Source organism: Muscardinus avellanarius (assembly GCF_963383645.1).
Source record: "Muscardinus avellanarius genome assembly, chromosome: 2".
Taxonomy (NCBI): Eukaryota; Metazoa; Chordata; class Mammalia; order Rodentia; family Gliridae; genus Muscardinus; species Muscardinus avellanarius.
Window position 1 is genome coordinate 75,554,011 of NC_137787.1, and position 121,896 is coordinate 75,675,906.

The 121,896-nt window shown below is 40.8% G+C and overlaps 1 protein-coding gene across 1 annotated transcript; it reads left to right on the plus strand.

Annotated features, from left to right (window-relative positions):
* Positions 1-8,617: 8,617 nt before the first annotated feature.
* Positions 8,618-120,305, plus strand: PLA2R1 (phospholipase A2 receptor 1; the record flags this gene model as incomplete). The annotated part of the gene is made up of 30 exons (XM_080689393.1): positions 8,618-8,705; positions 25,871-26,254; positions 27,737-27,910; positions 36,881-37,045; positions 39,545-39,658; positions 40,134-40,277; positions 43,205-43,399; positions 44,945-45,102; positions 49,350-49,448; positions 53,997-54,109; positions 61,808-61,977; positions 76,858-77,060; positions 80,780-80,925; positions 84,721-84,805; positions 88,010-88,142; positions 88,871-88,906; positions 89,415-89,572; positions 96,024-96,088; positions 96,742-96,845; positions 98,589-98,728; positions 105,476-105,593; positions 106,456-106,586; positions 107,820-107,967; positions 112,093-112,331; positions 113,755-113,923; positions 115,666-115,806; positions 116,780-116,896; positions 118,343-118,519; positions 119,941-119,973; positions 120,091-120,305. 30 exons carry the CDS (start codon positions 8,618-8,620, stop codon positions 120,303-120,305), a joined length of 4,362 nt encoding a protein of 1,453 aa, XP_080545519.1.
* Between the last annotated feature and the right edge of the window lie 1,591 nt (positions 120,306-121,896).

Below are 121,896 nucleotides of genomic sequence, written 5' to 3' on the forward strand. Positions count from 1 at the left end.
TAACTGAGTTAGATTGATATAAATTGCTGCTTGCACTAAGGTGAAAAGCTAGTTCATTAATTCACTACTGAAATTGGTCCTTTGCCCAATGCATTTTCACTTCTTTTCACCTCTTAGTGCTCCAGCCACTGTCGATGTTATTAAAATACCATGGTGCCACTAAATCACAACCAAAAGTAATATTTTGAACACATCCAGAAGTTTAATAAATAACCAGGAGAGACCTGTTAAATATATGTGTTAAAAAGGTTAGGAAATTCCTGTCTTATGTAAACCAATTCTCTTTATCTATGGTACAATTCTCTCCTAATGAGATGGCTTATTATGAGAAGTTAATGGGTAGCTCAGGGTAGAGCTTTAGCAATATGTCACTTAACCTTTTGCAATGTTCTTATCAGTACATGATGCTTTAATAATGCATACTGCCTATTGTCACTGTTGTGGGTATTAGCTAAAAATCAAAGTTACATTTCATAGGGTCTATTTACCAGTGCTTTCCCTGTATTATGTTATATGGTGGATGTGCTATTACCCCATTTTACAGAAATAAAACTGAGGCTGGGCAAGATACAGAGACTTAGCTTAAGTCACAAAGCAGATTCCCACCCCAACAACCCAGCCTCCCAACCATTTCACTGTGAGCATAATATACTTAAAGCCTCATGCCTATCAATTACTCCATAAATGGCAGCTATTCAGGAGAAACAAGGATGATGTCAGATGGTTTTTTTCTCCATCCAGCAAGAAATCAAATCAGTATTCATTCTTTATTTTCCCACAAAATATTTTCATTGAAATGCTAACAATTCAAGATAAAAATAGCCTCTAGCAAGTATTTCCTATGTGTCAGTCATGGTCCCAGGCACCTTTCCAGTATGAGCTCACTTAGTCTCCACAGCAAGCCAATGGGGCAGGCACAGGTGTTTTCATTTCAGTGTTGCAGATGAGGCAACCTAAGACACAAAGAGGTTGAGCAAATTTCCCCAGTCACATGAGAGAGTGACAAAGCCAGGACTCAAAACTGGCAATGTGGCTTCAGATGCCCCTCTACCTGCCACCTCTTGTCCCTCTGTCCTGCAAGATCCCACTGTAGCCTCTCCCTCGCCCCGGCTCTTATGACCAGTGTGGGCGATGTCAGTCCACGTAAAGCCCAGTCCACCTTCTCCCTGCCTACACCTGACCTTCATATAGCCCCATAAGATATGTCATGGTGTCATAACCATCTTAGTCTAAATACCTCCTGTGATGCTCTCACAGTGACACAATGGCCTAACGACAGGTTTCTCTGAGCATACCCCACTACCACATACCCCCAATGCTACACAATGCGTGACTGTGTAACCATCCACTTATTCATTCTTCCCTGGGTGGGCATTTGGGCTGTTTCCAGCTTTTATCTGTTAAAACATAAGCTGTCATAAATATTCATGTACAAGTTCTATATGGGTGTATGGCTTAATTTTCTTGGGTAAATACCTAGACGTGGAGTGACTGCTAGAGCATATGGTAGTTGTATTAGGTAGAATAGTGTCCCCCCCAAATTCACATTCACCGTAACCTCAAAATGTGACTCTTTTTGTAAATAGAGTTTTTCGGATGTAATTAGTTAAGATAGGGCCACACTGGAAGGTGGGCCCTAAGTCCAATGACTAATGTCCTTATAAGCAAGTCAAGACACAAGAAAACATAGGGAAGGTGCGCATGTGATATAGGGGCAGAGACTATAGTGCCACTCTAAGCCCAGTGATGCTAAGGTCTGTTGGCCACCACCAGCAGCTGGTAGAGGCCATGGGACAGAATGCCCCTCAGATCCTCTAAAAAGAACCACGTTTAGCTGGGCACAATGGCACACATTTGTAATTCTGGTACTTGGGAGGCTGAGATAAGATCACAGTTCAAGTATAGCGCATGGTAACTTAGCAAGACCCTGTTTCAAAATAAACAATTAAAGAAAAAGGCTGGAGGTGTAAATCAGAAGTAAAATACTCCTGGATTCAAGCCCCAGTATAACAGAATAAATAAATAAATAAATAAATAAATAAATAAATAAATAAAAATAAAACTTGATTTCTGACTTCTGGCACACAAAACTATGAGAATGAATTCCTGTTTTTAAGCCTCCAATTTACAGTATTTCATTATAGTTGGCCTAGAAAATTAATATAAAAAATGGCATGTCTTGGGAGGTTTTTATTTTCATTTTGTATATTTAAAGAGTACATCATGATTGTGTGTGTGTGTGTGTGTGTGTGTGTGTGTGTGTGTGTGTGTGTTACTGATAATGGAAGGCAGGGGCATTCTACCACTGAACTACACTCTAGCCCTTATTTATTTATTTTTTATTTTGAAATAGTATCTGATTATGTTGCCCAGGCTGTCCTTGAATCTGTGATCTTCCTGTATAGGCCTCCTAAGTACTGAGATCACAGATATGTACCACCATGCTGAGCACAACATTGATGTTTTGATATACATATATAGTGAAATGATTACAGTAGTCAAACAAATTAACTTATCTCTCACCTCCCATGGTGTGCTATAATAAGAATACATAAATCCATTCCAGCAAAATTTCAATATACAATAAATAAGTCCTATGCTGTGCAGTAGATCTCTAGCTCTCATCGACCCAACTTCAAATGTGGACTCTTGGACCTATTTCCCCTATTTCTACCTCTTCTCCATCCTGGGAATCAACTTCTACTCGATTTTTTTTTCTTGTTTTTTAAGATTCCACATAGAAGTGAGATCTTTTTATGTCTGGCTTAAGATTCCATCTGAGAGAGTTTTTTTTTTTTTTCTTTTTGTGGCTGGCTTATTTTGGGATAGGTGGGCCCTCAGGGAGAGAGAAAAGGAGACTCTTTGTAGATAGAGACCCCAGATCTACAAGCATGACCAGTCATGCTTTTTTCTTTAGTTAGATGAACAAAACCTTCAGCATATGCTTGTTCCAGATTGACTAGAACAAAAACATAATCAACTTAAATGTCACCAGATTCAAAGACTTACAAAATATGCCCACCACTGAGTGACATGAGATTTAATTTTCAAAGAAGTTTGCCTGAGAACCTGCACATTTCCTCTCAGGAAGATCATACATATAATCAGAGAGCTCAACCCTGAGTGTGTCTTCTCTTCTCCATGAGGTGAGAGGCACCTGCACCCTGCCTCTGGGACATGTATATCTTTGCTTTCCTTAAATAGATCTTTTATCATGCCTTGATTTTGGCACATCTTGGAATTCTTTCTAGTGGCATAGGCCAAGAACTGGCCTGGGCCAACCTGAGGTTCTATTGCCACCTTGAAGGGACCTTCTCAGACCCCTGTCCAGTGACAGTGTCACTTAACATCAGTGTGTATGTGTAACAATTTCTTTATCTGTTTATACATCAATTGACACCTTAATTATTTCCATATCTTGATGAATACTACAGTGAACATGGCAGTGGAGATATTTCTACAAGATGTTGGTTTCATTTCCTTTGGGTATATACTCAATAGGATTACTGAGTTACATAATAGTTATATTTTTATTTTATTTTATTATTTTGTTTAGTGGTACTGAGGATGGAACCCAGGAGCTTTCTACCTCTGGACTACACTCCCAGACCTATTTTATATTTTATTTGGAAACAGGGTCTCACTACATTGCTAAGAACCTCCCTCCCTAAGTAGCTGAGGCTGGCTTTGAACCTTTATGATCCTCCTGTCTCAGCGATTACAAGCGTGTGCCACCATGCCCACCATGCCCAGCTTTATTTCTTAATTTTTTAAAGGTCTTACATAAATTTTACATAACAGCTATAGCCAATTTACATTTCCACCAACAGTGTGCAAGTGTCCCCTCTTCTCCTTTTCCCCTTGCCAGCACTTGTTATTACTTCTTTATTTGTTCTTTTATAATGAGCATCCTAGCAGATGTGAAATAATATCTCATATGGTTTTGAGTTCTGTCTCATTTTTTGTATTTGTTTTCGTTTTGCAGTGCTAGAAAACAAACACAAAGCCTTACACATGCCCTCACTGTGGATTTGATTTGCATTTTCTCAGTGATTAGAGATGCTAACTGGCACTTAGCAATAGTTACATGGTTTTTAGCCTTTTAAGAAACTGCCAAACTATTTTCCAAGGTGGTTGAATCATTTTATATTCCCACCAGAAGTGTGTAAGAGTTTCTGTTTCTCCACATCCTTGCCAAAACTTAGTGTAATCAGCCTTTTTATTTTAACAATTTAGATGGGTATATAGCAGACTTCAGTATCATTAAGTCTACATGTCCCTAATGACCAGTGGCCGTGAAAGTCATCTCTTCATTTTGTTTACAATCTGTGCATCTTCTTTAGTGAGGTATCTATTCAAACCTTTTGCCCAGTTGTTATTTGTATCATTTGTTTCCTCATTTCTGAGCTTGAAAGTTCTTTATATATTCTAGATACACATTCTTTCTCTGTCTATGGATTTTATTTTCACTCTCAACTCTATATTTTGAAGTTAGTGAAATATTCAAGGTTCCAGTGGGGAGGCCACTTTTTCTTGGAAGCCTTCTCTGGGCTTCAAGTTCTTCAAAACTCTTATAGTGCTTCAGACACATCCTCACGCTTTGCTGTGTACTGTCCTCTACTATGATCATTTAACTGAACTCTAACCCTCGGGACCCTGAGCAAGGACTCCCGCCACCCTGTTCTTTGTGGTGTCTTCTGCACCCGCACTAACATTGAAAGTAGGTGCTGTGTCTGGATGTTCTTAATTTGCCTCTCCAGACTCTGTCTACGGTTCTTCACTTTGTGCTCTGGGAAGCTGACTTTGGGAAACCCCCTCGTCCACTCAGTTTCTGTGGGTTTGGCCAGCAGGATGCAATCAGGGTGCAGGAGGAGGTAGATGGAATATGGTTAGCTTTTTTTCCTACCAGGCCTCAGCTAGTAGTAGCTGCTCTTCTCCTGTTTTATTAGATGTCCCCTGTCCCAATGTCACAACTCTTATAAGGCCCCTGGGTCCCTTCTCTGCCCTTGTTCCTTCAGACCTAGGTAGAGTGACAGCTTCAGCACTTGGTAGAAATTCCATGTTTTACCATCCTGTTTTGGCTCCCTTTACTCTGCCAATACTTTGGTAAAAGTCCCTTCAAATTGGACTCTCATCCTTTCTTGCTGAGATCCTTCTTCCTTTCTTCTTTTCTTTCCTTCCCTTCCCTTCCCCTTCCTTCCTTCCTTCCTTCTTTTCTTTCCTTTCCTCCCTTCCTTCCCTCCCTTCCTCCCTTCCTTCCTTTGTGTGTTACTGATGATTGAACACAGGGGCATTCTACCTTCCTCTCATATCTATTTAAAAAAAAAAAACACTAAATAGCTCACTAAATAGCTTAGGAAGTTCTCCGTACCTTGGATCCTCCTGTTTCAGCCTCTCATTGGGTTGACTGAGAGGTGACTCAGACTGGGATTATAGTCATGAGTCACCACGCCCAGCTGAGACCCTAATTCCTACAGGGCTCAAAGGAAAATCATTAAATCTGACCCTAACCACAACCCATGCATTAAGTGAGTTTAAATCCCTGCATTTTCTTCATTGTTTTCATTCAACACAACTCAAGAGTTTAATATTTTTTCTTGACTCAACTGCTGTCGGCACTATATTCCTTTCAACCTTACCCTTTCCTTCCTCCCTTCATGTATGCATCAGAGACCCTTTGAGAACTAAGTGCCTGGAAGCATGCTGACCTGGAGATTCAAAGAGAAGTTAGAGTCAGTTCCTCAAGCAGGTGGAGATATAAATAAATAGCCAGCCCTAACTCGAAGAGATAAATTGTGCAATGGAAAATGCTCAAAGACCTGTAGGTGTAGAGCTCTTCCCAGGGTACTCCTGGCTGGAGGCAGGAGACATAATTACCAGGGCACTGACGCTGTAGTCTTGCTTCTGAACTCTCCCTGGCTCCTGCCCTTTGATTTCCACTCCCATCCCACACAGTGGCAGCTCCCAGAAGCGATCATTTACAATTCACCAGATTCTGTGCTAAGCACCACGCACACATTATCCCATTGAATATGACAACACTCTGGACATTATTGAAAAATTAGCGAATATTATCCTCTCCATTTTACACAGGGTTGACAAAGGCTGAGGGAAACCAAGCAATGTACCAGTAAGCGGCAGAATGATCATTTTCTCAAAGCCTCAAAGGCAAGCTCTCTACCACAGATCTCCACCCCACAGCCACAATGCTTCAGGCAGATATGGAAAACACTTTCTCTTTCCTGAGCCTTCCACTGTGGAGCAGGAAGTGCTTTGTGTGTCAGCAGGCCAGGAAGCTGTCCTGGCCCCACTTCATTAAACTAATTGCTCTGAAGATGAAATACAACTGTGTCTCCTCTCCTTAGCCCACTCATGGCCAGAGCACTGCTGCTTCAGAACCACATGTGCCACCTGCCACAGGTCAGGGATGGCACTCCTCCCTCTCATTATCCAGAGGCCAAAACTTGAGTGCACAGCAGGTGAAAGATGACAGATCCCACAGCCAGTGGAGGCAGCAGAATGTCCCAGGGACTGCAGGGACTGACCTTGTTTCTCAGCGCCCCAGGGCTGCCCTTGATTCCAGCTGAGAACACCTCCTCCCTATCTCCCAAGAGAGCTTTTTTTTCTCTCACAACTTCCTCCAATCCCAGACAGCCTCATCCTCCCAACACCCACCACCTTCTGCACACTCCTGACTTCCCTGCCCTTCCTGCTCCTTCTGGTCACTTTCCTCTTTCCTCCTCTCCTCTCCTGCCCTTACCAGAGACTGTTATCACTGTCACACTGTCTAACCTCTTTATGCCGCATGGGTTGTGCCTGCCCGCTGCAATAGACACTAGGTGGCTCAAGCAGGCTAAACCTATTCACAACAATGCACTTCTGAGGCCCTAGGGGTGACAGATACAGTTGTGAGTGATATGCTAAAAGCATCCCTTTCTGCATGTTTTCAGCAGGGATGCTGGTTTCTACCTATAATACAACCCTACAGACCCAGTGCACACGTTGGAAGTTCTCACATCCTCTCAAGCCCTCAGGCCTTCTGTGCAGCAGGTGTCCCCCAGCTGTTCCTCCAACCCCCCAACAGCCTGACAGTGCCTCACCTTTTGCCATATCAAGCACCTGCTGCCACCTAAGTGTACCCAGGAGTTAACAACCCTAGGAGCTCCTTAATCAACAGAGATCACAAGTCTATGGGTAAATGTTATCCCCTTTGCCCTCCAACAGTCTAAGGACCTCCGAGTTCCTGAAGCAATCAAATTCCCTATTTCTCTGTTTCAGTCCTGCTTCCTACTGGGCATCTCCTCCTGGCTGGGCCTTTTGGGTTACATTTGTTGAGGCTGGAACAGGGCTACTTGAAAATGTTGGTTTAGTATTAGTTGGTAAGAAGCTGAAAAAGATGGGTCCTCTGAGTCTGCCACTTTTTTTTTTTTTTGTAAGTTTCCTTTTGCTTTTCTCTTTTTTTTGTTGTTTGTTTTTGTTTTTGTTTTTTGTTTTCCTCTTGTGTTTTAACAAGTGATGTCAAGGTCCTGTTTAGGGCTGTCCTTAGTCTGATTCCATGAGCATGAAATACTTCCACTGTTGTGCCAGTTCTCTGAAAGGCTGCAGTTAGAAGGATTAGTAGTTTAAGGAGCAATTGCTGTTGAGTTAAGGAGTAACCTAGAGCAAATCACTTCACCCTTCTGGGAGGGGTTTTTCCCAGCTATTGGGTGGTGCAAAAAAGATGGAAGCTGGAGAATAATAATAATAATTATTATTATTATTATTATTATTACTATTACTATTATTATTATTGTACTGGGGATGGAACCCAGGGGCATTCTACTTCCAAGCTGCACGCCCCCCCCAGCCCTATTTTTTAGTCTTTATCTTTTTTGAAACAGGGTCTCACTGAGTTGCAAAGGGCGTCACTAAGTAGCTGAGGCTGTCTGCGAACCGTGATCCTCAGGTCTCAGCCTCAGGAATGCTGGGATTACAAGGGTGCGCCACCACACCCGGCTCAAACTGGAGATTATTTTAAAAGAGTGGCGGAATAAAGCTCAATAATAGAAAACCTTTCAGGTTACTCCCGCGCAAGCAAAGAGGATGACGCCGGGGCAGGCCCCAGGGGTCTCCGTGTTCCACACGCCGGAGGAGCCCAGGGCCCCACAAAGCCCCCGGGTTCACTGAGCAGCTGGCTTTACAAACTCCAGCTGCCCGCTGCCAAACTCGCAGTGTTTACCAGAACCCGGACTTGGCAAAACCAGACATCAGACTTCCGGTCCAGGAAATGTTCGGTTCTCTCACTCCCAAGTCTCCATGGGCCTCCCCAAAAAGGGGAGAGTCGGGCTGAGAGCCGAGAAGCCCGAAGCGCGCCGGCAGCCTCCCCCTCCTCCCTCTTCACCCCAAAGGCAGGACTTTCTGGGATGGGCAGATGGTCCCCAGCGGGCCGGGGTGCGGGAGGACAGTGGCTTCCCCGACTGTCCCCCAGCCCAGAGCCTAAGTGTCTGCACACCCGGGTGCGGAGCGGGTCTCGGGGTGCGGGGAGGGTGGGGCGCGGAGGAGGCCGGCCCCGCCTCCTGCCCTGGCCGGGTGCAGGGGCGCGGCTCGGGCGCTCGCTCAGTCTGCGCAGTGGTTAGCGATGTCGCCGCCGCTGCTGCTGCTGGCGCTGCTCTGCGCGGAGGGCGTGGCGGCGGCGCTCAGCCCCGAGCCCGTCCCCGAGTGGCAGGGTGAGTGTCCCCAGGGCGGGAGAGCAGCCGGGCTCGGGAGCGGCTGACGGTGGAGGGAAGGGAGGAAGGGGCGCAGGTGGGGGCGGGGAGGGCAGCGGGTGTGCAAGGCGGCGGACCTGGCGGTCCCCGCTCCGGGTTTGCACGCCGTCCTGTCCCGAGGCAGCGCATCCTCCCAGCCCAAGAGACCTGACTCTTGTCTCCGGGTCTCCGGCACCCTGGGCAAGTCTGGGATGGAAGGGTAGGAGACATTTCAAAAGGTAAACTTTCCGAGAGTTGTAAACGATGGCAAAAAATAAAAATAAAAAAAGGTCTTCTTTCGCCCCCGCCCCACCCCCGGAAGCCAGCCACCGCAGGTGTGTGCACCGCCCCCTGCGGAGCGGCTCCACGCTCGCCTCTCTGCCCCGCCCCGTGGGCACAGAACTCTTCACCTTTATGACCGCCTCTCAGACAGGTGGGAGAGGGAGGAGCTGTGTGAGCCGCACAAGTTACTCTCGCTCCTCAATTTCTCTCTGCAGAAAAACGGGCTCTGTAATATCCATAGACCACTGGCGGCTCAGTTATCCCTAAACACTGACCGGCACACACAGATCAGTTCAGCCAACATTTATTGAGCACATACTGCAGAAAGACTCATGCATGTCTCTGATGCTACATCTCCGGAGGGGACCTGCGGAGGGGTTTCTGTCCTGCAGGGGGGGAGCCCATTCAGGATCGGGTCACTTCTGGCATCCCAGAGCAGGAGTCTGAGTGCGGAGGGAGGAGGGCAAGCTCAGCCAGGAGGGGCCTGGACACCTAGGGACCTGGGATACGTTTGAACAGGAAGGGTAAAGCAAGCTGTGGTCGGTGTCTGCGTTCTTCGTTTTACCTAGTCAATGTATTGTGTGCATGTCTTTGAGATATTCTTTTCTGGACTGTACTTCCCACCGCTCCCCCGAGGCTGGATCAGGGACAGGTTGAAGGCCACCAGGCACCCAAAAGCAGCTGAGGGGCAGGCACTCTCTTGCCTTCTCCGTTGCTACACTAATACTTGCTCCTGTGCGTGCACAACTGGCCCTGGTGTGGTCTGCTCCCAGGAAGAGCTTGCTACTACTCGGTGGCAAGCCCTCTATGTGCTACCCTGTGGGCCCACCTGAGCACTGCTGGTAGGACAGGGCAACAGCCTGTGGGCGGATGCTGGGGCCGAGCCCCACCGTGAGCACGCGCTGGGATTCTCTGAGCCAGGGCCAGCACTGCAGGATTAATCCCTTCTATAAGTAGCAACCCCAAGTCCTGGCCTGGATAACTGCTAAGTGCCTTCTAGTTAGTTGTCAAGGGCACTCTGGAGTTAGAAGCTTCTGCTTCCTCCTGAACCCTGCGGGTGGGGTTTCGAAGATTCTAAGGAGTTGGACATGGCCACCAAGCAGGCTCCTGATATGGAGATGCTGCTTCTGATGTCCTAAAGAGCACAGAGGGTGGGTAGTAATCCTCATGCCAGTCCCCTCCCTCACTCCCCTCTCCTGAATCCAAGGACTTTCAGGTGTAATCTAGAAACTTGAAGTCAAGATGTTGTTTATTCAAAGATAGGAAAACACAGGAAAGCATTGGAAAGGACCTGAAACAGTGTCTACTCCAAACATAGGTTTCTCAGGTGCAGAGGCTGAGGGTATGGCCATCTCACAGTCAGTCATGTTTTGAGGTGCCTCCACTGACCGCTGTGTTCACTGAACTATGTTGATCACTGTTAGCCATGATTGAGACATCCACGGAGCAGCTGAAGAACAGGGCCCACTCATTTCAGCTTCATACCTACTAATAATGGATATTTAATAACGCACAGCAGGTTACATATATTTTTCACCTGAATTGTTTGATAGTTTGAAATTACTGATTGATCTGATATGTATTATAAGCATACCATGCTTGGGAGGCAGACAATGGGTTGTATGGTGCTGACTTTTAATTATGTATGGATGATTTTCTATTACAAAATCAGCAGATGCAGTGTCATATAGCAGTTAAGTTTATAACTCTTAAAGCCAGACTGAGTTCAAGCCCTGGCTTTGCCATTTACCAACTGTGTAACATTGAGCAAGTTCCTTAGTATCTCTGTCCCTCAGTTTCCCCTTTTGTAAAAGTGGAGCTAATAATAGTATTGATCTAAGTGTCCTTTTATTGTAGTATCACCACAGTGCCTTCTTCCTCTGCCAAGCCACACCACTTTGACAGGTTGATAATCCTGTACCCATTATCCTCTGCCCTGAGTACTGTCCTTGGCAGGTGCAGAATCTGTTTCCTACCGCTAGTTGGCTATACCAAGCAGCCTTATTGTGCTTTGCTCCCCCTTACCCAGAATCTGGGTGCTGCTTCTAGCCGGTGCTAAAGCTTGGCAACTTCACTCTTTCGGAGAGCAGAGGCAGAATGAAGAAGGCCCAGCATCCTGGGAAAGATGGACATAATCGCTAAAGGAAAGGACCAAGCACAAATAGAAATATCGTGAAGCCACATTGAGGGCTGAAAATAATAAATGTGAAGTGGTCCCAAAAACATAGTAAGAAAGTTTCCTCCAGCGATGTCCAGCCTCCTGCAGGCAGGGGTGCAGAGAACCCAAGGCCCCATCAGTCCTAAGTGACAGGCAGGGTGGGCTCCTCCAAACACCAGTAACCCAGGGAAGAGAGCGCGAGGTCAGCTTGTTTGGCCATGGTTCCAATCTAAGGAGAAGAAAATGGACAGGGGCGGGATAGGGTGTCTCTTGACACTTCGCCCATGGGAAGGGGCGCAGACTGAAGGACTCAGCTGTTCACTCCCCATCTACCCAGCACTGTGTGCTTCATCTCCCTGTCTTGATTCAGACTCATTCGAAACAGATTCCCTGAGATGTGTTCATTGGAGTGCAAGCAGTTAATTTGGGAGGCAGATCTCGAAAGCAGGGGGAGAGAGTGAGGAGCTGGGGCAGGGGAGGGAAGGAAGCCACCACAGGCAACTGGAGCTGGGTTTCATAAGCAGCCCTTTGAGGCCCCTGTGAGCTCAGTGGACTCCCGGCAGCTCAAGGAGCAGTGGTATTTATCCACCGACCTGCTCCTCTTGTTGACTGAGGGTCACTCCTGGGGCACTGAGCCCTGGTACTCTTCTGCCTGAGGCATGGAGAGTCAGCCAGAGTGGGGACTGCCCACGGGTGAGTGAGCTCCCGGTTAGGGGGTGCAAGTGCGGAACCAACAGAACCTGCTGTGCACCCCAAGCCTGAGTAAGACAGGATGTGACACCATGCCCAGGACCTGAGAGTCCAGCTACAAATGCAGAAACACAAACAATTATGAAACTGTGGTAGGTGTTAGGATAACAAGGAATGAGCACAGTGCTGAAGGGACATGAAGGGCGGCCCGGCCTGCTGACCTGGACACACAGAAGGGCTCTTGTCCTCCTAGAGGATAAGTAGGTAGTTGTCATATGGGGGTGGGGTGAGGTGAACCCGAGCACTCCTGGTAAAGTGCGTGTTAGGCAAAACACACAGAATCATGTGTCGGCAACAGTAAAAATTCAGGTAGCTCAAAGATCCTGTATGTCCTCTTTAAATCCAAGAAAAGAGGGCTTTTGAGTGCAAGAAAAGATCACTCAGGCTAAGGTGGAGCTGCATATAAGGGTTCCATGGTGTCCGGGGGACCCAAAAATAGGTTCTTGGGTGCAGTCAGGCCTCCTGGGAATTGGGAACTTAAACTGGAGTGAAGCAGTGATTCTCCCTCTGGAGCTGCTGCTGGCCGCTTCTGCATTCACCTTTCTGTTGTCTGGTTTCTTCTGCTTCCACTTGCAGGACCTTTCATGTGCAGCTCCCACAGCCTCCTGGGAAGAGTTTTCCTGTGGAGTACACAGAGGGCTGCCGCCTCATCAGGGGCAGCGGATGAGATGGAGCCCAGGATAGGGTCACAATCAGGATGGACAAGCTCTGACACTTCTATGTTTGGAGGGGAAGAATGAGGAAGTGAGGAGTTTGGTTGGATGTATACTGTTTCTGGAAACAGAGTCTAGTTGGTAAATTTGGTACAGCTGAGAAGGGTCTCATGGGTTTGGATAAAGAGGAACCAGATTGGGGTATGTGTGTATATGTGTCTGGGTATGTGTCTGGGTGTGTCTGGGTGTGTCTGGGTGTTAAACCCAGGTGATTCTACCTCTGTGCTATACTTCCAGCCCTTTTAATTTTTTTTATTTTTTGTGGTACTGGGGATAGAACCCAGGTGCATTCTACCTCTGAACTACACCCCCAGCCCTATTTTTTATTCTTTATTTTGAAACGGGGTCTCACTGAGTTGCAAAGGGCCTCCCTAAGTAAGTAGCTGAGGCAATCTGCGCACTGTGATCCTCCTATCTCAGCCTTCCAAATGCTGTGAGCAGTGTTCCAAGAGCAGTGTTAGAGCTGGAGTCAAGAGTTTAAGACTATGCTGTCAGTAAGCCACAATAAGAGATATATTTTACATCACAGTGTATATATATTTTTCCTTTTTTGTCATATATTTATATTTTTTTCCTTTTTTGTGGTTCTGGGAATGGAACCTGTGTGTGTGTGTGTGTGTGTGTGTGTGTGTGTGTGTGTGTGTTTTCCTTTTTTGTGGTTCTGGGAGTGGAAACTGGGGCATTCTACCTCCAAGCTACACCCTTAGCCGTATTTTTTATTCTTTATTTTGTTGGTTTTTTTTTTTTTTTTTTTTTGGTGGTACTGGGGTTCCTGGAAGCCCTTCTACTTCTGGGCTATACTCCCAGACCTATTTTTACATTTTTATTTGGAAACAGGGTCTCCTAAGACAGCGCGTGCGGCTGGCTTCGAACCTGCGCGATCCTCCTGTCTCAGCCTCCCAAGCACGGGGATTACAAGCGTGCGCCACCACACCCGGCAATTATTCTTTATTTTGAAACAGGGTCTCACTGAGTTGCAAAGGACCTCACTAAGTATCTGAGGCTGGCTTCATACTGCGATCCTCCTGTCTCAGCCTCCCAAATGCTGGAATTACAAGCATGCACCACCACATCCAGCTCCTAACCACAGTATATATAACTGAAATAAGTTTCATTAAATGATGACCTTTCTTCATATGACATACTGGTGATATACTACTTTTTTCCCACTCTGTTCCATTCTCTTTGGTTTGTCATACTGCATGACACACTAAATTCATTTCATGGCCTGATTAATGGGCTTCAGCCTACAGTGGGTAAAACACTGCAGAGTGCTGGGTCGTCTGCATAGGAGTTAAGAGCCCTTTGGGTGGGGAGAGATGAGGAACCTGTTGGTACCACAGTCACGGTGGATGTGGGGGAGACCCGTTCAGGACAGGGAAGCTCAGGGTCAAGGAAGGGAAGAGAATTTGCCACTTGAGAGAGGGTTCTGAAAGGACAGAATGAAAGCTGCCCTCCTAGAGGTAGCAGTGGGGAGGAGCAGGAACCCTGAGGATCCCTCAGTAGTTTCTGCTTCTAATATAAAGGTAAAATGCTTCCCCCTTTTTTTCTTCTAATATTTTCTAACATTTTGGGAGCAGTTAATGTGCTGTTTTACATACCTCAACCCATTAAAGCTCACTGCAATGAAGTAGGTAATATGAATAGATGCACTTTTATGGATGAAGAAGGGTTAAGTAACTTGTGCCTACAGGAACTCATACCATGGGACTTCTAACCAGGGTCTCCGTGCTAATTCACTACTGTGTGACCCCAGGAGCCAGTCCACTTTGTTTCCCACTGCAGGACAGGAGAATGCAATCTTGTTTTGCTGCAGGAGGAACAGGAGACCGGCCTCTTGTTCTCCGCAGCTCCTCCCTTTCTAATCCCATAATTCCACATGTGGGAGTAAATATTTTCATAAAGTAGAAATGTGCAAAGCTGTTGATTTATTTATTGTTCTAAGCAATTCCTATGTCCCGAGGCAATGAGCCATTCTCCTAATCTAGAGACTTGGAATTTAAGTAAAAGCATGACCAGACAGTGGTTTAGCTGCACTTCCTGGCTGTAAATCATTCCAACCATCTGGACTTGGTTTCTTCTGTCTCCATCCATCATCAGCCAGCATCTCCCCACTTCATACTTCTTTATCCCACCTTCTCTAGCTGGCTCCTTTCCTTGCAAGTCTGTGCACATCAGCATAGATTTCTAGTTTTCCTGGTCCTTTTTCCTGTTTCTCGTGTAGCTTCTAAACCTTGTTATCGATTGGTGGTTGTCACGGGAAACAGTGCCTCACAATGCAGATTTCAACCAATAGCCAGGAAGGCTGAGCTACATGGTCAGCTGGTGGTCCCTGGCTCCTCTTCCTTCATCTAACAATGTACTTGTCTGAGTGCCTTTGCACTGCCTTTCTTGAACTCACTCTTATGCTGCAGATCCTCATATAACCCACAGACTCTCTCCTCCATTTGCTTTCAGAAATTATCCTTGAAAGCTTTTAAGGAGATATTCTAATGCATAGCAAGGAACACAAGTTTTATTGCTTGAGTGGATCAAAGTGAGAAGAAATATTATTGTTTATAAAAGAAATCAACAAAAGAGTACCTTATAAATGCTATTTACATCATTTAGAGAAACTATTTTATAAAAACATTCGGAAAATGAAGGCTTATGATTCAGATTTCTATAGTGTGGGTCTGTGATACAGAGATAAACAAAACAAGAGGTTCCTGCTTTCATGAGTGGCCACATGACTTTCTTATGATACTTTCCAGACTACTGCAGTTTCAAAGAAATGTTAATATAGAAGTTTTACTAGCTTTGACTTTTGGCATTCTTCTCTTCAGAATTTTTTAGTGATGAAAATACAAACAGGAAATCCAAAGTGATTATCTAAGTATAAACAACATCTTATTTTGTTACTCTTTGGTTTGCCTTTACCCTCATTAACATTGATAAAGTGATCCTCTGTGACTGAGGAAATCCTTATCAAGATCTTATGGCACCAGTACTATTAAGAACCTTATAATGGATATGGGAAAATGCTTCTAGTTTCAAACATCTACTCTAAGAGAAGTGTTTTGCACTTTTCATAATGTTAACCTTGTTTAATTGGGAATGGAGAGGGCTTCGTGGACACATACCCAATGCAGTTACATAGGGCCTCCTGCTTAGGGTTTAACACTCCGTGGTTTAGTCTTGGTTTCTTCATTTTTATCTTTTGGGTGTGTGTGTGTGTGTGTGTGTGTGTGTGTGTGTGTGTGTGTGTGTGTGCTGGGTATTGAATTCAGGGGCATTCTACCACTCAGCTACACCCCCCAGCCCTTTTATATTTGATATTTGATTTTGAAACAAGGCCTCACTAAATTGCTAAGGGTCTTGCTAAGTTGCCAAGACAGGCCTCCTTCTGTCCCAGTCTCCCAAGTGCCAGAATGACAGGTGTATGCCACCACATCCTGCTCTTATCTTTTAATTTGTATGCTTTGTGTGGAGTCTGACAAAACAATGGAGAATATGCCAGGGCCTTGGGGCTCGGTGCCACCTCCTCCGGATCAGCTCTCAGCTGCCTGTCTGCATTCCTGCCCTGTGGCAGCTGCTGCCTTCCACCCATGGTAGCAATCACATTGACTGGGGCTTGGAGGCCAGAGGCCCAGGACCTGGGCCTGGACATCCTGCAGCATCTCTGTGCAGGGCAAGGCAGCAGCAGCTCCACTGTGTGTCCTGTGGGGTTTGAGTAGGAGGCCACCTCCATCCAATCCACGAACTGACTGCGCAGAGCCCAGTACTGCAGAGAAGTTGCAATTCCTTTTGGGCCCACGGGAAAGAGAGATTGAGTTGACTTCCCCGTTTTCAGCCAGGACCACACATTTTACCCCAGACACTGCAAATTATGCAGGCAGCCCGAGTTAGAGGGATAGGGACTGCAGTGGCTTGAGTTTTGTCTTCACCCCACATTCCTATGGTCTCAGAATGAGATCTTATGTGGAGATGGGTCTTTATAGAGGTGAGCAAGTTAAAATGAGGTCGTTGGTGTCCTCCTCATAGTAAGGGGGAGCTGGGACACAAGTATCTTATAAAGTAGATGATGTAAAGAGCCAGTCTCCCAGCCAAGGAGTGAGGCCAGGAGCAGATCCGCCCCTCACCGCCCTCACAGGGAGCCAGTCCTGCTAGGCCTTGATCTGGGACTTCAGCCTTTGGAACTGTGAGAAAATAAATTGCTATTGTTGAGGCTACACTCAGTGTGTGGCATGTTGTTACAGCAACCCTAGCAAACTAATGATGAGATTAATAATACATCTGCCATTAGAAGTTTTTGACTTCCATTGAAATGTCCGCCTTGCACTTAAATAAAGGTAATTTTTTTCTTTTCCTTTTTTTTTTTTTTTTTTTTTTTTTTTTTTGGTGGTACTGGTGTTCCTGGAAGCCCTTCTACCTCCGGGCTACACTCCCAGACCTATTTTATACTTTTTATTTGGAAACAGGGTCTCTTAAGCGAGCACGGCTGACTTGGAACCTGCACTATCCTCCTGTCTCCGCCTCCCAAGCGCGGGGATTACAAGCGTGCGCCAGGCCTAAAGGTAACTTTTTAATAGGTATATTCTCCAAGTGGTCAGGATGGTTGACTCAGTGTAAATACTTTTACCTTCCATAATGGCGTGTCCTTTCCAGACTTGTTTCGGTTGAGGCAGAGCTGTTCTCTGTTTGTGTTTGCTTTGGTGACAGTCTTCCCATCACTTCCCCAGGGCTTATCATGCAGGCATTTGTGAAGGAACTTAGACATTGCCTGTCTTACTGTGTCTTGCCATAACTTGCTCTCTCTAAGGAGGATCGCTGGTGACCACGATGGTATATTTCCAGTGCAGTCTACAGGATAATAGAGTCACTGTGAATAATTATTTTATGCCAGTGAAGTCTGTTGGGTACTCTCCAGTTAAAGGTAAAATGATGGAGGAATAGACTAAAAGCTAAAAGGAGGAAAAATGTTTTCGACCCAGTTTAAAAACCCATTGCTAAAATATAGAGATGTAGCAAAAAACCAGGGGAAGGGGAAGGAATAGGAATAGGCTGAGAGAGATGAGGACAGTCTGAAAGGGTTAACCCACCTGCAAGAGTTGGCTACAGGCAATTTGAAGCCACACAAAGGTGCAGCCCAGCGGAGCTGATTAAACTGGGTTTCATTTTTGCCACATGTGAGAAAGAGTATTGTGCACTTCATAGAATTTGGAACAGCCATTTAAGGAGATTAGAAAGGGGAAGGGAGCATGTTGAAAGATTTACCAAGGGGTGGGGGGGGTTCCATGGGCCTATGGAGGTGGGGATCATCCCGGTTCCAAAGCTGCAGGAGAACAAAGGAAGCCTAGAGTCAAGGACAGGAAAAGAGAAGGAGGTTCTGAGGCAGGAGGAAGAGATTTTATTTAAAGTGTACTTAGGTAATCTTTTAGTTAATTAGTAGAAGACTATTAACAAGAACACCATGGCTTCAAATTGTTAAAAGACTTACACAAAAACTCAGATGTTTTAAAGTTAGGCATGATGGCACACGCCTTTAATCCCAGTACTTGAGAGTCTAAGATAGGAGTGAAATGGGGATTTCTTGAGAGGAAACCCGGCGTTTCCTTGAGATGAAACAGAGTTTCCTAAGAAGGAACTCGACGTTTCCTTACCGGGTTCTTGTCTACGGTGAGCGAAGAATGACACCCGCAGACCTCAGGAAGGGGAGTAAAAGGTTTATTGGAAGCAGCAGGGAATGGGGAAGGGTGGCTGAACACCCCCAAAGGGGCTGGAACTCTGGGGTCCAGCAGCTGCCTTCAGGACAATACTTGAGAGTAGCCCAAGCCGAATTGCCTTCAGTTGTGGGCTGCTTTCTTCCAGAGTCCACACGATCTGCCAGAAGAAAATAGAAAAAGAGGCAGAACACCACTCGGGCTGTCGGGTGTCCTGGTGTCCAGTAGTTGCCTTTAGGTCACTACCCAAGTGTCACCCGAGCCAAGTGCCATCAGTTTCAAACTACCTTCTCCCAGAGTCCACGCGATCTGTCAGAAAAGAGGTGCAGGTCACCCCTAGGGGCCCTGGTCAGTCTTGACGTCCAGCAGAGGCCTTCAGGTCACTACTCGAGAGTAGCCCGAGCCACGTGTCCTTAGATGCACTCTGCCTTCTCTCAGGGCCAACACGACCTGCGAGAGAGAAAACAGCTCCCCAAAAGGGGAGGGGGTCCTGAGAGGGAAAAGCCCCATTAGCCATCCGACTAAGGCAAAGGCCTGATCGTTTTCGACCTCTTTTGGTTAGGGTGACTTTGGGAATTCTGGGAAGCAGCTCTCAAATTTTGCATAGGGTATTTGCAAGTCCTTTGAAGGGTCTCATCTCTTTTCATTCAGTAGGAGTGTCCAACTTGCTCCATGCTGGCTGCTGGGTTTGTTGATTAGTAAACAGATGGTTTTATGAAGCTCTGGCCTTCTTATCTCTGAGCCTTTGGAATTTCAGGTATTTGTCGCCCCTCAGGAAACTCAGGAAATTAACTTTTTTCTACTGAGGCCTATTTCCATTCTACCTCCTCAGGAGGATCACAGGTTTGAGGCCAGATTTAGTAATTTAGGGAGACTCTCAGCGATTTAGCAATGATCTGTCAAAATAAGAAAATAAAAAAGGCGGGAGCCCAGGTAGAATGCTCCTGGCTTTTATCACCAGTACCACAAAACAAACTCAGATGGTTTTAGATAAAATGCACATTTTTATGCAGAGATGGATAGGAAGGACCAGCACAGTTTTTCCTTCAACCCTATTTCTTTAGGATTTTTGTTTTATTTTTTGCTTCAAGTGTTTTTGTTGTTATTGCAGCTGTTTTGGTTATTGTTGTTCTTGTTATAAGTAAAGACACTTTACGTGGGCTCAACAGTTCAAACCTCATTTTAGTCTTAACATTTGCTCTGTGTGTGTGTGTGTGTGTGTGTGTGTGTGTGTGTGTGTTTTACTGGGGATTGAACGCAGGGTATTCTACCTCTAAGCTACATTCCTGCCCCCCCCCTTTTTTTTGGTGGTACTGGGGTTCCTGGAAACCCTTCTACCTCTGGGCTACACTCCCAGACCTATTTTTTATTTTTATTTGGAAACAGGGTCTCTTACTCCAGCAAGGCTGGCTACGAACCTGCGCGATCCTCCTGTCTCTGCCTCCCAAGCGCCCGGCAACACCCCTGCCCTTTTGATTTTTTGGCTGGAATCAGGGTCTTTCTACGTTCCTGAGAGTCTTCCTACATTGCTGAGGCTATCCTCAAACTTACGATACTCCTGTCTCAGCCTCCCAAGTATCATTTAATACTTCAAACCATCATTCAGCCAATGCTTGGCAAAGAGCTAAAGCAGAAAATGACACCAAAGGCAAGTAGAGGCCACTAGAAGAGGGGAGCTGAAGGTCAAATGGAAGGACCTCAAGAAACACTCCCTATAGGAACCTCCAGTTCACACTGAAAGGATCAAACTGTGCTACTGGTCCACAGCTTTGGACTCTGACCTCATGACATTGTAGGAACTGGCAAGCGTCTGACAGCCATTTGAATACACGAAGCCAAAAAATATCATTCCAACTGCCTTTTCAGAATCCTCATGTATTAGTCCATTTTCTGTTACTATAATTAATTAATGAAGGCAGAGGAGTTTATAAAGATAATAGGTTTATTTAGTTCACAATTCTGGAAGTTATTTTTTTGTTTTGTTTTGTTTTGTTTTTTGGTGGTGGTACTGGGGATGGAACCCTTCCACCTCTGGGCCACACTCCCAGACCTTTTTTATATTTTTTATTTGGAAACAGGGTCTCCTAAGCCTGCAGAGGCTGGCCTCAAACCCTAATGATATTCCTGTCTCAGCCTCCCAAATGCAGGGATTACAAGCGTGCACCACCACACTTGTAATTCTGGCTACAATTCTGGAAGTTCTAAGATATGGTGCCAGGATTGTCTGGGGTCTGGCAAGGACCCCATGGCGGATGTCATCACAGTGGCCAAAATGCATGAGGAGAGATCTCATGGCAAGACAGAAAGCCAGAACAGGGAGGGCCCAGGTTTGCTCCTCTTACAGCAGACCTCCCACAAGGACACACCAGAGTCCCAGGACAGCAGCATCAGCATCTCTTTCCCAGGGCAGCACCCTCAGTGACCTCATTACTTCCCACCAGGTCCCACTTCTTTAAGTTCCTACAGCCTCTCACATTGCCAGCCTGAGACGCAATCTCCCAACACCTGAATCCCAGGGGCACACTTTGTAACCATATCCAAACCCTAGCACCCCCTTCTACCTCTTGCCTAATCCCACCATTTCTTCCCTCTTTGAAAGGTCTCCTATTGAACCTCCTTCTCTTTTGCATCACACTGCACTAACACCAGCCATCTACCTTGAGGGACCACAGCTATAATTTTCAGACAGTTTCTCAGCCCATTCATGGACCATCTCATCCCACCCAACTGAGAACTTCTCTGGTAGGAGCGTGGTTATTTATCTTCAATTGTCTCAGCATCTAAAACAATGCTGAGCACAAAGTAGGTGTTCAGTAAATGTTTTTGTTGAGTGATTCACCACCCCCATTCATTTTCTACCCCAGGGCCTCAGTTATATCTTGATCCAAAAGTTCCTTTCCTCTGAAACAAAATATATAAATTTTTAAAATTCAGGTTCTTCATAAAATGACCCCAAATACCTCTTTCTAAGTTCAAATTCCATGACTACCAAAATCCTTTATATAGCTAGGCTGTTGTCACTCAGAGATGATTATTTTCATCATCTCTGAATTTTGGCAATATTCTCTTTGTCTAGAATGTCCCTTCTGCATGACCTCTTACCTCTCCATTTATAGGCCGAGACACCTCCCTACTATCCTCAACACTTTCTAACAAGGACGGGCATCTCTGCCTCTTCTTCTCTGGTATGCCCCCACTGTTACAGGTATTAGGTCCCTAAGAAATGTTTGCTGAATGACAATGTGTTGGTTGATTGCTGATCTTCTAAGTACTCTAATGCCTTTTACCCTTGGCTTCCTCTCCACTGTTTTTGTATCTCTTGTGTTGAAATCTATTTTGGCATTAAGTTGTAATGGCTTCTGTACATTTCAGTGGTTCCCGCCAGGAGCATGAGTTCCTTGAGGGCCAGCAACATGACATATATCCCTCTACCTGCACCTACCATATTAGCAGCTACCGTATTAGCCACCCAGTACTTGTATTTCAGGTCTCTTAGTTTAGAATGTCCAGTAACAACTTACCAGTTCATTTTTTCTTCCCAGGTTACAAATGAATGCATGTAAATAAAGCTATGCCTCAGTTAGATATGGTTCTCACTGGATGTATAAATTGAAAATTTCTATCTCAAGACAAAATGGATTTGGGGCAGAGGGGGTGCTAAAAGAATAATTCAATTGAATACCTTTTAGAGTTCCAGCAGCCCTGGCATTCATGATTCTGGGCTTATGAGTAAAGTTAGTCTCTTTTCCCTTACCCGTATTCTTCCCAGTGCTCTTCTGCTCTGTCCTCCCTGGAAGATGGGCATGCACACCCCACTCAAAAGGGAGTCTTGCCCATCTTATATGTGACATCAGCTGAGGATTCAGTAATGTGACTTTAATTTTGTTCTATTTTCTTTTGTTATGTTTAGTACATTGTTTTAGTACTGGAGGCTCTACCCAAGGTCATTCTACTTCTGAACAACACCCCCAGATCTACTTTATTTTTTTATTTTGAAATATCTCACTAAGTTGCTGAAAGTCTTGCTAAGTTACTGATGCTGGCTTTGAACCTGTGATCCTCCTGTCTATAGTAATGGGTTTGTAGGCATGTGCTATCATGCCCAGTCTATCAGTTTTTTTTTTCTTTGGTGGTACTGGGGGTGGAACCCAGGGGCTTTTCTACCTCCGGGCTATATTCCCAGACCTATTTTATACTTTGTTTGGAAACAAGGGCTCACTAAATAGCTGATGCTGGCTTTGAACCTGCAATCCTCCTGTCTCAGTCTCCAAAGTACTGGGTTTGGAGGCATGTGCCATCATGCCCAGTCTATGATTTGTTTTTAAGGGCTTACTTTGAGTGCAATTACAGTGTTTTCTGTAGAACTAATGGAACTTCCTTCTTTTTATTAACTAAGCAAATGCCCATGATTCCAGAACAAATCAATAACAACTTCAAATGACAGAGTATTGGGGCAAATAATTTCTCTTTTGATCTCTAGCACCATACATAGTGCCTTGCTTGTTGAGTGACTATTTCGTATACAGCCATGAAATAAATACCCTAAACAAGTTGAGCAAGAGAACATTCTCCTTCCACTTCTTAGAAGAATACATGTTATCTCATGGGTTCAAAGACTGGTCTGAACTCACCTCCTCCCAGAAGGAACTCACATGTAGAAAGTAGAAACACTGTCTCCCTTGGAATTTTTTTAAAGGATGGAAATTAGCCTGTAAATTACTTCTAGAATATAAATCCTTCTTCTACTTCTCCTAAACTTATAATTATGAAAGGAAGTATAACAACAGTTTCCTGCAAAGAGATTTAGCAATTCTGGCAGTACTTCATTAATCACTTAATCAGTGTTCAAGCAGAAATGATGTCCTTGACATATATAATCAATCTTGATTTCTTCCTACATTTGATTTTCGTGCGTTTTGAAATCCAGCAACCACACACACTAAGGATTAGTGGCCTATTTTTACATTACAGCTTTGTTGGCAGCAGCTTGTATGTGCATATAATAAAAATCAGATTGATACCTCTGGCAGGCCTTTTTCTCTTTTGTGAATTTATGATTAACTGTGGTAGGATCAGATTCTGGTGTCACTTAATGGGAAAATGGGCTCAGGTCCTTTTATAGCTTAACATACTTAGAGGTAGCTTGTTTAACCTTGTAGAGAAACCCCAGGAATTTGTTCATGAAACATTCTGAAGAGTTTTTCTAATGCTGCATTCTAAAGGCAGCTGGCATGGAAATGTAACAGATTAGGATTGTCCGACACCTTCCACTTTGGGAAGGTATTGCTCTCAGAGGTCAAGGGATCTGCGCAGAGTTGTACAGCTGGTTGTGGAGGTTTCATCTGAGTCCGGAGGAATTCCTAAGCACTGGTTAGCTATTCTACCTACCTATCTTAAGTGTATGAACTGAGGCCCTGTCAGTGGATTGCAGATATGGATATACATGAACATACATATTAGGTAGAAGCCAAAGAACCATTATAACAAAATAATTATCCCTTAATGAAAAATTAATGGAACTCTGAGCCAGCTAGAAAGTAATTAGTAGATTACGACAGAAATTACAGCTAACATTCTATCCAGGCATGAAAAGGTGCAAAGAAGGATTGGGAGCAGGGTTAATTATCAGAGTCCATATCACACTGATGAGAAGTAGATTTGGGTTGAATGACTATCACTAATAAGCATACAGACGTGGCTTTCATCAGGAAAACAGATTTCCTGATCTAAATGAAATCTCTAAAACCATCCATTCTCTCACTGTCCTTCCCCACCCCACTCCCTTCCCTTTTGCTCTGATGTGTGGTGACCTAAGCAATTTTCTGACAACTAAAGTAACTCCTCAAACACCTGGCTGGAAGAAAGGTTATCAATTATTAAATGAGGTGTGGCTTTTGCTAATACATTGACAAATTGTTTAACGGTGTCTTAAGGGATTTTGGCCTGATTAACTGTGTAGAGAAACCAAAGGCCTTCACTGAAGTGAAGGATGGGCCTCTCCTACCCACACACGGAGGCCCACTCTCTCCAAGGCTCTGTCTTTCCCTGATCTGCCCCTGCCCTGTGATGTGCCCCCCAAAACCCCAGCCATTTTAAACACATCTGATAATGTCCCTTTAGAGTTCTGAAGAAGAGACAGCAAGTAAAATATAAGATAAATGTAAGATGGCAACCTACACAGCAAGACCAAAGGAGCTCTTGGCCCTGACCAGACGTTCTCAGCTGAGGGAAGCTCGGTGACCACGGGCCCAGCAGCAGCTGCCGACACATTCTATCAATGTCGTGCTCTTGCTGACCTTGATGGCGTGTTCAGAACATTCTGTGCTTAGACCCAAGAAATAAAACACGAGTACCATTTCCAAAATCCTGTGGGGAAGCAAGTCCATCAGTATTGCACAACGGTGGCTTCCAGGCCAGCGGCAGGCATGCAGCTAGCATGTGTCCCCTGGCTGCATCCTGCGCTTCCCACAGGAAACACCCAGATCCCTTCTGGCTCCAGGAAGAGCTCACCACAATGCTCACCTTCTCCGCATGGCCACGTAGCCTCTGATTTCTACCACTGTCACGATGTTCCAGCACCTGTCTTGTACCTAGGTGTCAGACTTCAGGGTCTCACATCTGCCTGCTGCTGCCATCCCCCACCCCACCACCACCACCACCAAGGCTATTTCTGATGAGAATCTCTCCTCAATACAAAATGTCACCATCTTTCTACTCCTGACAGAGCCTGCCCAAAGGCAAAGGTGGAGAAGCCTGTTTTTGTCTGCAGCACTGAATCCTGTATTAGGACACAAAGCCATGCTTCTCTGTATCCTCATCGTTTTCCACAGAAACTCTGTAATAGAGATGCTCATTCCAGTGGTTCTTGATTTAACTACCATGTTCCTACTGTCCAGGAACTCATCTGAAGAAAATCAAAGTATTACCACATTCCCGGGCACTCAATGCCCCTCCCCACTCACCCTGAGTATTATCACTCTCTCTCCAGTGGTGGTGGGTGCCTTCCCTCATTACTATCACCGAGTGATTGACAGGTAGCCCTGTAGCCCTGTTTCTGTATAACCAAGAAGAGTTTTATCAAAGATCTCCATTAGTTTCTTGTGCTTCCCAAGAAATTCCTCTGCTTTATGCAAAAAAACAAAAAACAAAAAAAACAAAAAAAAAAAACCTTCAGTGGACAAACCCATCAGCTACAGATCTGTCTGAAGTAATGGGCATCTGTGTTGTAGCACAGTTATATATCTGCACTGGGATCCTGTGAAACTAGTAAATTATAGATGAAAATTGCATATACATATTTTATTCTTTATTGTATAGTGCTCGAGATTGAACCCAGAGGCATTCTATTTCTGAGCTACACCCCCAGCCCTTTTTATTTATTTTTTTGTGCTAAAACAAGTTCTCACTAGGTTATTCAGAATCTCACTACATTGCTGAGGTTGACCTTGAACCTGCAATCCTCCTGTTTCAGCCTTCCAAAGACTGGGATTATAGGTATACGCCACCATGCGCAGCTCACATTTTTTATTTTTTCTGTTACAGATAAGGGAATATTTATTATCCAAAGTGAGAGCCTCAAGAAATGCATTCAAGCCAGCAAATCTGAACTGACCCTGGAGAACTGTGAAGAGCCAAATGAGTATCTGCTGTGGAAATGGGTTTCTGACCACCACCTCTTCAACATAGGAGGCAGTGGTTGCCTGGGCCTGAATTTATCTAACCCAGAGCAGCCATTACGCATCTACGAATGTGATGCCATGGATATATCCTTGAAGTGGTACTGTAACAGGAAGATGATCATGGGCCCACACCATTACATGCTCCAGGTGAAGCATGACCACACAGTTGTGGCCTCGGGAAAACATCTTCACAAGTGGATTTCCTATATGTCAGATGGTGGAGACATTTGTGAACATCTTCACCAAGGTAAAAACAATTCATTCAAAGTATCATGGCACGGCATAAAATATTTAGAAAATATTCCATAAGTAAAGATTTGTAAAACATTACTTGAAAGAAGTATACCAAGTCTGCGATGTCAAGGGACTTCTGGTAAATATATTAGAGTGGTTTCTTTGCTTATGCTAAAAAAATTATTTGAATCTTGGAATAAATGTGCTAAATTTTGCTAAAAAAGAAAAAGCAGAGCTTAGAATTTAAACGTATCGAAGAAAAAACATTTAATTAGCCTTGAAAGCCAATGGAAGGGAGAAGAAAGAACAAGAAACAGAGAAGCCAGGCACGGTGGCACACACTTGTAATCCCAGCACTTAGGCGGCTCAGACAGGAGGGTCTCAGGTTCAAGGCCAGCAATAATTTAGTGCGGGCCTCAGCAACCTAGCAAGATACTGTTCCAAAATAAAAAATATAATAGAGATGGGGGTGTAGCTCAGAAGAGAATGCCCTGGATTCAATCCTCAGTACCACCAAAATTAAAAAAAGAACAAGAGGAGGAGAGAAAATGCAAGTGGAAGAAAAATATCTGCATGGAAGGCTTTTGTCAAGACAAACACAACTGCTTCTGCCACCATACCTCCTATTATAGAAACTCAGCCCCACCTGTGGAGGTGTGCCTGTTGGCACTCAGATGCCTCCTCAATGGCTGGCATCCATGCCATGGTCCTTCTCTAGGGCACTGAAGATAAATGACAGACTAGTGTTGAGGGTTATTTGGTATGTGCAAAGCATGGCTTGTAGAAAGGCATGAGATAATAAGGGAACTTTCATTTTCCACAGTCCTGGTGTGTGTGTGTGTGTGTGTGTGTGTGTGTGTGTGTGTGTGTGCGTGTGTGTGTGTGTGTTACTGGGGGTAGAATCCAGGAGCATTCAAACTCTCAACAACACCCCCAGCCCTATTTTATTTTTTGTTTTGAAACAGGGTCTCCTTAGGTTGCAGAGAGTCTAACTACATTGCTAAGGCTCGAATCCCAAGTACTGGGATTGCAGGTGTTTGCCCTGCTCTGAAATTATATTCTGTGTTCCTCACAAAAAGAATTTTTTGGTTGGTTTGTTCACTACTGTATTCCCAGTGCAAAGGACATTAAATGCTCAACAAATATTTGTTGAATGAATAAAGTAATAAATGCTTTTGAAACCACTGGGGGTTAGATGATGGTGTCTGATGTATTTAAAGACTGGCAGTTACTTTAAAGTAAAATCTCTATTAAATTTTCCTTTTCATCCATTCACAAATATGTGTCCTACTATAGCAGCACATTGTAGCATATAAACAAGTAGATAAATAGAAAAGCAAACCCAGCATTCCACCTAGCCTGGGCGGTAAGGACTTGAGAGTGTGAGGTTGAGTGCCTGCCCTGAGGAGGTTTTCAGTCTATAAGAATGCCTTAAGTAGATGCCAGTTTCTGAACTTGCCATCATACGTATTTGACTTTGTTATTTCCCCCATAGATTTACATACTATCAAAGGGAATGCCCACGGCATGCCATGCAGGTTTCCCTTCCAGTATAACCAGCAGTGGCATCATGGATGTATCCGGGAAGGTCGGGAAGACAACTTGCTGTGGTGTGCCACCACGAGCCGATATGAAAGAGATGAGAAGTGGGGATTTTGCCCAGATCCAAGTAAGAATAAATCCAGTCTTCTCTTTGTGTCATGAATGAATCAGGGATGATTAGAAAGTTACCTATAGCTAAAAGAAAGTGCCGGCATTGTCGTATTGAAATCTGAATAAACACTCTGATGCCATTAATCCAAATTTTGATTTGGGGTTTGTTTTACCTTGAAAAGACAATTCTGATGTATATTCCTTTTCTCCCCTTACATTCAAAGGATGTTAATTAGCCATTTTTCACTGAGCTCAGTGTATAAGGATGCTTTAACTGGAATCAAATTATAATACTCTGTGATCTCATTAATCCCAGCTTCGCAGCAGGATACTTAAAAACAAACCTGAATGCATATTAAGCTCAGCTGTCCTTTCAGTCCTGTATCTCTTATAAGCTGCCCTAATTTCTCCACATCCATGCTGCTTGTCTTGCCCATTGTCAAGTCCAGACATTGGCTGGCTCCTTGAAAATCTTTCTGTAAAACCATTTACCCTTATGATTTCTCAGTAATGGCTTCTCAGCTTGACTCTCTTTCCTTACTACAAGTTTTATATATCTATAACCTCAAAATCTTTTTTCTGTTCTTCATTTGATTTTCAAGGTTCAGTGCAGATGCAGCATTCTTATTTTCTTCAACTAGTGCTTTATTATATTTATTTTATCTTATTAATATTTAACCAAAGGTCTCTAATTGTTCCTAAGTATTGGAGACCATTTCTTTTCTTTTCTTTTCTTTCTTTCTTTCTTTTTTTTTTTTTTTTTTTTTGTGGGCCTGGGGATGGAACTCAAGGGCATTCAACCTCTGAGCTACACCTCCAGTCCTATTTTTTATTCTTTATTTTGAAACCGGGTCTCACTGAGTTGCAGAGGGCCTCACTAAGTAGCTGTGGCTGTCCGCGAACCACGATCCTCTGTCTGTATACCATTTACTTCATCTCTGCCCCTCTAAGAAGTGACCATAGTTTTTACAGGCTCTTCATCTTTGATGCCTACTTCACCACTCCATGTATATAGTTAAATGCAGTGAATACATTTTTATTAAAAAACAAATTGAAGAGGTTAATTTTTTTTAATCTGATGTATGGATTATCTGTAGGCTAGCTTTCTAATCTAACCGCCAGTATGGCTTAGTAAATAAGAAAGAGTATGGACTTTGGAATCTGACAAAGCCTGGAGTCCTGCTTCCTCCCAAAAATGGGATTTTGAGAAGATTCCTTTGTCTCTCTTAGTCCCTGCTTCCTTGGTTGTAAAATGGAGATAGCAACATTGCCTATTAGGGTTATTTTACGTATTCAATTAGATAATATATTCAAGAGATTTACTATAGTACCTGGCACACAGTAAGCGCATGTAAGGTTTGGCCATCACCACCACCACCATAATGATCAAATATAATTTATATTTTAGGCATATCCTTCTGAATCAGTGATTTCTCCTCTTTATTGCTGGTCAACAAAGAGTATAGGCACAGTTGTAAATACCAAGAGTTTTAAAACTTTGGATCCTCCCTTCAAAGACCCAACTAGATAGAAGACAGGATAGACAGGTTTTCTCAATGCCAGAAAACGCAGACCATATTTGATATGATGCTCTAGAATCCCCAGGGAGATAGTTAAAAACAGAAAATCTCTTCCTAATCTCTCCCTTACCCCAGAGATGTAGTGGTTCCAGGATGTGGGTCCCAAGCATCTGCATTTTGACAAGGGCTTCAGATGATCCCAATAGAGATATTTCTCTGTCAGTCAATTCATAATATACAGGTAATTCCATGCACCATACAAATATATATACAAGGGAGACATTAGGTAGTATAGACTGTTAACCAATCCAAGGGGAAATCTTAGTGTGGCAGTAAAAGTTCCACTTTACTCAGGGATTAACCATTTAGCTGCTAGAATGTGAGAGGGGACAGTGCAAGGAAGGCTGGGACCACAGGGTTCTCAGGACAGAAGCTATTCACCAAGTATCATGAAAACATTTCATTATTTAATAACGGTCAGATCACTGGCCTTCTCTATCTGATTCTGAATGTATGTCTGTAGGTGTGTATACATGTAATCATGAAACCCCCTGGATTCCCAAACCAAATGTCAAATTATTTGCATTATTTTCTCTTTCCATTTCTATCTCCAATAGAAGTCATGATTAAAACCAAATGAGTGAACCAGCACTAATAAAACCAATGCATATATCACATGGTTCTGGTACTAGGTCTTTTTAAAAATTCTGGTATTCTCCTTACAGTTCTGAGAAGCGCCCTCTGCCACTTACAGCCAATTCCAGTTTCTTCTGTGAATGCCTGGGTTTCAGGGGCTCAAAGATTTTCACTCTCTGGACTATTTGTTCGGCTTCCTACAGCTCAGAAGCCTCCTCCACTTGTCAACTCACCAGAATCTCACTCTCCTGACCTTTTACCACAACCAGCAGAGAGCATGTTTATTTGTATAGTGCTAAATTACAGTTCCAGTTTTCTTCCTTTCTTGTTACTTTTGGTTCCCGGTGGCCACTATAACTCAAAGTGATGTGACAGAGACTGAAATCTGAGCAAGCTGATAGCTCTTTTTGTGGGGTCAACAAATGGAGAGGACAGAGAGGTAAAGTTTCATGTTTCTGTATCTCATCTTCCTCACATAGGATTCTTTTTTATATCTCAGTGTAAAATGATGCTACCTTTTTTTTAAAAAAATGATTTTTAAGTGAACAAAATTTAAATTTACTTCTAATAAACATGTACATTAAAACACTAATAGTGAAAGATAAAACATCTCCAGAAATAAGCACAATATGCAGCATTTTCTCTGGGGTTGTTTAGAGGTGATTCGTGGGCATTTTAGGTCTCTCTGGGCTGTGTGCCTTACAAAACTGCAAGGTCACAGTCCAAGATATTTTAAAAATACTGATATCTGGAATTATCTGATTGCCCTTGAACTCTATTCAGCTTATGTAATTTCAGTCAATAAAAGAATGACAGAGTAAGTTGGTACCAATGTAAGTGTAACATTGTTGGCCTCACTTAAGCTCTCAATATGGGTCAATTATGTCTCTCTTCATCAAAATTATAAACATTTGCACTTCAAAGGACACTATTAAGAAAATGCGAAGAAGTGCTGGGAGTGTAGCTCAATGGTAGAGCCCTTACCTCACATGTGTAAGGCCCATGTTCCATCCCCAGAACTAAAGAAAATAAAAATGAAAGTGAGAAGACAGCCCACAGAAAGAGAAAAACATTTGCAAATCATGTATCTTACAAGGAACATATATCTAGAATATAAACATTATCCCTACAAGTCAATGATAAAGAAGACAGTTCCATTTAAACATAGGTAAAATATCTGAATAGATACTTTTCAAAAGAAAAGTTACAGATTGCCAACAAACCCATGAGAAGATGTTCAACATTGCCAGCTGTCAGGAAAATTCAAACAAAAACAACAATGAGACACCATCTCACACCAGCTAGAATGATTACAATCAAAAAGATAGTGAGCCGGGCATGGTGGCACACGCTTGTAATCCCAGTACTTGGGAGGCTGAGACAGAAGGAACCAGGTTTGTGGCCATCCTCAGCTACTTAGTGAGGCTCTCCAAAACTTAGTGGGACCCTGTTTCAAAATAAAGAATAAAAAATCAGGCTGGGGGTGTAGCTCAGAGGTAGAATGCTCCTAGGTTTAATCCCCAGCACCACACACACACACACACACACACACACACACACACACACACTCACACACACACATATAATACTTGTACTGGTGAGCATGTGGATAAACTGGAACCTCATCCACTACTGCTGTGAAAGAAGTCTGTCAATTCCTCAAAGTATTAAATATAAAGTTACCTATAACCCTGTAATTCCACTATTAAGTATATAACCAGGAAACATAAAAATATATGTACACACACAACTAGAACACAGATGTGCATAGCAGCACTATTTGTAATACTTAAAAGTAGAAACAGTACAAATATCTTCCAACTAATGAAAACATAAATATATTGTGGCATATCCATATAACTAAATATTGTTGGTCATTGAAAGGAATAGAAAACTGGTGCATGCCTTTCAAGATGATGCTTGAAAACATTATGCCAGGAGACAAAGCCAGTCACAAAAGACTATTCTGTATAGTCCATTACATGAAATGCCCATAATAGGCAAATCTGTAGACACAGACAGAAAATGGATTAATGATTGCATGGGCTGGAGGTAGAGGTGAGTAGTAGGAAAATGGAGAGTGACTGCAGATGGGTATAGAAAATGTTCCAAACTGATGGTGCTGACAGTTGCACAGTGCTTTGAATATACTACATAACAGTGACCTATAAAGTTTAAAGGGGAAATTATATAGTAAATGAATTATATTTTAATCAAACTGGTTTGGGGCATATATGGTAAGTGAGGAATTGCAGATTCTAGGTATATAAATGTCTGTGACTGGTGGAGATAGAAGGCGGTGACTTGGATGGGGAGGCCAAGGTAGGGAGTTTATTGTTTGTTTTTTCCCCTTGCTCTTAAAGGATGAGAGATGCAGACCATCTTTGAATGCATCTAGAAATGATCTACAGAGAGGATGAGAGTGCAGGAAAGTGAAGGTGACAGATGATAACACGTGATCATATATTCTGTCATCTACTTTCAGTTGTGATCCAGGCTACCTGCAAAGGAGTGTGTATGCAGTGATAAAAACGACTTGTAAAAAGTCCTAACTTGGCCTGTTATCCTTGTTACATGAGATTTCCCTGCATAGCACTTTGTAGGGAGTAGACATTCAACAGCTATTTGCTGAGTCTATGAAAGAGGGTAAAAATAGTACTTTATAGCTTAGTGTTCAGTAGCAGCTTTGATAGTGGAAATCTTCATTATTTTTTTTTAAAGAATTCGACAAGTTTTAAAAGGTGACGAGAAACAGTACACCTGAGACAATGGCAAAGCCATGTCCTGGGGAAGAAGGAGAAACCAGCTGAAGAGGGGAAAGGCTGGCTGTCAGTCACAGCTCACATCCAAGTAGAGTTGGCAGGAATACACCTCCACTCGTTACAAGACAGGTGTCATTTGGAAGGAAAAAGATCTCCTATTTATAACATCATGCAAAATTATTTCATTACTCTCTCATTAAATAATAGGAGACTTTCCTTAAAATTTTGTAGTAGAAAATTTTGTAAGGAGCTCAAAATGTTGTAATAGAAAAATTAATGTAAAGATAGCCAAATATGCAGGGAAATAGGATAGGATGATTCTAGGCCTCAGACTAGAATTTTGCATAATAATTAAATGTACCTATGGTATGAGCCTTCAGTCTTGCATTTTTTGAGACTTGGAGAGAGAGAGTTTATGTAAGTACAAATGCTCCAGGGGAAGATAGGAGCAGGTGCTCTCTCAGAGAGCAGTCTCTGAGGCAGAGATCAGCACCCAGATGTGTCTGGAGTCCTCTCAAGACGCGCTCATGTGGAAAGGAAGAAAAGAGAGCAGAGCTGCAGAGGAAAATACTGTAGTCCTGATGACCCCTTAGACTGATACTTTGAGGAGTTCTCCAGCTGGGTTAGCTCTTTAAGTCTGCTAGTTGAGGCAAGCAGGGCTTATCTCTGCGTGGACCCGTCACGATGTGCTGGCTCACTTAGTAAGAGACAGGGACGTCAGGCAAAGACATATTTCAGCCCCAGAATTATTGAAGAAGGCTTAACACTGAGAGAGGTATCTGCTGCCAGCTAGAAAGATAAGTCCTTCTGTCCTGAAGGGGTGCAGGGCCTCACAGCACAGCGCTCACTGCAGCACCTGGTCCAGAGTGGCATTCTCATTCCCCATGCTTAAAACCTTTGAGTGAAACCTGTTGAGTGTCACATGGCCTACTCAGAGAAGCAGAGAACACGTGTGTCTCCCTCACAGGAGTACAGATCCTTCCATTTTAGTTAAGCCAAAGTTCAACGACAAATGGACTGACTTGTGAGGAGAATATGGATGCAAATATTTGACTGAAGTTTCTCCGTCAGGCAAGGAACATCAAACATGAACAGGAACTGGGCTGTGGAATGTGTCTCACGGACACTGGTTAATATATAGAATCCAAGCAAGTCGCTACAAAAGAGCAAGAGCTACTCTTGGCTAAAATGGAAATAAGATCATTTGAAGCATCTTCCAGGACTTTTCTTGCCATGTATGTTTCTGTGGTCTGGAAACATAATTAGGATTGCTTGTCAAGTCCTTCCCTGTCGCAGGGATGAGAGGCAGTTCCCCCAATCCCAGGACTGACCCTTCTGTCTCCTCAGATCTCCCGTCATGACACTCAACTATCTTCTAGTCGCCAAGATCTACTAAAACCCGCCTCCTTGGGAAGGGTTTTGAATTGTTTTCCTTTAGACAGTGTTTCCTTTAGACAGTGTTTGTTTCATGGAATGTCAGCATTGGAAACCAGGAATACATTTTAAATGCATGTTCTTTTTTTTTTCTGTACGGAGAATGGAACCCAGGGACATTCTACCTCTGAGCTACACCCCAACCCTATTTTTTATTCTTTTTTTTAAAACTGGGTCTCAATGAGTTGCAAAGAACCTCACTAAGTAGCTAAGGCTGTCTGCAAATTGTGATCCTCCTGTCTCAGCCTCCCAAATGCTGGGATTACAAGTGTGTGCCACCACACCCAGCTTTAAATGCATATTCTTGACTCCCACCAAAGACCAACTAATTCAGAATTTCTGAGATTGAGAACAAGGAGTCCACATTTAAAAGTAATCGTAATCTGGCTACATGAGTCTTCTGCACACTGAAATTAAAAACACTACCTAGCTCCGCCTTCATGGTCTCAGGTGTCACACTGGATGAATATGGCCAAATTAAGGATTAAAAACACTCAGCGTCTTGTCTATCTCAGGGAAGGCCTACAATTTTAAATGACAACAGTCTATGAGGACTCCACATCAATGAGGAAATTTTCACCTCTAGGGCAAGACAGTTACTGAAAATTCTTCTCCCTTTCTCCTCTCTCTCTCTCTCTCTCTCTCTCTCTCTCTCTCTCTCTCTCTCTCTCTCTCTCTCCTCCTGTCATGCTGTGTTGCAGTGCTGTTTGCTGATAGCCTTGTCTTCTGCCTTTTTTTTTATCTTGGACCCTTCTATAAATATACATGTCTAAGTCAGGAAACTCTAGATAACCTTGTGTTCATATGTGACTTAATAACTTGTGATTAACTATTTCAGTTCTTGGGAATGTATGTTGTAACCAGACATGAAAACAAAATTTTCATATTTCCCAAGGGAACTATGTAAGTATGTAGAAAAAAAGAAAAGAAAAAAATTTCATTATCAAACAAATTTAAAGAATAGTGAATTACAATTAAGCACATATCTTAACTTCAGAAATTCCCTTCCTTCCTTCCTTCCTTCTTTTCCTTCTTACTTTCTTGTACTGGAGATTTAACTCAGGGACATTCTACCTCTGAACTACACCCCTGCCCCTTTTATTTTTTATTTTGAAACAGGGTCTTACTAGATTGCTGAGACTCTCAGCCTCCCAAATACTGAGATAACAGGTGTGCACCACCATGCCTGGCTAACTTCTCAGTCTTTAATATACTCATATAAGCCGGGCGTGGTGGCGCACGCTTGTAATCCCCGCACTTGAGAGGTGGAGACAGGAGGATTGCGCACGTTCGAAGCCAGCCGCGCTGGTTTAAGAGACCCTGTTTCAAAATAAAAATATAAAAAATAGGTCTGGGAGTGTAGCCTGAAGGTAGAAGGGCTTCCAAGAACCCCAGTACCACCAAATATATTTATTTATATAAATTGTGAATTTCCCAGAGGATACTACATGAGCATTATACCCCAGATTTTCTTAGGAGCCTCTGAACACCACACACACACACACACACACACACACACACACACACACCACATCATCATCATCATCATCATCTTACTCTGAGGTCCACACTTTGGGAAAGGATGCTCTAGCTTATAGCAGATGGCTCATCTACTAGTTACAGTCATGCTGTAGCACGACTCACATTTTCTATGTTTTGAAATTCTTCAGCTAGGAATGATTTCTGGTAATTATTGTGGCTGCTTTGTTTACTTTGGGCTTAATTTAAATTTTTAGGAAGAGCACCCAAAACTAGGTCTTCCTATTCTGTTGTTTCAATAAGCTTCAGGTCTCAGATGCTCATTTCATACTTTATTAAATTTACTTATAGGCAGGGCATGGTGGTAAACACCTGTAATCCCAATACTTGGGAGGCTGAGACAAAAGGATCACAGGTTGGAGCACAGCCTCAGCCACTTAGCAAGATCTTATTTAAAAACAAAAATAAAAAGGTCTCGGGGTTTCCTTTGGAGGCAGAATGTCCCTGGGTTCAATCCCAGTATAAAAAAAAATTACTTTCAAGCATATTATGTAATCTTTGGCCAATGTTTTACAAGTGAATTTTGTTTCTTTTGGCTGAAATAACTATTTAAAACTAAATATAAATGTTTATGTGTTCAATGAATCTTTGAAAAATTGTGTTCACTATTCACACCCACACACACTGTATCTCTTTTATTCCAGTTAGCATTTTTGTATTTGGTGAGAAAAGATTTTTGCAACAATATTTGTGTCTACCTCCAGTAAACATTTCAATTCACACAGATTGCAGTGTGAAGCTCTAAATGACTGCTTGTTAAAGAATTCAGATCTTGTTTTTGCAAATGCTCCACTTCTATTTCCTTCTCTGAATGCTGATTTCTGTTATTTTCTTTGAAAGTATCAAAGCTTCTTTATTGATACTTTCTTGAGCTTCCTTAGGTAAATCTTGAAAGAGTTTAGCCATAAGATATCGATGGAATAGCAATGGAAATGTCATCGTAAAGACCTAATCAAGAATACATAAGGCCCTAAAGTTTTAGAGGTTAAAAGCAGGAGTCATTCCATTAAAATTCATCTTAGAAGTATATTGCTGTATAGATAAAATAAGATTGTCGAGAATGTTTTTAATGGACTTCATTTCCAACCTCTGCAGAGGTAGGTTGTGACGCTGTCTGGGAGAAGGACCTCGAGTCACACATTTGCTACCAATTCAACCTGCTTTCATCTCTCTCTTGGAATGAGGCACATTCTTCATGCCAGATGCAAGGAGGTGCTTTATTGAGTATTGCAGATGAAAGTGAAGAAAACTTCATAAGGAGTAAGTAGGTGGATGATGTACATTGATATTAGTACAATAAAATGATTGCCGTTAATAGCTATGCAAAAATGTTTGGAAAAGTTTCTAAAATGCATTTTTTATAATGCACCAATGAAAAAGAAAAAAGCAAACAAAAATATAGCAAACAAAAAAGATATACCTCCTATATATTTTTTCATTTATTTATGTTATTATTTTGATTATTTGTTTTGTTTATCCACTGGAAATTGAACCCAGAGGCACTGCATCTCTGAGCTACACACCCAGCCCTTTTTATTTATTTATCTTTTTTATTTTGAAACAGAGTCTCACCAAATTGTTGAAGGCTTCACTGAGTTGCTCAGGCTGTCCTAAACCTGCAATCCTCTTGTCTCAGCCTCCCAAGTACTGGGACTACAGGTGTGTATCACCACACCTGGATCTTTTCTTGATGTGACCCAAACTCTCACCCAGAACTTTTATGTGAACTCTGGGCCATTCTATTTGGCACCTTGTCATTTCTTCCTCACTTTTCCCTCTTGGGGAAGAGAATTCGAGGCCGCAGCAAAGAATTCAAAAGAGTTCTAGCAAGTGAATAGAGAGACTTTGAAACTTAAGTAGCGATTCTTGCTCTTCTAGAGATTTTGGCCATTCAATTTCCCTGTGTAAAAATTAAATTGTCTATTAATTAATAGCTTATTTATTAATATATCTGCAGGTACATTATAGGCCTTCTTGTGGATGCCAAAGAACTTAAAATTTAGTAGGAAAAGAAAAAGTGAGCACACGTTAACTAGCTGTATGAGACAGTGATACAGAATGTCAAAGGAATTGTGCTAATGAGCGGAGACATGTTATTTCACCCATCACACCTCCTCTTACTTTTCCTTTATAGATTAAATGTGTTTGTACATCTCTTTAAATTTTTCAGAAATTTTTTTAAATATCACAAAATTAGGCACTTTCATTAAAAGTTTCTGACACTATTTTATCTCAAGTTGTATTGCACATGTGGTACATGAGAATAATTTTTAAATTTGGTTATACGGGTAATACAGCAAATAAAAAATCACCTGTATTTCTATAATTCAGAGTTAACCATGTCCTTCTGCTTAAACATATAAATGCATGTGTATGTGCGTGATATATATAAAGAGGTACTGCATGATAATATGAGACAGCCACTGCACAGTGTGTCGGTGCAGGACCAGAGAGCCACCTTGCTCAGTTTGAATCCTGCCTTGACCACTTGCTAACAGGGTTACTCAAGCACCTGACAATCATTCTGTGCCTCAATTCCCCTCTCTGGAAAATGGAAACAACAATAGTTCTTATTTCTTGGTGTAGGTTATATCTTTTAATGCAGGGGAATCAATAGGGAATTGGGTGGGGCTAAATGAGTGATATTTGCGTGTACATCTCTACAATCTTGTACCCCATGAAGATGTATTGGTGCTACAGTGCACCAATAAAAATAAGGAAGTGCATGGCACATATACTCCGTTTGTATATTGACCATTTAATAACTCTGCACACAGTTTCATAATCTGCTTATTTCATTTACCTCGCTTAGTAAACATCTGTCCATGTCTGTAAATGTTTTAATGCTTACCTCGTAGTATACTTAGCAGAAATATATTAGAGAAGTTATTTTAGGATTTGCTTATTTACTTATTTGTTGCTATTACAAACCATCCCTGCACATAACTTCTGTGCATAGTTCCGCGATTATTTCTCTATAAGTTTATAGAAGTGGACTCATTGAGTGGAAGAGAAGGTGCACTTAAAAGCCTCTCAAAGCCAATAACACCTTCCAGGAGGATTGAACCTCAAATGGGTTAGTTTCTAATGGTTTTACACTACTGTATTAAAATGGCCAGTCACGGGGGATGCTACAGCCACTGCCCTCATAGCCTGGATAACTAAAGTGTGAGCTTCTGTGGTGCAGTGGTTAGGAGCAGGGCCCACGGCGCCAGCCTGCCTTAAAACCTTCTGCACTGCTCAGGTCGGTGTGTTCGTGGTCTTAGTCCCCACCTGCTAGAGATCCTCTGGTGCTCTGGTCCCTGGGATTCTGCTGCTTTTCTTAGTCCCCACATCTTAGTGACTCTCCCTGACTGCTGTGCTTCTACACACCTTAAATTTGAAGATTTGCCTCTGTTCACTTTCTGGGAGTAGCTTTGGACATTTCTTCCTCCACCCTCTGAAATTCCCAAATGCATGAGCTTCAGGTTCCGAGCAGTGCACCCTTGGTTACACCAATGGCCACTGAAGGCAGCGTTTCTGGGGGTTCGGATGAAGGTCTTCACAGCTAACAAGAGCCCCCAGCGATACTCTTAGGAGACTCTTGTGCTCCTGAAGACAGCAGAGGTTTGCCACATCACTCCGAAGCACCAGGGTGTCACCTAAACCCTTTCCTATTATCAACCAGGGTTAATTGGTGACCACATGATCCAGAAATAGGAAAACAAGAAAACACTAATTATTGAACTGATTTTTTTAACTCCATATTTTTTTTTTCAGAGCACATGAGCGGTGAAATAGTGGAGGTATGGATAGGTTTGAATCAGCTGGATGAAACCGCTGGCTGGCAGTGGTCTGATGGATCACCCCTTTCCTATCTGAACTGGGACACAGGTACCACCGCATTTTATTTACCTCCAATATGTGGCATCACCCTGCAGCCTTAAACAGCAGCGTTTTTATATAGATATAAGGCATGTTATTCTGAAAGTTATTTACCAATATTTTTTAACCTGACTAAATTCCTATAAGGCATACCTTTCTAGACAAGAAGGCAGAGGCTAGGAGGGTAAGCTGTTTAGCTAAGGCTGCAGGAGAATTTGGGTCACAGCCAGAGTTTGCTCTGCTGCTTAAAAAATAGCGACAAATTACAAAACAAATTTCATTAACACATTTAAATGTAAAACATTTAAATTTAAAACATTTGCAATCTTTGGGAGATCATTTAATTGTCATGCCTGAACTTTAGCTGTAAAATCATAAATGTAACATAATGTAATATAGGTTTCACTCTCGGGGCCAAAGAGAAGTGTCCTCTGATGGTAAAACCACACTGAACTCACAATAATCACACCCATTGTCCTTTCAGAGATAAATGTTGGGCCATTTGTTGAATATCACTGTGGAGTATTTAATCCACTTGTGCCAAGAGCCTGGAAGAGTAGGGACTGTGAGTCCACCTTGCCTTATATATGTAAAAAGCACTTAAACCACACTGATCACGAAATAGTTGGTAAGTATTTCTTTTAAGTTGTTCTTAAGTGTTATTTATTTGTCTTCTCATATTCAAATTCCTCTATTTTTCTAATAATTTATGATTTATACTTAACTAAAGTTGATTTATATTTATATGAAGAAAAATGTATATCTTGATAATATCTTCAGTTCCAAAAGCACCATGAATATAATAAATGTATTTAACTTTTACTAAAAGTTGAAACAAAATAACCTGAGCATACCAAAAATTTCTTCCTCTCTTTTTAAAAATTTACATTCTTAGCTGGGTGTGGTGGCGCACGCTTGTAATCCCCGCACTTGGGAGGCAGAGACAGGAGGATCGCGCTGGTTCAAAGCCAGCCTCACTGGCTTAAGAGACCCTGTTTCTAAATAAAAATATAAAATAGGTCTGGGAGTGTAGCCTGGAAGTAGAAGGGTTTCCAGGAACCCCAGTACCACCACAAAAAAAAATTGCATTCTTTACCATTCTACATTAGATAAGCTCCCTTTTATATTCTAGATTTGAGTTTTGCTTGTGGTTCCCCTAGAACTTAACCATAACAAACTTATTCTTATTTTATAAAATTCTTCATTGATTTAATTTTTTGTTAACTTTTAAATCAACACATAACAATTGCACATATTTATGGTGTCCAGTGCGATGTTTTGGCACATGTATACACTGTGAAATTGGGTTCTTTGTATGCTCTGGCTCTCCATCCCTTATCTGATGCACAGTTTGCAAATATTTTTCTCATCTCATGTGTTGTCTCTGCACTCTTTTCCTTTGGGGAACAGAAACTTTTTAGTTTGATGTCAGTCCATTTATCTATTTTTGCTTTTGTTTCTTGCGCCTTGAGAGTCTTGTTCAAAAGATCCTTGCCTATTCCAATGTCTTGAAGTAGTTCCCCTAGGTTTTCTTCCAGTAGTTTCATAGTTTCGGGTCTTATATCTAAGTATTTAATCCATTCTGGGTTGATTCCTGTAACCACTGAGATATGGGGGTCAACTTTCATTGTTCTGCATGGGGATATTCAATATACCCAGCTCCACTTATTGAAAAGACTCCCCTTTCTCTAACATACATTCTTAGCACCTTTGTCAAAAAAAATCAATTGACTACAGATGGATTTCTAGGTTTTCTATTCAGTTCCATTAGTCTCTGTGCATGTGTTTATGCCAATACCATGCTGTTTTGATGACTGTAGCTTTGTAGCATGTTTTGAAGTCAAGTTGTGTAACACCTCTTGCTTTGGTGCATAGTATGGTGCAAGACCCCATCTACCGTGGGTAGGACAGGGCAGTAAGCACAAGACTTTGCCTTGGAACTTAGTGCTAAGCTGGTGAGTCTTAATGCTGGGCAGATCCTAACAGCCCCTCGCCCAGACCATTCTGTGGATGAAACCTCTGGAACAGCACCAATGCTGGAAGACACATGGCCCCAGTCTGTTGGATTTTTATTCCAGCTAGCAGCAGAATAAGCCACAAGTCCGCCTTGGCAGTATGTAGCCAGAGCATGGGCCTCAGTCCTACCCCAGTGTTGAGCTGGTCTTGGTGGGCTGTGAGTTTAGAGTGTGACACGGCTCAAGGGTGTTGGTGGCCACGGGTATGACACGGGAACCTGGGCTGGTCCGTGTGCGCCGACTCCACCCAGAGCCAGTGGAAGCCTGCAGTGTCTGACCACGGGATAAGGCCTCTGCCTACCCTGGCCCAGCAGGAGTGGGGGGTCTTGTGGGGACAGACTGCTCTCTCTAGGTTCTCTCCTGGTTCTTTCTGAACAACACATCAGAGACGTGTTTGGGACAAACCTGCTCTTGTTTTCACCAGAGAGAGTTTCTCATTTATCCTTGTATCTTAGTTACAGAATAAGGTGTAAGATTCCATGTTTCCATGGGTATGCTTTTTAGGTTGAAAACCATTGCAGTAGATCATACAAAAGAGTCTGGACATTCTTTGACTATAATTCTAGTCGCTGTCAGAGTCCTAGCGGCAATTTTAAGAGAATGTGTTGTTTCCCAAATAGAAGTGAAATTGTACCTAACTAAATTAGTTCTTAAGGGAGGTATGGAGGAGTTGTTAATAAAATAAACTAAAAATGTGATCACCTGTTGGGGACAAGTTCCTGAAAGAGGAGAGCTGAAGCCTGGCACGTACACTACCACCTTCCCCTCCAATGTTTACGGCCAGGGTTTTGCCCCTGAAAGTCCACTGGTGTCCATAGAAGCCTAGTGTGACGTTGCAGACACCCAGACTGGCCCTCAAGGTGAAACCCACTCTTTCTTCCTGCTTTAGAGGAAGTGGTCAGAGTTTTAGGCTTTTTTGAACTAAGGATAAATAGCTATGTAAGCTTTGTATATAAAATTCTTAGAATGCTACTTAAATTGTGTCTCAGAAGAGTCCTGTTGCAATGTAGAAATATTCCCCAAATGAACAACTGTGTTTAGTGCTATGTCCAGCTCTGACCCTCCCCTTTCACTGTATGACCTCTGGGATGTCGCCTACTGTTTTGTGCCTCAGACTCCCCATCTGGAAAATGAAGTGCTAAGATTCATCAGATGCTTCTCCATTATGTGGGTTTGCAATCGGCAATTTATATGTCATTTCATTTTCTTCTATTTTTTGCATTTTAAAAGTAATCGTATTAGGCCGGGCATGGTGGCGCACGCTTGTAATCCCCGCGCTTGGGAGGCTGAGACAGGAGGATCGCGCAGGTTCGAAGCCAGCCGTGCTGGCATAAGAGACCCTGTTTCAAAAATATAAAATAGGTCTGGGAGTGTAGCCCGGAGGAAGGAGGGCTTCCAGGAACCCCAGTACCACCAAAAACAAAAAAAAAATAAATAAAATAAATAAAAGTAATCGTATTAATGACAACTTATATAAAGTGTAAAAAGTCATGTTAAAATCATTGTGGAAAATGACACTGCATTTTGTTGACCCCAAAAGAAAAAGATGCTTGGAAATATCATGCTACCCACTGTGAGCCTGGCTGGAATCCCTACAATCGCAATTGCTATAAACTTCAGAAAGAAGAAAAGACCTGGAATGAGGCCTTGCATTCTTGCTGGTCTAACGGCAGTGCATTAATAGACATAGCTTCATTAGCAGAGGTGGAGTTCCTGGTGAACCTCCTTGAAGATGGTGAGTACCCACTTGCTTTGCTTTAAGAAGAATAAAACATTATAATCCCAGTACTTGAGAGGCTGAGACAGGAGGATCACTGTTGGAGGACAGCCTCAGCTACTTAGTGAGGCCCTTTGAAACTCAGTGAGACCCTGTTTCAAAATAAAGAATAAAAAATAGAGCCGGGGATATAGCTCAGAGGTAGAACACCCCTGGGTTCCATCCGCAATACAGCAAAAATAAATAAATAAATAAATAAATAAATAAGTAGAATGAAACATGATACACTTAACTTTTAATGGATTTGAAATGAAATTTAAGCCACTTAACGTGTTTATCTCATATATATATATATATATATATATATATATATATATATATATAGTTTCTAAGTAATATTCAGGAATGCAAACTTACTGGATTTTTATCCAATACATGTTCAGAAACTTTGTAGATGAGTTTCAAACTTCTTAAATGACAAAGGTCATTTTCTGAAACGTTTTAATTTTTGATATGCTTTTTTGTGCATTATAATCTCACATCATAATGTAAATCATGTTGACAATGACATACATGTACACAGCACATCTAATATAAAACCTAAACCTGTAATTTAGCTTTATGACCATTATAGTAGTAGTGCGTTGATATGTAAAGAGAATTACTTAAGCAAATAATTAAATTTAAATGACTTCAGCCACTGTAAAATGATAACTTATTTGGAGTAGAGGTTTTCAGGCTGTGGGGAATTCAGGTCTCCGTGCTCCTCCCCGTGACCTGTATTTGACATGAAATTCTGCTGGAAAACATGGAAATCACTGACTCCATTTTTCATTGTTTAAAAATGAAAACGACAACAACAAAAATTCCCAGATTCTACTTTGATGACCTTTTCAATGTTAAGTTTTAATTTGGAGTTAAAACACAAAGCCTTCTCTGTCATGTTTCCTTTGCATTGGGGATTAAAAGAATCCTGTGGCTGCCTCTGTGTCACCCTGGACACCCGAGCACCTCTCAGCCCCCTCGGGCTCTTCACCGACCCAGGCTGCCCAGCTGTAGCTACTTTTCTGGAAACCCCTTTGCCCCCATTCTACTGCCTTTCACAGCTTCAGTTCCTTTTGTTCTTTGGCAAACAAACAAACAGACAAACAAACAAAAAATCTTAAAGCTAGACTACCATAAAAAGTTAGGTTTTAAAAGATGTGACCTTTCATAATCCAGTCGCCCTTCTTATTTCTTCCTTTCTCTAGGCAGAAGCAAAGCTTGGCTTTTCGGGTCTGATTTAAGTACTGTAGCAGGAGCTAGAATCCCAGGGGTCAGTCTGCTTCCCTTCCGCTTTGTAATCATGTTGACTTGAGCTATGCTGCCTCACAAGGCCTGTGCGCAGCAGATCTGGATGTTGTGGGAGAGAAAAATTGAGACAGGATTTTTATACTGAGACGTAAACAGGCTTCATCACAAAAAGAAATAAAAAGTCATATACAACATGGGGTATTTTGGGGGGAAGAAGGGGGTAATAACCCCAGTGCATTATCACTTATGTGAATAATTTCTTTCTTATAGAAAATGCATCAGAAACATGGATTGGTTTGAGCAGCAATAAAATTCCGGTTTTCTTTGAATGGTCTAATGGCTCCTCAGTCATCTTCACTAATTGGCACACACTGGAGCCACAGATTTTTCCAAATAGAAGCCAGCTGTGTGTCTCAGCAGAGCAATCTGTAAGTTGACCCATTTGTTCAATGATCATGTTGCTGGACTTATGTGGAGGGTCTCCTGTGGGAACTTGGGCCATGGCAGAGACCAGGACCAGCACAGGCCCTGCTCCTGGTGCTAGCCAGTAAGCAAGCACACACCAAAAACACGTGGTGATGAGAGTTGCGAGGGCTGGTCTGAGAAAATAGGCGGCACGGGGTGAGAAGCTGGGATTGGGGCAGCTGCTTTGAACAGGACAGTCACAGGAGGTGTCTCTGAGGAGGTGATGAGCAACTCACGCAGAGGAAAGCAAGTAAAGCCCAAAGGCAAGCCAAGCCGTGTCATCTTAGATGACCAGAAGAGTGGGGAGTGGAGAGGAGATTGGTAGGAGGAGTACAGAAAAGGCTGAGAGTATGTGCTGTGGTACAGAGGCCACCAGAGTGCTTCAGAGACATGGAGTCCATGGTCTGCCTAACATTTTATTTTATTTTATTTTTATTATATATATATATATATATATATATATATTTTTTTTTTTTTTTTTTTTTTTTTTTTTTGGTGGTACTGGGGGTGGAACCCAGAGGATTTCTACCTCCGGGCTATACTCCCAGAGCTTTTTTATATTTTATTATATTTTAAACAGGGTCTCACTAAGTTGCTGAGAGCCTCACTAAGTAGCTGAGACTGGCTTCGAACCCGTGCGATCCTCCTGTCTCAGCCTCCCAAGCACGGGGATTACAAGCGTGCGCCACCATGCCTGGCTGCCTAACATTTTAAAACACAATTCCAGAGCCAAGCATGGTGGTACAGGCCTGTGGTCCTAGAATTTGGGAATCTGAGACAGGAGGATCACAGGTTCAAGACTAGCCTCAGTAACTTAGTGAGACTCTGTTTCAAAAAGTTAAAAAAAAAGGGCTGAGGCATGTATAGCTCAGAACCCTTTTGGTTCAATTGTCAGTACAACAAATTAAAAAGAAAAAAAGGAAATGAAAGGAAGAGAGGGGAAGAGAGAGGGAAGGAGGGAGGAAGGGGGAGGAAGGACAATTGTGGCTGCTACATAGAGAATAGGCTGGAGAGGGATAAAACGGGACCGAAACCCCAGTCTGGACATTGCTTCAGAGAGGAGTGAGGGTACTGAGAAGTGGGCATATTCCAGAATGTTTGGGAGGACCTCCATTAGACATGGAACAAGAGAGAGAAGAGAGAGGTGGATATGGGGCTTGAACAACCACCATCTTGGTAAGTGGTGGGTAAAGTTGATGACCACAGTGAAGATGAGAATTAGAAGATTACTCTGGAGAGTGATGATTTTAAGTTCTATTTTAAGATTCACTAACACAAAGGGGTTTGAACAGTATGTGTAATCTTTCTGAAAATTGTGACTCAACAGCAAATCTCACTCTTTCTCATATGAATGTGAAAGACCCAGTAGCTGAACATCAACGTATCCCTTTGCCATTGTCTCTCATTTATCTGAAACATCTGATCATACAGAATAAGTTAATCCAAAACCACCTGAATAGTTTCTTGTATGCTTAAAGCAGACTTACTCTCTTTGGTCAGATAGTTGCTGAAAGCCATGGCTGAGAGCTGGGAGAACTGGGAGGTTCAATCAGTGCCCTCATTCTTTCTCAACTCCAGGATACCATGTCCGGTTCCCCCCGAAAAGCAGTTTAGTAAATGTTTCTTAAATAACATGACAAAAAAAAAAAGTGTGCCATCCAAACATGGGGAATTTCTAAGCACTTCCTTCTGTGACACAGCTCATCTTTGTATCTTTTAAGGCACAAACATGTGCAGTTATAATTATACATGCTAACACAGTGTCTCTAAGTCACATTCAGGGAGGGAGAAGCAATGAGCTCTCCCATGTTTGCTGTGGGTCTAGCTGTACAGAATGCACCACGGTTTATTCTACTCGGTGGGTGCTTTATTGATTCAATTGTTTTTATATAATTAAGATGACCTTCATTTCTTATTGACTGACTTGGTATTGCACTTGGTTTTATTTACAGAACAGGAGCCAACCTTTGGATAGGGATTATTTTTAAGAGAGTGAGGATAGGTATTAATATTATGGGATGGGTCAGAGTAATGCTACTCTAAGTGAGATAATTAGCTACCCCCTGCTTTGGGCAGCTTAGTAGCTCCTTAAATAGTGTGTGGGTATAAATTAACATTTATTTCCATCAAGTAAAACTTAATATGAATATACTTACTACAGTTAACAACTTATGTCCTCTTGGTTAAAACCTAAACTTGAATGTGAGAGGCTAGGAAACTATTCATTCATCTGTTTACTCAAGAGTTATTAGACAACTATGGTGTGCCTGACACTCTGATATAACCAGATGGTTTTCTGGAAGAGGAGACAAGGTGCTGCTCTTACAGGAGGAAGTATGAGCCCCTGGCCTGGCATGTTTCTATGGTCATGAAAGGGCTTCCTATTCCCCTAAAATCCTGTATACCTGAAATTGAACTGTGTGGTTTTAGTCTATGGTTCTGACCTGTGTTAAAATTTTAAGAGACTGGGCACAGTGGCACACCTGTAATCCTTGTACTTAGGAGGCTGAGACAGGAGGATTGCAGGCTCAAGGCCACCTCAGCAACTTAGTGAGACCCTGACTCAAAATAAAAAATAAAAAGAGCTTGGGGTATATCTCAGAGATACAGAACTCCTTGATTCAATTCCAAGTTAACCTCCCATACACAGAGAGAGAATAAAAATAAATAAAAATAAACAAACACTTAGGGAAATTTTAACCTTAGCAGTTATTATATCACTATTATGGAGCATCTGAGTAGCCTTTGGTAGAACTAGGAGACGAACTGAAGCTATCTGCCTGTCACTAAAGAGAAAGCTGGGTGGTGCTCTGAAAACTTAGCAATGAAGAAGGATATTGAGGGTTATACATTAATTTCAGTCACAAAGGGCGAGGATGATTCATGGTAGTTTCCAGTTATTTCCTCAGCATAAGGTTTATACATGAAAATAGCAAAGTCTCTGATTTAACGTCAAGAAGTGAAAAGCAGCAGCATTCTGACTTGGTCAGAAAGACCTGCTGAATGAGACACTGGCCAGGCCCAGCCGCCCATGCTCCAGGTGATTTTGGTCCTCTTAACAATCAAGACTCACTGCCCTATCCCATATATATATTTTTAATTAATTTTTTTTGGTGGTGGAACTGAGGGTGAAAACCAGGGGCTTTCCTACCTCCAACCTATACTTCCAGAACTGTTTCAATTTTATTTGGAAACTGGGTCTCACTAAGTTGCTGAGAGCCTCACTAAATAGCTGAGTCTGGCCTCGAACCTGTGCGATCCTCTGGTCTCAGCCTACCAAGCGCTGGGATTACAAGCATATACCATTACACCCGGCAGCTATGCCATATTTTTAAAAGGAAATTTGAGACCAGCCTAATGCAAAGCAAGGTTGACCATGTCATCAATCCTTGCTTCAATTTTTTTTACTAACTAAAGGACCTGATGCAAAGTAATTAAATCTAACCTTTAATCTAGGCATAATAAACTAGGTCCAGTGGTGCATTCTGTAATTCCAGTACTTGGGAGGCTGAGATTAAAGGATCACAGGTTCAAGGCCAGCACACAGTAACTTAGTGAAAGTCAATTTCAAAATAAAATAGGGCTGGAGATAAAGCTCAGAGGTAAAATGTCCCTGGGTTAAATACCCAGTAGTAATACCCAGGCATGGTGGCGCACACTTGTAATCCCAGCTTTCGGGAGGCTGAGACTAGAGGATCGCAGTTCATGGACAGCCTCAGCTACTTAGTGAGGCACTCCGTAACTTAGTGAGACCCTGTTTCAAAATAAAGACTAAAAAATAGGGCAGTGGTTATAGCTCGGAAGTTGAATGCCCCAGACCCGCAAAAAAAAAAAAAAAAAATCCCCAGTAGTACACACACACACACACACACACACACACACACACACTTAAAATGGGAATAAAGAGTTGCCACCTCAAAGGAACACTGAGATGTATGAATGAAAATCACCCAACATTAAGCCCAACACAGATAATATCAGTTGTTTCCTCCCTCTCTCCACCCAGTTCTGGATTGCAAAATATGGAGCTGTCTAATGCTGGAGGAGATAGTGAGACTTCCCACCCATGGAGAGGCTGTCAGTCTTTCCCATGACGAAGCAGGGTCCTGAAAGAGTACCCCACTGGAAACCCTTGGTTCATTATAACTGGCATTGCCCATCAGCGTAAACATGGAATATATTCATTTATCTTATAATATTTTCCCCTTAGGAGGGACACTGGAAAGTAAGAAATTGTGAAGAGACATTGTTTTACATGTGTAAAAAAGCAGGCCATGTCCTTCCTGATGAGGAATCAGGATGCCAAGAGGTAAGTACTGTTAGAACGGCATTTTAGGTACAGGGACTCAGGGACTGCCTAGCTAGAATACTATACCCACCACCACCTCACAGTGAGTACCTGTTCCCACCTTCGCTCTCTACTTCTCCTCTGTCCCTCCCTTTCCCTCCTCTATTCCCGTCGCCTTTTCTTTTTCTTTCTTTCTTTCTTTTTTTTTCTGAGTGCAGGCTACTTTTTACAAACCAAACAACTATTAGCCAGAGGCATCTGAAGGGTTTATAGCCCTGAGAATGATCCTTGTCTCACTGTGCTCCTTGACCCAAGACTTTCTTTTAGATAAAAATGTAAATAATCCTGTTATACCACCTGTACAAACAATGACTGCAGCATGATGCCCTGTCGCACACATGGTTCCCATAGTTCTCAAACGAGATGGCAGAGAGAAAGAGAGCACGCCTCTTGGGTCAGAGTAAACTTCTGTGCTGCCGTCTTCCTTTTCGCCCTTCTCAGACTTAAATATCAAAACAGGATACAGTGATGGAGAGAGATGCATGCTTGCAGTATATTCTTTGTTTTGCAAAGGGATAATAAAATAGTTTAATATAAGTAACAAGGTATTATAGGCACTTTAAAAATACTTAAAGCTTTAGGTTTAAACAGAAATAAATTCTTCTGTTTAAATTTTCTTGAAAACAGTATCCTGCAGTGAAGTTACATAAATAATCTGCCTATCAGTGTTCTCAGCACATGTATTTATGTTTTCTTGCACTCACTGTCTCTTTCTCTTTCTCTCTCTCTCTTTCTCTTTCTCAGAGAGAGAGAGAGAGAGAGAGAGAGAGAGAGAGAGAGAGAGAGAGAGAGAGAGTTAGTTACTGGGTATTAAACCCAAGGGAGTTCTACTTCCTGAGCTACACCCCCATCCCTATTATTTTTTAACAAGGTCTCACTAAGTTGTTGAGGCTAGCCTTGAACCTGTGATCTTCCTGTCTCAGCCTCCTCAGTCCTAGGATTACAGGTGTGTGCCACCACGCCTGGTTCATTGGAAATTTTTATACTGTGTTCTTCTCAAAAGTTTTCCAGACCTAGTTTTTATGTAACTCTGCTTTAATTATTTCCTCTTCTAATCCAATTATTTATGTTCCAACTCAACAGTGATCTATCACTATAGAAGTGTGTTTTTATTTATTAATCACTGTGTAAACATAAGAACAATGTTTCATACTCCAGCTGGACAATCCATGTGCCACAGCTGACATGTTGCCAAACATTTTACCAAAGGGTTACAATTCCTGAACTAGTTACTGCAAATCACTGGCTGAATTTCTACCTTACTGTGGCTCTCAAGACAACTCTGCATGTTTTAGTTTTGTTTAAAGAGCCACTAACTCATTATGCAACAGAAACAGAACTCGGGCTCTATTTAAACTTTTGTTTGCTGCTTTTCTTTTCTGGTGAGCATTGCCAGTATTTCAGGATTCTGAACTCAGAGCCAATTCTCTAGTTTTAGAGAAAAAAAAATCCATTAATTTTTGTTTTGCGTCAGCTTCTGATTACAATTTCCAAAGGTTCCTTTCTGTCAGCCATTTGCTTCAGTGAAACTCTCTAAATAGTCTTCCCTTGCAAGACCAATTTATAAAATCAGCCTCCATCAAAGACTCTTTCAAAGTCAAAAAGCAAAGTGATTTATTTTTCTGTTCAAGTTACTTTGGAGAAATTGGGAAATATGAGCAAAATTGCTTCCTTTCATTTAAAAATAAAATGGCACCCATCATCATCATCAACATCGCCATCATCATCATCACCATCATCACAATCATCATTATTTTGGTTAATTAACCAATACCACCAGTATCCCTACTTTCATTATGTGGACAAGGGCCCTCAATATGGAGCCTTTTTATGGCTATTACTAAGCCACATCTTTTTTTTTTTTTTTTAACCTCCCTTTTCTTCAGGCTGTTCAATTCTTGTATTTTTTTCTTTCTTTTTCTTTTCTTTTTCTTTTTTCTTTTCTTTTCTTTTCTTTCTTTCTTTCTTTCTTTTTTTTCTTTTTTTGCTAAGCAATCCTTGATCCAAAACCTCCTAATAAAAAAAAGAATACTTTGTGAGTCCTTTCCAGCACAAAAGCATTCTAACTCCCTGCCCTTCCAGAGGGACTCTTGCAGGGTCTCTGGCTACAGCTGTCAGTAATACCAGAGAGTTCAGAGCAGATCCTGCATGGCTGGATGTGGGAGCTCTAGATTCTACACTTCATTTCCTGAGAAGCTTCAAACTAAAACAGCTGATTTCTAAATTAAGGTTTTATTTTCCTTTTTAAAGAATTTTATTGGTAAAATATAATTATACATCATACTGAAATTCAGAGTGACACATTCACATATGCACACACATGTCTTGAATGGTTCCCTCTTAACTTCATCCTTCTACACCCCTTTTCCTTCCCTGTTCATGCTAGTAAGGATGTTAGTGATACCTTCATATTTGGACCCAGCTATACTACTCCTCAGTATCTTTTCTTTTCTTTTCTTTTTTGGGGGGATGGAACTCAGGGGCATGCTACCTCCGACCTACACCCCCTGCCGTATTTTTTATTTTTTATTTTGAAGCAGGGTCTCACTAAATTGCGGAGGACCTCACTAAGTAGCTGAGGCTGTCATTGAACCACGATCCTCCTATCTCAGCCTCCCGAATGCTGGGATTACAAGCGTGCACCACCACACCCAGCTTTCCTCGGTATCTTTTCAAAGAATTAAAGTTAGAATACTGCCGAACATGGTGGCGCACGCTTGTAATCCCCGCGCTTGGGAGGCTGAGACAGGAGGATCGCACGGGTTCGAAGCCAGCCTCAGCTACTTAGTGAGGCTCTCAGCAACTTAATGAGACCCTGTTTCCACATAAAATATATAAAAGGTCTGGGAGTATAGCCCGGAGGTAGAAAGCCTCTGGGTTCCACCCCCAGTACCACCAAAAAAAAAAAAAGTTAGAATACTATAGTGATACACGTGTACTCGTGTTTATAGCAGCAAAATTCACGATAAACGAATTATGGAACCAACCTAGGTGTCCATCAGCAAATGAATGCATAAAGGAAATGTGGTCTATAGACACAATGGAATTTTACTCAGCCGTAAAGAAGAACAAAACTATCATTTGCAGAAAGTGGATATAACTAGACACCATTAGCTAAGGTTTTATTTAAATGACTGAAATTTGGAGACTTTTCTAAGAACTCTTCTAGAAAGCACTTTACACCTGATTAAAATCCGGCAAGTATTGGCATGGTACAAAATGCAGAGTATTTTTTTTAACTGGTGAGTAAGTAAAAATAGATATAAATTATGTGATTTAATATTAATAAAAGATCTAAAATTGGTTGAAATATAATGAATGTATGTCTCCTGCTCTATATGATTTTAAAGAATAGAACTGCCATAGCTTGCTCCCAGGACTAAACCCCAGAGCTACAAATTTATCATTTTTCCCCTGAATGTCGAAACTTGCTTTCTTCCTCTTTAAAAGACCAGCCAGTAAGTTGGGACTCATCTCAATTATATGTATGTGTATTTTTGGCCACTTTCTATTTGGAAGCATCACGAGCCAACCTGAATTGCATCAGAATTGGGTTCCAGGTCCAGCTGATCCACTAGTTGGTAACTATAAAGTCCCTAATGCCAATGAATCTCAGTGAGATAACATGAAACAACAGATATCAAAGGAAGTTGAAAAAACCTACGTTATTATCTAGCTATGCATGACTTCTTCGCTCACACTGAGTCCCTGGCTCCTCTCTGGAATCTCTGTGCATTGTCTCCTTTTGATTTCACAATAGCTCCATGAATTACTATTACTCCCACTTTACAGATGAGAAAACTAGACATGGAGGGACTAAATATTTTTTTAATTCGTTCAGTATTAATAGAGTCACACGGTGATGAAGCCAGGATTCAAACCCATGCTTTCTGACTCCAGAGCCAAGGCTCTTAATTTTTACCTTAATGTAGAGGCCATTTGCATAAAACTCTGTACGTCTGGAGAGGTGGGGTGGGTATCTCTTAAGTGAGTACCTCTATCTTCTCCTTTGTTTTGCTGTAGTGTCTCCCCTTTATTTTCATTTGTTTTTAGTTTTTACCTTTTTAAGTTCCAATTATGAAAGTTTTGAGGTTTTTAAGATAATTAAAGAAATGTATCCATGCTTGTAGCTAATGGCATTATCAGACAAAACAAACATAAAGATATCAAGACAAAATTCAAGGAGTTTTGAGCAAGTCAGAGAAGTTATATAAACTAAAAAATGATGTGCAAAGCAGGCATGGTGGCACATACCTGTAATCCCAGTACCTGGGAGTCTGAGACAGAAGGATCACAAGTTTGAGGACAGTCTTAGCAACTTGGTGAGACTCTTAGCAACTTAGCTAGACCCTGTTTCAAGTAAAAAATAAAAAGGGCTCGTGGTGTACCTTGGAGGTAGAACGCCCCTAGATTCAATCACCAATACCCCCCACAAAAAAAAGTTCAAAAAATCTATTGGTAATTAATTAAATCAGATTTTATCCTTATTTCCCCTTTTTCTTTGTTAAGGGATGGGAGAGACATGGCAGGTTCTGTTATAAAATCGACACAGTCCTACGAAGCTTCGACCGTGCTTCCAGCGGTTATTACTGCCCTCCTGCACTTGTAACCATTTCAAACAGGTAAATTAAAAAATACTCTAATAGAAACATGACTACACTTTGACATGAGGGATCTTGGGATGATAAAATCTAGCTATAATCAGAACTTGTCAAAATCTAGAGCTGTGTGATAGAGTATTAAATTTTCTAAAGCATTCACCGGGATGAATTTAAATCTTTTGATGTTATTCCTAAATTGATTTTTAAATGACAAATAGTAAAATTTAAGGTGATCCGTGCTTTCCATAAGGAGTCATTAACTGTCTAGCTTTGCTAATATATTCTGTTGGATTTAGATTTTTATCTTCTAACTGCTTGTCATGGAAAACAAATGTGTTATTTAACAAGTATTTTTATTTATTTATTATTTGTGTGTGTGTGTGTGTGTGTGTGTGTGTGTGTGTGTGTGTCTGGTACTGGGATTCCTGGAAGCCCTTCTACCTCCAGGCTAGAGCTACACTCCCAGACCTATTTTTATACTTTTTTATTTGGAAACAGGGTCTCTTAAGCCAGCGCACGCAGCTGGCTTCGAATCTGTGCGATCCTCCTGTCTCCGCCTCCCAAGCACAGGGATTACAAGCGTGTGCCACCACGCCCGGCACTTAACAAGTATTTTTAAATGTAATTTGTGTGAGCTGCTTGGGGTGTTTCTTTAGCAGGAAAGGAGGTATAATTAAAATATTCAGGGCGTTCAAGTGCTTCATTGTTGCTTCTTTGGTCTATTTTGTTTAGTTTTAGAGTCCTCTGGGCATGAGTATCTTCAAGGCTGACACAGAGGTTGTGCATTTTTACCCTCTGCACAATTTTTTTTGTTTTGTTCTGTGCTTGTTTTTGTAGTGCTGAGGATTGAACCCAGGGGCATTCTTTCTCTGAGCGATACCCCCAGCCCTATTTTATTTTTTATTTGGAAACAGAGTCTCATCAAGTTACTGAGGGCCTCACTAAGTTGCTGGGGTTGGCTTCAAACCTGCGATTCTCCTGTCTCATCCTCCCAAGTACTGGGTTGCAGGCATGCACCAACAGGTCTGGCCACTTCACACAATTTGCAGCATGCTACAGATGTGTAATATGGGGTAAAGGTACTAAAACAGAGGTGACCTGTGTCGTTATCAATGTCAAGGACAGTGAGGCTGAAGGCTGACCCTCCACCCCCAGGTCACCAATTTGACAGATCTCTTCAGTGATTTCACAGGAGGCCACACCTGCCAAGGAAACCACTTGCTTTTGTGCCTAGGTCATTGCCTTTGAAAATATCCATTGAGAATCTAGGTGTAGTGGTGCATGACTGTAGTCTCAGCTACTTGGGAAACTGAGACTGTATAATTATTTGGGCAACATAGCAAGACCCTGTGTTTAAATAAAAAACAAAACAAAAACCTTCTAACTGTCAGGAATAGGGCAGCTGGTGCTATTGTTTTATCTGGAGATGCTTCACATGGAGGGATTCTTGTATGCATTTTCTGCTCTGTCTACGTTGGAAGTTGAGATTCAAAGCCACCAGTATTTTCTCTCTCTTCTTGCTCTCTTACCTCCCTGCCTCTTTCCCAGAATTTTCTCCAAACAATGAACAGAAATATGCATGCTCATGTGTGCAGAGGAATGGATTAACTTGCAGGGGAATGGGCTGACAGCATTTGGCAGGTTGAATGGCATTTTTTTTGGGGGGGGGGCATAGCGCTGTCCTTGATGTACCTCGGTTTTGTTTTTAGTTCTGCCTTTCTTTCTGCAAGGCATTACTAGGCCACCTTGCAGGTGACACAAATGCCTTGGGTCAGAAGCCCCCTGTCAGTGAGTCAGCCAGTGCATCACAGGAGCCTGATCAATGAAACTAGGCTCCTTTATCAATTATAATTTAACTGTTTTTCAATGGGGAAAAAAGTAAAATTGTTTTTCCTATTTTTATGTCTCATTCTATCTTTTCTTTTTTTTATTTAGTATTTGCTGAGTGCCTGTCACATACCTGGCATGGTGTTAACTATTTTTCGTATAGTAACTGAGCATGCAAAAATTAATAGTCAAGAGTTTATTAGATAACTATTTGATGGATACCTGTTTCATGATAGGCACCATATTAAACACCGACCTGATATATAAAAGAAATAAGAGGCACAAATGGTACAAATGTCCAATGCCTTTTGCAGCCACAGCAGCTCAAGAGCTAGAACCTGAAACGAATGACAAAGGAATTAATAAGCTTGAAGAAACATCAGAGATGGATCATAATGCCAAAGTAACCCAACCCAGAGTAGAAATCTTTAGAAATGTTCCATATTCTACCAATACTTTGGGGACCTCATACAAATGATAAAAAAAATCTGGAAAAAATATGTCTCATTTCCCCCAAACTGGATATAAGAATATATTGTGAACATTCAATTTTTTCTTTGATTAACGACATTCAGTGTCCAACTCTTGTGTGCGTCCCAGCTCTGAAGCAAAACTATGGCACAGCTAAGTTTGTTTTTAACCCCAACTTCAGCCAGCTAGGCGCATTCAGGTGGTCTTCTGGTGGCATGCTGCCAAGTCCTAACCAAGCCGCACGACCCCACGTGAGCAGTGGCGTGGCCTCTTTCCAAGTCAGTCAGCAGTAGGTAGCATACCTGCTGACGTGGCCACATCCAGATAGTGACTCAACCACAGCACTCTCAAACTGAAATAAAGAAGGAGCTCAGGCTCTTAATTTATATTCATGGTCTTCTACAGCATCTCTTATCTGAAAAGGCTGGGTGGTAGAGGAAAGTCTCCTCAGACCTGGGAGCGTCCACTCGCCTTGGTAATCATTTTCTACCATTACTGATTTCCTGTTGGAGTTAAGACACTCCTGCCACTCTCTAGCACCCAGGCTTGTAGTTGCTAATTGATTTTCCACTCTTCTGCACAATTGAGTGACAGATTTGATGGGCACAATTAGAACCACCTGCTACAAATTACTTATTTCTTTTGTTACGGGGCAACTGCTCCTACTCTAGGACTTTTAACACTTTGTGGAATAGAGAGAGGAAGGAAAACAGACCCTTATTGCTGAATAATAGTTTATTGTTTTGTTGGTTTTTGTGTTCTGACCTACTGTTGTAAAACCCTTTTCAGGTCCAGCCACTTTGCTTCCATATAGTGCAGGAATAAAAACTTGAGTCCCTGGCCAGGCGTGGTGGCGCACACTTGTAATCCCCACGCTTGGGAGGCAGAGACAGGAGGATCACGCAGGTTCGAAGCTAGCCGCGCTGGCTTAAGAGACCCTGTTTCCAAATAAAAAGTATGAAAATAGGTCTGGGAGTGTAGCCCAGCAATAGAAGGGCTTCCAGGAATCCCAGTACCACACACACACACACACACACACACACACACACACAAAAAAAAAAAAACACTTGAGTCCCAACGCTATCATGTATAATTGTCTAAATGAATGTACATCTAGATCTTGAATCAGCTGTTGAATATTGGGTCTGAAGTAATACAAATCATAATTTATTTGGTAAATTTTTCCCAAAGAGAGAGATCCTGCCATCTTATTTCCCCCTAAATTTAAATATACATCATTTTCAAGCATTTTTATAGTTTCACTTTTTTTCTGCAAATGCTGTATTCCCCTAAGATATATATATTATATATAAGCTATATATATTATATATAAGCTATATATATTATATATATATAATTTTTTTGAAACAGGGTCTCACTAAGTTGCTGAGAGCCTCACTAAGTAGCTGAGGCTGGCTTCGAAACTGTGCAGTCCTCCTATCTCAGCCTCCCAAGTATTGGGATTACAAGCGTGCGCCACCACATCAGCTTTCCCCTAAACACTTTTGTAGTGAACTTTTTTATTGTGTTAAAATATGTATAGCATAAAATTTACTATTTTAACCATTTCAATTGTATGGATCAGTGTCTTTAAGTGTACTCACATTGTTGTGGAACTACCACCATCATCCATTTCCAAAACTTTTGCCATCCTCAAATTAAAACTCTGTACTCACTTAGCAATAACTCCCAATCCCCCCCCCCCCCGGCTCCTGGTGACCACCATTCTACTCTAGATATTTCCTATAAGTGGAATCATACAGTATTTGCTGTTTTGTGTCTTGCTTGTTTCACTCAATATAATGTGATCAGAGTTTATCCATGTTGCAACATATGCCAGAATCTTCTTTCTTTTTAAGGCTGATTAAGATTCCATTGATTGTGTATACCACCTTTGGTTTATCCACTTATTCATTATTCTACACATTTATTCATTCGTCATACACATTTGAATTGTTTCCATTGTTTGACTATTGTGAATAATGCTACTTTGAACATGAATCTGCAAATTCAAGTCCCTGCTTTCTATTCTTTGGGTACATAAATTACTGAAACATGTGATGATTCCATTTTAATGTTTTGAGGAAATCCCTTACTGTTTTCCCCATTCTACATTTCCACCAGTAATTCACAAGAATTTCAATATTTCCACATCCTGGCTAATACTTGTTATTTTCTGGTTGATTTGTTTGATATCATCCATCCTACTGGATTGACAGTATCTCATGGTGGGTTTGATTTGCATTTCTCTTAATGATTAGTAGTGCTGAGCATCTTTTCATGTGCTTATTGGCCATCTACATGTCTTTTTTGAAATTTTCTTTCAAGCACTTTTACATTTTTAAATGGGCATTTTTATTGTTCAATTATGAAATTCTTTATATATGTTGTATATTGATCCCTTATTAGCTGTATGATTTAAAAGTTTCTCCCATTTCGTACTTTGCCTTTTCAGTTTATTAACAGTATACTTTAACACATGAACATTTTTAATTTAGGTGAAGCTAAACTGTACAATTCTTTTTCTTCCTGAGTTAACTTTATTCCTAAGTGTTTTGTTCTTTTGGGTGCTATTGTAAATGCAATTGTTTTCCTGGTTCCTGTTTTCGGTGACTCATTGTTATAGAATATTACCAATCTTTGTATGTTGATATTGTATCCTGCAACTTGGCTGAATTCACTAGTTAGTCCTAACAGTGTGTGTGTGTGTGTGTGTGTGTGTGTGTGTGTGCGCGCGCGCGCGCTACACCTACACCTCCAGTCCTATTTTATTTTTTACTTTGAAATAGGGTCTCACTAAGTTAAAGAGGGCCTCACTTAGTTGCTGGGGCACCTCCTGTCTCAGCCTCCCAAGTGCTGGGATTACAAGCATGTGCCACCATGCCTGGCTCAAATTGCTATTAAATTAAAATTTAATGTTTAGCACAAGGAGTAAATTTTTGCAAAATGATGAAATTTTAAGATATATTTTTCTTGTTTGCTCTGAAGGTACAATTTTGATTTCCTAGTTTTCCTAAGGAGTTATTTGAAAAAGTTAATTTTGTTCTGATTCCAATAGTTATTCCCCTATAATGTTTGATTTACTAATTAGATACACATAAACAAAATATCTTATTGTTATTTTAACAAAAAAAAATAATTTTTATTTTGCTGAATTCCTTAGAGGTAGCATGCTATTCTGGTTCACATAATAATCTCAAAGTATGTACATGTGGTTATTTTGGGTACCTTAAGTCACAACATTTGAATTAAATAATCTCAGTGAAATCAGACAAAAGGACCATATAATATAAAACTCTGAAATGTTCTCCTGTGAATGATTCTAAAACACAGAGCCAGAGAAGCCTTTGAAAGGTCATCTTCTATATTACTGTAAGCCAGAATTTTCTCAATTTTATCAGTGTTTGAAACCAAACAATGAGTGATAAAAGAATACAGAATGTCCTATTTCATTGCCATCTAGAAACGTACTCAAGAGACCCCATGCTATGACGCAGACTTACTATTTTTAGATTGCTTAGAAGAAAGCCATATTTGTTCAGTTTCTCTACTAGCAGTACCATCTTCTAAACTGGACCAAGAAAACTAGAGTTTCTTTTTAATTTGAAGGTTTTAGGATTTAATGTATGAGAATTTTATGCTCTACTTAAAACTATACTTGCCAATTCAAAAAACAGAAAGCTTCTACCCTTTGAAGCAGTGGTAAATAGAAATAAAATAACAACGTAGGGTGGACTAAATAAATCTACAACTGATGAAGGACAAAGCAATATGTTGTCATGAATAACGATGCTGAAGGCCAAGTTCAGAGACAAGGTCGTTCCCCTGCGTTATCTGATAAATGCCGTAGTAGAAAGTAACGGGAGAACCGGCGGCGTCCCCTGGGCCTGGCACCGGCAGAGTGCATAGCCGTCCTGGTCACAGCACTGTAGTGCAGTTCCCGACTGGCCTCTAAACAGCAATTTCAAGCACCAGGTGGGGACAATAACCACGCTACTTTGCCTCAGAGAGGATTAGAAAAACAGATCGTGTGTTATAGAAGCATGCACCAACAAAACAGAAGGAAAATCGAAGCAGTATCAAGCTAATAATATTCGGCTTTCTATATCTTTCTTCTGAAGCACATTTATGTAAGATTCTGCTCCTGTGATGAGGTTTAAAGAGAACTTGGCTAATTTTAAATGCGTGCTGTTTTGATGTCTAGTAGAGTATTTCCAGAAAATACACTAAAGCACGATGAAAGCCCATCATCTCTGCAAAGACAGCACCATGCATGCCTACACTCTCTAAATGTTGCTAGTGCTGTCCCGAAGGCACAAGCATTGCACTTATTTTTGTTCCTTTTTCTCTCTCCTGTTTCCTCTGTGAAGCCTCTATTTTTAAATAATCCTGTTGCTTTTGCTTCTCTTAGCAAGCTGATAATGCAGAGTAATTTTAAAAACCCAAGATTGTTATTTTAAAGGCCTAATTTGCTTTCTCCTTAGGTTTCCTGGATAATTTCATGAGTCCTTATATTTCTCATTGACTCAGCAGATCTGGGCCAGAAATCACCACTGTTTGAAATTTCTTCTAATCTCATATATTTTGAAAAGGGATTTCTTTAGATGCTTTCAAATTTAGCTTTACATTCAACACTAATTCAGTTGTACCGCTCCACATTTATTAGGTACACGTGTGGAAGCGCATACACAAGTTTTCTAGGTTCCGTAGTGGGTGCACTCCTGTTGGGAAGGGAGCATTGCCACCCATCACTGAACACGGACTCATTCAGCTGTTTGGTGAAATGCCATGGGTGTACTGCCTTGAATTAGCCCCGGCACTTAAATTTACCTTCAGTGAAAATGCCCATTTGAACACATTTGAATAGGCCGAGGATTCCATTTGCCTGTGAACAGACTGATTGGGGAGAAGCACAATTGCTATTCGCACTCTTTTCTTACTAAGCAAGTGTGGTGGGTGAGTGGGTGAACTTGAACTCCATAGTGATAAACGCTCATTCAGAAAAGCCTAACATCCTTTCTCCTCCCTCTGCCAACCCTGCCCCTGGCACAGTAAGGCATGGTTGGTGGCATGTGGTCTAATGACAAAATAGGCCACACCTAACTCTGAGAAGCTGCTGCTGGCTGTGTGGACCTTCCCACCTAGGTTCTAAAACCAGGGCTGGACTCTGTTCCTTGAAACAGCTAGGAGAGTTGAGTCTGTAAGAGTCGAATTCTCCTCGCTTGTGTATCTCTGGGAATTGCGCTAACATTTGCATTTATTAGTAACGTTCAGTGTCTTTGTTTATTCTTCTGTTCCATGTTTTACAGAATTAACAAGAGATTCTCAGGCTGGTGCCATTAGGTGCGCTTCGTTATGTTTTAATGATACTTTTTATTGCCCAGAAACTCCACATAACCATTTCCTTTTTCCCTTTTCAAGGTTTGAACAGGCTTTCATTAACAGTTTGATCAGTAGTGTGGTAAAAATGAAGGACAGTTATTTTTGGATAGCTCTTCAAGACCAAAATGATACAGGAGAATACACTTGGAAGACAGCAGGACCGAAGCCAGAGCCAGTGCGGTTCACACACTGGGATGCTCACCAGCCCCGTGAGTACCCAGGATGGGAACAACGCGCCCTCACTTTGTATTCCTGTTTTATTGGTCTAAAATCCCTCCCACCTCTTGGTCACCTCCTTTGAGTCTTCCTTAATGTTTTCTCCTTCCTTCCTTCCTTCCTTCCTTCCTTCCTTCCTTCCTTCTTTTTCCTCTGTGTGTGTGGGACTGAGGATTAAACATTCAGGAGTGTTCTACCTCTGGACTACATTTCCAGCCCTTTTTTTGTTGTCATTTATTTGTTTTGAAACAAAGTCTCACTAGGTTGCTGAGAGTCTTTCTAAGATGCTGAGACTGGTCTCAAACCTGCAATCCTCCTGTCTCAGCCTCCCAAGTACTGGGATTACAAGTGTGTGACACCACACCTGGCTTGGGTCCCAAGGTATGAAACAGTTCCAGGTTGGCCAGTCCAGAGAAGCCAAGAGCTCCAGCCACAAACCACACTAAAGCCATTCCTTATCAACCAAGCTTTAGGCCCTCTTATGTCTAAAACTTAGATACAGCACTCCTCCTTTACCTCAGGGTTTCTGTTTCTGTTTCTTGGTCACTTTCTTGCCTTTCAGTTTTCAGAGATGACGGGTTACCTCTAAGTTTGTTTCTGGGGAAAAATGGTTTAGGGGCCTCAGGCTCTTCCCTCTCAGAAAGTCCTAAGCTCTTTGTACAAATTGGTCTATGTTCTCCCTGAAGCTCTATATACCAAGGTAAAGATAATATTTGCTACCTGCAGAAGGTGGAGCATTTAGTGACCTCACACTAAAATATAAAAGAAGCCACCCAAGTCTTTTTTCTCATAATTATAAAAGTCCCATCAAAGGTGGTTTGCTAATTCCAACGATAGACGTGGTTGACAATGTATCACTGTTTTTTACATTAAACAGTTAAATTGTGCATACATTCCCATTAGAAATAATATAACTATATTTCCCCCTATTTCTAAAGAAGTTCCAACTCGTATATGTCTTCCCAGAGCTATTAGTATCTCTTATTTTTACTCAAACTTTGCTAGTTAGAATGAATCTATGTAAGTTACATAGGTATACTATGCCTAGGGAAGTACACGAAGAAAAATGTGCAAGTCCTCTGTTGTATCCTTTCCTTCACCTTCCAACATCAACACACTTACCTTCCCAGAAATAACCACTGCTAACTACTTAGCATTATCCAGCTGGTGTTTGTATATGCATTTACATGTTTACATACATTTCTACATTTTTAAATGGAAATAGAAATGCGTATTCCTGCTATTTGCTTTTGTTAGACTTAACAATCTGTCTTGGAGAATTTTCCACATCAATATTTATTAGTCAGTATTTTAAGTGTCATATGGGTATTAGGTATTACATTGGGTATATGAACTTTGGAGATACTTATACATGCAAGGCCTAGCAATAGTAAAGTATACTATGAGTATTATAACAAGTATAAGATAAAACACTAGAAGTTAAAAGGGAGAAGATCAATTCCCATTGGAGATACAATGAAAGCATTTCACTTGGGATTTGAAACATGACAAGACTTGATGGCTGTAGAGATAAAAAGAAATTTCTAAGCACAAACAAAGATAGAGCCAAGGAAACACTGAGCAGCTTTGAGAGGTTTTAATAGCTCCCTGTAACTAGAGGCCAAGACATATGAGGACTTGTAAATGATAAGGCCAGAGGATTCCACTCAAACCAGAGCTTAAGACAACAAACTTTAGAGTTTTCACTTATTTAGGTATGAGAAGCTGTGGAAGGTTTAGAACAAGAAAAGTATTAGGATCAGAACTATTTTTCATCAAGGGTAAAATGATGCTAATTTGCATAGGAGACTGCACTGCAGAGTAGAATATATTTAATGGGTCCCCACAGTCAAGTTAGACTCAAGTTCAAATCCTGGTTGTATAATATTAGGGAAGTTGCTTAATTTCTCCATTATCTGTTCTCTCATAGTTAAGGACAACAATAGTATCTACCACACAGAATTAGTGTGAGGATTTAATGAAGTAGTACATGCTTCTGCTGCATTGTCAGTCATAAATATTAGTCATTCTTATTGCAGAGGAAAATGTGTAGCATTTTGCCTAAAGCTTTACAGAATATTATGGCTAGCCTGTGAGAATCCCTTCCCCATACCTAAGATGTGAGGCTTTCTCTGGAAGGCCAGCCACCAATGCGAGCACCCTGAAAAGTCACGGAGCCCTAAAGTAGGGTCTGACTGATGCCTATACTCTTATGTTTCCTCAGTACTTATAAGCTATCTTCAAATGTTTTTTTTTTAAAGATTCCTTAGACCTCTTCAAATTATTTATTTATTTATTTATTTATTTATTTATTTATTTATTTATTTATGGTGGTACTGGGGTTCCTGGAAAGCCTTCTACCTCTGGTCTACACTCCCAGACCTATTTTATATTTTTATTTGGAAACAGGGTCTCTTAAGCCAGCGCGGCGGGCTTCGAACCTGCGCGATCCTCCTGTCTCCGCCTCTCAAGCGCGGGGATTACAAGCGTGCGCCACCACGCCCGGCAGACCTCTTAAAATTAAAGGAAAAAAGAAAAGCAGATCAAAGAAAGTCTATTTACATTCTCTCTGTTGAATACGTAATTCAGATACCTATACTTGGCCAGACATGGTGGCACATACTTGTAATCCCAGTACTTGGGAGGCTGAGGCAAGAGGATTGGAGGTTCCATGGCAGCCTCAGCAATTTAGCAAGGCCCTCTGCAACTTAGTGAGGCCGTTTTGAAATGAAAAATAAAATAGGGCTGGGGGATGTAGCTCAGAGGTAGAATGCCCCTGGGCTCAATCCCCAGTCACACACACACACACACACACACACACACACAGCTTTTTGAAGATTTTCAAATTCCTAATCCAGCATATAAAAAGCTTTTTAAAGCTTTTTTTAAAATGTTGCCATACCATCCTAACAAAATGTAAAAAACAAATGAGCTTTTCAAGCAGCAGTTCTCCTTAGATCCATCAGAAACATAAGATTAGAGAGCAAACCACTGCCCTCCAGATTGGATACAGAGGACCACAACCCACTGGAGCAGAAACTCCCAAGCAGAAACCCCTCGAACCCAGCACTGGGATAGTAAAACCTGAACTGTAACTGATAGAACTGCCGGGCGGTACGTGTAGACAACCTGGGTGTTAACACTCCAGGAGGACCCAGTCACCGAAGCTCTGACACTTCTGTGAGTTCTCCCTCCCAGAGCTCTGTTATGTCCTCACAGTGACTATCAGGGGGAAAATCTCCTCATGCTTCCCAGCAAAGCGAGGGGAAATAAACCATTTAAAAATATACTAGAGCCGGGCGTGGTGGCGCACGCTTGTAATCCCCGCGCTTGGGAGGCGGAAGCCACCCACGCGCGCTGGCTTAGGAGACCCTGTTTTCAAATAAAAATGTAAAAATAGGTCTGGGAGTATAGCCCGGAGGTAGAAGGGCTTCCAGGAACCCCAGTAATATATATATATATTAGAAAATTATTCTCTTAACAAATTCTCACCCCAAGAGAAATCATTTCACCTGCCTGCCCTGCTGGAGTTTAATCAGAGCCTAACCTATCTGGGCAAAGGGAAACGCTCGACTCCAGCTCTGTCCAGCCATTCTGTTCCTCTGAAGGAAAGAGAAGCACCCATGGGTGAAGGCTACAGACCAGGAGTACCACATCATCCGGACTGAGGCTGAGTCATAAGATGTGGCACTCTTCCTCTCCCTCGCACCTTACCACCACACCACCAGAGGTCTATTGACTGCAGTTCCTTTCGCCAAGTGTATCATGTCCACTTTTCAACAAAAATGTCACAAGGCTTACTAAAAGGCAAAACCCACAGGAAAACAGAACAAGCATCAAAACTGGTACTTCCAGATGCTGGAAGTACCAGATAAGCAATTGTTTAAAGCTTGTAATTAATATGCTGAGGGCTTTAGTAGAAAAAGTAGATAACATGCAAGAACAGATGGATAATGTAAGCAGAGAAATGGAGATTCTAAGAAAAGTTTTAAAAAATAAATGCTAGAGATGAAAAGAGAAAACCACTCTCACAGAATTGAAGAAAGCCTTTGGTGGGCTTATTAGCACCCTGATGTGGCGGAGGAAAGAATCTCTGAGCTCGATCTGACAATAAACACTTCCAAAACTGAGTAAGAGAGAGCAATAAAGAGATACTGGGGGGGGGGGGGAAACAACAGAACAGAATAAGAACTGTGGTACAGCTACAAAATGTGTACATACTTAAAATGGGGCTATCAGAGAAGAGAGAGAGAAAGGAATGCGGCCAATGTCTGTAGGAATGATAACTAAGAAAATCCCAGTTTAATGCCAGATACTAGACCATAGAGCTAGGAAGCTCGGAGAATATGAAGCAGAATAAATGCCCAACATGAGTATACAGGTAAGCATATCGTATTTCAACTTCAAAAAATAAAGGAGGAGCAAAAGTCAGAATTGCATTTAACTTTTTTCTTGAAAACTATACAATCAAGAAAAAAAGTAGCACCCAATATTGAAAGTGTTAAGAGGAAAAACCACAAACATAAAATTCTATACTTTGTAAAATTATTCTTTAAAAGTAAACAAGAAGTAAATATTTCATCGCATAAGCAAAAACTGAGGACATTTTTTGCTAGTAGACTTCCCTTGCAATAAATATTAAATGTAGCTCTTTCTGGGTGTGGTGGGACATGCCTGTAATATCAGTACTTGAGAGGCTGAGACAAGAGGATCGCAGGTTCAAGGCTAGCCTCAGCAACTTAGACTTTCAGCAATCTAGCAAGAAAGACCCTGTTTCAAAACAAAAACTGAAAAGGGCTAGGGGTATAGCTCAGAGATAGAATGTCTCTGGGTTAAATACCCCTACTCCCAAAAAATGCTATTCTTCAGTGGGAAGAAAAATTATAAAGAAATATATCTACATAAAGGAAGAAAACTGGAGAATGAATAGGTGAAGGTAAAATAAAAACTTTTTAAAAATCTTCTTTGGGGAGAGTACTGACCACATTCCTCCAGACTACATCCCTAGCCCGTTTTTTATTTCTTGTTCTGAAATGGGGCCTCACTAAGTTACCGAGAGTCTCACTACATTGCTGAGGCTGTCCTCAAAGCTGCAATCCTCCTGTCTCAACCTCCCAAATACTGAGATGACAGGTGTGTGCCACCACACCTGACTAGTTTTCTTATTCTTAGTTGAACTAATATATAATAGTATGTTGAAATAATAATGGCGATAATATATTCAATATGTGTATTCAATATATATCAATATATGTAATTATACTTAGATAATTATAGTAGTACATAAATTATATTACATATTATTTTTATATATTTACCTCAATATAAATGAAGTGAATGACAGGAATAAGAGAGACATTGGGTTGTTGTGATATGTCAGTGTAGCTTCACTTGTAATAAATATGCCAGACAATGTATGACATTTATAGTGAGAGAGATCGTGTGGGAGTCAGAGAAGGGATATATGGGAATTCTTAGTACTTTCCATTTAATTTTGCTATGAACCTAAAGTAGCTGTAAAAATGTTAATTTTTCAAAAACTGTACATTCTAAACAAGGTGAAGCTAAGACAAATTAGATTGTATATGTGTATTTGTGTGTGTGCATGTACACACATCCGTTTAAGAAATTTGTATAGAAACTGGCAGCTTCTCATAGCACTAAATGAGAAACCTTACAATTCACTAAATAGAACAATCTTCATGTTCTACAACTCTATGACTATTATTAAATTGCAGAGAATAATAAAGTTCCATGTCATACTATACTGCAAAAAAAAAAAATAAAACTCAGGTATCATTTCTGTATACTTTGGAATTTTGTTAGGAATGTCTATACCTGTCAAAATAAATTAATACATTTTAAATAGATGAAATTTTGGGGTTTAATGTTAACTTCCTTGGAGCATATTTAGATGTCTAAAACCTGGAAATGAAGCAGAGCTCCTTGTCATTCATAAGTTTCTGCTGTAATTTTTTTTGAGTGGCACTACTCTTTTTCTCTTTTCCCTGAAGCAAAAATAATGCTGTGATGCTCAGTTTGGTTGCTCGTGCTGACTGACATTGAGTAAATTGTCTCTGAATAAGATAAAAACGTAAATCTTTCTTGAAGAAAATAGCGATATAAAGGCCCCTATGTTTTCCTTTTTCTTTTAAATTTTAGCTTGTAGAAACACCGCCCTAAATCACATTTTCTCTCCTGCCTGTCACAAAAGAATCCATTAGCTTGGGCCCCATGTCAGAATCTTAATCCAGCATAAACTGACTCTATGAATTGACCACTCAACAGGAAGCCTGTGGATTCTATAAACTCAGCCAAGACTTTGTCATACCAGCAAAACACACAATTTGTGGCGAAATCACAGTTCTGCCTTTTTTCTCGGCTTCGTATTATGTTCATCATATAGTATACTGAAGCTCCACCTCCCCTTCACCAAGTATCAGCAGTCACCAATTCACCACCAACCTAGTCGCAGCCCCCACCCCTTCTCAGATTTTCTCATAGCAATTCCCAGACATCATACTGTTTAATTCACAAATATTTCAATATTATGCCCCCAAAGACTTCTTTTTTAAAACATGATAATAAAATAATTATACCTGCAAGTAACTATAATTTCATAATATCGTAAATTTTCACTTAATGCTCAAATTTCTGAATGACCCATAAATATTATATAATGTGTTTTCCAGTTTGTTTGGATCAAGATCTATGCTCGCACATTACAATTGGTTAATAGGTTTCCTAGCATTTGTTTTAATATCTAGGTTTCCCACACCCACCCATCTTTTATTTTTCTTAAAACTTATTTGTTGGTACAAATGGATTGCTTTATAAATTTTCCTAAAATGTATGCATTGTTGATTGTATCCCCATCATATTGTTTAATGTGTTATTCTATCCTCTTTATTTTCTATAAAATCAATATTTTGACTCTTAAAAAGTTAGAATTAGAGGCCCAATCAAAATCAGGTTTGGTTTTGTTTTAAAATTTTTACTTTTTTCAAGGCCAAGAATTGACATCCCAGGCAAGTGCCCTGCCACTGAACTATTTTTTTTTTTTTTTTTAGAAAAACCATTTCTTAGGTGGTTGCATGTTCTGTCAGAAGGCACATAATGTTCCATTTTTTCTTTTTGTATTATTAGCAGTTTTGATGATTAATGCATAGATCCATTGATTCATTCAGGGATTCTTTTCTTTCTTTTCTTTTCTTTCAGTGCTGGAGATCAAACTCAGAGGCTTGCACATGCTAAGTAAGCCCTCTACTACCGAGCTATATTCCCAGCATCCATCACGGGTTTCTTATTTTTTTACCTGAAATATTTCTATAATGAAGAAATCTCCCTTGATCAATATTTTAGTTGCTTTATTGAATGATTTTTATTGGGAAACCAGAATAAGTGCTTAATTCCTTCCCTGCACTAGTTTTTCAAAATGATCATTACTGTCCTTCCGTGGTGTCAATGAAAGGTTTGAGGGATTTTAGCGTTGTTATGAAGTGAGCATTGTGAACACGTGTGTGCACTGCAATTATCCTTTTTAATCCTCAACTTGCACCATCTTGTGATGAGACTCTCCTCAGGGATACCTCCTGGGTCCTTTTGACAGGCTACTCACAGTCTTTGATAGCATTCTTGCTATCTGGTATGATGAGACGCACATTTCTACCCCAGACTTAGATGTATCCATTTCATCAGGAGCGCTGGTCCTTTTGATGGGAAATGGTGTTATTTCTATGCACAATCTAGGCATAAAGGTGCTCGTTTTTTGTAAGTTTGTTCTTGTGTCTGGTCCATTTGAGTGGACAGATCTGCAATGTGTTTGTGTTCCTATGCGTATGTGTAAGATGAAATACTCTCCATTTAGATGCGGGTCTATGAGGAGGCTTTTACTTAACCTGTCTTTTATCTGTATTTCCTTTCTTTCATGCCAAAACTCTCTGTTCTCAGAACATCAAGATATTCTGCTGTTTTATTAGAAATGGCAACAACAAAGGCACTCTATGGCCCTTGGTATTTTTAAAGAAATAAAATATTCAGGGTAAACAGGGAAAATGGTTTTGATGCCCACTAACTGTTGCCACTGATTAAAGGAAAAGAGGATAAGGTAGCTTCTCCCGCTCAGGGAGAAGCTAATGGGTCAAAACTGAAATGTACTTTGTGCTTAGATTAAAGATTCCATGTAAGCGAAGGCCGCTCTATGAGAAAGAAAATAGGTGAGCCATACTTGTTAAGACATTATAAAAGCTTTCCCAAGTTATGTGAGAGCTTTATAGGAATCTGAACAGAGGAAAAGAAACCCTGAAGATCACTGGTTACAGTACACATAACCGCAGAGTTCCACCGCCAAGCTCTGTTCCTAGACCCAGGGGCACTTCACTCAGGTTGCTCCAAGTCAACCGAATCTGGGGAAGCTGGATCTGGGTAGAACAAGTCAGGTTTGCACTCTTGGAAGTGCCCTACATACAGCAAGGACTAAGAAGCCCAGACAGCAGACACAAGTAGCCAGAATGAACTTTTTTTTTTTTTTCATGGCACTAGAAATTGAACCCGGAGGCATTCTACCGCCAAGATACACCCCAGTCCCTTTACGCACTCGGTGACTGAGTCTCACCAAGTTGCTGAGGCTGGTCTTGAACCTGCCATCCTCCCATCTCAGCCTCCCAAGTACTGGATTACAGGCATGCACCACCACACCTGAGTCAACTCGATTTTTTTATACTTTTATTGTGTATTGTAGTTATATGTCATAGTGAGATATAAGACTATAATTATACATCATAGTGAGATTTAAAGTGACACAGCATACGTGCACACAGCCCCGCCTCCCCTCCCCTCACATGTTAGTGAGGTTGGCAATGACACATTCATGTATGGACAGCACCTTATTTGAACTGTCCACATTTTTCCTCTCCCCATCCCCTCTCCCCCAACCCCCTTCCACTCTTCTACTGGTTTCTCTCCTCGTTTGACTGAGGTTTCTTTCATTTCCTAGTTTCTCTCAAATTTCCACATATGAGAGAAAACATATGACCCTTGGCTTCCTGAGACTGGCTGATCTTACTTAGCATAATATTTTCTAGCACCGTCCATTTTTCTAAAAACGACATTATTCCGTTCTTCTTTATGGCTGAGTAAGCTTCCATTGTGTATATAGACCATATTTTCTTTATCGATTCATCTGTTGATGGACACTTTGGTTGGTTCCATGATTTGGCTATTGTGAATTGTTCTGCTATAAACAAAGGCACGCATGTATCATCATGGTATTCTGGCTTTAGTGCTTTGGGAAAGATACTTCGGCGTGGTAAGGCTGGGTCTATTCAGGACAATTCAGTTCTGAAATGAACTACCACACATTGAGCACAAACTCAGCCTTGTTTCTCAGCACCGTTTGAACATTTCCACTTTTATTTTTCCAAAACCATATAAACAACTGTTATGCCAGGTATAGGAGCCAGAATAGATCTTCAAGGAAACTGTGTGGCCACACACAGGAGAAATATAGGAGCAGGGAATGAGCGAGAGCTCCATGGAGAAGGAGGAGCCCAATGTGAGGAGAATTCATTTGTTCACTCATTCATTCGACCACTCTTTATTGGATTCCACCCATACTGATGGGCTCTCACACTAACCGTGTGGCCGGTGGCCTGTCACTGAACCTCAGTGCCTCCATTTTCCCATCTGAAGACGCAGATACTAATCCCTGCCTCACGGAGCACTTAAGATCAGACAGGGAAGGATCACATCATGGGCCTAGGACGGTACCCAGCAGATGTACAAGCTCAGTGTGAAAGTTTGCCCTCCTGGCCCCAGGAGCCACACATCTTTCTGTGGAAGAAAGAAGGAAGAAAGGAGCAGGAAGGTGGGAAGGGTGAGGATCTGAGAGGTGAACATGTAACTGGTTGTTGCAGGGAACAAGGACGTAACAGGCAGCCCCAGTCAGAATCGATGTGCGCTGGCACTGAGGCCCAGCACAGCCCCTCCTGCCCACAGGTGTCAAGCTGGTGTGACTGGCTGGCTTATTCTGAATATTTGACCAGAGAGGTTGGAGGTGAAGTCTTTCCCAGCTCAGCTAATTGTCTATGATTAGGTCATTTCATCAAATGGAGGACACCAGAATAGTGCATTCAAATTTCTTAATTACTGAAAGTTTTCCCATTCGTGTTTGAGGAAGCAGGTGAAGGGGAATTTGGGGTGAGGGGAGAGGAGTGGGCAGGTAAGGATAATAATCCCTTGAAATGTGATTTCACCAGCTGAGGAATAGGATGATAGTTTTTCTCCAACTGGAAGTGAGTTATCAAATATAAGAACAATTTATCTAGGAGGAAAAAATGCTTCTTCCATTTCCCATATCTCTCCCCTTACCCTTTGGCTTTGCAAGCATCCCCACGAATTGGCTTATAAATTCGGTTTATATCTCCCTTAGCCCAGCCTCCCTTTATTACACCACTTTACTGCTTCTTTGGGGCCAAGATTCTAAAATTTGGGTCAAATGTTCCATTAAGTTAACCACTTTAGAATACCAATAAGCCTCTTGCAGCACTTTTCATCCTCGCGGTGGCTTGCGAACATTCCCTCCTTCACTAATGAAGATGAGTGGAATATCTGCGGCATCTAAAGCCAACGCTATTTAATCATTGTCTGATGTGGGGAAGTGAGACAAAATGCAAGACCAACAGAAAAGCAGATTACATTTCAAACTTGCTGATTCGAGCTTTTTAGAAATTCTGTGAACATGCAGGCAGGACTTGTGCCTCAAAATCCCAGTTTCTGTAATGAAAATGGCCATAAGAAGAACAGCAACATCTGAGGTGCATTTTAGCTCTTCTTTTAGTCTTAGAGAGTGCTGAATACGTTATCTCCTTTGATCTTTATGGAAACCCATGAGAATAATTATAGATATATAGAGAAATAGAGATTTTGTGGGTTTTTTTTTTTGTGGTACTGGGGATGGAACCCAGGGGCATTCTACCTTCAAGGTACACCTCCAACCCTATTTTTTATTCTTTATCTTGAATCAGGGTCTCACTGAGTTGCAAAGGGCCTCACTAAGCAGCTGAGTTTGACACAGAACTGCAATCCTCCTGTCTCAGCCTCCCAAATGCTGGAATTACAAGCGTGCACCACCACACCTGGCGTTAGATATATTTTTGATAAGGTTTATTGTGACTAATGAACTTGCTATCGTTTCCAGTTGCTAAGTGTGTGTGCTGGGACTAGAACTCCAGACCTCAGGCTCCAGGTTGGAGGGTCTTTGTACAAGGCTTCCCACATGCTCTGCAGTAAATGGAGGTTCCACCAGGATGCCTCAAAGGAAGGACAAAGGCATCTGGCACATTTTCCTTCCTTTTTCAACTAGAACAGTTACACACATATTGTACATTTGGGGCTTCCACCTGGGATTCCACAGTTCACGTTCATTGCACAGGGCATGTAGCAGTTGCCATTGCTCACGACCCAGCTGGGTTGTGAGTCGCATTCCAAAATTATACTCAACAGGTCTGCAAAACTCTGCTCACGGCAAAGGCCGTTGCACACTGGCATCTTTCTAACTTGCCAGCGCCCAGCGTCTTCAGTACTGACCAGCTGTTCTGGGCCACTGGAGATGTTCTCTATGAGTCATGTTTAGCATGCGTCCTCATAGACAAGCCTTTTAAACCTCTGTGGGTCTCTTTTTGTGTTGTTGTTGCAGTACTGGGGGTGGAACCCATAGACATTCTACCTCTAAGCTACACCCCCACCAGCCCTATTTTTTTATTCTTTATTTTGAAACAAGGTCTCGCTAGGTTGCAGAGGGCCTCACTAAGTGGCTGAGGCTGGCCCTGAACCCGCAATCCTCCAGTCTCAGCCTCCCAAGTACTGGGATTACAAGCGAGCACCACCACACCTGGCATGTGGGTGTCTTTGATGCATCAGCGTGCACACACAGAGGTCTATGAGCTCCTTGTGGACTGCCTTGCCTGGTGCCTAAAGCTTGGTGTGCACCTGGGATTGTTGAAGACACAAGCATCCATTCTTTAGTTTTTTATTCTCTTTTCTCATCCCTCAGACTGTTCCATTCCTCCAGGAGACGTGCCTTGTACTCTGTCTTCTCTCTCCTCGTTCCTGCTCTTCATTTTCCCTAGCTTTAGTCTTCCTGTGGACATAAAACAACCAAAACATGTCTGACAAAGATAATGCTCATGACCTTATATCTAAAAAAAAAAAAAAAAAGCCGGACGTGGTGGCGCACGCTTGTAATCCCCACACTTGGGAGGCGGAGACAGGAGGATCGCACAGGTTCGAAGCCAGCCGCGCTGGCTTAAGAGACCCTGTTTCCAAAAAAAAAAGTATAAAATAGGTCTGGGAGCGTAGCCCAGAGGTAGAAAGGCTTCCAGGAACCCCAGTACCACCAAAAAAAAAAAAAAAATGGAGCCAAATTCAGCAAGATAAATATCTAGCACCAAGTGACTACATTTCTCTGTGTGTGTGTGTGTGTGTGTGTGTGTGTGTGTGTGTGTGTGTGTGTCTGGGGCTGGAACACAGAGGCATTTGACCTCCGAGCTACACCCTCTGCCCAGTTTTTTATTTTTTATTTTGAAACAGGGTCTCACTGAGTTGTGAAGGGCCTAAGTATCTGAGGCTGTCCGCGAACCGCGATCTTCCTGTCTCAGCCTCCCGAATGCTGGGATTACAAGCGTGCACCACTACGCCCGGCTAACTGACTACATTTCTAAAGTGCCTTTAGGTCAAGAACAGTCACCTCTTCAGATGTTTCTTGTATTATTGCTTGTTGTTAACAAGCCCATCTTGAAAACTATTCTTTGTGTGTGTGTGGAGGGGGGTCTGGGGTGGAACCTAGGGGCATTCGACCTCTGAGCTACACCCCTGCCCTATTTTTTATTCTTTTATTTTTGAAACAGGGTCTCACTGAGTTACAAAGAGCCTCACTAAGTAGCTGAAGCTGTCCGCAAACCTTGATCCTCCAGCCTCAACCTCCCAAATGCTGGGATTACAAGCGTGCGCCACCACGCCCAGCTAAAACTATTCTTTTTCATCCTTCAAAACTTAGTTCAAAGGCTGGGGATGTGGCTCAGTGGTAGAGCACTTGCCTACCAACCCGCAGGTCTATGGGGCAAGGGAGTGGTAAAACTTCAGTTCTAATGTCTCTTCCTACAAATCCATTACTGATACCTCTAGGCAGACACCAGCACCCTTTCTGAGGCCTCCCGCCCCACTTGGCCCCTGCATCCTTGTCTGGGGCTCCTGGAGCTGCATATTCCAGGGGCTGGGGGCTCAGCCATCCTCAGGACCAGTCCTTGCTGCCTCTGCTTGCCCCGAGCCCACTGCAGCCTCGACCTGGACTGGGGAACAAGAGGTGGGCTCAGGGCACAGACTTACCCCTTTCTACCTGTGGGACTAAACTCAAACTGTGAACACAGCTTTTTTATTATATCACCTCACATTATGTTTATTGCAACTGTTTATGCATCTGCCTCCTACACTAAACTGAGAGTTGATTTTGTCTGTTTTGTTTTGTCCCCTCTCTCTCTAGCAGCGAATATACAGCCTAACCAGACACATTATAGAAGTATAATTTTGTGTATGTGTGGTTATTGAATGTTGATTTCGTTCACCGAATAGTCACCCTGGATTGAAGAAAAAAAAAAAGCTCATTTTATTTTATTTTTAGAATTGCTTTCTACTACTCTTCACTGAAATGTGAAGGCTTTTTTTTTTTAGCTCTCTAATGAGTTGTATAGATTTTGTTGACAAACTTAAGATCTTAATTTAATTTATAAATTGTTTCTATGGAAAAATATGTCTTGTTCCAAGATGTTCAACAAACATGAAGAAAACAGTGAAGTTGTATCCATCACTAAACAATCGACCACTTTTCCCAGACATTTCACACCGACGATGAAGGAGTGTGTGTGGGATCTCTGTGCTTTGCTTCTCATTTAAAACACGCCTCTCCCTCTCCCTGTCCCCTGCTGTCTGCCCCCGTTCCTGCCCTCCATGCTTTTTCACATTTCAAGAATTTATCTCGTCCTCTCCATTCTCCCGTGGTTCGAGGCTTACAGTTGGTTCTTTGTTGTGCGCTGTGTAGTCCACCTTGGATGCATTATCTATGTAAGTATTTTCCCCTGTTGAATCTAGTCCTCAGAGGATGAGCTCTAGACACTTTCCATTGTTGACTTTCCACAATGGTATTTCAAAGCACACCACTGAGCTATGAGAGATACAGTAATTCCATGTAGGAACCACTTCTGGTTTCCCATCATTTGCCACTGGACTCAAAGTGGACAATATCCAAATTTCAGGCTTCACAGCCTCTTTTCTCTCATGTTTCCATCTTCTATTCTTTTTTTCCAGAGATAAGTAGAAATGAGATAATCATGCCAATAAAGGGTGCTGGTGTCTGCTTAGAGATATCAGTAATGGATTTGTAGGAAGAGACATTAGAACTGAAGTTTTACCACTCCCTTGCCCCATAGACCTGCGGGTTGGTAGGCAAGTGCTCTACCACTGAGCCACATCCCCAGCCTTTGAACTAAGTTTTGAAGGATGAAAAAGAATAGTTTTAGCTGGGCGTGGTGGCGCACGCTTGTAATCCCAGCATTTGGGAGGTTGAGGCTGGAGGATCAAGGTTTGCGGACAGCTTCAGCTACTTAGTGAGGCTCTTTGTAACTCAGTGAGACCCTGTTTCAAAAATCAAAGAATCTTTATTATTATTTATTATTATTTATCTTTATTATTATTTATTAATCTTTATTATTTTTGTCTGGGGGCTTCATTGAGATGTCAGTTATTCAACACTTAAGAGCTGTCTTCTAAGCACAAAATGTTTTTGTTGTCAGGCACTAAAAATGCTTGTTTTCTGCTTCTAGGCTACAAGGGTGGTTGTGTTGTCATGCGAGGAAGCAGTCCTCTTGGTCGCTGGGAAGTGAAGGACTGCAAACAGTTTAAGGCGATGTCCTTGTGCAAGCAGCCAGTGGAAAATCTGAATAAAACTGAGCATGATGAAGGATGGCCCTTTAACCCCTGCTATTTGGACTGGGAGTCAGAGACTGGCCTGCCCAGCTGCTTCAAGGTGACACCAAGGTTACTTGGACACTCTCAACATTTTGATCTATTTATCACAGATCCCTTTATTTTAACATCTCTTTTTTCCCCAGAGCAGTACCTGTTGGCGCACAGCAGGTGTCTAACCGCTATGTGTTGCCTGTTTCTATTGTTTCATTTATATTCAAATAATTTTAAGTCAAAAATTGGCATATTCCTAGCGATATCGAAAGTCTCATGAAGACTGATACCTGTTAAGCATAAATAGTATACACCACTATTCATCCAAGGGAGGGGAATTCAATGTACTGGTTATCAACCCTGGGGAAAGACTAAATCCCTGACCAACTTCTAGTAAGTTTCCTGTCTCCAGCAGGAAGTTTTATACAAACTCAGCTGCCAGAGTCTGAATCCAGTGAGACCAGTGAGACAGAACACCCACAGAATGAGTCAGGCAGAGAAACTGTGTTATTCACAGATGGGCTACAAAAAGCAACAGAAGCTTAGGATTCTAGTGAGCGGATCTCCAAAGGCTGAAGAAAGCTGCTCAGGGCAGATGGACTCTTGTCCGCACATGCTCCACTCCACAGCACAGCTCAGGAATGCCAGGAGGACGCCTCTCTGGTTTCTATCTCAGGCAGCACTTTGGTCACTTGCGTTGCAGGAGGAATGAAGACAGTTCCTCCTAACCTCAGGACACTACAGTCTCGGCACATTCAGCCCCAGAGTTGCAATCAAGATTTGGAACATCTATATTGTTCAAGCTTATTTAGGGACTTGTCCTTTTATAGTACTGAGGCCATGGTCAATGTTGTTCCTCTTGCCAAGCATAAACCAAATAAAAGAGGCCAACTTTTACTAGGTATTAAGATGGTGCAATTACATAATGTTTGTAAGCCCAAGAAGAGAATACTCATTATGGAATCAACAATTCTGCTATTAAGGATAGCTTTTACAGCTTGCCAGACACCTAAGGATTAAACACATTAATGCATATGTGGTTGGTGTGTGTGTGTGTGTGTGTGTGTGTGTGTGTGTGTGTGTGTGTGTGAGAGAGAGAGAGAGAGAGAGAGAGAGAGAGAGAGAGAGAGAGAGAGAGAGATCCTTATCTAAAATGCTTGGGGCCAGAAGAGTTTTAAGAATTTGGATGAGATATTTTGTATATGAATACTTAAATATGCACAACGAGATGGGATTAAAGTTCAAACACAAAAGATATATATGTGCTTCACAAATACCTTGTACCTATAACCTGAAGGTAATTTAAGTAGTTTTATACAATATTTTTAGTAATTTTGTGCATGAAAACAAGTTTGTATACATGAAAACAAGTTTGTGTACACTGAACTATCAGTAAGGATGCTCTATCTCTACCTCTACCTCTATCTCTTTTCTCTCCAAAAGGAATGTCTATTTGCCAGCAAACTTTAGATCCTTGATTTAAATGAGTTCCTAAAATCGTCTTATCAGTCGGGCGTGGTGGCGCACGCTTGTAATCCCCTCGCTTGGGAGGCCGAGACAGGAGGATCACACTGGTTCGAAGCCAGCCTCACTGGCTTAAGAGACCCTGTTTCCAAATAAAAATATAAAAATAGGTCTGGGAGTGTAGCCTGGAGGTAGAAGGGCTTCCAGGCACCCCAGTACCACCAAATAAATAAATAAATAAATAAAATCTTCTTAACAGAAATACATTTTTAAAATATGATGTTCTCTGCCGGGCATGGTGGTGCATGCTTATGATCTTAGCATTCGGGAGACTGAGACTGGAGAATCGTGGTTCCCGGGCAGCCTCAACTACTTAGTGAGGCCCTCTGCAACTTTGTGAGACCCTGTTTCAAATTAAAGAATAAAAAATAGGGCAGGGGGTGTAACTTGGCAGTCAAATGCCCCTGGGTTCCATCCTCAGACCCTCAAGAAAAAAAAAAATGATGTTCTTATGCTTGGTAGCTTTGTCTTGGTTCTTCTCCAGCAGCTGGGCACACACCAAGCAGAATGATGGTTGATTCTAAGTCCACAGATACCGTAGCTCATAGATGGCACAAAACACCTGGGAATAAACTACATTTAAATATGTACATTTAAAACCCTACATGAAATTCATAGAATAATAGGTGACCTCACAGAGCAGGAAGTGAAGCCTTAGAAATGAGTTCACTGAGACCAGTGAGACGAGATGATTTGCCCAAGATCACAATTATTTATCAAGAGTTAGAATAAATCCCTGGTCTTGAGACTCCTGGTCCAGCACTTTTCCTACTATATATCATCCTGATGTGTCAACAAATGCATGGCGTGTTTGATGTGCATGGTGGTAGGTTTTATGAATTTAGAGTGATTTGGAGGTTCCCAAAGGAGGTGAGTTTTGACATATAATTTAAAAGATGGAAAGGCTGTGCTGTGGTGCACAGGACTTAGAAAGGTGTTCTTTCTGGTTTCAGCAAATCAGAGCCTGTTGAAGACTGGTCACAGGATGTACCTGCCTGTTGTCAGAGATTCAAGCTCAGGGCTGGGCAGTTAAAAATAAGAAGCTGCAGAAACCCAGGACCAGGAGTTCTGGGTGTTTTGTTCTTCACCCTTATCATAAATAGAGCCAAAAACAATCCCTCTAGTCAACCAATTTCTCCCCGCTACCATGAAGACATCTGAGAAACCATATAGAATTTAGACAGATGAACTTTCCAGTTCAGCTAAGACCCATAGGACCTAGAAATACACCTGTTCTGGGTTCCTGGTTTCATTTCCCATTTCTTGCCACGGGTCAGCTGGACTCATGATCATTTAGAGTGCTAGTCAGCTTTCCATTGTTGTAACAAAATACATGAGATTAAAAGAAGGAAAATTTACTTTGGCTCACAGTTACAGAGGTTTCAGTCCATGGTTTCTTGGCCCCCTTGATTCTGGCCTGTGGTGAGTAGAACATCATGACAGGGAGGTTATTCTGGAGGAAAGCTGCCAGTGAGGAGAGAGAGAGAGAGTGAGTGGAAGGGTCCAGGGACAAATATGCCCTTTAAAGGCACATCCCCAGTGACCGACCACTTCCAGTCAGGCCCCACCTCTTACAATTTCACATTAGCACCACCAGTTGGGGTCAAGCCTGCGACACAGGAGCCTTGGAGAAGGCTCCAGAGCCAAACTACAGCATTTAACTAATTCTAATTTGGCAGACTACTATCCACTGGGATAGAAATTCATGGATTCTGGAAGCAGAGAATCCTAGGTCTAATCCTAGCTCTACCAGTGTGTAGCTGTGTGACCTGAAATTCTTATCCTCTTTTAGCCTGACTCCCCTTTTTCTTGCCAAACAGTTATTGAGGGGCAAAACATGCCAGTCATAGGAGATCTCATTTTTTAAAAGGTCTTTAAGGGGCTCATTTACAAGCTGAGTTTATCAAATTCTTCTTATGAATAGGTTGTAAGGATTGAATGAACTAATAGTTTTACCGTGACTGGGCACATTCTAGTTCAATAAATGTTACCTCCATTGGGTCAGGCCTTCAATGAAAGATAAGGAAAGGGTTAAAAGGATAGCTCAATGGTAGAGCTTGTGTTTAGTATACAAGGGGCCCTGGGTTTGATCTTCAGTATGCATACACACACACACACACACACACACACACACACACACACACACGAGAGAGAGAGAGAGAGAGAGGGAGACACTAATATTTATTATTACTTTAATTTTCTTAAGCATATTTGAACAGCCACGCCTTATCCATGATTGTGTTATTTTCTTTTGCTGTACAGGTATTTCATACTGAAAAAGTCCTGATGAAAAGGACATGGCGGGAAGCTGAGGCGTTTTGTGAAGATTTTGGAGCTCATCTTGCAAGCTTTGCTCATATCGAGGAAGAAAATTTTGTGAACAAACTTTTACATTCAAAATTTAATCAGTAAGTACTTTTTCATTTTGAAAAAAATTACAGCTGAATATCCGGTCACCAAGTAATGACTTCTTAGGGACGATCATCCCAACTAGTTGTTTAAAATTCCAGGATTTGCTTCAATCCTAAAACTAGTCACTAGTTGTGAAAAAAATACATATATACATAATTTTGTATTTATATTGCACCATATTCATATCCCATAAAACAAAAAACAAAGAGATGATAGTTTTGATACTTGAAATCTTTTCTGTGAGCCTCAAATCAGATTTTTAGAGCTTTGCTGCCAAAAAACAAAGTACCTAGCTCAGGGATCTTCAGAGTATTGTCTGAGGATCGCAAAGGTCAGGACTCCAGGAGCAGATTGGTGGAACCAGATGGGCAGGGCTCCAATCCCTTGCTCAGGGACTCACCAAGCACCTCCAACCTCCTCCACTGCTAATGCTTTCTATATAATAGAAGACTGTTTAAAAATTTGTGTGAAAGAAAAATTCCAGTGATTTAAAAAAAACCTCCAAGCCAGGCATGGTGGTGCATGCCTATAATTGGGAGGCTGAGACAGGTGGATCACAGGTTTGGGGCCAGCCTCAGTAACTTAGACTCACCAACCCATTTCAAAACAAGAAATAAAACAGACTGTAGGGTGTAAGTCACAGGTAGAACAAACCCAGGGTTCCATCCCCAGTACCAAAAAAAGTCTAATCCAACTCCCTAATTTTAAATTAGAGGAAGAAGCTTTCATTTATTAATGTCCAGTTGCAAATTTAGGGAATTTCAAACTCCATAAAGTTAGAAACTCCATTCAGTTTAGATTGGGAGAAAACCTAGGGCTGTACAACGCTAGACAAGTGCTCTACCGCTGAGCTATAACCCCAGTCCCTTTTTTTTAGTTAGTGGATTATATTCTCACATCATATGTGATGTGAGACATACATGCACACGGAACTCGCTGGGCTTTCTCCCATTTCCCTCCCCATCCTCCCCTTCCCCATACCTGGTATTGAGATTGACATTGGTGTTCCCATGTATTTCCATAATGTCAAAGGAAATGTTCATTAATTCTCCTCCCTCTCCCCCCACTCCCCTAGACACTTCCTTCATTCCAGTGGAGTTCCCCTCCTTTATCTAAAGTCCCTCTGGTTATCCTCTTACTGCCTTGCTTCAGTACATGAGAGAAAACAGATGACCCTTCACTTTCTGTGACTGGCTAATCTCACTTAACATAATGTTATGCAGATTTAACCATTTTCCTGCAAATGACTGAATGTTGTTTCTTCTTTTCTGCTGAGTAGAATTCCGTTGTGTGTATATCCCATAATTTTGTAACCCATTTATCTGTTGATGGATACCTAGGTTGGTTCTATAATTTAGCTACTGTACTATAAACATGGATAGATTCATGTATTACTATAATATTCTGATTTTCAGTCCCTTTGGAAAGATGCCCATAAATGGTCTCACTGAATCATATGGTGGATATACTCTGATTTCTCTTCATATTATATATAAATCGTTGCCTTATGTCGCAGCCTTATTTACATTTGTATTTCGAAACAGGGTCTCACTAAATTGCCCAGGCTGGACTCAAACTTACTATCCTCCTGCTTTGGCCTCCCACGTAGTTGGGATTATAGGCATGTGTCACCACAATCAGTGGCAAAATTCTTCTTTGGAGAACACTTACTAACACCTGTGGAACTGCTGGTCCCTACAGGAAATGCTGACCTGAGACCCGATTTTAGAGCCTGGCTGATCTGGTCCCATGCCAGAGCTGATGAGTCAGACTCTCTGAGGCTGACATTTAAGTGGCTTCCTGGTTAGCTGGATTATTAGCTGGATTACTAGGTGTGGGACCACAGGTGCAAGGGATGGCTGATAAGTCATGCTGTGCTTTATTATTGGAGCCCTGTGAAAAACATACTTGTAAAATATTTTGGTGAGGTTTGCTGTATGAAACAACCACGTGCAAACTATTTCTCAGTTTGCTTGGCACATGCCTATAATTCCAATACTTGAGAGGCTTAGCAAAGAAGGTCGTGGGTTCAAGGCCAGCCTCAACAATTTAGCAAGCCCCTCAGCAACTTAGCAAGATCCTGTTTCAAAATCAAAAGTTGTGTTGTTTTTTTTTAAGTGATGAGGGTGTATTCAAAGTATAATGCCCCTTGGTTCAATTTCCAGTACCCAAAAAGAGAAGAAAAGAAAAAGTAAAACATCATCATGACATTTCTGTTTACATTCTCACATTTGAAATTTCTAGTAGAATTTAGTACTAAGTATCTATCAAATTATTGATCTCCAGCAAATAATCACAAAAGATATGCAATGTATATTTCCTTTTTCCCCCAGAGTACCCAAGAAATTTAATCAAATCATTTGTGTGTGTGTGTGTTTGAAAAATTAAGCCAGGCATGGAGGTGCACACTTGTAATCCCAGCATTCTGGAGACTAAGACAGGAGGATCGTTGTTTGTGGCCAACCTTAGCAACCTAATGAGGTTTTACAACTCAGTAAGACCCTGTTTCAAAATAAAGAATAAAAAATAAGGCTGGGGGTATAGCTTGGAGGTAGAATGCCCCTGAGTTCCATCCCCAGTACAATAAATAAATAAATAAATAAATAAGATTTTAGAGAACTGATAGGGAGAAAACAAATAGCAAACACTTATAAAAATAAATATCAAACATAATCATTTGTCTTCTATCAGCCAGTATATAGCAGAAAAAAATGAAGAACTTTGAATCTGGTAATATCTAAGCACAGGGAGAGTGCCATGGATTTGCAGCCTGAGCCATGGAGATTAGTGCACCTGGCTTCACCTTAAGGTGGCCCCACTGTGGGGTGCTTCATGTCAGGGACCAACCAGGCGCCAGTGATCACTCAGAGGGTCTATGCTACATTTGACTTTAATTTGTTTGATTCAGGCAGAGTAGCTCAGATATCTGAAAAGCAATTCTTCAAATGGGCTTGCTCTCTGCACAAAAGAAAATAAAGCATTTGTCATGGCTTCTGAATCTTTTAAATCTTTAATTCTTCAAAATTACTCTCAGAAAATTATCTTAGTGAGATGGTTCATTGTAAAATTAGGCTTTATTGCTTGATTTATTGAATACTCTGTGATGTGACATATTTGTACTCTGCCTAATAGAAGAGAAGATGATTCTCTCTGGAGCTTCTTGCCAAGTCTAAACCAATGCTGACTGCTGAAGTTAATCTACCATGGCCCAGGCTGATCTGTTGCAGAATTATTTATGTTGGGATGGGAGAATGGGAATGAAACCTACTGTGTACCTTTTATTAAATGGGGATGATGATGATTTACTTCTGGAGAATACATCTGACAAAAGAGCAATACATCAAAACATAGCAAAGTAGTATATGTAATACAGTAAAGTGGTACATAAAATATAGAAGTAAAAAAAAAACTTCCTGGGAAAAGATGTTCCAAAATGTTTTACCAATCTGTTTTCTTGTGTTCTCTCATCCTGACTGCAAGGCACTGCCATTTCTGATGGGCAACCTATGGTCTCAGTCTGGGCTGACTCTTCTCCTGACTATACATCACTGATGAGCAAACCACACAAACCAAGAGAGATAGGGTGTGAGTCTCAGTCTTTTCTCAGTTCATTTTGTAGCATAGAGTCTTACACATAAGGAATGTTCACTAAATTTTTGTTCACTTGATCAATCCTGCCAGTAGCACCAGATGTTTCCTGCCCACGTATGTATTTAAAAGGTTTTTGAACCTTTTTTATAATGTTGTAAATTTAATGGGAAAGGCAGCACTTTTGTTTCTTCTCTTCCTAGGTCAGAAGAAAGGCAGTTCTGGATTGGATTTAATAAAAGAAACCCACTGGATGCTGGTTCTTGGGGATGGTCTGATGGAACTCCAGTAAGTCTTTCCAAACTGGACAAAAGGAGGTCAAATCAAAACATGTTGCCCAGGAACTACTTGGGAACCCACCAAGAGAACCTGGAAATAATAGCAGCATCTCCCAGGACACAACCACACTAGACCTTGGAAGGAAATAAGTTATTTTGTCAAGGACCTGGGAAGCCTTTGCTAACCAGATTGTTCTGGGGCCCTATAGCATCTCACCCTAAAAATTAAAATCTCCAAAAAGCCCCCAAATCATTTCCCAGGTGAAGAGTCACCTGGCAGAAAGGTAGCTGTTTCTTCAAAATAACACCAGCCTTCCTTTATCCTCCCTCCTCTCCTTCAGAGTGTCTGATTATGTGAGCTTGGGACCGTCGTCCATTTCACAATGAAAACGTGATTATTTTAGACAACTGCCTTCAGATTATTCCACTCTAAAAAGACAGAAATTCTAGGCTTAGAAATATCACCTCCCTCTCCACTAGAACAGGTTGTTCCAGAAGGAAATACAGGTCTTGCTTTTCATTCAGCCCCATACTTGCAAACCTCTGTGAAGGATGCAGAGAACTCGCTACCGAGTTCTTTTTTTCAGGTGCAATGAGAAATTCTTGCATTTTTCCCAAGATGGGGAAAACACTGAAGCAAATATCTCAGATTGAAATGGATTCATCCTAAGGCATGTGCAAAATCAAGTTATTCTGTTTCACCTGTGAAAGGAGGAGACTAGTAAGAGCCTGCAGCACGCTGGTCTCATCCAGCTGCTGTTTACCAAGCCCTGTGGTGTCCGGTGCATGGAGTTCCATCTACTCCTGCACCATCTCATTTCGGGCCTACAATGGCTCACTGCGACAAGCAGCAAAGGATGAGCCATTTGCGTAAAATAATGCAGAGGAGAGCTAGAATTAGCATACAAGTTGTCTAGCTCCAAAGCCATGATGCTACTATATCTCCTGGTTAGCAAAATATCAGCAGCCAACTCTGAAATAGTAAAAACCAAGAGAGAAAATTCTGCTAGATAGATGGGGCCCAAATTTGTAGCCAGAAAGGGATTTGTTTAAAATTTCTGTACAGCCGGGCGTAGCGGCGCACGCTTGTAATCCCCGCACTTGGGAGGCAGAGACAGGAGGATGGCGAAGATTCGAAGCCAGCCACGCGCGCTGGCTTAGGAGACCCTGTTTCCAAATAAAAATGTAAAAATAGGTCTGGGAGTGTAGCCCGGAAGTAGAAGGGTTTCCAGGAACCCCAGTACCATCACCAAAAAAAAAAAAAAAAAGTTCTGTACTTCTAGTGAGGCACGCCTATAATTCCAGTACTTAAGAGGCTGAGACAGGAGGATCACAGATTCAGGGCCAGCAGGTAACTAAGTGAGCCCCAGTTTCAAAATTTAAAAGGGCAGGCAGGGGGTGCTATGGAAGAGAATAAGGGCTTAGCTCAGAAGAAGCGTGCCCCTGGGTTTAATTCCCAGTATAAGAAAAAGAAAGAAAAGAAAGGGAAAGAAAAGGAAGAGAAGAGAAAGTTCTATACTTCTAATAGGAGCAAAATAATGATAAGAGCATGCTAATTAAAAAATAATAACATCTCCACTCTAGTATTGCTTCTTTGAAAATGATATCAGGAACAGAGAGTGGAAAGAGAGCTTAGATATAACTCAGCTGCATACATCTATTTTGTTAATAAAGACACCAAGGTCCAGCCAGAAATGGTGGCACATGCCTGTAATCCTAGTACTTGGGAGGCTGAAATAGGGGGATTGCAAGTTTGAAGTCAGCCTCAGCAAGTAGCAAGACCTGTTTCAAAATAAAAATAGGGTTGGGTGTGCAGCTTGGAGGTAAAATGCTCCTGGGTTTCATCTCCAGTACTGAAGGGAAAAAAAGAAAGCAAGGAAGAAAGGAGGGAGGAAGTGAGGGAGGAAGAAGCTAAAGCCCAGAAAACAAAAATAAATAAAAAAAAGAGGCATTAAAGACAATGTAACACTTGAAAACCAAAATGTGATACATAATGGTTGAGGATACTTCATTTTGTTCTAGTAAAACAAACTTATGAGTAATAGGAGAGGACTAGACTATTTGCTCAAAATAAATAAGAAAAAGCCATGAAGCAGTAGACTGAGGTCCTCATCACGCCCCATTGTACAAGATGAATTCAAACACACATCCATTCTCAGATTCTGAGGCTCCATATGTTAGATAAATAGAATTGCAGGACCATGTACATGTTTGAGGTGGAGCACAAATGATTTTGAACCATCGTCTTTCTTTTTTAAAAAAATTTAAACCAAATTTCCTGTGATCCATCCATTCTTGTCAGGTAATTATTAAGTACTAAAAAAGTTGAATATTTATTTAAAACCATATTATGAGAATTACATAAATTCTGTTGCCATTCAGGAAAAGTTTTGGTTAGTTTCCTGATTAAAACTCTAGCCCTGAGCCAGGTGTGGTGGTGCACGCTTGTAATCTCAGTACTTCGAGGAATGAGACAGGAGGATCGCAGATTCAATGACAGCCTCAGCAAGAAGTAAGACTTTCATCAACCCAGCAAGACCCTGTTTCTAAACAAAAATAAGATAGGACTAGGGGTATAGCTTGGAGGTACAATGTGTCTATATTCAACCCTAGTACCACAAAAAAAAGAAAGAAAGAAAAGAAAGATGGAGGGGAAAAGGAAAAGGGAAAAAAAAACTAGCCATGGCTTAGAGTTTAATTATTAGAGCCTAAAAGCTTAGCATATATGCAAAAGAATCAACATCAAAAATTGATTTGGCACACCCCTAGCCTCTAGAAGTTTACCCAGCAGCCCAGGGAGAGATTAATTCTACCAGTTAGAAAATAGTGCAAGCTCAGAACAAAGCTTCCATCAGATTCCTTCCTTCTGGAGAAAGGAATAGCATTCCTCCTTTTAAGAAAAGGCATCTTTAGGGCTGCGGCTGTAGCTTAGTAGTAGAATGCTCACCTGGCATGCATGAGGCTCTGAGTTCTATTCCTAGCACCACAAAGAAAAATAAAAGACAAAAAAATATTTTCGAGAAAAATTACTAAACACAAACGAGCTTGCTCTTGACAAACTTTAGAGCAACCTTTAGCTGGAACGATGTGCAGACATTTCTGAAGCTTCCTCTAGAAATCCATAATGATTTTGTGCATGGAGGCCTTTTCTGGTCTTTTGAAACTTTCTACGTGGGAATCAGCATTAAAGAATAACCAACTTCATCTGCTGCAGGTTGTCTCTTCATTTTTAGACAATGCTTATTTTGAAGATGATGCAAGAAATTGTGCTGTGTATAAAGCAAACAAAACATTGCTGCCCTGGCACTGTGGTTCCAAACGCGAATGGATATGCAAAATTCCAAGAGGTAAAAATATCAACAAGATCTTTATTATATATTTTATTCTAACAAATGTAAAGCACTTTCCCAAGTGAAGAGTTAAAGGCATTCAAATTCTAAGCACCCTGAACCACAGAACTAACAAACTGCATGATGAACCAAGTTGTGTACTATTTTAGTAAAGAATGTATTGTAGGTGGTGGAAGGAGGTGGGGGAGGGAGGAGGGCAGGGAAAAGGAAGGTGTAGGGAAGGAAACAGATCGAATAACATTAGGTACATATATGAATGTTTCATTATGAATCGCACTATCATGTACAATTATAATGCACCAGTAAAATTTAAAAAATAACATATTTTGGGAAAATGAGAAAAGATTCCACCAGCATGCCATGTGAGTTCACTGGAAATGAGGGCAACCAGCCAACATTATGTAAGTGTAGTTGCAATGAAATGTCACTTGGACATTAAAGCACATGGGATTACTGTACAATGAGTAAGTAGAAGGTTCTAGCAGAGTGTGTGGCACACAGTAGGCCCTCAGCAAGTGCTCACCTCCTTCCTTCTTTAATTAGAAACCTCTCTGGAGCCTCCTTTTTAAGTGTAAGAATTAGCCATATATTCCACACAGCATAAAGTACCTTTTTAAAATTGATTTTCTAAAAGATGAAGTATAGTGTGTTTAAAGCTGAAGTAATTCAGAGGCGGTGCACCTGCAGAGAAAGTCCAGTCAAGGTGGTTTACTTTCATTTTGCAGATGTGAGACCCAAGATTCCAACCTGGTACCAGTATGGTAAGGACAATCCTGGTAGTTCTCAAATTTTTAAATTATACACCATATCAGTTCTATTAGATATTATACCATCCTTTATTATCACATTCCTCCAATCTAACCTCTCTTCTCTTGTGTTGAACTAGAGTTAAGTGTTCAAATTAATGATGATGGTTAATAATCAAATTATGGTGGTCGTTAAGATTGACGGCTAATATCATAGCTTAACTTCATGACACATCACTTTTAAATATGTACCTATCCCTGATCTTTTAATACTAGTGAAGGTTCCTTGTATGAGGTAGAACAAGGAAAATAAGCAAATTACATACTTATTTATGTGTGTGCATATCTGTGTTTGAATTTGTAAATATGTGTGCACATATGTATGTGTGGGTGGGTTGGTGTGCCCATTTTTTTAATGCCAAGTGACCTAATTACTAACTCAGGGTCAATCATAGCATCCCATAGCTAAGTCTGCATTCTCTCTCAGTTTGGGCTCTGTTTGCATGGTTTATTTTTCTTTCAGATGCACCATGGCTCTTTTATAAGGAGGCAGAGTACTTTTTTCATACCTATCCGTCAGAGTGGTTCTCCTTTGAGTTTGTCTGTGGCTGGCTGCGCGGTGATCTGCTCACCATTCACTCCGCACATGAGCAAGAATTCATCCACAGCAAAATAAAAGCGGTACCTTTTACTATCATTCACCATGAGAAATGCAGGGCTTCACACCCTCTCCTGTCCTTGAGCTGGAGGTTTTAAATTTGACTTCAGATATTCATTTAGGCTTCAGTAAAGGCCATAGATTTTGAAGAATTGTTTTTCTTCCTATTATAAGGTGAGAGAAAGTAATGAAGAGACGGGCTTACTATGTTGCTAAGTCATTTCATTTCTAGCTCTTCATCAGCAACGATATTAAGTAAATCATGATTGTTTTGTAATTCTAGTCACTCCTTTAGCATATTTATTGAGAGCCCTCAGAGGTCTGGGAGTCCATTAGTCCTTAAAAAAAAAAAAAAAAAAAAAAAAAAAAAAAAAAAAAAAACCGACCAAAAAGCCAGGCATAGTAACACACCCCTGTAATCCTAGTATTTGGGAGGCTGAGATAGGAGGAGCACAGGTTCAAAACCAGCCTCAGCAACCTAACAAGACCCTATTTCAAAACAAAGAATAAGAAGGGGTAAACATGTAGTTCAGAGGTAGAATAGCCCTGGGTTTGGTCTCTAGTACTACATTTAAAAAAAAAAAAAAGGAAAGGAAAGGAAAAAAAAAGAAAAGAAAAAAATGACCAAAATTTTTACCCTTATTGAGTTTATAGTCTAGTGTATAAAGACCATAATCAATACAAATTTTTTAAATTACATAATACATTAGAAAAAGATAAATCGCTAAATGCCATGAAAGAAAATAAAGCAAATGAAGGACCAGGACTACCTGGTTGGGGGGGGGGGATTAAAGTTTCAAATCTTTAAAGTTTCATGTCTTTTTAAGTTGACTGTTAAAAGAAAGCATTAAAACATCCTAGGAAACAGGCATGGTAGTATATGCATGTAATCCTAGTGCTTGAAAGGCTAAAACCGAGGAGGATCACGGGTTCGAGGCCAGTCTCAGCAACTTAGTGAGACTCTCAGCAACCTAGCAAGACCCTGTTTTAAAAATAAAAGGATAAAAAGGGTTGGGGGTATAGCTCAGAGGTAGAATGCCAATATCAAAAAATTTTAAAAAGTAGACTATGCGTATAAGAAAAATGTCTCTTGTCACAGCTCATGGGACTTTGCCATTTCTTTCTCCTTTTTGCTACACATACAGCCAGTGAGGTGTGAGCAGATGGGGACTCTTGCCTCCTTATGATGGAAAAGCTAAGAAACAGAGAGGTCAGGTGACAACCATGTGGTCCTCACAAGCTCAGTACTGCTACCTCTGGATGCTGCCACCATCAGCTCTGTGCTATATTGCCATCGTCCACTCCTGCAAACAGATCTCTCAAACACAAACTAGAATGATCACAACAAATCACATACCATGATGTCAGAAAACGTGTTTCTTTCTTTAGCCAGACACCAGACTCTGCCCCCTCTTCAGCATCCAGGGGCAGTGACGAGATCAGATGAATCCTTGAAAACCACTCCATCAACAAGCAAAGTGCACATTCCAAACAGAGCTGCTTACCAGACAGTGCCTGGACCATGCTAAAGGCTAACATTTAATCCCCCTTGATCTTTCCAAAAGCCTCTGTGGAAGGTCCATTATGTTTTGTAGATGAGGAAGCCGAGACTCCAAAGTTGAAGTTAAGTAACTTGGTTATACAGCAACCCAGGCCATCTGATATACAAGGTTACTTTAAAGCCCTCACTGTGCTGCCTGGACAGCAGAACCACAGTGTCGCCGGCAGATAAACACACAGTGTCTACATCATATTAAAACGCTTGTTATAAAATCCCGTCCCAAACGTGGTTGTCAGCTTTGTCTCAAACATGAACTGTGAAGGGCTTCTTTGATCTTTCCAACAGAGCTTACTTAGCTCTCCTGAGAACCCTTGTAAGTCTATTCTCTTCCCCTTTCGTCTCAAATCCTCTGCTAGTCTCTGAGAGGCAGGAAGGCAGTGGGATGGACTAGTTAATACCTCCCACAGAAGGGACACGGGTCCCATGTGGCTAGCACTTTGAGAAGTGATAGCCAGTCCCATGATCTGCTTGAGGACTCCATCTCCAATTAGACAAACCATGTGGTGCCTTGCACAGCAAAGTTGCTACCCAGTCTGTGCCTGTGTTGACAGAATGATCGGTCAGAGTTAGAGGTGAGCCGAACAAAACTTTACTTCTCACAGTTCTGAAGGCTGGGAGGCCGAGACCCCAGCAGTGGCCGAGACCCCAGCAGTGGCCGATTCAGTGTCTGGTGGGGACTTGCTTTCTGGCTCAAAGACAGCTGTCTTCTCACTCTGTCCTCACATGGCAGAGGAGATGCATTTGCTCTCTGGGGTCCCTTTCCTAAGGGCATTAATCCCTCTCCTGAGCCCTCTGCCCTCAGGACCTCATCACCTTTCAAAGACCCTGCCTCCCAGTTCACAGCCTTGGAGAGAGGCTCGCAGCATGTGGATGTTGGGGGGTCACAGGCATTTGGTCTGTAGCCTCGACCAAGGCACAAGAGTATCGGATTGGAAAGACAAAGCTGTACGTTGCCAAGCAATTATCACTCCTGTGTACTTTGTAGCTATGTTGGGCACTTTTCCTGAGTGGTGGTGATGGTGGTATTTATGGCAACCGCAATTTCCTAAGTAAGAAGTTCAGGCCTGGCGATGTCTTACTGGGATGGGTTAATCCAGGATGAGGGGTACAACCTGTAGAGGTGGAGCCACTTGCTTCTGTGGCACACCCATCCCATAAATGTAGGAAGAATAAATATAAATAACTCAATGTTTTTTAATTATGTGTATATTTTATATAGCTCCTTTATGAAGAATAAGAACAAGAATTGTAAAAAAAAAAATTTTAACCCTTAAATTGGCATGTAGCAGAACTAATTGTAAACCAGAAACATAGATGCACTTTTTAAAATCTGAGATAAAAATAAAATTTGAATAAAATCTTTCCATTTTTGAAGGGAATAGGTCCTTGTTTTCTCTCCCACTTTTTTTTTTTTAAACTTGGGATTGAATTCAGGAGGGACATTCTGTCTCTGACCTTTATTTTAAAACAGGTCTTGCTAAGTTCCCAAATGTCTTGCTAAGTTGCTGAGGCTGGCCTCAAACCTGGGATCCTCCTGTTCAGCCTCCCAGATACTTGGATTACAGGCATCAGCCACCATGCCTAGGGCCTCTTCTACTTTTTGAATAGAAGACAATGGGACATGATCAGAGTGAAGTTTTGAAAAGCTCCTTTTTTAATTTTATACTACTGAGGGTTGAACTCAGGGGCATGTTACCTCCAAGATAAATCCATAGCCCTTTTTACTTTTTGTCTTGGAACAGAGTCTCACTAAATTGCTGAGGCTGGCCTTGAACCTGCAATCCTCTTATCTCAGCCTCCCCAGTACTGAGAGTACAGGTGTACGCTGTTGCACCTGATAGTTTTGAGTATTTCTTTTTTGAACCATCCTGATAATCAGATTAATGTCAAAAAATTAAAATCCAGCCAGCACATATGTGTTGTTAGATATAAACACCCAGCCCATCAGTCTTCTTTGCTAACATTTTTATATTGTATTACGCAACATTTGCATTTCAAAATGGAAATGGCCATTTGCATTATTTTTAAATTTTTATTTCTAAAGTTCTCTACAAATATGTTTCAAGTCCATTAGTCCTCTCCCCAAATCTAGTTTTAAACCCTTAAAATAACTTTTGCCCATTTTTAATGGAAACTTTTTTTCTTTTTTTTTTTTTGTGGTACCCCAGTACCACAAAAGGTTTCTACTGTTGTGGCCCTATATCCAAGCTAGAATTGTGTGTGTGTGTGCGTGTGTGTGTGTGTGTGTGTGTGTGCGCGCGCATGTGTGTGGTACTGGGATTCCTGGAAACTCTTCTACCTCCGGGCTACACTCCCAGACCTACTTTTATATTTTTATTTGGAAACAAGGTCTCTTAAACCAGAGAGGCTGGCTTCGAACCTGCGCGATCCTCCCAAGTGCGGAGATTACAAGCGTGCGCCACCACACCCGGCATTCCAAGCTAGAATTTTAAACATTCATTTTTCACATTGGATTTTCCCGTCTGGATATCTTTCAGCTTGTCCTATGACCTTCCGTGCCATATCACAACAGGTTGTGATGCGCTCTGTGTGAGTGGCTATGCTGTAATTGAGGTGGTAATAAACATGCCACTTAGATGCAGCAGTTATAATTCCTTTTCAGAGCTCCTTGATTGGGGCAGTAAGCAATCAGGCCACGATCCTCACTGTTGTTGCACAGGAGACCTCTTTACATGGAATAAAATCGTGGTTCTCCCTCCAAGTTCACAGCCGGTCTCAATGGACCCATTCCAAAAGTCTGACAATGGGAATCTAAATCTAGCATGTAAGAGCAAGTCCATGAAACAACACCTCAGGGATCGAAATTACAGTTGTTCTATCTCGCATTATTCTCAAATTGTTGACATGGCAGACAGCCACACTATTTAGGGAGTAACTGTTTATATCTTAGAATGTTAGCAATCAATAAGGTTCTTTTATATGATAGACTAGAATTAATAAAGAAAAATAATGAATCTTAAAATTTATTCCCAAACCTTTACCAAAAAAAAATGAGTGCAGGCCGGGCATGGTGGTGCACGCTTGTAATCCCGGCATTTGGGAGGCAGAGACGGGAAGATCCCGGTTTTCAGGCAGCCTTAGCTACTTATCGAGGCCCTTTGCAACTCAGTGAGACGTTGTTTCAAAAATAAAGAGACTAAAAAATAGGGCTGGGGGTGTAGCTCAAAAGTACAATGCCCCTGGGTTCCATTCCAGTACAAAAAAAAAAAAAAAAAGAGAGAGAGAGAGAGCGCAAACTTAAATTTGTAATATTTTTCAAGTTAACAGATTTTTAGCAAATAAAAATTTGCAGCTAGACACAACATGCTTATAATCCCAGTACTTGGGAGACTGAGACAGGAGGATTACAGGTTCTAGGCCAGTGTCAGTAACTTAGCAAGACCCTCAGCAATTTAGCAAGACCCTGTTTCAAAATAAAAAATAGAATAAGCTGGAGGTGTAGCTCAGAAGTAGAATGCCCCTGGGTTCAAGCCCTAGTACCAAAAAATAAACATAAAGAAATTAAGATGCACTTTTACAAAGCACACATACCACAAAATATTTAGAGGTCTCAGAGAAATCCTCCCTCTCCCCTCCCCTCCCCTCCCCTCCCCTCCCCTCCCCTCCCCTCCCCTCCCCTCCCCTCCCCTCCCCTCCCCTCCCCTCCCCTCCTCCTCCTCCTCCTCCTCCTCCTCCTCCTCCTCCTCCTCCTCCTCCTCCTCCTCTTCTTCTTCTTCTTCTTCTTCTTCTTCTTCTTCTTCTTCTCTCTCTCTCTCTCTCTCTCTCTCTCTCTCTCTCTCTCTCTCTCTCTTTGTGGTACTGAGGATGGAACCCAGGGAGTTTCTACTACACTCCCAGACCTATTTTACATTTTATTTGGAAGCAGGGTCTCACTAAGTTGCTGAGAACTTCACAAACTAGCTGAGGCTGGCTTCAAAGCTGTGCGATCCTCCTGTCTCAGCCTCCCAAGTACTGGGATTACAAGCGTGCGCCATCACACCCAAGGATCTCAGGTTTGCTACTTTCTCTCTTATAGTTAAAGAAGAAATGTTCATTCCCAGGTCATGTCCTGAGTTCATCTGTTCCGGTGTGTGTGCATATACACATGATGCACACGATGTCTTAACTTTATATTTTATTGTGCTTAGGCCCAAGTGTGTTAAGTTGCTGGGCATGATGGCACACCCCTGTTATCCCAGTATGTGAGAAGCTAAGATGAGAGGATTGTAGGTTCAAGACCAGCATCAGCAACCTAATGAGGCCTTGTTTCAAAATAAAAGATAAAAGTGGTGCTCCTGGGTCCAATCCCTAGTACCACAAAAAAAAAAAAAAAGAGTTGGTGTAAAATTAATAAAATATATAAAGAATAATTTTCTAGTTGTCAAACACTGGAATTCTATAGTATTTTTTGTCCTATATTGTGTCTCTTTATTTGAATGCTTCTACTGCTTAAAGTTTAAGAATAAGACTATTTCCTATAGTTCAAAGTCTTTATTCTGTTGACGCCTTTGTATCTTGAATTGTTTTTCAAACAGATGTAATATCTGCAGTGAAGTTCCATAAATCACTGAAAGCAAAAAAAGAAAAGTACTAATTTTTGTAGGAAAAATAATCCATCTTCTGTTTTACTTTATATTAATTTTTAAATCCCTCTTACAGAGTTAGAAAACTTTAAATTTTCAAGTTGTACAAAACTGAAATTATTTTCATTCTTTGATCCCAATTTTCCTGCATAATGAATAATAAAGTTTCAAGCTTCCTGAAGATGTTAGGCCTTAGTTACTCTTCCTTAGATAATTGGGTGAAATACTGAAGAATAGAACTCTATTAGCAGCAACTCCATTCATATTAATGGTGAGAAAGGAAAACAAGGAGAATAAATGCTGACATTTTCTTTCTTTCTTTTTTAATAGCTATCAAAGTATGGCGCAAATTGGTGGATTGGACTTCAAGAAGAAATAGCTGATGATGAATTTCAGTATGAACCTAGAATAATTTGCATTTAATTTTGTTTGACATGTTTTATGTGCAGAATGATTGAACTAGATTTTAGTGATCAATTTGTTGAATAACCTTCAAACATTTATTTATAAGTTTCATTTCCCTAGCCAAAGACATGAACCCATGAAATCACCACCCCAATATAAGCCACAAACATTTCAAAAGTTTCTTCATTCCCACTTGCTGAATTATGTTATTAAAATACTTAATATAGCCGGGCATGATGACGCACGCTTGTAATCCCAGCATTTGGAAGGCTGAGACGGGAGGATCTCGGTTCGCAGACAGCCTCAGCTATTTAGTGAGGCCCTTTGCAACTCAGTGAGACCCTGTTTCAAAATGAAGAATAAAAAAAAATTGCACTGAAGGTGTAGCTCGAAGGTAGAATGTTCCTGGGTTCCATCCCCAGTACCACAACCCCCCCCCAAATATTTAATATAAAATCTACCTTCTTAAAAATGTTAAGTATATAATCAATATTGTTAACTATATGTTCTATGCTGTACATGTGTATTTTTCTAAGTTTAATAAAATACTATACTTTCAGTCCATGCCTAAGAACCTCAGAACTGGTGTTGGAGACTGAACATGCAAATTTAGAAGACCTTAAAGTTTTTTATTTTCCTACAGTTGGCGAGATGAATCACCAATGACATACCAGAACTGGAATAAAGGAAGAGAAAGATCTATGAATAATGAGAGCCAGAGATGTGGCTTTATTTCTTCCAAAACAGGTTATTTTATTTACTCGAATCCTGGTTTATAATACAAACTGTTTTCTGTTCAGCAAGAGCTGTTTGATTATTTTTCTTTTCAGTTGACAATATTCAGCTTTCAATCTTAAAGCTTAAGGCTATTCCTCCTGTTTAATCTATGTTTTTGTGTTCTTGAAAATAATTATGTCTGGATAACTCTTTCTTTATGAACAAAAACAGCACCAAAAATGGGCCCACTGAAGCCAGGTGTGGTGGCGCAAACTTGTAATCTCAGTACTTGGAAGGCTGAGACAGAAGGATCTCAGGTTTGCAGCCAGCCTCAGCTACTTAATGAGACCCTCTGCAACTTAGTGAGACCCTGTTTCAAAATAAAGAATAAAAAATAGGGCTGGGTGTGTAGTTTGAAGGTAGAATGTCCCTGGGTTCAATCAGTAGAGGGGGGGTGTCCATTGAGACTTCTAAAAGAATATTCCTAAACCAGGCATGGTGATGCATGCTTGTAATCCCAGTATTTGGAGGCTGAGACAGGGGGATCTCAGGTTTGAGACCAGCCTCAGCAACTTAGTGAATTCCTTTTACAACGTAGTGAGACCTTGTTTCAAAATAATAAAATAAGGCTGAGGGTGTAGCTCAGAAATAGAATACCCATGGGTTTAATTCCCAGTACCACAAAAACAAAATAAAATTTTTAAACATTAAAATAGGGCAGAGGGTAGCTTAGAATGCCTCTGAATTTAACCCCTAGTACCACAAAAGAAGACAGAGAAGGAGGAGGAGGAGGAGGAGGAGGAGGAGGAGGAGGAGGAGGAGGAGGAGGAGGAGGAGGAGGAGGAGGAGGAGGAGGAGGAGGAGGAGGAGGAGGAGGAGGAGGAGGAGGAGGAGGAGGAGAAATAATCCTGGCAAACACTATTCTTTATGAAACTTCAGTGTGGAATCATTTTTTACAATTGGTCAGAATTCAAACCTCTGTGAAATTTATTTCTATTTTCCCATTTAACAAAAACTTTGGTTCCATTCAGTATTCCTTTGTGTCTTTTTATTTCCAATTCCTTGCTTTAATTACTGCCTCCCTTGGAAGAGCAACTATTTGCAAGTTTGATTTAAAAGCACATTTGGGTTGAAAGTGGTTTATTTTCTTTATCAGTACTGCTTGGGCTAATTATCCACTCAAACTCACCCACACTTTCCAAACAATAAAAGATGAGGATATTCCATATTCTATCAGATTCATAACTACCCTGTGTCCAAGGCCAGGAAAGGGATAAACGTGGAAAGAATCCTTAGTGGATTCCTAGCCTCTGCAGAATTACGGGAAAGCCATGAGTTAGTCAGCTTGCTTCTGCCAGCAGGTGTCACAACAGCCTACAGAAAGGGCTGCTTTGTGAGTCTGGGAGACTAGCAACTAATCTGCATGGAAGGTCATACCCCAGCCCCTCCTCCAAAGCCAACACCTTTGGGGGCTCATATGTCTGATATTGGGAAGCTGAACTTGCCCTTGCAATTTGCATGTGTTTTGCTTTGTTCTGGAATTTATGGTTTGAATGTTAACCAAGTGCATCCTATAACCCTTACTCTGAAAATGGCTCTCCTAAATTAAAAATAAAAAACTGTTTGTAGGCAGCTAAGAAAGTGAGTATATATCTTACAGAGGAAATTTCTTTTGAAAAACCATAGCAGTCACAAAAACAGTTATCTAATAGAAAGTGCACATGAAGAGTCACCATTGCTTCTAAGCCATTTCTAACCTACTTTGTCTTCTAGGACTCTGGGGCAGTGAAGACTGTTCAGTTTCTATGCCTGGTATTTGTAAGCGAAAAAAGATTTGGGTCATCGAGAAAGAGAAAGATAGACCAGAAGAACATGGAATGTGTCCCAAAGGATGGCTGTATTTTAGCTATAAGGTAAACTTGTTTTCAGAAAGTAGCCTTCGTTTTTCTTTTTGTAGATGTTCATTTTGGAAACTAACCCCAGAAGGAAAGGGGGAGTGTATCTTTTAAAAACAATGAGTTATCCAACAGAGCTGGAGGGTTTGCTGATATCCAGCTTTCAAGAAATTTGAGAAGTTTTCCATTTAGAAGCAAACCTTTTGGAACAAAAAGGTTTTCTAGAGAACAGCCTTGACACTGCTGCTCAGGCATGGCATTGTGTGTGTGTGTGTGTGTGTGTGTGTGTGTGTGTGTGTGTGTGTGTGTGTGTGTATGCGTTGTGAACCCCAGAGAGCCCAGTCTCCATCTTCCCCTTTGCGTCTTCCGCGCCTGGCACAGGCACAGAGCTCTATCCACCTGTGAGTTGATGAACCGATAACTGAGCTTGCTCAGTGTCATCTCAAGCCTCATAAAGCTGATCCCTCCATGCAGAATTGAATTTAAGAAAAAAATTGCCAGTGGGGATATTGTAAACTAGATTTATTATTTCTGATACTGCCTTCAATTAGGCCTAGGTTTTCCCTCTACTCCTTATGTTTTGTAATAAAATAACTTTATAGGCCTTAGGTGGAAGTAATTAAAATGTTTCCCAAATCATAATTGTTTAACTCTTAGAGAATTAAAAAACCCAAACTGTGTCAAAATTTCTTATGCTAATATGAAATTGATCTTCAGCTGCAGATAGCCAGCTTTCAATCTAAGTGTCCACGCGGGCCAGGGCATACTCTCCTTCTTTGTGATTTTCCTCTCAATTTGTGCGATGAAGCCACTTGATTCTATACACATATATTGAGAAACCTTTGTATAGTTGGTACTGATTTTTAAAAATTTTTAAGCAGTAGTAAAATACACATAACATAGAATTTATCATCTTGGCCACCTCTAAGTATACAGCTTGCTAGTATATTCATGTTGTTATATCGTCAGACCTTCTCGTCCTGCAGAACTAACACTTAATAGCAATTAAACAGCAGCTTCCTGTCCTTCTTTCCCCCACTTTCCCCAGGCCTCTGGCAAACACCATTCTACTTGATGTCTTGATGAATTTCATTATTTTAAATACCTCCTGTAAGTGGAATTAGACAGTATTTATTCTAAACTGGTTTATGTCTCTTAGTGGAATGTTATCAGGGTTCATCCATGTTGTGGCACATGACAGGGATTCCTTTTCTTTTAAGGTTGAATAATACCCCATTTGTATAAATCACATTTTTTAAACCACTCATCCAGAGATGAACATTTAGGTTACTCCACCTCTTAAACTGACCTTGTTTAGTGAGTTTAGGTGCATTTCTTATTTTATTAATTTTGTTAAATACACAAAAACGACTGTCCCCATTTTACATATGAGAAGTCTGAGGCTAATACAATTGTGTGACTTTTCTGAAAGGTTGCAGCTAACAAATATCACCCTAAAAACCCGCCATCCTTTTTTTCTTTTTCTACTATATTTATTAGTGCAGCATCATCTTGCATCATAATGTAGTAGGTAATGATGGTGCACACAGCACGCAGCACTTGGTGATTTTCCTCCGGCACCCTCCCCAATTCCCCCTTCCCATGATATTAAGATCGACATTGGTATTCTCACATATGCACATAATTCAATGGGACTGTTTCCTTCATTAATTCTCCTCCTCTCCCTTCCTCTAGACCACCTCCCTCACTCCACTGGAGCTCCACCCCCATTATCTAAAGTTCTTCTTGTATGCCAATTACTCCCCAACTTCTGCGCCTGAGACAAAATATATGACCCTTCACTCTCTGTGACTGGCTAATCTCACTTACCATAATGTTCTCCAGGTCCCTTCATTTTTCTGCAAACGATATACATTTGTTCTTATTTATTGTTGAGTAAAATTCCATTATGTGTGAATTCCATAATTTTATAATTCATCTGTTGGTGCATACCTAGGTTGGTTCCATAATTTGACTATTACGAATTGTGCTGCTACTAACATGGATGTGCTTGTGTTAGTAAAATATTCTGATTTCATTCCCTTTGGAAACGTACCCAGGAGTGGTATAGCTGGATCATACGGTGGGTTCCTTCCCAGTTTTCTGAGGAATCTCCCACACTGATCTCCATAGCAGCTGCACTAATTTGCAATCTCAACAACAGTGTAGAAGAGTTCCTGACCAACATTTATTGTTTTCTGACTTCTTGACGATTGCCATTCTAGTTGGGGTTAGGTGAAACCTCAATGTCATTTTGATTTGTATCTTCCCGATTGCTAATGATGTTGAACGTTTTTTTTCTATTGAGGTCTTTAATTTATTATCTCCATTTTTCTCAAAACCTCTTTTTTGTTCTTGCCTAGGGCCTTAATTTCTCTATTCATATTCTATTTAATTTTCTATATACTTTCTCTGATTTCATTTCTGAGGCCTTTGATCATTTTGAAAATCAAAACTCTGGATTCTCCTAACAAGCTAAGCAGGGATAGAGATTATAATGTTTTGAGCTGGTGGCCCAGCTGGCTGAGCTTTGATGGCCCAGGAATACCACCACTGACCTGCTAATTGTAATCTTGTGGAATATTATGAGTCACTGGCATGCATAATCACCAGGCACAAACTCTGCTGTCCCAGAGAATGTTGCACTCCCAGAGACAGCACTCCCATGGCTGTCTAAGTCAAATTGCCTCAGAGATGCTGCTGCTGTTCTGCCAGCTGCAATCATGTGAAACCCTGCTAAACTCTGACCTCCTGCTTTCAGGGTCTAAACTCCACCAAGGAAGAGATTATACCATTCTGAGTCTGGGGCTTGGGTTGCTGATTTATTTTTCCCCAGAGATATCACAGCTACTCTGGGTATCTGTGATCACATTAGACCTTGCTGGCCACTGGCCTTGGTATTTGTGGTGCCCAAACATCGCCAGGAGAGAGTTCACAGCCTTTCAAGCCTGTGACACAATTGCCTAATTATTTCACCCCGAAGATACCACTGCTGGTGGTCCTGTGGTGATCACTGGAGGCCCTGTAGGGATAGGGAGAACTGCTGACTCTATGTCCCCCCCTAGTGTTCCTAGGGAGTGTTACTAAAGCATGGTGGTTTGCAAGCTCATGGACCCCATGGGTTTGTTCATTTCTAGACCAAGTCCCTGCAGCCACACAGAATCTCTCCGGGATGGTTTCTAGACTAACGGTCTTAGGTCTCCATTCTAGCCTCTCCAGCTCCTGAAAAATGGGTGTGTAGTTTCTTGGTGGGAGGAGTTGAGCTGCAGCCACAGGGGCTCACTGGGCAGTTTGGTTGGGTGGTCTGGAGATTCGCAGTGGTTTTTACCAGGTGGGTTGTAATCACTCAGGTGCCTACAGGAGGGGTATGTATTTTCTCAGTCTCAATGAGTTCAGCTGCAGCCACAGGAGTTTGCTGGCAAGTTTGGCTAGGTACTCTGGAGAGTTTCCGTCACTGGGTAATTGAATGTGGAGAGAAGAATGTTATTGCTTTTGGTGTTGGTCCCTTGCAATCACTAGCTCAACAGGATTTAGCGTATTTTTTACTGAAGTTCGTCTCTGAGAGCTGCTTGATTCTGGCAGCCTCCAGCTCCCATGTGGGCTCCCTGAGATCCCAAACAACTTTTTCTAAACCTGAATTTGGTAGTCTTTTTCCTTTACTTTGCCTACCACTTTATACTAGAACCTAAGGATTGACAGTCCAAGATGGTGCAGAAGGGAGAGCATGACACTTAAAAAATTAAGAAAGCACAGAGAACTAGAATAGTGGAAGGTGAGACAAAAGAAGTAAGCCAGGGTAATACGTCAGAATTTCTGGTTTTTATCCTGAGCACAATGGGAAACCTCTGAAAGGTTTTAGACATGAATAGAACCAAATTTGAAAATTATCACTCTAGCAGCAGTGCTAAGGTCAGATTGAAGAGGGCAGACTGGGAAAAGTGAGAGCAACCAGGTAGCTATAACATTCGTATAGACAAAAGACCAGCAGCCTGGGCTAATGTGTGGTGACAAAGACCAAAGAGCTGGGGAGATGGGAGAAGAGAGGTGTTTTCTGCAAATGAAAGGGCTGTGGGGGAGATGAACTGGGAAAATGAAGATGCCTCCCAGCTTTCAGGCTCCTATGAATATGGGCCATCCGATGCCGTAAGAACACTGGGAAAAGTCCAAATTTGGAGGGAAGATCATGAATTTTATTTCCAAAAATTGAGCTACAAGCCGGGCAAGGTGGCGCACGCTTGTAATCCCCGCGCTTGGGAGGCGGAGACAGAAGGATCACACAGGTTCGAAGCCAGCCACGCTGGCTTAAGAGACCCTGATTCCAAAAAAAAAAAAAAGTATAAAATAGGTCTGGGAGTGTAGCCCGGAGGTAGAAGGACTTTCAGGAACCCCGGTACCACCAAAAAAAAAAAAAAAAGAAAAAAAATTGAGCTAAAAATAATTCAGAGACAAAAAGAAAAATAAGTTCATATTCAAAACTCATTGGGAATACAGTAGGACCTGCTTAATTTACAATAATAATCAGAGATGCATTAAACTTGATCACATTTTGCAAATTAGTAAGTAAATAAACAATTTAAAATTAAGGATGTTGTACTTCATCTGGCTGCTTTGCTTTAATAATTAATGACACCATTTCAGAGTGTGTTAGTAAATATGTTCTATTTTTAGAAACAATGAAGTTGTGGTAATGGGAGGCTACACTTCCACTGTCAAGCTAGTAAATCTTGGCTAAGGCAAACATGTGGGGGCTTTGGTGGGGGGAGTGTTTTTCTGGAGAGATTTATTGAGCTAACTGAACCAGTGAGGTTCATTGGTATTTATGAATGGTTCATTAGTGTGACTATCTGAATACAAGGTGAACTTGCATTAAATGATAAGACTTCCTAATAATTAGTATGTGCCACTCTTCGGAATTTGTAATTAGAAGAAAGAGACAAAATGAAAAGAAATAGATAAAAGGATAGTTGTTATAAAATTAAACTCCTTTAAAGCCAATTCAGTTTCTTTGTGAAGCAAACAGGGCAAAGGGAGCTGGAAGAATTGAAAATGCATTTCCTTTCTTTGTTGGCAACTAGACTTCAGGCTAGATCAGTGTTTCTGGTTTTTATCCTAAGAGCAACAGAAAACCCCTGAAGGGTTTAAGCGAAAGAATGGCATGATCAGAACCGAGTTTTGAAAAGGATTATCTCAGCACTACTGACATTTTGGGCTGGACAATTCCTTATTGTGGGGAATTGGCCTGCTCTGTGCATTAGAGGGTATTCACCAGCATCGTTGGTACCAATGACAAACCTCCCCTTATTGTAGTGTCCAGGAGCATCCTTGGTACCAATGACAACTCTCCCCTTACTGTAGAGTGTCCAGTGCCATCCTTGGGACCAAAAGCAACCCTCCCCTCAATTGCAATGTACTCAGTAGCATCCCTGGTCCCTACCTGCTAACACCAATAGCAACCCTCCCCTCAGTTGCAACAACTAAACATTTTTGCAGATATTGTCAGAATATCCTCTGAAACAGTTTGCCTCAAACAAAATTACCTGTTTGAGAACCACGGGGCTAAATATGGGATGCCTGAGAATGTCATTTAACAATGATTTTACCATCTATCGCCTTTAATGTTTGTTCCACAAATGTTTATTAGTGATGTTCAAAGAGGAGTAAGACTTTGCTTCAATTTTTAAGGTGAATACGATGGTGAGGAACTGATCAGTTTAGAAATTAAAGAAAGATGGGAAAGAATATCATTCCAAAGTAAGACAGTGAAGGATGATCTCTCAAGTATCAGTTTCTACATAACCTGAAATTATTTCATAACTGGGAGTTTCTCAGTAGCCAGGTCTTGGGATCTGACTATCAGCGACCAGGGTTGGCTGTGTTCACTGATGAGCACATTGAGCAAGAGAGAGGAATCCTCAGCAAGTTCCAAATAGAGCATTCTTTGCATAAAGTCTCTTCTGACTTCCCTAGAACGTTGCCTGCTCTGTTACAGCCTTTCTCTTCTGTGTCTCCCTCAAGCTACAAGGGAGAAAAGATTATTTTTATCCAGGCCAGTCCTGCCTAGTATATATCATCCCATTTCTCATCCCATCCCATAATAAAGAAATCTCTGAAAAAGAAGAAGAAAGAAATCTCTGCCATGCTACAGACAGGATCCTCAGGAGGATCTTCCCTTTCTTTCTCCTTCTTCCTAGGTTTTCTTAGTCCTGGCCTGCTTCTCATTCTACTGGGCTTCTTCCCCCTCCCCTTTTTTTCTCTTCCCGATGGGCTTATTGGCCAAATGGCTGATTCTGAGAATTTAGTGAATCTAAATACCTGATGTGGGTTAATTTCCTAGCATTCCTTTCTCACTTAGAGTGAGCAAGTGTGCTTGTAAATAAATGCAAGCTAAGCTGTTCATTGCCAAGAAGTCACTCCCTGACTTCTTTTTTGGATTAAATCTGCTGCTGTGACCTTTGTAAGCAGGTTGGGTCCTTTCTAGGACACATGCTATTTTCCATGAGAAGATCCTGCTCTGATATACCACATGACAAAACACGTCCTTGCTTCTGTGCTGCCTGATGTGAATGCAGGCAAGTCATTGGCCCTGAAAGCTGCTTCTCTTTCTGTTACTTTAATGCCTTTAGAACAGTTGAAAGAAATATGAGTTAGTTGTACCCAAGAAAATTATAAATAATTGTCAAGACTAATATTCAGTGTGTTTGGTAAATTTTACTTCATTTAGAAAAATACAAAAATGAACGCTTCCTTTTGATGTTTTTTTGGTAGTGTCTTTTGGTAAAGATCCCAAAAGACCCAAGCAATCTGAGGAATTGGACAGATGCTCGAGATTTCTGCAATAAAGAAGGGGGAACGCTAGTCGCCATTGAAAATGAAGTGGAGCAAGGTAAATCATTCAGTGTTCAACCAGGTCAAAAATAGTCATTTTTATTCAAGTATTAATTTAGATATTCCAAAAATTCTAACATTTCCAAATTAACATTATTACTGCCAGGCCTGGTGGTACACACCTGTAATCACAGTATTTGAGAGGCTAAGACAGGAGGATTATAGATTCAAGGACCTCAGCCATTTAGGAAAACCCTTAGCAACTTACCAATACCTTGTTTCAAAATTAAAATTTTAAATTGGGTGGGGGGTGTATAGATAGGAGGTAGAACGCCCTAGAGTTCAATCCCTAGTACCAAAGATAAATAAATAAATGAATAAGCAAAATTTTCATTTGAACAATAACGTTTTATGTCATGACATCTTTAAAAGTCAGTATACTCATTGCTTCTAAGCTGCTGAGTCTTGGAGGTTTTGATTTCACCAGTAGCAGTGGAAAATTAAGGACATATTAATGATCAGCATTCCAAAATAGCTAAAATAATCCCGGTAGAGTCTATTATAGTTGCATGATATGATTTTTAGATACTTTATATTTACCCATATGCTTTTATTTGATATTTAGTGTATGATAGATAAATCTTGTTTTGTTTAAAAAGGCATTGAATGAACACTGAAAATTGTTTTGTTAATGATATAATAGAATCTCTGGCTACCCAGTTAATTTACATCAATTTAAATTGAAACAAAAATGAAAGAAACTGCATTACCTTAACAAGGACAAAGTAACACATTCCTAAAATTGATTCATAATTAAGTTTTGCCGCCATCTAAATATAATCATAATTATAAACAAAATTTGATAATTATCCTAATGGTTTATGTGGTATTAAATTAGATAATGTGTCCCTATCTTTCAGCTTTCATCACTATGAGTCTTTTTGGCCAAACTACTGATGTGTGGATAGGGTTACGAAGTGATGATTATGAAAAATGGCTAAATGGAAAACATGTCGTATATTCTAACTGGTCTCCATTTGATACAATAAATGTAAGTTTTATTTTTTAGAAATAATTTTGGCAAGAGATCTGATTAAAGACTTGTTTGCTAACATTTGTTTCTTCTAATGTTTTGTAGCAAAAATTTATATTAGTTTATTATTCATATATTAATTTTTATTTTATTTTTTGGGGGGAGGAGGGTTTTTTGGTACTAGAGGTTGAACCCAGAGGCATTCTACCAAGTCCTATTTTATTTATTTATTTATTTATTTATTTATTTATTTATTTTTGCGGGTCTGGGGATGGAACCCAGGGGCATTCAACCTCTGAGCTATAGCCCCTATCCTATTTTTTATTCTTTATTTTGAAACAGGGTCTCACTGAGTTGCAGAGGGCCTCGCTAAGTAGCTGAGGCGGTCTGTGAACTGCGATTCTCCAGTCTCCGCCTCCTGAATGCTGGGATTACAAGCGTGCGCCACCACTCCCGGCTCCTATTTTATTTTTTATTTTGAAAAAGAAATTTGCTAAGGGACCTTGCAAAATTGCTGAGGCTGGCCTTGAACCTGTGATCCTACTGTTTCAGTCTCCCCAGTACTGAGATTACAGGCATGCACCACCACACCCACTTTCTTGTTAATCTTGAAAAATCCCATATTCCACCCTGACCTTCCAAATCAGAATCTGTATTTTAATAATAAGAGCAAGCCGGGTATTAATTTTTATAAAATACTTTCAGCCAGATGTGGTGGTGCATGCTTGTAATCCCAGTACTCGAGAGGCTGAGACAGGAGGATTGCAAGTTTGTGGCCAGCCTCAGCAATGTACGGAGGCTCTCTGCAACTTAGTGAGACCCTGTTTCAAAATAAAAAATAGGGCTGAGGGTGTAGCTCATAGGTCACATGCTTCTGGGTTCAATCCCCAGTACCACAAAAAATAAAATAATTTCACATAATTTTCATGTGTTCCATAAACGTAATTACTGTGCCCACCACAATTATTGTTTATTTTTGAAGTGTGAAGTGATTTTTGAACTGGTTTATTAAAGGCAAATAAGGAGGGCATGAGGATTTAGCTCAGTGGTAGCGCACTTACCTAACATATGCAGGGCCCAGTGTTCAATCCCCAGAACTGCAAAAATAATTTTTGTAAAGAAACAGAAAGAACTGCAAAGTGAATAAATAATGGTGTTTCAATTTTCAAAATTATGTCCTAAATAAATATTTTAATGTCATAATAATGTTATATGTTACTATATTTTTGTAACTTCTGTACTTTTTTAAAGACTCCAAGCCATAATACCACTGAAGTGCAAAAGCACACTCCTCTTTGTGCCTTGTTGTCAAGTAATCCTAATTTTCATTTCACCGGAAAGTGGTATTTTGAAGATTGTGGAAAAGAAGGCTACGGATTTGTTTGTGAAAAAGTGCAGGGTAAGGAATATTTGGGTTTTTATTCCTTCCATTACTTTAGCTCCTCTTTATCTTTTATTTGGTTTATGACACTGTACAACAAGGAGTTTCACAGCTAACAGTGTTTGGCAGTTATTCTTTATTGTTACATGTATTTAGTTATTTAATCTCCACCAACCTAGAACTATGCTCTTAAATTGTGTTCTGAGGGCTATGGAAGCCACTTGACTAATGACCTAGTCTACACATCTACTTTAGTCCTGTTGAAGTGCTTCCCTGCTTTGTTCTGGGATTATATGCCTGTATTAGTCCATTTTCTTCTTCTTTGTTTTTTTGGTGGTACTGGGGTTCCTGGAAACCCTTCTACCTCCAGGCTACACTCCCAGACTTTATATATATATATATATATATATATATATATATATATATATATATATATATATTATATATATATATATATATATACACACACACACATACATACATATACACATATATATGTACATACATATATATAATGTACATGCATATATATAATATACATGCATATATATTTTTTTTTTTAAACAGGGTCTCCTAAGTCAGTGCATGCGTCTGGCTTCGAACCTGAGCAATCCTCCTGTCTCTGCCTCCCAAGGGCGGGGATTACAAGCATGAGCCACCACGCCTGGCGCCCATTTTCTAATCTTATAACAAAATGCTAAAATGAAGTTAGCAGACTAACTGATCAAGAAAAGAGCATTATTTTGGCTCATGATTCTGATCCTAGGTCAGGGCCTGAATCTGGTGGTGGCCTTTCTACTGGCAGATTCCCAAGGTGGCACAAGGCATCACACAGCAAGAAAGAGAACAAACAGGAGAACCTCTCTCTCTCTCTCTCTCTCTCTCTCTCTCTCTCTCTCTCTCTCTCTCTCTTCCTCTTTCTCTTCCTCTCTCTCCACTTCCAATAAACTCACACTGAGAAGTAATCCCTTACCACATGGGCTCCTGGAGGACATTTAAAATCCAAATTATAGCACCGTACTATTACAAATAACCAATAGTGTCAATCAGCAATGTGAATGCTCTGTGAGTGATCTTAGGTTTATGAGCATTATGCCATAAAATCCTCAAGATGATTCTAGGAAAGAGGTCAAAGTTTCCCCATTTTATAGATGAACTAAGGCTTAGGGAGAAAAAATTGAGGAACACATGACCTTGATGGTAATTGAGATCTCTCAATTAAATATGATTCTGCTTCTTCTACTTGATCTCTTCTTCAAATATACCATTTGATCTCTTTCTCTCTGTGTTATTTTGGGAACCAGCAGTGTAGATGTTCTTTTGGAGATAGTGTTGGATAGTTGATGAGAGCACAGGTCCTGGAGTGCTCACTCCACATGACTTTGTACCACACCTGTGTAATAAGTTCAGTTCCATTAATTTATCTTCTATGAACCTTGATTTCAGCATCTATGTCCTATGCATATATAATGTGCAGCATAGTTCCCAGTATATGTTTAACAAATGATATGGCATTTTGATTAATATTATTTCTGAAAAGTATTATTCAACTTCGTAAAATCTTGTACTTTACAATGAATACCAAAGTTCTACTCCTCTTCTTTATTTGCCATGTAAATATGTGCCCACTGTGGACTTGAGCCTAAAGTCACTTATCTTCTTGAAAGAATAGAAAGATCTGTATAAGGGAAGCATGGTTGTGCATCCTTGTAATTCCAGTACTTGGGAGGCTAAGGCAGGAGGGTTGCAGGTTTGAGACCAGCCTCAGCAACTTAGCGAGACCCTGTTTCAAAGTAAAAATAAATAAAATAGGTCTGGGGGTATATCTCAGAGGCATAATGCTCCTGGGTTCAATGCCCAATCCCACAGAAAAAAAGGTAGGTAGGTAGGTAGGTAGGTAGGTAGGTAGGTAGGTAGGTACAAGGAAGGAAGGAAGGGAGGAAAGAAAATAGATCTGAATAAAACGAGAAAGGAAGGGAAAGTTAAGACTCACATTTGGAACCTGGTTTCCAACAGTTTTTTTTTTCTTTTTCAGGGTAATGAATGGAAAATTATGTTGCTCAAAATCACTTGTTTTGAAACTTGATGTAATCTATTACATAGAAAGAAATTGATATATGTAAAAATATGTATGTCTAACCCAATGATCAGATTGGGGGGGCAGTTAAGTTGATGTTCAGGTCACATATATGGAGAATTTCAGTTACTTTAATTTTACTAATTGTCACTTTTTAAAAAGCTACTTTGGTATTATATTTTTTGTATAAATCAAAGCCTGGGTATATAGGCTGGCAAACATACTTCTGGCAATGAATAAATTGATAACAGAATTCAATCCATCATAAGTTAGTTAGTAAACATATTAATTTCACTTTTGTTTTGCTATATGTACAACTGTTATATTGGGGTAACAGATTTGGGTAAAGTAAACTTCTCATTTTGCTATTTTTATTGGGATGGGGAGTGGGACTATGACCAGAGAGAGAAAGGGGAGCAAGAAGTAACATTTATTGCATGCCTGGTGCATTCCGGATACAGTGCTATGCGTCCTATGTGAATAACTCAATGAATCCTACCCACATCACTCTATTGAAAAAGGAGACCATATCAGTTTCTCAGAGACCAGAAATTTGAGTTTAATTCTCCAAGGTTCTCTTAGCTACGTAGGGGCAGTAATGGAATAAAGTCCTAGATCTTCTGATCTATCCACACCACATTATGCTCCTTTCCAACCCCGATGTAATAAACCAGTATACAGAGAGGAATTTAAGTCACTTTGGATCAGACAGTATAGAAACTTTATTTTCATATTTTAGTTTATCTATATTCAACCTCTGACAGTACACCACCATACAATACTAAACACAAAAGCAAACCACACATATTATCAAAAAACTATCTATGTCAAATACACACTGGCTTTTCATATGACCTTAGCTGCTCATCACAGGCAAGCACCAGTGACCATGTGTCAGAAAACCTTGCCTTATCATTAATGAATTTTGTAACTTTTAAATTTTATAATAATAAGATAAATTATAAATCTTTTATTTTTGTGGTACTGGGGTTCCTGGAAGCCCTTCTACCTCCGGGCTACACTCTCAGACCTATTTTATATTTTTATTTGGAAACAGGGTCTCTTAAGCCAGTGCAGCTGGCTTCGAACCTGCGTGATCCTCCTGTCTCTGTCTCCCAAGCATGGGGATTACAAGTGTGCGCCATGACACCTGGCTAAATTATAAATCTTAACAACCCCGATAGGTGACATATTAATAGTCACCTCATAGGAACTGTGTGTGCATGTATTTCTAGCATTGATTAACTTGAGTTTTGAAAAGTTCTTTTTAGAATTTATAGATTAAACACATCAATGAGTGTTACAGTCTCAAAAGTATCACCAAGTGTTTTATCTGAGAAAATATACTTATAAAATTAAGTTTGCAATGCAATCTATAACTACATAATGCATGTTAACAACCTGTTATTAAGTGCTGCTGGAGCAGGGTGTGAGGCAGAAGAAAGCTGCCTGTGGAGAGTACCAGCAGCTATAGTAACAAGTGGTCAGTTTGACAAAAGATAGTCAAAATGGGAACTCTTGGAGCTGGGTGTGGTGGCACACTCTTGTAATCCCAGCATTGTGAGACTGACACTGGAGGATCATGGTTGCGGACAGCCTCAGCTACTTAGTGAGGCACTCCATAACTTAGTGAGACCCTGTTTCAAAATAAAGAATAAAAAACAGGGCAGGGGGTGTAGCTCGGAGGTAGGATGCCCCTGGTTTTCATCCCCAGACCCGCCAAAAAAAAAAAAAAAAAAGGAAACTCTTGAAGGTGGGGATGTAGCTCAGTGGTAGAACACTTGCCTACCATGCACAAGGCTCTGAGTTCAATCTTCAGACAACAAAAACAGAAACTCTCCTAGAAATTATCCAATCCAAGCTTATATATTTAAGAAACTCATTCATTAACTTTTCCAAGTGTTCCAATGCTTTCACATCATGTACACTTTTGGTAGTGCCCTCATTTTAAAATAGTCAATGGAGGAAGAACTCTCTGGTCAATGTGGATCATGGTAACAAGGATACCTGCTAGTTATGCCTCCTCTTTTCTCATCCAGATGATTTTGTTGTTGTTGTTATTCTAGATACTTCTGAACACCACGTAAATACATCTGATATGTATCCCATCCCCAAGACCTTGGAATTTGGAAACAGAACATACAAAATAATTAATGCAAATCTGACCTGGTATGCAGCAATAAGAACCTGCCAGATGCATGGTGCAGAACTGCTCAGCATTGCAGACCAGTACCAACAGTCCTTCCTCACCGTTGTCCTCAGCCGGCTAGGACATGCCCACTGGATTGGATTGTTCACCACAGATGTAGGTGCCCTAGGTCCCTTGGGATAGCTTTGCATAATTAAATGGCATATCTACCTCCTTCATGATGTAGCCATTGAAATTAGTACAGAAAAAAAATTCCCAGAAATCATAGTAAATATAACATTTAAATCGTTGGTTTATTAAAATAAACTGACAATCTGTGGCTACAAAATAAGAGGTGCATCTTTTTAGGATAAACATCAACTTGCCTAATTTCTAGTCATAAGGCCTTCAAAGGTTCTCTCTGAAAATTTCCAAGTACCCCAGAATCCTGTGTCATATATACACTGGAACACATTTCAAACTCAAGCACTACATTTGGGTAATGTTATATTTAAGAAATTCCCTCAAACAATGTCTGATGCTTTCTGCCTTGAAATTTGATTATTATTAGTTCTGTGCTCCCATAAATTTAACATGTTGGCTTTCTTTTTGTTTCTTCTAGAAACATGATTTGGAGAATAAGCTTTTTTCTTTTGATTTTGTTTTAAATAAAAGCATTACATGCTCAAGATAGTGAAAAGTAAATTCTATCCTGTTTTGACCTCCAGTTCTATTCCCCTATGTTATTCTAAGCAGTTTCTTGGATGCTATCAAGAAAATTTCTATGTATACACATGTATGCATGTGTATTGGATGAATATATCTATTGTTTTCTAACATGTTGCATATACTGTCCTTTAAATTGTTTTTTTCATTTAATATGTCTTCTATAACTTTTCATGTGAGTACATAGAATTTTCATGCATTCTTTGGAACAGAAGTATACATAGATATACCACAGTTTATTAAACTATTGTCCTGTGAATGTACATTTGGGTATTTCTCAGTTTTTCACAATTACAATGCACAACAAATACCTTTGTGCAGATAGGGTAAATTTCCAGAAGTAAAATTTCAGAAGTAAATTTTAACAAGAATTATCAAATTGCCCTCCAAAAGTTTGCACCAATTTACATGCTAAAAGATTACATCTATTTTTTAACATCCTTATTAACAATGAGTTTTGTCAGTATTTTTATCCTTGTCCTTGTAATAGATGAAAGAATGGTATTTTTATGATTGCTTATTGTGTTCTTCCATTACAGAATTTCTTGTAGTCAACTTTGTGTTTTGATCTCTGGGTTTTATATCATTTAGAAAGATTTTTCTCCACACCCAAATCATAAAATATTAAGTTTTTAGTAACACTTATGTTTTTAATTTATGCTCCTATCCTTGATAAATTTTGGATTCATTTTGGTGTTAAAAAAAACCAAAGTATTGATTCTATTTCCCTCTGATTAATTACTAGGAAATTATTATTGCAAGATTTTTTGTTTTTATAAGATATTCCTTTTTGTCAGCCCATACTCAGAGGTGGAAAAATATGGAAATATAAGTATATGTGGGAAGGAAATGATGGCTCGATTTCCCTCTACAGAATGGTATTAATTTTGACTGGTCAGATGGCACCAAATCCTCTTTCACTTTCTGGAAAGACAAGGAGTCATCCCTCCTTGGTGACTGTGCTTTTGCTGACACCAATGGACGCTGGAGTAGCACAGCCTGTGAGTCATTTCTGCAAGGTGCCATTTGTCATGTGCCCACTGGTAGGTACAATTCGATTCAACTCAAGAAATACATCATGCACTCCTGCTATATGTAAGGCTATAATGAGCAGGAGATACAAGTGTGAGCAGTGAGAAGTCTCTGCCCTCAAGAAGCCTCTGGTCTTGTCAGGGATGTAAAACCAAATAACTGCTATTCTAGGTATAGCTACCAAGTAAGATAAGAGAGGCAGCAAATGCCATGGGAACTAGCAAGAGAAAGAATGTATCATATCCACTCGGGGAAAAGCAAAAAGGATGCGCGAGGATGTGGCGGGAAGATGGACCTTGAAGAATGGGTGGGATGTAAATGGGTAATAATAATAGGACATGGAGAAGCATTCCAAGGAGAAAGGCTTAGACACAGAAGGATGTCAGGATGGGCATACGTAAGGCACAGCTGGTGTTGATGTCTGCCCACATTACAAGCTGAGAGGTGAGAAATCAGACTAGAAACGTGTGTTGGGGCATATGTGGAGGGCTTAACAGGATTTATGTTGAAGTCTAAGACTAGTAGAATCATCAAGCCATGATGAAGGTGGTGGTGGTGGCAGTGTTAGCTCATAGTGCTTATTTATTTACTATATATCTTGTACTGTACTTTGCATGATATCCCATTCACACCAAGTCCACTTGGCCAAGCCCCTTTATTAAAGATGAAACTTAACCCAGAGCATTAAGTGGTTTCATGAGGGTCTCAGGAGAATCTCAGCTGTCCACCAATTGTACCAGGAGCAGAAGCCAAGTTTCCTCACTCTCTGATATGCTGTTTATCACATTCAACCAGGTCATCTCTCTCTTTTACCATAGTATGTATAGAGAGTTCCCTAGCACTAGCTGGTCTCATTTTAATTCTCTCATTTCATAATTGCATTAGTTACATTTTGCATTAAATTAATTGCATGACTGCACTGAATGCATAATTGCATTTTAATCCTCGTTGTATTATTTACTTATATCCTGGGTATGATAACATATACATTATTTAACTTTAGATAAAAACAATTCATAATTAAATGTAAATTATATATGTCCATATATATTCATATATTATATATGGAAAATTGTTTCTAAAATGCTATAAAACTGACCCTCTCAATGCATTTATTGAAGCTTAAGAAGTGTCAGGCACTAACACATTCAAACTTATCAAATTGTTAAAAGGATATTATTGTTAGATCCCTGTGTGTAGAGTACCACACCCATGACCACAGGGCCAGCAATTAGCAGAGCTGAGACCTCAGCATGGATGTAATTGACCCTCATGCTTTTCCTCTGAATTCAAATTTTCTTTATTTACCTTATGTTATTGTATCATATATTATTGAACACATTATTTTATTTCATACATTTATTAGTGAGTAAAGATTTTTAAAAGCTGTGACACCCAACACTGCACAGAACACACCTTGTATATGTGGAAATTCCTTTTGCCAGCATCATTCAGCTGCCAGATGTCCCAGTCTTTAGGCTTCCACTTGTAAGCATGAAAGATAGCCACCCTCATGCAGCCAGTGCTCTGTCCCTACAAAGCTATGTATTAATATACCCTGTGATGTTTAGATGAAGATTACTTCTGCCAAAAATGCTAGAAACTGGCCCTAGTTTTGTAATCATTTATATTAAATCCAATCCATGAAAATCTTATTACATATGTTATTTTGGTCTTTCATAGAAATGTAATGTTTATCTCAATAAATGAAGCTGCTCACCACCCTGAAATCATAACTGGCTTTTTTTCATAGAAACCAAACCATCTGAAAACCCAGTGTTTTGCTCAGAAACATCTATTCCCTGGATAAAATTTCAAAGTAATTGCTACAGTTTTTCCACAGTCCTGGACAGCGCGAGTTTTGAGGCCGCTCATGAATTTTGCAAAAAGGAAGGTAATTTTTGTGATGGTGAAGTGCTTTCATGTGCTCCTTGTTGACATTTTGGTAAACAATGTGGTTTTCTTTGTTTTTCTTATTATTTAGTGACTCTAAAGGTAACAAAAACTATCGAAGGCAATAAGTACTATTCAATTTTCTTGTTTGGGGGCAGCTACCATAACAACTCAATGTCCAGTGCAGAATTTGAAAACTTAAAATGATACTTCAGAACACTGTTCTTTCCCAGAAAATGTTCCTTTTGAATGCATTTGCATTATGATTTTTTAATGGTTTCTAAAATTAATACTCTATATTTTAACTTAAGTGCAAGCTTGTATCCTTTTTGTATCATTTACTGAATGTTATTTCTCTTGAGATTTGTAATCAAAATCACTTTGTTAATAATGGGAGTTTTTTCAAAGTTTGAGCTTTACAATAAGGTATAGAAAACATTTTTTTTTTTTTTTTGTGGTACTGGGGTTCCTGGAAGCCCTTCTACCTCTGGGATACACTCCCAGGGGCTATACTCCCAGACCTATTTTTTACTTTTTTATATGGAAACAGGGTCTCTTAAGCCAGCGCGGCTGGCTTTGAACCTGTCGCAATCCTCCTCTCTCCGCTTCCAAAGTGCAGGGATTACAAGCGTGCGCCACCACGCCCGGCTTATAGAAAACATTTTTAAAGTATCCTTATGAAGCTGGGTGTGGTGACACACGCTTGTAATCCCAGTACTTGGGAGGCTGAGACAGGAAGATCACAGGTTTGCAGCCAGCCTCAGCAACTCGTGAGGCCCTCCGCAACTTAGCAAGACCCTGTTTCAAAATAAAGAATAAAAAATAGGGCTGGGGGTGTAGCTCAGAGGTAGAATGCCCCTGGGTTCCATCCCCAGTTACACACACACACACACACACACACACACACACACACACAGAGTATAAGTACGTATAAACACAAATACTTGCTCATTTGCTGCTTGCCTCTTTCATAGGATCTAACCTGTTAACAATAAAGGATGAGGCTGAAAATTCATTCCTCCTGGAAGAGCTTTTTGTTTTTGGTTCTTCTGTCCAGATGGTTTGGCTGAATGCTCAATTTGATAGTAACAGTAAGTGATTTGGGTAGAGAAGCGGAGAGGGCATAAATAAATACACAGCAGTCTTAGCTGATGATAATGGCATCTGTGAGCCAGAAAGCACTCCTTGTATGCATTTACTGTTAAAAATAAAAACAGCATAAATCCTCAAGCCATTTCTTCCAAAACAACATTGATAACCTTTTCTCTTATCCTTTGAAATAATCCCAAATATTAAAAATAAAAACAAACACCAGCAGATTTGCTTTTATACTTACTATGAATATGCGTGTCTGGAACACTGTACTCAGAAATTTCATTGTGTCATACCAAACCCACTCTGACTTGAAGATGCCACAGGGTCCTAAATGCTACAAAAGCACAATAGAGCTATGGAAATGTCTCCGTGATAAATCATGCTATTACAATTCTTATTTGCTAATCATAAAAACCAGAGTTGTAATAAAATGGAGACATGATATTCTCTTGTAATGTAATTGATGGGTATTGAAAGATATTAGTAAAAATAATATTTTCATTGGCATAAAGAGCTTACTATAGTGGTGAACCACGGTGGGGTGAGACTACCCTTGTGAGAAGTATTTTAATCACAAAAATTTCTTAGCATGTCTAGCAGTGGTGATAATAAAAATAGATCCACTTTAGTTTGTTTTACTGTTCATTTTAAATTCATTTCAGACAATGCACTCTCCTCTCCTCTTACTGCCTATTCAGCGGATGGTCTCTCACCTCTACCCTTTTGGTATATGGCTGGGAATGATACTTAAAGATATGTATTGTAAACTGGGTGTGATGGTGCATGACTGTAGTCCCAGTACTTGGGAGGCTGAGTCAGAAGGGTCTCAAGTTCGAGGCCAGCCCACCTTTTGCTCATTTGCCAGCAAATTGGCAAGACTGTCAGCAAACTAGAGAGACCCTATTTCAAAAATAATAAAGGGCTGGGGGTGCAGTTCAAAGATAGAATGCTCCTGGGTTCAATCCCCAATACAACAACAAAAAGAGAGAAAAGAAGAAAGGGAGGGAGGGAGGGAAAGAAACTCACTACAAAATCCCTTAAGAAAGTAAGCTATTTTGTAATGACAAAGATGTTCGAACTTCAAAGGATTTTTCTTTACATTGATTAGTTTTCTTTGCTCAGTGATTTGAAGTTATTTACTTACTCAATACTTTTCTTGCACGTTTATGGAATATTTCAGTACCCAAGCTCTTACATTCATAAACATGATGTCCTAAATTAACTAAATGAGAACAACGTATCGAAAATAAAGAGATGGTTGTTCACAAGGCAACCTCACTAATATCTGCCTTTCAGTGCTGAGTTCATGGCAGTCCAGAGAGCTGAATACTTCTGAGAAGAGCCTCATTAAATCTAGGGGCTGCTTTTTATGGTTCATTCCAGTCTTAGTGTGTTTGATTATCATGCACATAACTTAAAATAAGTGAGTAATTCTTCTACAGATGAAACCATAAAGTGGTTGGATGGAACACCCACAGACCAATCAAACTGGGGCCTTCGGAAGCCAGATGTGGACCACCTCAAGTCCCATCCATGTGTCGCCCTGAGAGTCCCCGAAGGAGTATGGCAGTTGTCCCCGTGTCAAGAGAAGAAGGGGTTTATATGTAAAATGGAGGCGGGTGAGTAAAGTCAGCCTTCATTTTCATTCTCTTTTGACTAATGTCAAAAGACATTAACTTGACATTAACTCTCAGCAAACTAGAGAGACCCTATTTCAAAAATAATAAAGGGCTGGGGGTGCAGTTCAAAGATAGAATGCTCCTGGGTTCAATCCCCAATACAACAACAATAACTTGAGTATTTAAAGTTTTTGTTTGTTTTTTGGTTGTTGTTTTGTGTGTGTGTGTGGTACTGGGGTTCCTGGAAGCCCTTCTACCTCTGGGCTACACTCCCAGGCCTAGTTTTTATATTTTTATTTGGAAACAGGGTCTCTTAAGCCAGCGAGGCTGACTTCGAACCTGCGCGATCCTCCTGTCTCCGCCTCCCAAGCGCGGGGATCACAAGTGTGTGCTACCATGCCCGGCGTATTTAAAGGTTTTTAAGTCCAAGTATTTGAAGAGTATTCAAATAAATTCTGGAAATATTTTGTTTTACATCAAATAAGTCATAGGCCATTTCACCTCTATCTTTCTGTGTTATAAAAGGAAAAAATCATTACAACACAACTCAGTCGAAAACTTCATGACTTTATGACTGCACCTAGCTTGTACTTCTATTTCTTTTGTAGCACATGCTGAGACTAGATAAGAATGCTTTAGCTTAGAATTTAAAAAAAATATGAGCCAGACTGGTGGTACACTTGTGTAATCCATTGGATTACTTGGGAGGCTGAGACAGGAGGATTGCATGTTCTAGGTCAGCCTCAGCAACTTAGCAAGACCCTGTTTCAAGATAAAAAATAAAAAGGGAACCGGGCATGGTGGCACATGCTTGTACTCCCAGCATTCAGGAGGATGAAACAGGAGGATTGCAGTTCACAGATAGCCTCAGCTACTTAGCGAGGTCCTCTGCAATTCAGTGAGACCCTGTTTCAAAAGTAAAAAAAAAAAAAAAAAAAATAGGGCTGGGGATGTAGCTCAGAGTTAGAATGCCCCTGGGTTCCATTCCCAATACTGCAATAAAATAAAATAAAAAGAGCTGGGGATGTAGCTCAGAGGTAGAATGCACCTGAGTGCATTCAACTTCCAGTATAAAAAAAGTAAAGAAAAAGAAAAATAAGAGTATATGTGTTTGAGGACATTAATAATAATGACCACTATAAATTAAGGGTCACCAAACTTTTCTTGTAAAGGGCCAGATAGTAAGTATTTTGTGCTTTCGGGGCCCATGGTCTTTGTTACACTGGTCCTGCCTCATGAAAAATGTTACAGACAGTACATAAATAAATGAATATGGCTGAGTTCCAGTAAAACATTTACAAAAACAGATGACCAGAACTGATACATGGACCATAGTTGCTAATCCTGGCTATAGGTAATGACATAATTTTGCTGAATTAAACGAAAAACTTGGTTTTAATATTTTTTGTATTTGATTTTAGATATTCATACTGTTAAGGAGCATCCAGGAAAAGGTAGGTTTGGAATATATTGGAACACTTTGATTTTTCTTAGAAATACTGAAATAGAAAGCATCTATGGGAGAGCATCTAATGCTTCATCACCATTGAATTCCTCTTCCCCTCTTCCAGGGCCCAGTCACAGCGTCGTCCCTCTCGCGGTCGCACTGACATTGGTCATATTCCTGGCCATTGTCACACTTTCCTTCTGCATATACAAGCAGAATAGTGGCTTCTTCCAGAGACTTGCAGGGTTTCGGAATCCTTACTATCCTACCACCAACCTTAGCACAGCAAATTTAGAAGAAAGCATTCTCATTTCTGATCTTGAGAAGACTGATGGATGACAAGGAAGTCAGCTAACACCACAGCCATGACGATGGATGAAGAAGACTGCTGGGGGAGTCCTGTCTGGGTTTCCCTTTCACCAGAAGCCAGAAGAGTGTGAATTATGTCACCATTTCAATTATTCTTAAAATAGGGGCTGGTTTCGAAGTGTGACCACATCAGATGACCTTTGATTTATTCACTTCCCTAAACAGTGATGCATTCTTAAAAGGGGGAAATTATGCAGTGGTTTTATTCAGAAAGACAGGAACTGTTAAAAAAAAAAAAAAAAAAAGAAACCCCCTATTGAAAACTCCCAAGTCAATGTGAATAATAGTTTTTGCCTTAATATACTTCTACTAAAATTTTTTTGGAAAACTTCAAACCAATCTGGTACCTATTCAGACATTTACCCAAACTCATCCTATTAAAAGAGAGAGAAAGAGGAAGCAAAACAAATTTTTAAATCCTGTATGTGTATATGAAAGGACCAGGCTTTTGGTGGTTTCTTGTTTGTTTCAGGTTCAATCATTTTTTTAATAGCCAAGTTTGGAAAGTACTAATTTCTAAATTTAAAACTCACAACTCACAACTAATATTTAGGGTAACATTATATCTGAATTATCAATCTAAAGACCTTTATTTTAACAGTAAAGATCTCAGTGAGTAATACGTTTTCATAAACTACCGTAGTGGTAAAATGTGGCCATAAAGCCTTCCATTGCAAAATAATTAGTTTGAGTGTGTGTGTGTGTGTGTGTGTGTGTGTGTGTGTGTGTACTAGAGATTGAACTCAGGGAGCTCTACCGCTAAGCTATATCTCCAACCTTTTCATTACTCCCCCTTACTCTTTTTTTTTTTTTTTTTGATACAGGGCCTCGCTAATTTGCTGAGGTTGACCTTGAACCTCTGATCCCCCTGTCTCAACCTTCCAAGTACTAAGACTTTAGGTGTATATAAGCCACCATGCCTGGCTTAGATTGATATCCAAAAGTTTCTTATAGATAAGTTCAAAGAAATATACTGAGGTCTGAATACTATTTGAATTCATGGGATTTATAAAAAAAACTAAATACATAAAATAATACATAATATTCTTAATAACCAGAAGATACAAAATATAACTTGAATTTAAAAGGGAAAAAATTGAGGATCTGAATTATAGTTCCAATAGTACTAGACTAAAGGATATATTGAAAAGTAGTAAATAAATTTCTCTCCAATAGTGATCTAGGTGCCTTTATTATATAAATGAGTAGATTTAGCTATTCTTTTAATAACTATTATTTTCTGGAACCATCTCTTTTTGTGTTAGACAAGTTAGTGCAGCTAGTTAATAATGATTTAAAGTATGATATTGTCTGAAGTTATAAAAAATCGCAAGCTTGATCTTCCTTCTTTAATTTCTTGCAAAGAAGCTTGGCTCCATGATTAATATTCAGAAGTTCACTACTACACAAATGTTTACTGTGAGGAACCTTTCCTATTAGGAATAATGTTTATTCTAGAAACTGGGGTAAGTCAGGCAGGTCTTGATATTCCTGGCACATAGTTTCTAATAGGGAAATACTAACAATATATCCTAGTAAAGAAAACAGCAGGTGGTAGCCA